Genomic DNA, 138,358 nt, shown 5'->3' on the forward strand with positions numbered 1-138,358 from the left:
TATATATATATATATATATTTTTTATTTTTTTTTAAAAAAAGAAAACCAAAAAGTTAAAAAAAATTTATAAAAAAGAAAAAGAAAACGAAGTCGTTTTTATGGTAATTTGATAATATCCTACTATATACAACATCATTTCTAGATTTATATATATATATATACACACACACATAAAGGTGGTTAGCGGACAGTTAATAATCGCCCGCCTTTTCACCCTTACGATTAAACCATACATATTTTCCCCACAATTCTAAAGTCTTTATTTATTTTTATATATTTAAAAATAAATGCTTATTTTTCAAAAATATAAACACTATTAGTTTCATAGAAAAGTTAAAAAGGTTCTTTGAAAATTTGTACACACCTCTAATAAAGGTTAAGGGTTCAAACCATTACTATACTTAAAACTTTTTTTGCTTTTTCATATTAATGAACACGTGATTTACAAACTAAACAATTAATTTGAAGCAGATGAAATATAAGAGGCAAAACTAATTTATTTTGTGTAAACTAATTTCGACTTGAAAGGGTGTATTACAAATTAGAAGAACTAACTTCTTGTTTGAACAAGTAATTTTTTGTTTTTTGTGTTTTTTTGCGTCTGTATGCATTGTTTGAATCATTTGACTAACCTGTAACACTGTAGTTCCACATTAAGAAGATGATTAACACACATACAATGGGTAAATTATAAATGAGTCAATGGGTGCAAAGTTTCACATTAATTTTTTACTAAGGGAAACTTGCCTTTATAAGTTACTATAAGGAGTTTTGATTGCAACGTGACTAGTATTTTTGGAATAAAAGCACATATGTAGATTACACTTTTCTTAGGTATTAGGTAGTTACAAATGGTATCAGAAGAACATGGTAATGCTATGTGATACCAGAGTACTACATGATGTGGCCATGAGAGGACGTTAGGAATTTAAGAAAGGAGATTGTAACACCTTAGTTTTACATTAAGAAGATAATTAGCCTAGATACAGTTGATAGATTATAAATGATCTCGTAGGTGCTATAAGTCTCACATTAGTTTCTTACAAGCAGACAAGATTAGGCTTGATAAGTGATTATATGGAGTTTCAATTGCAGTTTAACTAATCATTTTGAAGTGATAACTCATGTGGTTAGTGTTTTCCTAGATTGTTACACCTTGTGTACGTGTTGTTTTCCCCTCCGTTGTGTGGTTTTGGGTAGTCAGAAGCATCTGATGTAGTCATGTGGAATCCTTTATGTTGTTGATCGATACCTTGACTGGGACCAGCAGAGGATGGAGAACAATATTAGGCGCCTAGATTTTCCGAAAACAGGTGATTTCAAAGTGTATAAGCTGGACGAAGGAAGGGGGGGAGGGGGGGGGGGTAAATGGGATTTGTTGAAAAGCTTGGGATCGACCATTTGTTTTGAGTACTGATTGTTGTTTCTCTGTCTCGACTTAAGAATTTGTGGGATGTAAAGGGAATTGCATTTACTTCATTGATCAGCATGGAAGTCATGGTTTTAGAGGATAGCAGCTTTGCCGATTTAGTTTCCATGGATGATTCTCATCCATTATTGTTGTTTTTGTTTTTGTTTTTTTTTTTTGTTTTTGAATAAGGGTTTGACTTCTCCTTAGATTTGCTCTCATGAGCGATCTTTGGGGTGAAGGATTTTGTCTTGGACTTTGGGTCGAGAATGATTAGTTTCGGTATGAGGGTTTTACTCTTATGTCCAAGAAAATAAAAGTTGGGAATATGGGCTATCTATGTATAATGGAATGTAATTATATTTGCTACCTTACCATAATACAGGTTAAGGTGTTCTATTTATAAATAGATGATTACAAGAGTTTGAGTTTGTTAAAAACTCAACTGCATAAGACTTATCAAAAATACAGAGTGATTATCAACACAAGATAGCTATCTATCTTATGTATACATGAGAGTTTAAATACAAGAATACAAGATAACTATCTCTCCTTATCAGGTTGTTTATCTTCATCTTCACGTGATATGTGAGTAGGTTTGAATAGGTCTCTAACATGCCCCCTCAAGCTTACTGGTATAGAAAAAACGTTAAGCTTGGAACGAAAATAGCCAAACTGGGAAGATGAGAGAGGCTTGGTGAAGATGTCCTCAAGTTGATCTTTGCTACAGATAAATTTTATGGAGAGTCGATTCTTGGTAACCAGGTCACGTACAAAATGGAAATCAATTTCCACATGTTTTGTCCTTGCATGAAACACAGGATTTGCTGAAAGATATGTAATCCCAATGTTGTCACACCATAAGGTTGGAGGTTGAGAGAATTTTAGGCCAATTTCGGAGCACAAAGACATTAGCCATGAAGTTTCCGCAGTAGTGTTTGCTAATGCCTTATACTCGGCTTTGGTGCTTGATCTAACAACTGTGTTTTTGTTTGCGACAACTCCAAGAAATTAAATTGTTACCAATAAAAATGCAATAACGACCTGTGGATCGTCGGTCGTCTTGGCTACCTACCCAATCGGCATTTGTGAATGCTTGGATACAAGATGTGGAGGATTTTTGAAACATAAGGCCATTCTGGATTGTGTGCTTTAAATATCGTAAGAGCCATTTGACAGATTGCCAATGTATATCCATAGGTTTGTGCATGAACTATGCGAGCTTGTTGACACAAAACGAGATGTCTGGACGTGTGATGCAGAGATATTGAAGGGCTCCAACTATACTTCTATAAAGAGTTGGGTCAGAAAAGAAATCACCTTCAAATGCCAAAAGATGAGTAGATGTAGCCATTGGAGAGGTGACCAGTTTAGCCTCAACCATTTTTGTGCATTTGAGGATGTCTATTATATATCATTGTTGAGATAAAATAACCCCATGAGCACAAGGCAGTACTTCAATGCCTAAGAAAAAATTCAATGGACCCAAATCCTTGACAGCAAAGTCCCTGTGTAGTGCCGTAAGAAGAGTTTGAATTGCACAAGAGCTTGAGCAAGTGATTAGTATATCATCCACATAAATTAATACTAGCATAAGATATTCAGAAGTTTGATGAATGAAGAGAGAAGTGCCAGATTGAGAGCTATGAAAACCCAATGTGAGCAACTTGGAACTTAATCTAGAAAACCATGCCCGAGGGGCTTGTTTAAGGCCATAGATTGCCTTTTGTAGCTTGCAAATGTGTGTAGGGTATTGTGGGTGAGCAAAACCCGGAGGTTGGGTCATGTAGACTACCTTAGATAGGGTGCCATGGGGGAATGCATTTTGAATGTCAATCTGGTGGATGTGCCATCCATGTGAAATAGTTAGAGATAGTGTAAGTCTTACTGTTGTAGGTTTAACCACAGGGCTGTATGTCTCACCATAGTCGATGCTGGACTGTTGATGGAACCCTTTTGCAACTAAGCGGGCTTTGTAGCGGTCAATAGAGCCATCCGCTTTTCTCTTCAACCGGAATACGCATTTGCATCCAATAACATTACAAGTTGCGGAAGATAGAACTAAAGTCCAAGTTTGATTCTTCAACAATGCATCAAACTCAACATTCATAGCCTGTCACCAATTTTGATCTTTCATGGCTGATGTGTAACATGTGGGCTCTATGTCTTAAGGAGCAAATTCAACAATGAGAGCTCTTGGTAAAGGGTATCAGATAGTGTCATCAAGAAATTGCTTGGGTTTGATGATGTTGTTCTTTGCACGTGTTATCATGTGATGAGGTGTAGGGGATGGTGTGGGTGATGCTGCATTAGAGGGCTGTACAGGGGATAATAAAGGAGAATTTAAGGGTGAATATGGTGTATTACCTGTTGCAGTTGCAGGTTGGGATGGAGATGTGGTTGGTGTAGGTAGAAGGCCGGATGTCTCATTTTCCCTTGAAGGTGAGTTCGATGAAGATGCTACTGCCTTGGGTAAATAATCATGAAGTCGTGGGATGTGGAGGAGAGCTTGGGCCTGCAGTTGGTTGTGCCGTGGGCCTAATATACCTAGAGGTTTTCAATAGTAAAACGAAAAATGCTCTAATTAAAAGTAACATCTCTTGAAATATAGTCTATTGGTTTAGAGATTGAGACACTTATAGCCTTTATGAAGAGGGTTATAGCCAACAAAAAGACACTGTATTGAGCGTGGCTGAAGTTTATTGGAATTATATGGTTGTAGGTTGGGCCAACAAGCACAGCCAAAGGTGCGTAAAAAATTATAATCGGGTTCACATTTAAAGAGTTTTTCACAGGGGAATTTATTTTTTAGCGATGGTGTAGGCATGCGATTGATGAGATAGCATGTTGTGGGGAAGGCATCATCCCAAAATTGGAGTGGAATATGAGCATGAGAAAGAAGTGCAAGTCTGGTTTCAACAATGACACCGTTTTGTTGGTGGGTGTGAGGACAAGATACTCGATGATTTATTCCAAGTGTTTGAAGAAGTTTGTTGAGGGGAAGATATTCGCCTCTCCAATCTGATTGAACTGCATGTACTTTGGAATTAAAGAAACACTCGACATTGTTCCGAAATTTTATAAAAATATTGGTCACATCACTTTTTGCATGAAATGGGAAACAACCAAGTGTACTGACTAAAGGCATCTAGAAAACAAACATAATACCTAGAACTAGATCTAGAACAGATGGGAGCAGGACCCCAAACATCTATGTATACAAGTTCTAGTAGATACTTTGCAATGAATCTTGAAGGGGAAAACGACAATTGATTGGCTTTGGAGCTGAGACAAGCTGGACATGGGACTAAGTCCTTATTGGATGAATCTGGAAGTTGGAAAAACAAGAGCACTCTACGAACCACTTTGAAGGCAGGGTGACCGAGCCGTGAGTGCCATTGAGGAAAAGAAACACGTTCGCCAACCAAAGTTGAAGGAGACGATTTATTTGTTGAAAAGGGAAATTGATAGAGTCCATGACTATTTGGCCTCAAAGTAGCACCTGCTTCGAACATCGATCCTTCAAAAGAAAATAAGTGGGATGGAATTCAAAAAAGGTGTTAGTGTCTTTAGTGAAACAGTGAACTGATAAAAGGTTCTTGGAAATTTTTGGAACATGCAGCACATTGAATAAATCAAATTTAAAGTGAGGAGAAGAGAGACAGGTTTGTCCAATGTGATGAATGGATAACCCTTTACCATTGCCAATCTTGATCTGTTCGGATCCAGTGAACTCCTCAGCCTTGATGTTGAGATGTTGCAGATCTGATGTTAAGTGGTGAGGTCCTCCAGAGTTTGGATACCATGGAAGGCCAGTGTTGTGAGATGGAGCAGAGTAGTAGGCATGTGGTTGGGCAAGTGACTCACGGGGAAAAGCTTCATTAAACCGGTTGTAGCAATCAAAGGCGAGGTGGCCAGTGCGGTTGCATACCTGGCAAACTGGACGTGAAGAAGAGGCATAGCTGTGATGTGGACCACGACTTGAGTTTGCATAAGGACCATGTTTCTTGCCACAGTTTGTTTTGGAGAAGCTAGAATTAAACCCACGGCTAGATGGGTGATTTTGAGATGAGGGGCCTCGCCCACCCATGGGGCCACGGTGGAAGGATTCACGGGCTGCATAGTTGGCGCCTGCGACAGAGAGATGCAGGGCAAAATTGTGTTGCTCTAACCTTGATTCATGGGACAGTAAGTGGCCATACAATTTCTTCAACAGAGAGAGGTTCCACGCGGGTAGTGGATGAGGTGACGAAGGGGTCGATACCATATAATGGAATGTAATTTTATTTGCTACCTTACCATAATACAAGTTAAGGTGTGCTATTTATAAAGAGATGATTACAAGGGTTTGAGTTTGTTATAAACTCAACTACATAAGGCTTATTAAAAATACAAAGTGATTATCAACACAAGATAACTATCTATCTTATCTATACATGAGAGTTTAAATACAAGAACACAAGACAACTATCTATCCTTATCAGGTTGTTTATCTTCATCTTCACGAGATATGTGAGTAGGTTTGAATAAGTCTTTAACACTATGTATTAGAATGTTGTTCTTTATGACGTCGTAACCTCATAGTCATGCCTATGATTTATTAGAGTTTTACGCTCTCTGATGTAAGGCTTTATGCTCTTGATCTTTTTTTAATGAATGAATATGAAAGATTCTCCATATATATATATATATATATACACATCTTCATCTTCATCCTTCCATTGGTATCAGAGCCAAAGGAAAGAAAAACATCTTGATACCATCTATAACGTTGTTTGGGCCGAAAGGATTACCTGAACATTTATTAACGATGTTGTTAATATTGAATATTTCTCTGTTGAAGATGATAATTCTTTCAATTTTGACAAATGGAATATCCCTAAACTTTCTACAAAGGAAGTTTACACCACTTCTTGGTTAAAATCCGCTTTTAATGCTGAATACTCTGTTAAAACTGTTGAACAAACATTTACTGTTTCCACCAATAATGAAAAATACCAGTTGTTTGATAAAAAATTTGTTAATGATTCTCTTACTAAAGGATTGAAGTTTTTACATATTGGATTTGTTCAAGTTGCTGTTAAGCCTTTGACTAGATTAGGCATTAATGCCTTTGTTTTATTATATCTTCGTAATGCTAGATTTGTTAATTTTTAGACTAGTATTTTTGGCATGATACAATCTTCTCTGTTTAATGGTCATATTCATTTTGATACATTCCCTAACTTAACTCTTGCATTGAATGACATTCATATCCTTAAAGCTTTAACTTTAAATGTACTAACCTCTGGCTATGATATGGAAGAAGGTAGCAGACTTCTTGCTATCATCTACTGTATTTATTACAAATTGTTGAAAACCAATCTAAATCCTCAAGCTGTTATCAAGAATTCTGGTAACTCTACTATGTTAATTCAAAGTTCTGCTTAGGATGCTAACATACGAACTCCTAAAATGATTCGATGGGAAAAAATTGATCTTCCCAACGATTGGCTTTTGGAGAATGTATCTAAGCCTGCCAGAGTAGTAAATGATACCAGTAATCTTGATTACATCCAGCAGTATTTAGATGGATCTGTAAAAATAAGTTTTTCAGATTTAAATCGTTCTAACAGAATTGAAAGACCATTGTTGATCAATGAAAGAAGAAATTCTTTCGCTGATCAAGACGTTGAAAAATTTGTTGCTCATCCTGATTTAAAATTAAAAGGTGTTTATGATGATTCTCAAGTTTCTTCTACTTTTTACACTACTAGGCAAACTCCTCCTTCCATTCAAGTTGATGATGAAGAAGGATCTCTTTCTCCTTCTGCCTCAGGTTTTAATACACCTCTTTCTCCTCCCCATCAATTATATGTTATTCATGCTCCTATAAAAAAATTATTTTCCCAAATTGACTGGCCTGCTTTACAAAAAACATTTTCCTAAAAAGAAAATCAACCATTACGACATGCTTACCATTCTAATTTTTCTGAAAAAGAAAGATCCATTATCAAAGTCCGTTGGATTGAAAAAATGATTAAAGAACAAAAGCATATTTTGTTTTTTGATTTTCTTCAAAACCATTACCCCAACAACAATGTTCTACATGTAGTTAACAAATTTTTTGTTAAGGAAAACAAAACCACTGTCAAAGCTTCTCATCCATCTCTTGAAATTTTATTAGTCCGTACTTACGGAACTGATACTACTGCTAAAGCCTCCTCTTTTAAAATTTCTGATCCTGCCCACATTTTTAAAGCCTTGCATTGAAGATAAAATCGATACTCCCATTTTCCCTGGATTGAAAGTAGAAAAACCAATAATTTCCCTACCTGAAGCAAGAAAAAATCTTAGGCTGAGAACCACTAACCAAAAAAATGTTGAAAAAATTGACAAAATGTTGTCAGAATTAAAAACTAGTCAAGCCACCACCTCTGGAAAAACTTGTGTTCTTCAAAAAATTGATGAAACTTCTGTTTCCAAAAATTCTGAATATTCTCAAAATCCTTTTGATTTCAACATTAAAATGAGTGAAGAAAATTTTGGAAGAAATGATTTGGAACAAAGACTCCAAAGAATTTTTGATAAAACCAAACCTGTCAATTTCACAAAAAATTGGTATTCAAAACCCACTCCTCCTGATTTACAGTTTGAAGAAAGATTTTTTTAATCTCAGTTTTCCGTTTCAACAGATAAAATTTATGAATGGAACATCGATGGCTTATCTAAACAAGAGTGTTAAATACAATGAATCACATGTCTATGGTTGCTAATGCCTATGTTACTAATCACAATTTAAACTAATAAAAAATTGTTGATCTATTTTATACTGGTTTCTTTGGAATTCTTCAGAATTGGTGGGACAAACACCTTATTGAAGAATCTCGAGAAACAATTAGGAAAGCTGTCAAGAAAAATGAAGATAGTTTGCAAATATTTGATGAACAACGTGGCACAGGTGAACCTGAAAGCGTTAACACATTAATTTATACCATCATTAAACATTTTATTGGAACACCATCCAACATTACTTCTTGTATCTTTGATTACCTGAATAATCTTCGTTGTCCCACTATTTCTGATTATAGATGGTATCAAGATATTTTTATTTCTCGGGTTATGCTTAGGTCTGATAGTCAAAAACCTTATTGGAAAGAAAAATTTATTGTTGGACTACTTTCATTATTTGCTCACAAAGTTAAGGATGAACTTATTAACTCTAACACTGGATTAATTGAATATGAAAACTTAACTTATGGTGATTTGTTTTCTACCGTTAAAAAACTTGGCATAAAAATGTGCATTGACCAAAAAATGATAAGGCAACAATTGAAGAATACTAGAAAAGCTAAATATGAAATGGGTAATTTCTGCGAATAATTTGGGTTACCTTTTATGGCTCCCTCTCGGAGAAATAGAAAGAAACCCAACAAAGTTTTCAAGAAAAGACCTGCTCTATATTACAATAGCTACAAGAAAAAAAAATTTAATAAACCCATTAAAATTTTTTCGCTAATAAACCCAAAAAGAATACCTCCAAATACAATAAATATTTTTCCAAAGGAAAATGTTTTAATTGCGAAAATCCGAACATTTTGCTGACAAGTGCCCAAAACCACCCAAAAAATTGCAAAAAAAGAAATTAATGCTTTGAAAATTGATGACAATGAAAAAGAAAATCTTTTTAGAATCCTACAATCAGTTAATTCTTCTGATTCATCTGACTGTGATTTTTTGACAACCTCAAGTGACTCTGATTACCATTCTGCTAGCGAATTTTCTGACAATGATTTCAAAATTGGTTGTAACGATTCTTGCTGTAAAAATGTCAAAACTTATAATGTTCTCACAAGAAGTGAAGAACAGGAAAATTTGCTAATCACTTTAATTTCAAAAATTGAAAATCCTAAACTAAAAGAATACTACCTTAAAAAACTCAAGAATATGATGATTAAAAATGCTAGTAAACCTAACAATGCTAAAATCTCTCGTGATGAAACTTTGGAACAATTTTCTAAACAAAAATCCAAAGAAATTACTATCTCAGATTTGTAGCATGAGATTAGTAATATCAAGAAAGAAATTGTTGATTTGAAAAATGACCTGTTCACTGTTAAAAGTGATAATAATGATTTAAAACAACAACTTTTAATCCTAAAAATTCAAGATTGTTTTCACGATAACAATTCTGATGATGATAAACAATCTGAGCATTCTGATGAAGCAGAATCTAGTAATAAAGTGATTTCCAATGAAGTCAAGATTATCAGTCTTATTAACAAGGTTGTTCCACCAAAATGATATTCTAAAGTTCATATCATCATTGCTCCTGATTATAAACTTGATGTTATTGTTTTGATTGATTTTGGTGCTGATTTGAATTGTATTCAAGAAGGATTAGTACCTAGTAAATATTTTAAAAAATCCACTGAAAAATTAAATTCTGCCAATGGAAGTCGTTTGCAAATCAAGTATGAATTAAATAGTATCCATGTTTGCCAAAACCAAATTTGTTTTGATACTCTTGCTGTCCTTGTTAAAAATATGTCTGAAAATGTTATTCTTGGCCTTCGCTTCATTGTCATGCCTTATCATTTCTCTGTTGATGAATCTGGTGTGTCAACCATCAAAATGGGTGTTGAAGTAAAATTTTATTTTGCTTCCAAATTTGAAATTGATATTAGTGATAAGTGCCAAATATTGCATATTTGGACTCCTTTATTTACATTAGTTAATCCTTTAGCTGTGTCGTTATTTAATATTTTGTGTTAGTTTTGTGTTTTTAGTATTTTGTAGGTCATTGAAGAAAAATTGCAGCTTTAAAGGGAAAAATGCAAAGTTTGGAAGAAAGAATACTTTGAGAAGACCTAGATTGTGTGGTTAAGTCTAACCAAATCCAAGAAAAGGTTAAATCAGATTAAAGTTCAGATTGGATAAGATTTCGGATCGGATTCAAATTCAGATTCTGCACACGTCTTAGTATTTTGACCATAACTCTCCGCTCAAATATCGGATTGAAGTGATTCAAATGGCATTGAAAATCTAGCTCAAAATACTACAATTTGTTGTGAAATAGGATTTTTGTAATTCGGACGGTTTCTATGCCAAAATTGCCCCACAATTAAAGGACACAAATCTGAACGAATCCTATTTCGATTTCAGACTTCTATTTTGACTGAGAGACAGACCTTCAAATTATCTAGGTTTACTTGGGCTTCTAGGACTTCCCTTAGCCTATAAATAGACTTCTTTGCATTCAAGAAAAGACACACAATCCCAGAGAGTAAAATTCTTTTGTTTAGTTTTTCTTTAGGGTTAGATTTTATTTTTATGTGGAGCTAAATTTCCAACTAAGGTTGGGGATGAAGTCTCACCGATGAAGAACAACATCACTTTTATGTAAGTTTGTATTATTCTGATTTTATTGGGTTTTATATTTCAATTGTTTTACTTCTAATCAATTGTATGGAGTGATTCTTGGATATCTCCTGTGATTCAAGGATACGTGTGATGATTTGAGATAACTTCATATGATTGATTGCTTGGCTTTTAACTCATAAAAATTGAATATCCCTTGTGATTTGTTCTAAGGATATATCTGGTGTTTCAATTGAATTTGGATTCCTTTTGTGATTTGGTCAATGAATGGATACATGAGATGGTTTTGATTAATTATTTGAAACATAGTAAAACATATCTATGATTTAATTTGTGAGAACTTCGGATTAATATTGATGAACATAAAGTATGTTGTTATGATTTGGTGAGTGTGAATTCCCAAACCTTAGTACCTTTATCCTTAGATTTACTTTTTTTTATTTAGTTTATGTTTATCCTTTAATTTTCAAAACTCAAAAATCAAAACCCTTTTGGAACTAGATTAGGATTCAATTAGTTTAGATATAAATTGCTCTTTCAAAAATATAATTCTTTGTGGGATCGACCTCGCACTTGCAATCCATTAAACTACAATTGATTCGTGCACTTGCGAGTTAAATAAATTTGCACAACAATTAGCCACTTGAACATTATCTCAGCTAAAACTAAACATTTGAACTTTTTGAAACAAGAAATTAAATACTAAAGAATTGTTGAACAACTTTCTGATAAATTACTGCAATCTAAGATTACAACTTTCAATACTCTGATCATTGATCTAGTTTGCTCTGAGCTCCTTACTGCTTCTTGGCATAGGAAAAAACACATTGTTTCTTTACCATATATTAAAGATTTTTCTGAAAATAAGATTCCAACGAAAGCTAGGCCCATTCAAATGAATGCAGAAACTTTAGATTTTTGCCAAAAAGAAATTGCCGATTTACTTGTCAAAGGTATCATTCGTAAGAGCAAGTCTCCTTGGTCTTATGCTGCCTTTTATGTTATGAAAAATGCTGAAGTCGAAAGGGGAACTCCTAGACTAGTAATTAATAACAAACCGCTTAATGATGAACTAGAATGGATTAGGTGCCCCATACCTAATAGAAAGGACTTAGTCAGTCGCATTAGGGAGGATCTAGTCTTTTCTAAGTTCGATATGAAGTCAGAATTTTGGCAAATCCAGATTGACGATAAGGATTGGTATAAGATTGCTTTTACCACTCCTTTTGGACATTATGAATGGAATGTCATGTCTTTCGGTCTGAAGAATGCCCCTAGTGAATTCCAAACATCATGAATGATAATTTCAATCCCTTCAATCATTTTACTATCGTTTACATTGATTATGTTATGATCTATTCAAAATCTATTGATGAACACTGGAAACATTTGAATTCGTTTCTAAACACAGTTAAACAAAATAGACTTGTTGTCTCTGCTAAAATGATCAAACTTTTCCAAACCAAAATTAGATTCCTTGGTTTTGACATTTCTGAAGGTCAGACAAGACCTATTGATAGAGCTATTCAATTCGCCAAAAAATTTCCTGAAGTTATCACTAATAAAACCCAACTCCAGAGATTTTTAGGTTCTTTAAATTATATTGCGGATTTCTACAAAGATTTGAGAAAACACTGCAAACCCTTGTTTGACCTTTTGCTAAGTCATCCTCCACCTTGGACTGACATTCACAATTCACTTGTTAGAGAAATTAAAACTCATGTCAAGACCTTACCGTACTTAGGTATTCCTTCCGATAATGCTTTCAAGATCGTTGAGGCTGATGGTTCTGAAATTGGCTTCGGAGGCATTTTGAAACAAGTTGTTTCTCCATGATCTCTTGAACAAATTGTTCGATTCCATTCTGGATCCTAGAATAATACGCAAGCTAATTACAGTACTATTAAAAAAGAAATTCTTTTTGTCGTTTTATGCATTACTAAATTTCAATCTAATCTATTAAATCAAAAATTTTCATTACGCTTTGATTGTAAATTTGCTAAATACATTTTGAAAAAGGATGTTGAAAACATTGCATCAAAACAAATTTTTGCCAGATGGCAAGCCGTTTTAAGCGTTTTTGATTTTGATATTGAATACATTAACGGTTCCAATAACTCTATTTCGGATTTTCTCACTCGTGAATTTTTGCAATGGTAGCATGGCAAGCAAAAAGGACAAGGAGAAGATTGACTCTAGGTCTTTGATCTTAAAACCAGAGATTGCCATTACTACTCCCATTACCAATGCATCTGTTGCTCTCACTAACCGTTTCTCGGCTTTTAGCCCCAGATCACCAGTCACTTACTTCAGTGCTCTCGTTTCAGATTATGACCCATTTTGTCATTTCTTCTAAAAAATCCACTATTCCTTTCATTAAATACGATAAAACTTCAGCCTATGTCATTCTTCCTCATTCCGAGCATTTATTTCATATTGAGATAAACCGATCTCACATTAAATCTTTTACCCAAATTGCTGCCTTTTACTTTCCTTCCCGGTTTCATTGTATCCCTGAGCATCCTCTAAAAACTCTTTCATACTACACTAATATCCTGCTCTAGACAAAGTCTGTCCATTTCAAACCCATTTACAGTAAAACTGAACCCAAAAAACTAATTTATCACAGTATCTATTTCAATAGAATCATTCTTGAAAAAGATTGGGGGGAACATCCCTTGCACCCAAGAAAATTGAACGATTTCCCCATTCCATTTTGCTATTATGATTATATTGATACTTGGTCCAAATTCATGCTCTACCAAAACCCCAAGTTTGACCACTCTTGGTTCATAAACTTTGATAAAGAATTTGGAGGCATCTTCCCTCTCTGGTTTTGCAATTGGTGGATAAAGTTTAGTCTTATTCCCGTTATCCTCCCACTAAAACTCGTTGAGGCTTTCAAATCATTTACGAATCTTTACAATACTGATGAACATGGGGCCAAATTTCACCACATTCTGCATTTTGCCAAGAAGTTCAAAATCCCTTGTATCATTAAATGGCAATATGTCATTCTCGATGACAAGCTAGAACGGCATTGGTATGTCAAATGGTGGGATAATTACCCACGGGTTGATAATATTGTTGACAATGTGAAAAATCTAGCCCAATTGCCAAAAATTCAAGCCCCTCCAATTCCCAACCAATTAATCATTAGCAATCCTGCCAAATTGATAACTCCTAGTACTTTCCTTTCCCCTCCCAAGGAGGCTGCTACTCCCGCTACTTCTTCCAGTTCTTCTAAGAAAAAAATCTTCTACGAAGAAAAAAGAGAAGAAGGACATTTTAAAAGCACTTCTGGAATCTCTCAATGATAATTCTAATGAAGATGAAGACGAAAATTCTAATGCATCTTCTGAAGCTACATTTAACCCCATGAGAGAATGGTATGGAAATTCTGGTTTCCCTAGTGATAGCCCCGATAACTATTACCTCGGAATTGAAGATTTATAAATCATTTGCCCTTCACAGTGGCACAGTTCATTTGTCCTTTACAGTGGCACCGTTCATTTGCTTTTCACAGTGGCACCGTTCAAACGTTACATTTACTGAAGACATTTGCCAAATCATCATGGCACAGTACTTGCTGACATTACAGTTTTTGCTACAGTCCCTACAGACACTGCAGTCTTCTACAGTTCCTACTAACATTACAGTTCTTTACTTTTACTATTGAATTTCCCGATGTAAATTTTATTTACCCATTGGATCTTGTCTATAAAAAGGCGAATCCCCCTCATTGTAAGGCAGAAGCTTTCAACCTAAACACTAAAATCCCTCTGCAATTATCCTGCTTTCTACTTGTAATCCTTTCTGCTCTTGTGTACTTTCACTACTTCTAGTCTACGTTTGAATCTGTAAGTACTCTTGTTAATCAAATCTTTTGATATCTTTCCATTATCAATTTGTTCCATTTTCTCTTTTATACACTCCAATCTAAAAATTCTTGCATCATGTATATTTTAATTGCAACTACCACTTACACGGATGGTTCTACTGCTTCATTTTCATTTTTTTTTTCAATTAATTATTTTCATACATCTTCATCTTCATTGGTATATATATAAAAGACGTATATGTAATGTGTAACACTTTTTTATGGAATATGATAATTTTCGCATAATTTCGAGGCTTATAATCTTATCTCGGCTCAACCCCACCATTTTAGCAAGGGACAAAAAATTTCAATAAAATAATTGAATGGTTCTTCCATAATCCCAATCCCAAGTTTGGATATTTGCTTTAATTAAGCATCAAGAATTTTTTTTAATAAATGAATATGAAAGATTCTCTTTATATATATATATATATGTAATGTGTAACACTTTTTTATAGAATATGATAATTTTCGCATCATTTCGAGGCTTATAAGCTTATCTCGTCTCAACCCCACCATTTTAGCTCGGGACAAAAAATTTCTATAAAATAATTGAATGGTTCTTCCATAATTCCAATCCCAAGTTTGGATTTGCTTTAATTAAGCATCAAGCATGTGCACTGCACGTTGCTATTTGCTAGTGGCATCAATCATATAAATTATAATCGCAAGTTGCACATATCACACATCTTCTCCTTTTCTATTTATTTTTCCCTATTCTTTTATTGGGTTTCTTCGTTTACAATAAAACCAGCATCAAGTCAACGGTGTGTGGTGCCAATGGCATCTTCACAACAATTGCATGTCACTCTCAGTTGGGATAGGCCTCAATAATGGATTGTATAGCTGGAATTTTGATGATTTTGTAGCGACCGAAGCCTGCTTCCTCCAGTAGTTTCTTCCATTCAAGCTCAGTCCTCTCCTTTCCACCGGCAGTGTATGCCATCATAGTCAAATCGAATACCATGCGAGTCTCATCAAACAAATCATTACCATCTTTCTCAACAACAATGTCAACAATAATAACCTTTCCACTCTTCTCTGGTATTGCTTTTCTGCAATTCTCCAAAATCTTTATACAATGTTCGTCACTCCAATTGTGTAGCACCCACTGCAACAACATTACAATGCCATGAATTTTGTTTTTATGAAGTGATCAATATATATTTGAGAAAAATACATTTTACCCTCTGAACTATCTACAATTTGCACTTTTATCCTCAATGTTTAAAAAGTGATACTTTACACTCCAAAATTTTCAAATTGTTGTAATTCGATTATTTTGACTTTTTTTTTCTCCAAAATGCCCCCATCCCAGGTTTTAAAAATAAAAAATAGAAATTAAGGGGTGGCCAGTCTGGGGTGGTCGGCCACCCCTTAATTTTATTTATTTATTTATTATTATTTTTAACTTGGGATGGAGGCATTTTGGAAAAATAGAAAAAAAAAAAAAAAAAAAAAAAAAGTCAGAATGGTCAAATTGCAACAATTTGAAAGTTTGGAGGCGTAAAGTGTCACTTTTTAAACTATTTTTAACTTGGAATGGAGGCATCTTGGAAAAATAGAGAAAAAAAAAAAGTCAGAATGATTAAATTGCAACAATTTGGAAGTTTAGAGGGGTAAAGTGTCACTTTTTAAACATTGGGGCTAAAAGTGCAAATATGTGGATAGTTCGAGGATAAAATGTATGGAATATATATATATATATATATGGTTGGCCTCATGACGGCCCCTCAGATACCAGTTTGCTGTCTAGCCTCTCATAATGGCTAGTTTTCTCAGGTTTTCCCAGACTGGCTCCATAAAAGGCCAGAATTGTTCAGATTCCTTTAACATTGACATGAAAAATGAAGATTTTGAACGGAAAACATTTTATGCTGAAACAATTGGAGCATGTATGTGAATATATATATATATATATTTTTTTTTTGAACAAGAAACCTTCTTGAATATCATATAGAAACAGAGTTTTAAAAACTCTTAAGAGACAAGAGCAAGTTGCTCTAAAGATACAATAGAAAAAATACAATTTGGGCTCTCCTCTAGCCATATCCTATCATGTACATTAAGAAGAGATTGCTTCGCCAATAAATGAGCAGCCATGTTAGCTTCTCTCTTCACGTGACTCGCCACCCAACTCCTCCGTGTGAATAAGACACTACGTATATCTTCAATAATCTGTCCATAGGAGCTCCAATCTTTGTTCATATTTCGTAGTGCTTGGATTACTAGAAGAGAATCACCTTCCAAAATAATGTCTGGCAGCCCCAACTCACAGCATAACTCAGCCGCCATTAACGCACCCATAGCCTCTGCCTGCACTGGTTCAGGATAGCCTACTGTTCTCTTTCTTTGAGCAGCAACTACAACACCCCTATGATCACGAACAACTAATCCACATCCCATATTTTTTGTACGTATATCTAATGCTATGTCCCAATTTATCTTATAATGGCCAAAAGGAGGAGATTTCCATTTTTCCGGGGACTGCATTTTCGAATGGACCATAGCTGATTTCATCTTTGTGTCTACAACAGACAACTGAGCCAGCAACTCCCCAGCTTCATGTACAACCAACTTCGGATGTTTAAAAATACCACCATAGACAACAGTGTTTCTCCTAGCCCATATCATTTTAGCTGTAATTGCAAAAGCATTCACCTCAGCTTTGCTGCATCTACTAATAATAGCATCCATAACCTCGAGGAACGAAGAGAAATTGCCTGTAGTTTTTTGGATTCTTCTTGCACAAACCCCCCATACATCCTCTGCTGATGGACACTCCCACAAAATGTGTAGAACTGTCTCCCTCTCCATTTTGCAAAACAGGCAGACATCCTCTTCTACTACATGCCTCTTCAAGAGATTGTCCTTAGTGGGGAGAATATTCGAACACGCCCTCCACATAAAGACCTTAACCGCATTAGGAACCTCTAAATTCCAAACAGCCCTCCATAGATGAGTATACCCCGACCTATTTGACCCTTCCCCCTTACGCCCAGCCTGCTTCTCCATCTCAAGATGATACGCGCTTCGAACTGAAAAAATTCCATTTTTTGAATGTCGCCAAATCAATGTATCCGGTCGGTGATACCTACTCATTGGGAGGTTACAAATCAAATTAGCTTCCTCATCTGAAAAAATAGACTGAATCAACTTTACATTCCAGCCCCCCATATCCCCATCCAAGAGTGCCTCCACCTTTGAGTCCCTTGACAATACAGAACAAGGCGATTGAACCACATAAGAGGTTGGACAAGGTAGCCATTTGTCACCCCAAATCCGAACTGTACTTCCATCACCAATACGCCACATTAGACCCTCCTCAAATAGATCTCTAGCTGTTAATAAACTCCTCCAAGCAAAAGAGGGCCTACTTCCCAACTTTGCTGAAAACAAATCCCCTTTCGAATAATATTTTGCCCGAAGTATCCGACCTGCCACACTCTCCGGATTCTGCATTAACCGCCACCACTGTTTTGCAAGAAGAGCTTTATTGAAGCAAATGAGATCCCGAAACCCCATTCCCCCTTCATCTTTAGGAACCCCCATTTTTACCCAACTCATCCAATGGATTTTCTTATCGTTTTCCTTATGTCCCCACCAAAACTTCTGCATAATAGAATTTAGCTCCCTACAAAGTTCTTTTGGCAAGAGAAAAATGCTCATGCTATACGTAGGAATTGCTTGAACTACCGCTTTAAGCAATATTTCCTTACCTGCTAGAGAAAGAGATTTGGTCTTCCAATCCGACACCCTTCGCCGAACTCGATCAACAATATTATGGAATTCATTTACACGGGACTTACCCACTAAAGCAGGTAAACCCAAATACGTGTCAAAACGTTGGGATTCAGGAATTCTAGACAACTCCAAAAACCACTTCCGATCCTCTGGACTTGTATTCCTACTAAAGAAAACCGAAGTTTTATCCTTGTTTAGTCTTTGCCCCGAAACACCCTCATAACCTGCCAATAGCTCCGACAGACACTGCCATTCACCCAGATTAACCTTACAAAAGAGTAAGCTGTCATCCGCAAAGAATAAATGAGTTAATCTCGGACCACCCACCGAAGTAGGAACCCCTCTGAGTAAACCTTGTCTTTCTGCCTGTTGAAGCTTGGAACTTAACACCTCTGCACAAAGCAAAAATAGGTAAGGGGAGAGGGGATCCCCTTGTCTGATTCCTCTGGATGGACGAATATCCCCCACTGGTTGGCCATTAGCAACAATTGAATAACGAACAGTAGTTATACACTTCATAATAAGCTCAATCCATCTCGAAGCAAATCCCAATTTACACATAACTTCTCTCAAAAATACCCATTCGACTCTATCATAAGCCTTACTCATATCAATTTTCACAGCCATAAAACCCTCCTTACCCCACATGCGAGCATGCATAGTATGTAGAGTTTCATATGCAGCTAGAATATTATCCGATATGAGACGACCCGGAATGAAAGCACTTTGGGTATTAGAGATAATGAAAGGAAGAATTTCCTTTAGCCGATTAGCCAATACCTTAGACAATATTTTATATAAAACATTGCAAAGGCTAATAGGGCGAAACTCCGCCACCCTAGTAGGCTGCCTAATTTTAGGAATTAAAACAATATGTGTATAATTGACCTCATCGGCAAAACTACCACCCTTTAAAAAATTCAGAATTGCATCACATACCTCCGGACCTACTATCCCCCATTGATCTTGATAGAAGCATGCTGGAAAGCCATCTGGACCCGGGGATTTCAAGGGAGCCATCTGCTGCAAAGCATCCCATACATCCTCTTTTGTGAATTCCCGAAGAAGTTGCTCGTTCATCACATTGGAGATTTTACAAGGCAAAGCTCCCAGACCATGTGCTAAGCCTGAGGGATTAGTGGATCTGAAAATATCCTTGAAGTATTTAATAAATGCTTCCTCCACTGCTGCAGGAGTATTATGGAATTGTCCCTCAACATCAAGAATATTAAGTATCTCATTATTTTTCCTCCTCATCTTCACACAAGAGTGGAAATACTTAGTATTCTTATCACCCATAGAAAGCCAATGTTCTTTGGCTCTTTGTCTCCACTTTAACTCTTCTTCCGCCATTAGAACATTCACTTCTCCTTGTAATTTTCTAATGTCCCCCAAATCCAGCAAACCTCCCTCTTCCTGCAAAGACTGAATAGCCTTAGTTTTTTGGGTGATTATTCCTTCTGTTGGGCATTTGTTTACCTCCTGCCACCGCATCAAAGCTTTTTTGCTCTTACCCATTTTCTGTTTGATTGCTTGCCACCCTACCATTCTAGGAATTTTCTCACGCCATATCTGATGCACCACCTGCTTTGAATTCTCATTCTTCCCCCATCCCACTTCATAACGAAACAGATTCTTATAGCGCCTAATCTTCCTTCCAACTTTCGTATAAAAAGTAAACACAATGGGAGCATGGTCCGAATTTCTTGATTCTAAAACATTCACCACACTGTTCGGATATTGCCCCTTCCACCCATGATTAGCACACACCCGGTCAAGCCTTTCTTTAATAAATTCAGCCCCATCTCTCATGTTACACCAAGTAAATTTAGGGCCTACAAAGCCTAAATCCTGCAATTGGCAAAAATCCAATGTGTTGCGAAACTCCTCCATTTGCCTCCTAGACTTTGCAATAGCTCCAAACTTCTCATCCACCTCTAATATTTCATTAAAATCTCCTATACATAACCAAGCAATAGGAGAAAAGGATACTAGATGACGGAGTAGACTCCAAGCTTCATTCCGCCTCCACACCTCCGGATGACCATAAAAACCCGTAAACTTCCATGGCTGTCCCGACAATTCTGTTTTGACCACTGCATTAATGTGGCGCCGACTATAATTTTGGATGTCTACCTGAATTTCATCGCTCCACATCAACGCCAATCCACCGCTTGTTCCCACACTATCAACTACGAAAATATTTGAAAGCCCAACACGTACTTTGATGGCTTCCAACCGATGGCTGCGCAGTTTGGTTTCCATCAAGAAAACCAATTTAGGCCGCTTCTCCTTCACCAACCGGCAAAGGTCCCGAACCGTTCGGAGGTTCCCAAGCCCCCGACAGTTCCAACTAAGAACATTCATTGTAGCTGGCGAGGCTGAACAACAGCCTTCGCCAAAACCTCAGTGCTATCAGTATTCTCCTTCCTCTTTTTTCCCTTAAGCATTGTTTCCCCCCCACCATCTTTCTCCTTTCTTTTAGCCCCCATAATAATATTTTGAGGATTATTAGCGGTACTTTCGACAATATTACGGGCTTTCCTTTTCCATAGTTTCATATTATGACCATCTACAGAGCCCCCCGTCATTCCCCTTATATTCACCCCAGATTGCTGCTCCACGAGTGGCACCCCACAAGCCGACATCACCTCTTCAGAGACTTGGCCTACCCCTTCTGTCTCAACACCTACCGCCATTCGTGTCATTTCATGAGCCAAGGGTGCCAACTCCTCATGTTCTCCTCCCCCCTCTTTGTACTTTGCCACGTTAAGATTAGTAACCCCACCTTTTTGCATGTAAATGCCACCTTGCACTAAACTGCCACCTTGCAAGAATGTATCCCCATGCAAAATACTGCAATCTACACTCCCCTCATCTCGTAATTCCATTAATTGTGAACTCCTTCCAATGTCATTAATGACATTTGAATCCCCCCTTATAATATCTTTTCCCTTCCATATTTGACCCTTTTGAAATCCATCACCCATATCCCCACCTACTTTAACCAACTCAGCATTTGAATTTTGAATTACATTATCCTCCCCTCCTAATTCGTGCAATAACAGATTTTCACCCGTATCCTCCGCCATTTTACTCCCCCCATTATATTTAAAACCAGATTCTTCGCTCCCATCATCTGCTTGACATCTGGTGGAGGATTTTGAATTCCCACCATATCTGGAACTGCTCTTCCCAAAATTACGTCTAGATCCTTGACCCCCTGCTGCCGCTCCCCGGTCTGAGAAGGAAGACTCACCATTGTTCCCCTGACTTGGATATCCCTGCCGTTTTGGAAGACCAGCCCTCATCCATGTGCCCCATTCTTTCTCTTCCGCACCCTTACTCATCTTGCGATACGTTACTATAGGACAACCTTTCTTACCATGGATCACACGACCACAATGGAAGCAAAACATAGGCATTTTTTCATATTGAAAACTCACCCAGTGGGATTTCCCTCCTACAAACAGATCACGCCCCCGTTCCAATGGCTTGGATAAATCAATTGATACCCTAATACGAAGACACCGCCCCCAACCTGCACCATCCCCTGCCACATCCACATCCTCCAGAACCCCCAAAGATTCACCAATTTTTGATCCAATACCTCTTGTCATACAAAGTAATGGCATATCATGCACTTGTATCCAAAACGGTGAACTCAAGAAAACCATCTGAGATGGCGGACACTGCCCGTCGAAATCATTCAACACCAACATCTGTCGGTCAAATGACCAAGGCCTTCCTGCCATTACCCTCCGCTTATCTTCTTCCTCATCAAATTCAAAAAGCCACAAATTATCCTGCAACTCCTTAAATACCACGATACCCACCACTCGCCATACCCTGGACAACACTGATTTGAAAGCTTCTTTGTTCACTGATTTTTCCGCCCATAATTTTCCTACCAGACATCGTATTCCAACCTCACGTACCTCAGCAATCTCCCCTTCAGTAACTGTAATTTTCTCCTTTTCACCCTCTGTCAACGAGATCTTACTGCACAACCTTTCTATTTCAGCCGCCATTCCTTTCACCACCCTAACCTCCTACCCTTCACGACCACCGTGCAAGAAGGAGTTTTAAAGCCCTCACCCCTACTTATTCTCAGAGAGAAAAACTAGAGAGTCCTATATATGTGAATATATTTTGTCTTACTTTTAAGCAACAAAAACTGAATATATAGATTGCTAAACACATACCTTTATGAGAATTGCATCTGCATTAGGAATGGACTCAAACATGTCACCTCCAAAATGGGAGACCCCTTCGTGCATGGGTGCTGTGGCCACAACATGTGGCAGATCGAAATTAATACCTCTCATGTGTTTATGTGCTTTAACAATCTCAGCTATCGTCCCTCCCGTCCCACCTGCTACATCCACCAATGATCCCACGCAACCAAACCCATCTTTGTATTCCGCCAGGATCACCCTCAATCACAATCTTGGTTGTACACGCCATGCCATCATTGAAGATATTGTTGAACTCAGGATTTTTTGATGTAAAGTCCCAAATTTCACAGCCATGGGCCTTGTTGAACGCAGTGCCCCCTTCTTTGACGCATTGGCTGAGCCAATGCAACGGTGCCAAAAGCCATGGATGGTTCCTCAATAAAACCATTGGCGCTAGGCTGAGCTCAGCATCATGCAGAAGCAATCTTGACGCTTGGTTCAACCCGTAGAGTGTCTCCTCACCACTGTCCACCGGCTGATGTTGTTCGGTGAAGATGTTTTTGCAGACAAGTAATCTCATGATACGTGCGAGGTAGGGGATATTAGGAGATGTGGAATCAATCCCAGAGGCTATTTGGCGCAATGTAATGGGGCCACCATGACAGTGTATAATATCAGCAATGCGGAGCTCCACCGCACATTTCAATGCCATAGAATCCACCGAGCCGATCATTTGTTGCCAGATTTGGGCTTGGCCTTGTACCAATGCCAGAGTTTCTTTTGTTTCCATCTTCTCTCTCACTCAATCAAACACACATGCAGAAAAGAAATGAAGGTAGTAAGGTTAAATGTTGCTGCCTGTATATATATAAAGACTACTATCACTAAAACGGTTCGTTTTATATTTTGGACACAAGGAAAAGCCTTCCCCAAGCTTGGGAACAAACGTTGCATACGAGTGCAGTGACAAGCTTTGTGAAAACACCTTGTTGTTTTATTATTGAGCCATTTAGTCATCAAGAGGGTGAGAGGCATCAACTTTAGCAGAAAATAGAGAGAAAGAAAAAACAGCTTAAGTTGCTGAGAGAGAGAGAGAGACTTGTGTTGCTGTAGAGAAAAAGAGATACACCATTTTTTTTTCATTTCGATCTCACTTTTGGAGTGCTAAAATGCTTAGAGAATTTTAGAGAATATTTTTTTCTTTTGTATCTAATTCTCCTTTGAGTGAGATTGGGGTGTATTAATGCTTTTGGGTTTGAGTGGTTTTGTTTGTACTACTCTTTGTACTCCACTTTTTGTTAGTGAATTTCTCCTGAATCGTCTCTACCAGTGGATGTAGGTTTGTTAAGCCGAACCACATAAATCTTGGTGTCTTGTGTGGTTGTGTTATTTTTCTATTTTGCACTTTTCTATTTCTATGGTGATCTTGAAATTTGCATTTGTCACAACAACCTGCACATGAGAGAGGGTGTTGAGGAATAATCCCACGTTGCTTAGGACAAGACTTTGGGCATATTCGTAAAGAATGGACAACTCTCTCTCATAAAACTAATTTTATGAGATGAGTTAGACTTACAAATTTTTTTACTTCAATCATTAGCGACTAGTGAGCAAGGAAAAGAAATAGAAAACTAAAAATACCTGTGAACACGCAAGAATCAATTTTCTTCTTTGCACGGTGGTTTTAAACCTGTCTTGGCTGTGTTCCACTCAAAAAAGAACTTCAAACTAGTCTAGACAATAAAAACAGTCAAACAGATAATAATATGGAGAGAGAGAAAGGAAGAAAAGTACTTCAAACTAGTCTCTAATTAAACTATAGAAACACATAATAATATGAAGAGAGAGAAGGAATTAAAGAGAGAAAATAGACAAAAATTAGGGTGGTTCAGCCTATAGCCTACATCTACACAGTAAAACCTTATAGGCTACATTTTCCCTGATTGATTTGGTTTTAATAAAAAGCTCTATTTTATAGAGCATTACATATGATTTGAAATATTTCAAATGCAAACATGTCGCTTAAATTATAATTAACAAATATCATCTAAATCCTTAATTTAATTAAGGAATACAAATCAACATTTATCGCAAATGAAATATATCCTTCAACATAAACCGCCTCTTCAGTCATGTAGTTGATGCTGCGTTTAGTTACTTTCTAGAGCTAAACACTTCAGGTGATTTTATTGATATTTTTAGAAAATGCTCGGCGTAGTGTGGAGACCACTACGCGCGTGCTGAAATGAGTTTTTCAAATTGAGATCATATGTGCGATTCGAACGAAGACACGTGTCAAAGAAAGTTGGTTCGAATGAAGACACGTGTCAATGAAAAATTGGCATTGAAACTTGGATTTCTTGGCGATTTAGGAAATCTCATTCGAATGGGAATGCTGCTCATTCAAATGAGCCGAAGTGGAAGACAACACGTTATACCAAATGTCAAAAATGCCACGTGTCAAAATTACTTACTCTTTGCATAATGCTATTAATGGTGTTATGATATAGGCCCATGTGTTTTTCGGAGTATTGATAGAGTAAGTTTTGGTCTTTAGAAAGAAAGGTTTTTATTTTTGCATAAAGTTTGAGACTTTAGTAATTAAGTTAGTAAAAAGCAAGCCTATTTAGGTGACCGGTGCACCCATATTTGAGTGATGATCACAATTGACGATATCAATATCACTAGTAATGTGGGTTAGACTGGGTCGGGTTACCAGTTGGTAATAGTATGCGTGCTTCATCGGAACACATGTCATACTACATGTCTCACTAGACAGCGCAAACCCTATCGATAAGGGGTTAACGACTTATATAGAGCATATGGAGTAAAGTAAAGGATTATAAGAATAATGTACATTAATACTTATCAAAATAATATGTGAATTGTGCATTAGAATTGTCCTTAGAATTATGCATTTCAAATTAAAAATAAAAATAAAAAATAAAAAATAAAAATTCAATACTAGCATATTCACAAAGGCAATACTTATCTATTTTGCAAAACCTATGACATTTTCAATTGCGAAAGTCACTTGTTATTTTCTTGAGATAAGACTCATTGGATGACAAGTTCCTTGATAACTTATTTACTAAGTCATGGACTTAAAGAGTTACTTTTCTACCTGTAAAACATCTCAGTATTTTGTAGTTTAGTAAATTATCAAGGATGCTGATTGAAAATGCACTACAGGAAATTTGCTCTTTAGCGACGACCCTGAGTAGTCGCTAAAGGCCCACATGTCGTCGCTGATGGTCATCAGCGACGACTATGGTCGTTGCTCCCAGTCGCTGCAAGTAATCTGTCGTTAAAGAGTAAACAGCGACGACATTCAATGTCGTCGCTAATGATCATTAACCGCGATGACATTTGTCGTCGCTAATACCTATCAAAGTTTATCGCTGAAAATGCTTGTAAAAGTCAATGTCGTCGCTGATGACTCACACATCAGCGACGACAAATGTCGTCGCTGATGATGCACACATCAGCGACGACAAATGTCGTTGCTGATGATGCACATATTAGCAACAACATTTAGCACACATCAGCGACGACATTTGTCGTCGCTAATGACCCTACACATCAGCATTTCTAATGATCGTCGTCGTCAACATCAAATGCTTTTCTTTTTGGCCGATTAATGTTTTAAATTGGTTGGTATAAATGATCTAAACATAACAATATGTTAAAGCTTACAAAAGAACTCTTTCTAATTAAATATGTTAAAAGGTCTGAAACAGAGTTAATTATAAGTGAAGAAGTCTCAAAAATGGCCCGAGAAAACTACATAATTGTCAAGTTTTTAAGTAAGTGTCAAAGAGGGCATACATCAACAACAATGTTCCTTGAGAAATTAAACTTCATATGTAGCTAAGCAGCAAAAAAAGGATTACAAAGAAGGCTTTCCAAATGTAAGAACTGATAACTTGTACAACTCATCAATACTATATGTAACTGCACGGAGAAGAAGAGCATATATTAGACAAGAAAACTCACACACAAAAAATGCACATACAAATACAACAATATCCCAAATCAAAGGATTTTTATTCTTATCAAATACAAATACAACAATAGCCTAATATGATTGAATTGAGCAGCAGAATTTGTGACAACATGTACAGTAAAGAACTTATCAACCAGGCGCGCAGTTACAATAAATCCAAAATCACCCTACTTGAACCATAAACTTATACGTGGTTCAAGTAGAATATATAAGTAAATTATTCTTTAAAGGAATAGGATATACATTTATTCCATGAGCAAAATCCTGAACATAGAAAACAAAAATTAGGATAATCAAATATACAGAAATATGCTGGGTTAATGGTTTGTCGTCTCTTCACAAATTTTCATCGTTTTCACTTTTGTGGCCAAACAATACAATTTTCTTTTTTTTTAAAAAAAAAGGTAGAAATGAAACCAAGCACTGCACAAATACATTTATTTGGTTTGATTTTACAACAGGAGTGGCTGGAATCTGCTACCCACACAAAGAAAAAGTGAAAACGATGAAAATTTGAAAAAGCATAGAGGTACCCAGATTTTTTATAAAAAAAAAAAAAAAACAATAAAAAGAGAATAAGCATGAGGTAAAATGGTTGTCTCCATACATTGTATCCCTGTACCTCAGCTTCCTTCGATCTGTACGCCCATATTTGGCCGTATGAGCTCGTGTGCCCGGGTACAGAATTAAAAATCTACACCCCCTTTGTTTCTCTTCCTTTCTATTTTACCAACCAACGAACACATTAATCCCCTCTTTTACATTCTCCCTATTCCTCCCTGCATAATTTCTCTCTTACCAAAAGCAATCTAATATTAATGTACAAATCATTGATTACATCAGCTTTGAGGTGGAATCAATATCCCCTCAGCCTGGGAAATTCGGCACAAGTAAGCCATGCACCTGCCCTCTCTATTTCGCAATTTGGGTAGAGAATTTTAGAAGACCCTGATCCTTTGGGGGTTGCAAACGTGCAATCTTTGGAAAATTATTGGGTGAAAAGTTTAATGACTCAAATAGTTTGAAAATCAAAATTGCATTTACCACCAAGAAAGATTAATGACATACACCCTAGTTCATTGTTGTCATTGTTTGACAAACATCTTTCAATAGGTTAATTGCAATACCCTTTTCATAGAAGACTGTTCAAGCAACCAAAAAGCTCTACAATAAGGTGGCACAATAAGTATGAGAGATAATTAGCACTTCATATTTCTAGGGCCTCATAATTGTATCTATTATAATTCCAACTCAAGTTGTGTATGATTTTCTTCTTTTGCATCAATAGGCGCAAAGAGAGTTCTCTTTCCACGGGGTAGAGTTGGACCCCTCACCTATTTCCATTCCATTGTAACAATTGCACTGGTTGAAAATCCCTTGAAATTTGGTTGTCCGATTTCAGTGAAATTAAGACAGCACAAGAGAGAGGTTGCAGAGCCCACCTGCCCCACAACCTAAGCTGCCTCAAGCAGGTGAGCCAGCCTCCCTCTCTTAGTTGCCTGAATTTCTTTGAAATCCAAGCAGCCTAATTTTTAGAGAATCCCAATAAGATTGCACTAATATTTAAGATGCCAAAAGTGAGAAAGTGTCATAGTAAAAATTTGATATTAGGCATACCTATAATACCACGTAAATAACCAAAAATTTGATATTACATTTGAATAAAGTTTTGAATTCATATCCAAGAGTGGTGAATGTCTTCTTCAAAGTTAATCACATCGAAGTCCTCCGCACACAACAGAGCATGTTCAAGATAATTCAACTGATACTAGCAACAATTAAAGAAAACCCACGTACAATTCAATCAATTCAAGTATATCACAGTCAATGAGTAAGGACATCATCAAATGGTTGCAGATACACATCCGGAAATCTGCAAATGGTTACAGATACACATCAATTTCATTTCCAGGTGCCTTAGGTCCAGGGATAAGTAAGGACATCATCAAATACGAATCTTTTGTACACCTCCACGGAGGTAAATTATACGGCATAATTATTACTGGCCACATGCTGTATGATGTACTCATATTACTAAATGGGTTAAAATCATCGCTTGATAAACCAAGTCGCACGTTGCGGGAATCATTAGCAAATTGAACATGCTCTTTATCAAACTCTTTCCACAATATTGAATCTGCTGGATGTCTTAGATTTCCATCATCTTGACGCCCATCTTTGTGCCACCTCATATCTTTGGCAATATCTTTCGACAAAAACAACCGTTGCAACCTCGGTTTTATTGGAAAATATCGTAAGAACTTATGAGGAATTTTCTTACCTGTACCTTTGACATTTGCCCATCTTGACGTATTGCAGGTTGGACATTTTTCTTTATCTGCATGTTCCTTTCGAAAAAGCACACAAGAATTCTTGCATGCATGTATCTTCTCATAACTTAAACCCAAGCCTCGCTTCAATCGTTTTGCTTCATAATACGATCTTGGTAATGTCTCCCCATCTGGGAGGGCCCTCTTTATCAAATCAATTACCATATCAAACGCCTTGTTACTCATATTGCAAAAATTCTTTATATGAAGTAAATTCGTAGTGAATGCAAGTGTTGAAAATTTCTTACAGCCTGAATAAAGTTCACGTCAAGCATCTTCCAACAGTTGGTCAAAATTTTTCGATTCATAACCATTGGTTGTTGGACCTGGAGTAGTAGATGATTCACCTGTATTACCATCCGGAAATCTACCCATACGGATATCATTTAACATTTCTTCAACATCATCGATATCCTCCGCACTTGCATTCTCATCATCATGATCGACATGCAAATTTGTACGAAATGGGTCTTCTTCCCCATGAAATACCCACCGGGTGTAATTCAAATCAATTCCATTAATAAACAAATCATCCTACATCTCGTCTATAGGCTTATAATAACGATTCGCACACTTGCGACATGGACACCTGATCCTATTAAGCTCATCCACGTGACCACGTGCCATACTAACAAATTGTTCAACACCTTTTGAATACTTCTCACCAAATCTATGAGTTTCCTGCATGCAAGTCTTATCCATATCGATGTTTGTTCAAATATAGTCTTCGTAGCAGTTTATAAAGCAAGCTACAATGGGACTGAGCGAACAAAGATTAAATTAGTATTAGTTTTTAATAAAGCTATGTTTCAAATTCTACCGTTTCATTGAAAACCTAAGCCTTTACTAACATGAGTTATCCAATTGTCTTAACACATATCACTTAAAACCTAATAAATCATAGATAACATAAAAGTAGTGGGTTTCAAACACACGGTCTCAAACATAACTTAAAAGTATCACTACACAAATAGTTATGTTTTTAAATGGTAAATTACAAACAAAAATTTCAAATATACTTACAAGATTGGAGAAAATTTATGCATTGTAAACCAATGGATGATATCAACAAGCCTTAATCTTTATATTCTTGATTAAATATTGTCAACAAAATATTGTCTATAGAGAAATATTGCTTGAATCTGGCTATAGAGAAATATTATCAACAAAATGGTCAAGTTTCCCATATGGAGCAGCAACTTTTATTAGACTAACTAAAGCCAAGTGTGGAATTTATTTATTTATTTTTCTTTTTCTGAGAATCTTTTACTCCAACATGCCTCTTCAATTCAATATAATCATCCCACTTGTTTCTTCTAAAGCCATATTTTTAGCTTCTTGGCCCTATGCTTGTGACAATGGAGCTACTGTTGACAATAGCTTTCTTTTGTTTAAGCTTTTTGCTCCTCAGTTGGGTGGTTTCACTAGATTTCTAGTCCACAAGCGCGCGCGCGCGCGCACACACATATATATATATATATATATATATATATATATATATATATATTTGGCACACAAATTTATTGTCCTTGGACAGGTAGGGTGGCCCATGAATCAAATCTGAAGAGCCAAAATGGGTGGCTTAAATTGAACAATCTGGAAAAGCAAACAAAAAGTGGTGTTTTAAAAAATAGTATCAATCATAATCATACAAAAAGAGGGTTCCACAATTCCAACATATTATATTTCTCCTACACATTGTGTCTCATCTGCGATTCTGCAAAAGGCTTGATTAAAAATTCATTAAAGGTCAACAGTTTAGCTTATTCAAGTGTATACCCAAAAAAGCACCGATTTTCATCAGGAAAAAAAAAAATGGAGAAGAGCAATGATTTTGGGTGGCTTAAATTTAACAATCTCGACAAGCAAACAAAAAGTGGGGTTTCATAGATAGTATCAATCATTATCATACAAAAAGAGGGTTCCACAATTCCAACATATTATATTTCTCCTACACATTTTGTCTCATCTGCGATTCTGCAAAAGGCTCGATTAAAAATTCATTAAAGGTCAATAGTTTAGCTTATTCAAGTGTATACCCAAAAAAGCACCGACTTTCATCATAAAAACAGAGAAGAGCAATGATAATAGAAGCAAAAATCATAAAAATCGTAATTATGAAATTACAAGCAAGGAGATTTCGGTGATATTACAAAAATCATAAAAATGGAGAAGTTTTGTACCAAGAAGGCGAAAGCTGAAGAAACCCTAAGCAAAAACCCAGGGGGTATTCTGCCGTGGAGGGAGGCGGAAGCTGCTCTGTGTCACACTAGTAGAGAATGTGAAAGGGGTTCGATCTTTTAGGGCTTCTTATCACGTTGCTCTATTATCATTATTCATCAACCGTTCAAAATGGTATCAAAGAAATTTTGGGTAAAAATGGCTGCCAAAGTCTCTCCCGCGCCCTTCTGAAAATAATAATCGCGGCACAAATTTCATTAAAATTAATTAGCGACAACAGTGGTCGTCGCTAATAAGGATTTTATTTCATTTCGCAAACTAATTAGCAACGACATGTGTCATCGCTAATAAGAAAATGAATTAGCGACGACTATGTCGTCGCTAATTTGGATTTCAATTTTTTCTTTCGTTATTTAGCGATGACACTATCGTCGCTAATTCACATTATTATTAGCGACGACACATGTCGTCGCTAATGATCTGAGCCCCCGTCACAAATTTTTTGGCGCGGCTTTTCACGCCTGGGGAAAAAATATTATTTCGGTGTTGGCGACTACATATCAATGACGACATCTTGTCGTCGCTGGTATTGAGCAATAGCGACGACTTTTGAGTCGTCGCTAAAAATATGATCGCTAAAGACCAATTTTCCTGTAGTAATGCTAAGCGAAAAGCTGACATAGGCAAGTTTGCATTGAATGACAATAATGTTTATTATAAATTACATTTTCTTCGAAGCTCTGTGTTTATATTTGATGTTAAGGTCACTTAATTTTAGGCTCATATCATTGTTTTTTCGCTTTCCGTTATATTTTACTCTAGGAGTGGCCGGCAAAAATGAGCCACTCAGATTTGTTTTAAATTTTTTGTCCAAAAAAAAAAAATTAAATAATATTAATAGGGAATATGAAACACATGTCAATTACTTTAGTTTGACATGCAGTACTGTTAAATTATTGAACTGAAATATGAACAGAAGTACGATATCCGTTTATTGAATGTATATACATGTAATGTAATACCTTCAAAACTTTTTGAAACCGAGATGGCTATACCTCAAAAGCATAAATCCATTTTTTTTTTACTTTAATTTTTTTAGACACCCGCACGTTATGAATGGAAGATGAATATGATTCTACGTGATTTTGAACCCGCAGCTCTAACAAAAATTGATAGCAGTTAAGAGGCATATGACCCTCTTTTGAAGACTGAATTTTATGAAGAAAAAAAAAGGGGGGGGGGGGGGGGGGGGGGGGGGGGGAGGCGGCGGCAGATCATGCGATGAAATCATTGAAATTGATTATCATTCTTTTTCTTTTCCTTTGTTTGAACTTAATTGGATTATCTTTCTAAATAGCAGAGTTGGAATTCAATATGTGCATAGCCTAATGGTCTAGGATTTGTTCTTTCTCTACCATAAAGGAAAAGGTTGATCAATCATTAGAACTATTGATGACAAGATAATCTTAAACAATAGCAACTTCTGCCAAACATAACAATAAGTTAAAAACAAAATACAAGAAAAGGCTGACAATTGGGTTTGGCCTAGTTGAGATTATAATCCCATATAAACTAAACCCAATTATTTTCATGCCATCTGTTCTTTTCATTTTTTTTTTATTTTTCCTTCTCTTTTATTGGGTTTGTTCATTTAGAATAAAACCAGGCATCAAGTAACCCATGTGTTGTGCCGACAACATCTTCACAACAACAATTGTATGTCACTCAGGATAGGCCTCAATAATAGATGGTATGGTTGGAATTTTGATGATTTTGTAGCGACTGAAGCCTGCTTCCTCCAATAGTTTCTTCCATTCAAGTTCAGTTCTCTCCTTTCCGCCAGTAGTGTGTGCCATCATCAACAAATCGAATGCCATGCGAGTCTCATCAAATAAACCATTACTATCATTCTCAAGAATAATATCAACAATGATAACCTTTCCACTCTTCTGTTTTATTGCTTTTCTGCAATTCTTCAAAATCTTTATGCAATGATCGTCACTCCAATCGTGTAATACCCACTGCACCAACATTAAAAGTAGGTGTAAGTGAGCATTTTCCATAATATTTATAGTAGTAGATTGTGATCTAATGGATTGCCAATTATAGTGAAAGAAGCACTAAAAGTTTATTAGTATACTACAAAAGAAGGTGGAACCTAATGGACTACTAAATACATATATATATACCTTCATGAAAATTGCATCGGCATTAGGAATGGCCTCAAACATGTCACCTCCAACATGAGAGACCCCTTGGCGCACGGGTGCTGTGGCGACAACATGCGGCAGATCAAAGTTAATACCTTTGATGTGTGGATGTGCTTTAACAATCTCAGCAATCATTCCTCCCGTCCCGCCTCCGACATCCACCAATGATCCTACGCAGCCAAACGCATCTTTGTATTCCGCCAGGACAACTCCCATCACAATCTTGGCCGTACACGCCATGGCATCATTGAAGATCTTGTTGAACTCAGGATTTTTTGATGCAAAGTCCCACATCTCACAGCCATGGGCCTTCTTAAATGCAATGCCCCCTTCTTTGACACATTGGCCAAGGCAATGCCACGGTGCCAGTTGCCATAAATGGTTCTCCATCAACACCATTGGCACTAGGCTTTGCTCCGCATCATGCAGAAGCCATCTTGACGTTTGTGTCAACTCGTAGAGCGTCTCCCCTCCATCCGGTGGAAGATGTTCCGTGAAAATATTTTTGCGGACTAGTGATCTCATAATACGTGCGAGATAGGGGATATCAGGAGATGAGGAATCAATCCCAGAGGCTATTTGGAGCAAAGTAATAGGGCCGCCATGAGAGTGTATAATGTCAACAATGCGGAGCTCCACAGCACATTTCAGTGCCATAGAATCCACAAACCCGAACATTTGTTGCCAAATTTCGGCTTGGCCTTGTACCATTGCCAGTGCTTCTTTTGGTTCCATTTTCTCACTCACTCACACACAAATGCACAAATGAAATGAAGATGGTATGCACGTATATAAAGAATTGTTTGGTTGGCACTTGGCATGGAATACCACTTTTCAATATTTCTAATACACCGATTAATTAAGTAATTATAAGTACGTGTGAATAACGTGGTATACTTCTTTAAACAAGAGGGCATAACCAACCCACAAATCTATTGCAGTGGAAATTCGATTCGTCCATGTCTAATTAGAGTTTTTGAAATAGTCAAACCCATAATTTCCGGTCAACTTTTAAGATTAATTTTTCTTTTATTAGTAAGCGCATTCCCAATGGAAGAGTCATGTTTTTATGTAAAATGGTTTTTCAAAACTCACTTTTATCTAGTTTAGCTAAGCCATTTTTAAATGTCTCTACATCCGATTAGCTATATTTATATCTATTCTATTAAAATATTATTAAAAGTAAGAAAAATTTTGAGAAAAAAAGAACATGTGAGAGGAAAAATGAAAAAAATTTTGCAAAAAAGAGAACATGCAAAGGAAAAGTAGGAAATGATTTGGGAAAAAGAGAAAACATGTGAAAAAAACAATGAAAAATAAAATAGCTCCCTTAAAAAGTACTGCTACATTTAGCTTTTTTTTTTTTTTTTTAAATTCTTCCAATCAAATATCTATTTTACATTTTTTTTTTTTTTTTGCTAATTCAATATAAAAGCTTTTTTTAAACATTTGAAGAACTATTTTAAATAAAAATAACATTTGGCTATTCTATTGGAAATGCTCTAACAGATACTCAATAAAATATGTATGAATAAATTACATACATCTGATGTTACTTTTGACTAGTCATGTCGAGTGCACTAAATTTATATGATCAATTTACAAATGTTGAGTGTACTAGAGTTTAAGAAAAAAAAAAACACAAAAACAAAAAAGAGTTCAAAAATATGCATGGAAATAGTTCTATTTTTATTTTTATTTTTAAAAAGCAGCTCATTAATAGTTAATCCTGTGGTTAATTAATAATTAATATATATGTAAATGATTGTACAAACGATATGACAACATTGTAGGTTTTTGAACTCGCGTCAGCTAGGACGTCAAATAGGGTCTTGACACAATGCATGCATTATAGAAGATTTGTAGAATCCCAATCCTGAGAGCACCATCAACTAGACATCTTGAAATCTGCTCAAGCAGGGATTTTTGGTGCAAGTGTTATTGTGAGTGTTGTGTTCTGCATTGATAAAATACTAAAAAATAAATAAATAGTCAAGTGCAACTTCTAATTTCCTTCGTTTTAGTTGTTCAACTGTCACTTATTTCATGACGATTGTAGAGAACAAAAACCAAAGAACAAAGATCCTCAAATCTAGGAAATTAGGGTCGGTTTCTACTACTTGCATGTCTTTTATTTAGTTTGAATTATAGCGTACTCCATTTATGACGTTTAAAATTGTTTGGTCCAATCGCATGGTGCATGCCTTGGCTGGTCCACCTAGAAGTGATAGATATTAGAAAGTATTAGGAGATTTGATTTTATTATAATTTATTGTAATCTCCTATAATTAGATTTGATTTATAATCAAATCTAATTGATTGATTTTATTGTAATTAGATTTGATGGTCATCAAAGTTACTAAACTTATCTACCCTAATTCTCCTATAAATAAGAGTGTCATGTATTGTAAAATAGATCATTCAATAAGAGCTTAATGTAGCTCTATGAACTTTATGTGAATGTAAGTCGTTGACCGAATCACGTAAAATCTTTTGTGTCTATTTTATGAATTTCTTCAATAGATACTATATACACACGTTATCTTTCTTTTTCTTTTTTCTAGGCATCCCCACGTTATTAATGGAAGATGAATATGATTTTTCATGATTTTGAACCCGCAGCTAAATTATAGTATTATGTATTACTATGTAAATATACATTCATTACACTAGCGTACATATATATTTATATGAAGACTCACAATTATAAGAATTCAAATTATTTCTATCACGTTAGGAATTGCTTGCACTTCTAAATGAGTATAAATATACGAGTCAAAATTTTTATTCTTCGTTTAATAAGTGAAATGAATTTTGTTATAATTTTTTTTTAAAAAAAAAAATGAAATGAATTCGAGTTGAGTTAATTTATTAGAGTTGACCTTGAGCTTTTACGAACAATCCAGTTTATATATAGCTCTAAAAGAATCAATTTGAAAAATGGGTATAATCCAATAAACCAATTGTCAAAATTGAAAACCTTTAGATTAAGTTGAGATTTTTAGAAAATATAGGTAGTCATTTTTTTTTTCTCCTTTAGTAAATCCTCACATGCATTTCATGGGTTCCAAAAGGTTCACCCTTCACGTTTCTAAGTCCAAGTCACATCACATACAACCTTCTAGTACATTGGAGTAGTGGGAGCAAATTTGTTTGAGCTAATTAACCATCTCTTTTTTCAAAATAATAATAATAATAATTAACCTTTTTTAAACTAGGGATTGAGTTTTTCTTAATAAAAAAAAATAATAATAATAATAATTAACCATTTTTAAACTAGGGATTGAGTTTTTCTTAAGGGATCAAGCAACACCTTCCTGTAATATGTTTTTCCATTTGAGCTGTCAGTCTCTCCTTTCCACAGGAGGCATGTGAAATTATGCTCGACTTTTTGGGTTATTTTTCAAGTGTGCCCTAAATCCTTCAATGATGCGAAGTCAAATCCTAGAAGAAATTTAAGAGGAGGGAGGATCCCTCCTTCTCTTTCACAGTAACAGTGCTTGGTATCTTCTTCGTAGGCTCTCCAGGTTTCCGTTTCTAGCGAGTTGCTTTAGAACTAGTTTGTAAATCTAGATCCAGATTTAGTTTCTTCAACTTTAGATATGATCGTCTTCTTTGGGCAAGGCGTGTTTTCCAAAGGGGGATGTTTACGATGTCGTGCTCCTCCGCTGCTGCTTGTGGGGTTTTGTCTTTTGTTTTTTATTTTTTGTTTGTCCTGGCTTGAGGGTTGAGGATAGATTTGTTGTCTTAACCTTTGGGTTAAGGATGGAGTAGATCAGTGTGGGGCTTAACTCTCAAGGCCGAAATTTTATTATTCTTATTATTATTATTATTATTTTTGTATTTGGGCTACCTCCATCTGCACGAAGCAGATATGTTCCTTAAATGCAATTGTACATGGGTTAATAGAAGCTTGAAGTCATTTTTATGACTTTGTAACATTCATAGCTTTTGGCTATGATTTTTCAGAGCTGTATGCTCAGTGATGTAAGAGCTTTATGCTCGTGAAATTTTATCAATAGAAATTCTATATTTTTCACAAATAAAAAAAAAAATCCTAAAAAATTCATTTATAATGCATTAGGGCATTCCGCTCTTTCTTTAAATAGTTTTTTCTTCACCAAAGTATCCGAGGGCCTACGCTTTTTTGAACCCAATGTAGATATTATGTCAGTAATACTTGTGCTATTTTTTCTCTTAACTTTTGTTTGGCAATGTGTTGTAAGTTTTCGATGAGATTTTGAATACTGTTCTCAAAAAAATTCAAGATTTATTCTCGACATCACCCCATTTATTAATTCTTACCCTTTTTTTAACATTGAAAGAACCTACTAGAGTCCCCACAATTAGATATTGTGATTTGTGGGTACGCAAAAGATTTTTGTTTAAACCGAGTACAAGCCATCTTCATCCAATTAGGCAATCCAAAAAAATTAAAAAACCTTTCTCCTCTAACCTCTATTAATTAGCCATTACTATATTGCTTTAGGACAACATAAACAATGACAGCTAACATTACCAAATCTTTTTAGAATAACAGCAATTACTGTTAATTTGTTCCTGCATTTCCTGATCGGTCTTTCCAGAATGCAGACAAAATCTTCATTACTTAATTCAGGTATTTGACCATCAAGGGTAGTGGTTTAATGGTTGAAGTTTTTTTATAAGTGGTTAGGGTTGTATTAGGGAGCGAGTTCGAATCTCTTTAGTGAAAAATCCACACATATGATTGATTAGTATTAGCCGTCTTAAATTCTTATTGATACCCTAGTAAGGTTGGGTCAAGTTAAGGCTCAAGTCGGGCTTGAGGAAATGCTTGCAGTTTCTACTGCTTAAACTCTTCCTATACAGCTCTCAATGGATAAGTACTATTATAGTCACGCCCACATAAAATAGCCAAAATTATTTTTCCTGCGTACCTTAAAAAAAAAAAAAAAAAAAAAAATGCATATACATTTAGGAAATGGGAAACATTACTTTTTTGTTTTTGTTTTTTTGCTTTTGATTAATTAGTCTTTTCAGAATAATTAATAAATCTGAACGCAATAAACCACTAGCAATTATTGCTTTTGATTAATTAAGTAATTATTCGTTCCAGAATAATAGCAATTACTGCCACTTTCGATTCAAAAGCAATTGCTTTGGATTAATTAGTCTTTCCAGAGTAAGAACACTCACTGCCACTTGCATTCAAAAAATATTATGAGCTCATTGTTTATTTTGGTCCAATTCTAAAGCAAGTTGTTATCGATCACATCAACAAGATTTGCAAGATCCTTTGCTTTTAGGCAACGGAAAACATTACCTTTTTTTGAAAAAGTTAAAACTTTCTTTAAAATTTATAAAGAATCAATTTGTTACGAACATAGCATGTGTCTCGAATGAAACTAGAGTAATTTTTTATTCAAATTTATTCTAAATCTTGGCTCACGGCTAACTTTGCCGGATAAATAAGTTGTCGAGTTTGCTTCCCTCTTGATATGACCAATAGACTAGTTTTGCATACTATTCAAAATAATGTTGGTGTCTTCGATCAGCCGTCTGTACTGACTCCAACCTCCAACTTTTTTCTCCTCCTCCTCCCATCAATCAAGACCTATTGTAAACCTAAATCTCGACTAAATACCACTTATGTCCAAACTTTGTTTAAAAGAAAAGAAAAGAAAAGAAGAAAAAAAAAAAAAAAAGTCCAAACTTCCAAGGCTTCCATTATTGTGGGGTCTGAAATATAGGGTTTTAAACACATTACTTACCCTCTCATGATCTCTTACTATCACTCACTACGAAAAAAAAAAAAAAAAAAAAAAAGATTTTTTGACATGGCAAACAGTAACTAATTTTTGCCACGCCAAAACATTTTGACGTGTCTAAGTAGACACGTCAAAAAAAATATTATTGACGTGCTGCATTTTAATACGTCAAAAGTTTTTGACGTGTCAACCTAACACGTCAAAAACTTTTGACGTGTTTATTTGATACGTCAAAAGTTTTTGACGTATCAAATAAACACGTCAAAAGTTTTTGACGTGTTAAGTTGACACATCAAAAACTTTTGACGTGTCAAATCAACACGTCAAAAACAAATTAATATTAATTTGTAAATAATTAGGTAATAATTGATATCAAAAATATGTATTAAAAAATAATTAAATTTGATTGGCATAAGAAATTAAATTTGATTGGTGAGGAAAATTAAGTTTATCATATTAGTATTGGTATATATATGTTTGTTGTATATATATGCATGCGTAATCATTCTAGCTATATATTGTATACCAATTAATATAATTATCACATGCATGCATCTAATTCAACCATTTCATTAATATTAAGTTGAACATGATATTATCATGCATATATATATCAGTCTAGTAATATTAATATGATAGCCATATTAATTTTTTAAAAATATATAAAACATACTGAATACATTTATTTTATAAGAGCCGCAAACCTCACATGAACTCGGCCAATACAAAATATGTGGTCGGTGAGTGGATACATCTAATTATCTATACATCTAGAATATTTATTTATTTATTCTTTAATTAATTGTAATTGTGTTGTATGGATATATAATGTGGACATATAAGAAGAAAAAAAATGATATAATATAATAAATTATATTTGTAATAGAAATTATATGATAGAATAAATATAATTTTAATACAAATATAATTTAATATATAATCTTAATAAAATTAAAATAAACATAATTTATTATATTTTAAATTATATAATATAATTAAATATTATATTATATGTTTTTGACGTGCCATGTGTGGCATGTCAAAAATATTTTGACGTGTTGTAGTTAAAACGTCAAAACATTTTGACGTGTCTAACCAACACGTCAAAAAAAAAATTAACATTTTATTGTAATTAGGAAATAATTGATATAAAAAATATGTATTAAAAAACAATTAATTTTAATTGGCATAAAAAATTAATTTTGATTGGATAGGAAAATTAAGCTTATCATATTAATTAGTATAAATTACTTAGTATATATATATATATCACATGCATGCCAATTAATATCACATGTATATTATATAATTAATTAATGTACACTAATTAAACATAATCATGCTATATATTAATGTATGCCAGGAAAGGTGGTTAGATTAGACGGTTAGCTAACAAAGGTGGGGTGATGATATTTTGTTGTTATTAGAATGATAATTATAATTAGGTATTATAATTATTAATGGTTATTATATATATATATATATAGGGAGAGAGAGAGAGAGAGAGAGAGAGAGAGTTTCTGACGTGCTGGGTTTTGGCACGTCATAAATTATTACTGTTTCAATTTTTTTTTTTTTTTTTAAATTGGTTTATTTTCTGTGTTGATTATATATATAGTTTCTGACGTGGTGGGTTTTCGCACGTCAGAAATTATTACTGTTTCAATTATTATTTTTTTTTAAATGTGGTTTATTTTTTATTAGAATGATAATTATAATTAGGTATTATAATTATTAATGGTTATATATATATATATATATATATATATATATATATTATAACCATTCAGATCTGAATGGTTATAGATAACCATTCAGATCTGAACGCGCGTCTATAACCATTAATCAACACGCGTGTTGATATATTATATATATATATATAGAGAGAGAGAGTTTCTGACGTGCTGGGTTTTGGCACGTCAGAAATTATTACTGTTTCAATTTTTTTTTTTTTTAAATTAGTTTATTCTCTGTGTTGATTATATATATATAAATAGTTTCTGACGTGCTTGGTTTTGGCACGTCAAAAATTTTTGACGTGCCGAAACTTATCACGTCAGAAATTATTACTGTTTCAATTTTTTTTTTTTAATTTTTTTAATCTGGTTTATTTTTGACGTGCAACTTTTAGCACTTCAGAAATTTTTGACGTGCTAAAACCAGCACGTCAAAAATTATTTTTGCTAGGAAAAAAAAAACTTTTTTTTGACGTGTTAGTTATAGCACGTCAAAAATTTCTGACGTGTTAAATGTTAGCACGTCACTAAAAAAAAAGCGGGATTTTTAACTTTTTCTCTCTTTTTCCAATCTTCTTTCCCCTTTATAATTCTTTTTATATATTTGGTCATTTTTCTCTCATTTCCAGACTCAACTCTCTCTCTCTCTCTCTCCTCTCTCAATCTCCCTAGCTTCTCTCTGCAGCCGGCCAGCTCCCTCTAGAGGGAAGAAGAAAAAGGAGAAAAAGAAGAAAAATAAAAGTAGAAGAGAAGCAGATCTGCAAAAAAAAAAAAAAAAACAAAAAGGAAAAGAGAAGAAGAAGAATAGAAGATAAGAAGATTTTTTAGGTTTGGGTTTTTGATTTTTCAGGTTGATTTTTTTATTTGGTTTTTGATTTTTGAAGATTTTTTGGTTTTGAGTTTTTGAAAATGAAGGAAAGAAGAGAGAGAGTAAGAAAATGGACAAAAAAAAGAGAGGGAGAGAGCTGGAGGGTAACGAAAATGTGGGGCGCGGGGGGGGGGGGGGGGGAGTAACCAAAATGGGAGAAAAGAGAAAAGAAGAGAGGGGGGGAGAGGGGAGAGAGCTGACCAGCGTGGGGTGGGGTGAAAAAAAAATATATATATATATATATATATATAATTTTAATTGAAAAATAATTTAAATTAATAAATTTTTTAATTAAAAAAAATGGCCAAAATTTTGACGTGCTGAATTTTAGCACGTCAAAAACTTTGTTGACGTGTTACTCCCAACACGTCAAAAGTTTTTGATGCGTTACTGTAGACACGTCAAAAATCTGGGATTTTTGACACCCACCCTTTTAAAAACCACACGTCAAAAGAGGTTTTTGACGTGTCAATATCATTGACACGTCAAAAATTCCTGGTCAAAAATTATCACCATTTTTATAGTGACTCTTATGCCCATCTTTTTCCTCTTATTATTGATCGTGGCATCCCCATCATCTTTGTTACACCCACTTGTGGGACTTTCCATACTTGAATAAGAGCTTTTTAGTAATAGAAATAATAATGCAAACTAAAAAGATTCACATAAAATTAAAATAAAATAAAATAATTCATTCGATAACATCAAGATTAAAATAGAATTCGCATTAAAAATTTAGCAAACAATAGGAATTATATCCAAACTTAAATAAGCCAGCAGATAAGAATTTTTGTTTTTGTTTTTTTTTTTTTTTTTAACGGAAATCTATTTCATTAATTGAAGATCACGAGCATAAACTTCTTACAGAGCAAAGCAAAAAGCTCTTACAGCACAAAGTATAAAGTTATGCAAAAATCATAGCCACGTGCCATGAGGTTACAAAGTTATAGATAAAAAAAATAAAAAAAAATAAAAAAAAAATAAAAAAAAATAAAATTCTTACAATCAGGTGCTATATATGACTTCAATCTTTCGCTAACTCATGTACAAATACACTTAAAGAGCAGATCTGCTCCGAGCAGATTAGATCTAAAACATGGGTAACCAAATTTTCTAACAAAATTTATTTGAACCGGCCATGAAAGACAACCCCTCACACCTAATTATCTAAGCCGTGAGAAATAACCCCTCATACCTAATTATTTCTCCTCACTCATGAGGGCAGATCTAGAGAGAATAAACCTTTTATTCAAAACAAAAACACAAACAAACAACTAGGAAGCAGCAGCAGCAACAGCGGCCGGAGAGGAGATAAACAGCACAACACAGTAGAAGAGATGGACAGACGCATAGCGGAGATGCCGAAGTTGCTGATCTAATCGGAGAACACCTACAAATATAATAAAATAAAAAAGAAAAATAAAATAAAATAAAACAAAAATAAAATAAATAAAAAGGGGGAGGGGGAGGGGGAGGGGGAGGGTAGGAGTGGGGAGTATAATGGGAAGGGGAGAGGAGGAGGGAGCATATATGCTCTCTCCTCCTTTCAAAAATGTTTTATGAGGAGAAGGGCCGAGAGACGGCTTCTAGGGTTTTCTTAGTATATCCAGCATGTGAGATTTAAAAGTTAACTAAAAGCGGACATATATTTCAATTCTAAGGGTTTGTTTGAATTTGCAGTTCAAAAATATACAATTTAAAAAATTGTGATTTAAAAAACATGTTTAGTAAAATTGTAATTTGGCCTTCGAGATCACAATTTACCCTTTAAAATTGTTCATTTTTAAAAAAGTAACATTTTCCTGCAATTTGAAAATACATATTTTGTTATGTTTTTAAATCGCAAAAAAGGCACTCTCAAATGTTTCACATTCTATTATTCAAATTCCTTCTATGTGTTTTTTTTTTTGCTTGAAAAATCGTGGAGTTGTACTCTAATGCTCCATTTGTTTCGCCGTAAAATGATTTCTAGAAAATGTTTTTCATATTTTCAGGTGTTTGGTGGGACGTAAAATAATAGTCAACGGAAAATATTTTCTATTTGACCGAAAATTCTTCTTTAATTTTTCAAAAAATGGTTTCCATTTTTGAAAACAATAAACCATTTTTCGAGTTTGAGTATTTCATTCTCAATTCAACCGACCCCGCCAAGACCCGCTCGAGACTCCACAGGACCTGCCGGGAACCTCCCTGGGACTCACCCAAGACCTGCTCGGGACTTGACCAGGACTTTGCCTAAGACCCAATCGAACCTGCCTGGGACCTCGTTAGGACCTTGCCTGGACTCACCCGAGATCCCTCCAGGACCCACTCAAGACTTGACCTGGACCCTACAGGGACTTGATCGAGACCCAAATCGGACCCCCCTAGGACCTGTCGAGACTTGACAGAGACCCGGGACCCCACCTGGGACCTGCATAGGACTTTGCCAAGACCTGCCCGAGACCTTGCCAGTACTTGACCAGGACCTGCCTGAGACCTGTACGGGACCCTGCCGGGACCTGACGTCAGAAAATATTTTCGGCAAAAAACATTTTCCTAGAAAATGATTTCTTAGAAAATATTTTCCGGTATTTGGCATGTAAGGAAAATTAGGCGGGTTCGGGTCAGATCCCTGAAGTCAGAAAATGTTTTCAACAAAAAACATTTTCCAGTATTTGGTGTGTACGGAAAATCATATTAAACTCCAAATTACGAAAATGTCCGTGTCAGGTCATGGGTAGGATCCCGACCTAATCTCGCCAGGTCCCGATAGGGTCTAGGCGTGGTCCGGGCGAGTCGCAATCAGGTCCTTGCAGGACTCGGTTAGGACATACACCTCTAAGACTTGGTCAGGACATTTTCATAATTTAGAATTTAATATAATTTAATCAAAATATATAAAAAAAATTTTTAAAAAAAAAATCATGATTTTCCGTACGTGTCAAACACCATAAAATGTTTTACAGTAAATCATTTTCCAGGAAAATATTTTCTGTTGAAAATATTTTTACAGAAAGCATTTTACGTCGAAACAAACAGAGCCTAAATTCAAATCACATCAAAAGTCAATAAATATTTTTTCATGAGTTTTTTTAATTAAATTGAACTTTAATACTCCAGTCATCCTAAATTTTTTGTTTACCTTGGAAATGTCCAGCTTTTTTGAAGTAGAAAAAACGCCAATTTCTAAAATCACCCTATCTCTTTTAAATAAAATAAAAACGTACAAAGATATTCTTTTTCAAATTTTGTTCATTTCCGTTACAAAGTAGATAACATTTTGGGACATTTAAAAGGAAATATTAGATATATTGGATAGAGGGAGTAATTATTCCTGACAATAGAAAAATATTAGGAGTAATGATATGAGGGGGACTAAAGTCCTCCAAAATGTGACGTGACTTTTAAAATCACCATTGAATTTTAAATGATCATTATTAAATTTTGATCTATTGGTGATCTTAAATGTCATATCACATTTGAGAAGACTCTAGGAAGACTCTTAGTCCTTCTTAATTCATTACTCAAATATTAGATATAACTACTTCCTAGAATACTTGATTTAATGTCACTAATATAGCTCGTATCCCCAAAATTAAGAGTCCTAATGTGACTAATTCGGGCCTATTAGCATTTGTAATGTCATATATAAAATTATTTATAAACTTTTGGCTAATAAACTGAAGGAGTTGCTCCCCTTTATTATTTCGCATAATCAAAGTGCATTCATCCCTAGTAGATTAATTTCTGACAATATTTTAATAGCCTATGAGTACACTCCATGCAAACCAAATTTTGGGGAAAAGTGGAATATATAGGGATTAAACTAGATATGAGCAAAGCATATGATATAGTGAAATGAAATTTTTTAGAGGTTATGATGCGGAGAATGGATTTTTCTAGTAGGTGGATAAAGCATACTATGGTGTGAATGCGGACGGTATCATATATTGTTGTTGTTGTAAATGGAGGTCCGGTTTGAAGAATTGTTCCAATTAGAGGGATTCGGCGAGGGGACCTCATATCCTCATATCTTTTCCTCATTTGTGCGGAGGTGCTAGGCTCTCTCCTTCAACATGCTGAAAAAACATGTAGCATTTCTAGTGTACCAATGTCGAAACGTGGGCCTCGACTTAGCCACTTTTTTTTTTTTTTTTTTTTTTTTCGCGGATGACAACTTATTATTCTGTAAAGTAAATTCTGTAGATTGGCAAAGAGTAATGAGACTGCTGGTAAAGTATGAAAGTGCATCTGGTCAGAAGCTTAATAAGAAAAGAAAAGAAAAAAAAAAAAAATTGTCGCTTTGCTTGAGTAGAAACACAAGGACAGAACGGAGAAACGAAATCATTTAGCTTTCTAGTTTCCAAACCATGCATCAATATGAAAAATATCTTGGTCTCCCAACGCTTGTAGGAAAGTCGTGGGCTAAAGCTTTTAAAGGTATTAAGGATAGGGTGTGGAATAGATTAAACAGCTGGAAGGCTAAGTTCCTATCTCAGGCAGGGAAGGAAATCCATTTAAAAGTAGTGGTTCAAGCCATTCCCACTTATGGTATGAGTATCTTTCAACTACTCGTTGGTTTATGCAAGGAGATTAATAGGCTGATGCAAAAATTTGGTGGGTGCACCAAGAAAATGATGCCAAAATTCATTGGATGAGCTGGGAGCGTATGAGTTTTTCGAAGGCCCAAGGAGGAGGATTGGGATTTTGACATCTGGTACGTTTAAATAAAACTCTTCTTGCAAAACAATTGTGTTGTTTATTGCAAAATCCTAATTCATTGGTAGGTCAAGTTCTTAAATCTAAATATTATCCACAATCCAGTACTTTGGATGATAATTTGGGTAAAAGACCATCTTTTGCTTGGAGAAGCTTGATGTCCGCTAGTGATGTTTTAAAAAATGGGCTCACATGGCGTGTGGATGATGGGCGAGATATACGGATTTGGGGGACAAATGACTTCTAGCTCCAATATCCTTTTTGGTTCAATCTCCTGGAAAGATGTTAGCAGAAGATGCAAGAGTCTCGGAACTCATTGATCAAGACACAAAGTGGAGGAAAACCCATTTAACCAACACGATCTTTCAAGAGGAAGCTCAAATTATTTGTCAAATTCCTCTATGCCCAGTCCCATCAAGAAATTTACTAATATCCAGGGGCATGTCAAATGGTGTATTTTCAGTGAGAAGCGTATCATATGGAAAATGAAGCGCAATCTATGAGAGGAGGAGGGGGATCCGGCAAAGAAATGGGAACACAATTTGGAAGACGATTTGGACTTTCAAATTCCCAAATGCAGTTAAAATGTTCATGTGGAGAGCGTACAACGATCTCCTCCCCACAAAACAGAACCTTTTGCGAAAGGGGTGGTTAATGATTGTAAAGGATAATCCCTCATCAATAGTTTTGAATTCAAATATTCAAGATATACAAAATAAGAGGAATGTTTAAATACATCCTCTTTAGATAAGATAATATCATTTTGTAATTAGTTAAAGATAGGATTGTAATCCTAAAGCAAGTACATGTTGTTACATTGCAAACATATTTTATCTATATATACAAACTGCCTATACCAATTGAAGGTAAGGTACCAAAGCATAAATTCTTGAGTAATTAACATGGTATCAGAGCTCTAAAAGACCAACTTCAAAAATTTTTTTCCTGTTTTTCCTCTTCTCTTCCGCAAACCTCACCTCTCATGGCTTCTATTGTTCCTACAACTTCTACCATTATCACCTTCACAAATTTCAACCCCATTAAGCTCACTCAAGACAATTACCTTACATAGCTACCTCAAATTGTCCCTCATCTTAAAGGTGGCAATTTGTTTGGTTACGTCGATGGCACCATTCCCTGCACACCACCTACTATAACCATTACAAAAGATGGAGTTTCTTCCACTGAACCAGATCCAGCGTTTCTGCATTGGAACATGTAAGACCAAGTCATTCTTGGGGCTATTACTTCTGCCCTCTCAATCAAGATTATCTCTCACATCATGCGCTGCACCACATCCAAGCACGCCTAGACCACCTTGGAAACCCTGTTCAAGTCTCAATCCAATGCTCGTCTCCTACAAGTGCAATTAAAATTATTCACTTTGAAGAAAGGAAATTTGTCAATTGCTGATTATTATCACTATTTTTAGACAATTAGTGATGCTCTTGCTGCCGTGAATAAACCGCTCACTAATTTGGAGCAACAAGCGTTCCTCCTCGGAGGACTTGGATCCGAATATGATCCATTTATCTTCTCTGTTACAACCAGAGTTGAACCTCTTTCTATAGAGGAAATTTATGGCCATTTACTGGCTCATGAAATGCGGCTAGAACAGATACAACCCACTCTTGATATCTCCGATGCTGGTGTGAATTTTGTCTCTTAGAATTCCAGCCATCGTGGAGGACGTGGTTGACGTGGCTCCTACCACTCATCCGGCCGATCCCACTTCAATGGCCCATCTAGAAATTATCGTGGCAGGGGGCGACAATACTCATCAAATTCTAGTCATGGATCATCAAGCCATGGTTCTTCCACTACACGGCTCCTTTGCCAAATCTGCAACCGAAATGGCCATGTCACTTTGGATTGTAACCAACGATATGATGATCAGCCATCAAACCATAATCAGCCTTCCAACCATGATCAACCATCAAATCATGAGAGTCAATTTCCAATGCAGGCTTATTTCTCTGCACCGTCTAGTGGCCTATATCCAAACTGGTACCCTGACTCAATAGCAACCCATCACCTCACATCTGATCTCAAAAACTTGACCTTCTGTTTATCAAACTACAATGGATCTGACCAAGTTCACATGTGTAATGGTAAAGGATTAAACATCCACAACATTGGTGACACCCTACTTTCATCTCCCACAGCCTCTTTTTTGTTACACAATGTTTTACATGTTCCTTCAATTACCAAAAATTTGCTTTTTGTTCACAAATTCACTCTTGAAAAAAATACTTACATTGAATTTCATCCATGGCATTTTTTTGTGAAGGAACAGGGGTCGGGGAAAATTCTTCTTCAAGGCCGTAATGATGGCGGCTTATACAAGCTTCCTGTCATGGCCTCTCCTCATCCATCACCCTCCAGTAGTCGTTCATTTTCTTCCAAAAATAATTTAAGTTCTTCCTCTATGTCACCAAAGTTTGCTTCTGCAATGGTTGGAGTTCATACATCACCTCTCAACTGGCACGCACGGCTTGGGCATCCAGCTTTTAAAATTTGTTCTAGTGTTTTATCAAAATTTAGTTTACCAATTTCTCAAAATAATCAGCTTTTGACTTATCCTACAGGTCACATGTCAAAAAACAAGTAGCTGTCTTTTTCCTTGTCCCCTACACGTGTACATTACCCTCTAGAATTGATCTACACCGATGTATGGGGACCATCTCCTATGTATTCAACTACTAGAAATAAATTTTATGTCTCCTTTTTAGATGCCAACAGTAAATATACATGGTTGTTTCCTATGCCTCACAAGAGTGATGTTTGCACAATTTTCTTGCAATTTCAAAAAAATGTTGAGCGTTATTTTAATTCTAAAGTAAAAATTGTTCAATTTGATTGGGGGGTGAATATCGCTCTCTCAGTAAAATTCTTCAAAATATGGGAATCTCTCATCGTCTTTCATGCCCCCACACCGACCAACAAAATGGTGCTGTGGAGCGAGAACATTGTCACATAGTCGAAACAGGTTTAGCCTTACTCTCTCATGCCCATGTTCTTCGTGAATATTGGGATTATGCTTTTCAAACTGCCTGTTATCTCATAAATCGTATGCCCACACTCCTGCTCAAAAATTTGTCACCTTATCAAATTATGTTTCGTATTTCTCCGGATTATAAACTTTTACGTATTTTTGAGTGTACCTATTGGCCAAACTTACGTCCTTATAATTCCAACAAACTTCAACCTCGTTCTGTGCAGTATGTTTTCCTAGGCTACAGTCTTCGTCATAAGGGCTATCAGTGTCTAACACCAAAATCTGGTCGTCTCTATATTTCAAGAGATGTTTTTGAGGAAAAGAATTTTCCATTCTCTGTTTCAAACAATTTCTGCACATTTGACACATCCCAAATTTATCCTCTATCTACACCTACTTTGGCACACATACTAACTCCTTTATTTTCTCTTGATGCCCCACAATCTACGCATCACACTCAATCTCTCTCTCCTCACATGCATTTGTCTCCTACCACAACCCAACCTTATCCTCCTGAAACACAAGTACACCCTTTACATGACACATCTGACACAACCACACCCTTTCCATTCTCTGTTTCAAACAATTCCTGCACATCTGACACATCCCAAACTACATGACACATCATCCTCACACCTTATCTCCCCTTCCAACACGCCAAATCTGCCCCATATCTCCCCTTCAAAATGACACCACGTCTTTTCCATCTAGTTCCCATGAAACCACCTAACCCTTATCCAGTTCTCATGAAACAACACAGTCATCTCCTAGTTTGCAATCAACCGAACCTGCTCCAAATACTCACCCCATGACTACAAGAGCCAAAAACAACATCACCAAACCAAAGAAATTTCACGATGATTCTCCCAAACACCCCCTTTCCCATGCTCTTTTGGTTGCAAGAAATCTCAAGGAGGTTGAACCTACGTGCTACTCTCAAGCTAGCACATATGCAAACTAGCAAAAATTCTTGAGTAATTAACAATGACGCTAGTTGTCCTATATGCTAAAGGGAGGCTGAAACTATGAAACATATCATTTGGAGTCATCCGGCTGCACAAGATGTCTAGAGCTGCGGGTCTTTCCTTTGCTCACGTAGTTGCCTCTTTGATTGGCCTTGTGATGTAGAAGACATTGAGCTTATGGTGGTGATGGCACGAAAAATTTGGTTTTGGAGAAATGCGGTGGTACATGGAGGAGATTTCACTCATCCTAACCAAGTTTATCACGAAGCGTAACTTTATAGATGAATTCCAAAGAGTTAATACTAAAGAAATGGACGAACGGAGCTCTACTCCGACGAACCACCCTAAGTATGTGCAAAGTTAATTGGTATGCAGCAGTTGATAGATCATGGACATATTGGGATTGGTAACATAGTTAGAGATCATGTGAGAAATGTAATAGCTGCACAGAGTACCATGCGAAATTGTTTCTTAGAACCTGCTGTTACTGACGCAACGACAACCATATACGCAGTGGATCTATGTAGGGAGATGGGATTGTTTGATATAATCTTAGAGGGAGAAGCCCTACAAATGGTTAATGCGGTCAAATAGGTGGATAAGAACTAGAGCAAGCTCGGACATTTAATTGATGGAATCAAAGAAGGTTTGTGTCAACCGAGGTCGTGGAGGATAGAACATATCAACAGGGGTGCGAATTCAACTGCACATAGTCTTGCTAAGGAAGCTATTTTAGATGTCATAGATAAATTTTAGATTAAAGAAATTTCAAATTGTATCTATAATACTGTAACTAGGGAGCTTTATACCCCTAATTGATTGATAGTTTATCACTAAAGCTCTCAATTTGTTTGTTAAAAAAAAAAATAAAAGACACATGATTTAGATCTTGAAATTGTAATTTTTCAAATTACGTTTCATGTGTATATATATATATATATATATGAAATAGCAAAATCCTGCAAGAGAGTTGGCCATAATTATGGCATTTGTCCTTTTAAATAAAATATATAAGCATAAAGCAAATTATTTTTACATAATTGATACGGTTCTTTTTTTTTTTTTCCTTTTCTTTTCTTTTATTGATTTTATTTGTTTACAATAAAACCAGGCATCAAGCAACCCATGTGTTGTCCTGATGGCATCTTAACAACAGCAATTGTATTTCACTTTCAGTCGGGATAGGCCTCAATAATAGATGGTATGGTTGGAATTTTGATGATTTTGTAGCGACCAAAGCCTGCTTCCTCCAATAATTTCTTCCATTCAAGCTCTGTCCTCTCCTTTCCGCCAGTGCTGTGTGCCAGCATCAACAAATCGGACGCCATGCGAGTCTCATCAAATAAATCATTACCATCTTTCTCAAGAACGATATCAACAATAATAACCTTTCCATTCTTCTGCTGTATTGCTTTTCTGCAATTTTTCAAAATATTTATGCAATTTTCGTCACTCCAATCGTGTAGTACCCACTGCATCGACAAACAAATCCAATAATGTTTTAGTGCTGGGAAGGATATTGAAACTTTTATTACAAGTCTCTTACAAAAGATACTACTGCTATGTCAGTTTATAGAAAGGAAGTAGTAAAAGTTGAGTATTTGAACATTTTCCATAATATTTAAAGTCATAGATTATGATCTAAGGCATTAGCAATTATAGTGGACAAAAGAGGGAAAATGATCAAAAAGAAAAAATACATACCTTCATGAAAATTGCATCCGCATTAGGGATGGTGTCAAACATATCACCTCCAACATGGGAGACCCCCTCGTGCAAGGGTGCTGTGGCGACAACATGCGGCAGATCAAAGTTAATACCTTTGATGTGAGGATGTGCTTTAACAATCTCAGCAATCATCCCTCCCGTCCCACCTCCGACATCCACCAATGATCCCAAGCAACGAAACCCATCTTTGTATTCCTCCAGGATTCCCCTCATCACAATCTTGGCCGTACACGCCATGGCATCATTGAAGATGTTGTTGAACTCAGGATTTTTAGATGCAAAGTCCCAAATCTCACAGCCATGGGCCTTGTTGAACGCAATGCCCCCTTCTTTGACACATTGGCCAAGGCAATGCCACGGTGCCAATAGCCACGGATGGTTCTCCATCAACACCATTGGCGCTAGGCTCAGCTCAGCATCATGCAGAAGCCATTTTGACTTTTCTGTCAACCCGTAGAGTGTCTCCCCACCACCGTCCACTGGATGATGATGTTCGGTGAAGATATTTTTGCGGACTAATAATCTCATGATACGTGCGAAGTAGGGGATATCAGGAGATGATGAATCAATCTCAGAGGCTATTTGGCGCAAAGTAATAGGGCCGCCATGAGAGTGTATAATGTCAGCAATCCGGAGCTGCACGGCACATTTCAATGCCATAGAATCCACAAACCCGAACATTTGTTGCCAAATTTCGGCTTGGCCTTGTACCATTGTCTGTGTTTCTTTTGCTTCCATTTTCTCTCTCTCACTCTCACACACATGCCCAAATGAAGATAGAATGTATTGTGAGGTTAAAGATTGCTGCCTGTATATAAAGACTAAAAGGAGAAGTGATCATTTCTCAGTGGGACAGGCCGGTGGGGCATATTTAATTACGTGTTTGAAAACCATAATAAACGCACGGACCAGACCAAAGACTCGGTCCACATATGAACGTAGATGCAGGTAGGCGACGATTTATTCAGTGTAGATGAGAAGCAATCGTTCTCACATATGGTGCCAAACTGACGATGGGCAACTTGCTACCCGTCTTTGAGAAGACTGAAAAACTCCGATAGTATTTGAAATAAAATAAGAGAATAAATTAGAATTTTTACAAGACTCAAAGTCGTCTTCACCTTTGTATTGTTTCCTTTTGTAGTTATTATATATCCATACACCATCAAGGATGGTGGTTCAATGGCTTAAGAAAATTTTCAAGTGGTCAGGAGATGTGCTAGGGTGTGGGTTCGAATTTCTACAATTGAAAATCCCCACATATATATGCTTGATTAGTATTAGCCGCATTGGATTCCCATTGATGCCCTGGTGGGGCTGGGTCAAACTATGGCTCAGTCGGACATGAGGAAGCGCCTGCGGTTTCCACCGTCTAGGCTCCTTCTGTGCGGCTTCTAGTAAGTAGGTGCTTTTAAGTCTTGTTTTTTGGAAAAACTTTATTTTTAAGCTTTTGCCAAAAGTATGTTTTTGTTATTTTTTTGGCTTTTTGGACCCTTAAAAGGGCTTTCAATTTTTTTTTACCAAAAGGGTACTTTTTTCTTCAAATGAACTTTTTGAGTGTTAAATGAACTTTTAAGCCCTTCAAACGCACACCCAAACATGTCCTTAGTTTCGTATTACTGATTCATCTATCACTGTCTTAAAATGTGTGATGAAGTACGTATGTTGAACACAAATCGAGCAATTTTTTAATTTTTTTTACATGTCTACACATTGGGTGGAAAAGGAGTTGGGGATTCGATCTCATGAATTCCGCTTCATAAGGTGTGATTTTCGGTCGATTCGATCTCATGAATTCTACTTCATGAGATGTGATCTCCGGCCAATTAAACTACAATTTGAAGACCAAATCGATTAATTTTACCTAGCTTGTAAAGTCTAGTAGTTCCAATCACACTGTTTGCAAAAACGAAATGATTTGGGGACTAACTATAATGCGTTTCCTGTTTGTAATATATTAATCACATTTTAGATTGTCCGATAAAGTTCTGGTTTCACTTTTTGTAACAGCTGCCATCAAATTTATATGCTCTCTTTTATAATTGCAAGTGGCCATAATTAGAGTCAGAAAGAGCCAAAAAGAGAATATATATATATATACACCACCAATCAATGGCGAAGCCAGACAAATTATATTGGAGGTGCCGCTAAAATATTTTTGACATCCTAAAATTTGTTTCTACCCTAAAAATTTGGTAATTCATACGAATATTAAAGATTATTTAATCATTCAAATTAATAGTGAAATTAAATTATTGTTTAGTCAACGTTTATACGGATATAAGCAACAAAATAAACATTGAAAAAAAGTTCCATTCCCAATAGAAAAGTGTTCTAGTTTGCTATTGGCATGAGCAACAACAACAAAAATCCAAACAAGAACTTCAACAATCCAAATAACCATTCAAAATATTATCTAATTATCACAAATACATAATAATACAAACTACTTACGAAATAAACTTGAGCACAATTAATAGTATCTAAAAAAAAAATGAGTACCTTTCAGTAAATCAGAGGTATCTTGAGGGATTTCTTGAAAACAAATCAAACACAATAAGATCTAGCCAAATGATGTAACCAAATAAAAACAAATAATGAATTAGAAAAAGAAATGATGGAACAAAAAAAAAAAAAAAAAAAGTTATCTTCTAAATTGTCTTCTAAACTTTCTCCCCACACTAATTAATTTTGTTACTTATATTTTAGTTTAAATTGTCTTCTATTAATTTTAGTACTTCACCTCCTCACGTATACTCCTCTATTTATTTATTTATTTTTTTTTTTCCTTAAAATTCAACTTCACACCTTCTAGAATTTTGATGCTTACAAGTTACATCTATTCTCTTCATTTGTTTTTTTTTTCTTCCTTCAAATTCCACTCACTCACGCTTCCAGAATCTAAATTCTAAGGCCTATCTTCGTTTATTTTTTTCGCTTTAGTTCTCCTCACCTTCTAGAATTTAATGCCTTTCTATTCTCTTTAATATTTTTTTTTCTACCTTTTTTTTTTTTCGTCCTTCAATCTTCAACAAGGTTGAAATTTCAATCTTCAACAAGGTTAACAAGATTGAAATTTCAATCTTGTTGAAGATTGAAGGACGAAAAAGAAAAAAGGTAGAAAAAAAAATATTAAAGAGAATAGAAAGGCATTAAATTCTAGAAGGTGTAAGGCATATCTTCGTTTATTTTTTCGCTTTAGTTCTCCTCACCTTCTAGAATTTAATGCCTTTCTATTCTCTTTAATATATTTTTTTCTACCTTTTTTTTTTTCGTCCTTCAATCTTCAACAAGGTTGAAATTTCAATCTTCAACAAGATTGAAATTTCAATCTTTTACTTTTTTTTTTTTTTTTTTCTTCCTTCAATCTTTCAACGATTGAAATTTCAATTGAAGATTGAAATTTCAATGTTTGGGGGTCCAAAGATTAAATAATAATAATAATAATAGAAAGGCATAGTTGAAGACTGAAAAAAAAAAATGCCTGCAAGCGAAAAAATAAACGAAAAAAAAAAAATGCCTGCAAGGATTAGGCTTGCGTGTGAGTTGAAGACTGAATAGAGGAGTATGCGTACGTGAGGAGGTGAAGTACTAAAATCTAAAATTAATAGAAGACAATTTAAACTAAAATATAAGTAACAAAATTAATTAGTGTGGGGAGAAAGTTTAGAAGACAATTTAGAAGATAACGACATTTTTTTTTTTTTTTGGTGTTCCATCATTTCTTTTTCTAATTCATTATTTGTTTTTATTGGTTTATATCATTTAGCTAGACCTTATTGTGTTTCATTTGTTTTCAAGAAATCCCTCAAGATACCTTTTATTTACTGAAAGGTACTCATTTTTCTTAGATACCATTAATTGTGCTCAAGTTTATTTCGTAAGTAGTTTATATTATTATGTGTTTGTGATAGTTAGATAATATTTTGAATGGTTATTTGGATTGTTGAAGTTCTTGTTTGGATTTTTGTTGTTATTGCTCATGTCTATAGCAAACTAGAACACTTTTCTATTGGGAATAGAACTTTTTTTTAATGTTTATTTTGTTGCTTATATCCCTATAAACGTTGACTAAACAATAATTTAATTTCACTACAATAATTTAATTTCACTATTAATTTGAATGATTAAATAACCTTTAATATTTGTATGAATTACCAAATTTTTAGGGTAGAAAAAATTTTTAGGATGTCAAAAAAATTTTAGCGGCACCCTCCATATAAATTGTTAGGCTCTGCCACTGCCCCCAAAGACTAACGTGGCTCCGCCACTGCCATCAATGGCTGTTTTCCATATGTGGGCTGTTCCTAAATTGCTCTGTCTATATGCAAAGTCATAAAGCAGATTCATAACATCGATTTCAACCGTATGGCTTGTGATGGGTATCCAAGGTGTTTGGAAAATATTATGGAATTACAAAAGGGAAAATATGAAGGCAAAACAAAATTTGGGACTTCAAAACGATATCTTTAGGACGTATTTTGTGACATTTTGTCTCCTTTTTAAGTGTTAAAGAATTTGACAAAATAATTCTCAAGTACAATGAAGTCCAAATGTTATTCTAGATGTTACACCCACATGAGATTCCGAGAGATAGGAGGGTGATAAATAGCACTACTCGGTTCTAAGGCTTTTCAGTTTTTTAAAAAGAGTTCCTTCTATTAGGATATGATGTAAAACCTCATTTTATAGCCTTCAATATTTGACACATTAGTTAAAAATATCAAATACAATAAAGATGAAAACGCCGTACTTTAATTCAAATCAACACCATATATTTTTTCATTCATTCTAATCCAATGTCCACCACCCTCCACCCACCTCCAAACCTTCGACATCAGAGTCTCCAAAACTATCTAAGACAGTGACTTCGGTAGTTTTGTCAATGAGTATTTTATAAATGAGGTATTTTGTTAAGAGAATAAAAATTATTTGATGTTAAGAGTTATATTATTTTTTTATATTTCAAATTTAAGCATATACTTTCTATTCAAGTGTGCAAAACACCCCATTTACACTATGATCTAATTAAAATTATTTTATTTTTCAATTCTATCACAAGAAATGATTCATAATCAAAACTTTTAAGAATCTCAAACAAAATCATACACTTTAAATAAAGAAAGTCACAGGTGACCGAAAGTTTCTCAATGTTTTTTCAGTTTTCCTTTTCTTTCTTGTGATAGTTTTTTTTCACGTTGTTTTTTTTAATCTCTACTAAATTGTATCTTTCCACGTATTAAGAGACATGTTGTCCTTTCATCTCTCATCAATCTCTCGTCTATCTTTATTTTTAGAGAATCACTTCTATAAAGATTTGGAGTAATGCTAAGTACCATGTTTTTATCTTTTTAAAATCCTTTTAAAGTTGATGTGGCTTTCAAAATCACCATTGGATCAAAATTTAAGTATGATTCATCTAAAATTTAATAGTGATTTTAAAAGCCACATCAACTTTAGAAAGATTTTAAGAGGATAAAAAGATGGTACCTAACATTACTCAAAGGAGTGCGTCTTCTGTGTGGACGTTGCACAAAAGTCACCTTTTGTGCAACCCACACAATGAATGACAACTCAACATGTAGCAAATTAGAAAATAGGTATGCCTACATCTGATTATACTCTCATCAATTCATCATAAATCAAAACCAACAAAGAACAATCCTTCACGCCCAACTCAGTTCACTGTCCTTCACGCCCAACCGCCCCCATGCCCAGCCCACCGGCTCCCCTCCCAGGCCACGTCCAACCCGCCCAACAATCGGCACCACGCCCAATACACCGGTAAGTTCCCAGTGGAGAGAGAGGGAGAGAGATCCAACGGTCTTCTGGGGTGGCGCGGCCACCCTCGACCAGATCTGGATGGCGCCATCTAGGCCATTGGGTGGCCGGCGATGTTATGGCTGTTTTGGAGATCTGCGATGCTGCGGGTCTGGAGGTCCGGCAGTGCTGCAGCCATTTGGAGATCAGCGATGCCGCAGGTTTGGAGGTTCAGCGATGCAGCGGGTCGACGATCGGCGATGTAGCGTGGCTGGGGCTCCGGTTATCTAGGGAACGATGGCTTTGCAGGCGTGGAGATTGGCAGCGTTGCAGTTCGGTTTGGAGGTTTAATAAGGTGGCTTGGGTCCTTGGCAGTGGATCGTGAAGCAGGACCAGCAGCGGTTGTTGGGCTGCTGGGTCTCTTTCGTGGGTCTCGCTATGACCTGCCTCAAAACCCGCCTAAAACCGTAGTGTATCGCCTCAAAACCAGATTCTAATGCCTCAAAACCGGATTCTAATCTCTCAAAATTGGATTCTAATGGTTCAAAACTAAAAACTAAAGGTGAAAAGTGAACCCTTTAAGGATTTTATAACCCTAAAGGCTAAAAAAATGAACTCCGGTGTCGGAGAAACGGCCAGACCCATGGGTCTAGCTGTGACCTGCCACCCCCATGGGCTGATGCACCTCCAAGGCTGCCACTTCTAATTTTTATTTTTTTTAACTGTGAGAATAGGAATTATTATGGTATTTTGTTCTCATTTTAAGTTTATATAATAGGCTGATGTGTCAATTGCTGAATGGTGTGCACAAAACAAGGGGTTTTATGCATCGACCACATTGAAGATATTCTCTACTCAAAGATGTGGTATAAACTAAGTTCTTTGTGCTCACCATTCAAAATTGAATGCATAAGAAAATCACACAAAGTTAAATAAGACCGAAAACACATGATTAATTCTCCCCAAGTCACAAAACCCATCATTTTTCCCCTTAGTTGTAAAACTCACCCCCATCCCAAGAGCCTGCCGGACCGGAGACGACGCTGGCCGGTACATATAACGCTGGGTAGTTCTTCGATGCTCTCTCTCTCCAGCGGCAACAGAGAAGAAACTGAGATGCCGGTTCCCTCCGGTTCTCCGGTGCTTCCTCTCTCTCACCGGTGGAAGCAAAGAAGAGAAATTGAGATGCCAGTGCCCCTCAATTTCTCCCTTTCTCTCTCACACAGACTGCTAACAAAGAAACAATTTCTCTGTCACCCAATAATTAGTTGATGGATCACTTTTAACAGAACTTAATGCTTAATTTCTTTGAACCACACATCAAGAAGTTATCAGCTACTGTAAATGCATTCAATAACTTTGTAATTGTATGCCTCGCCTGTGGGTTTTTCTCTTTCGTTTCTTTCTTTATCAATCACTGACTCAATCATGTGATTATTTTTTTAAGGTCAAGTTTGGGAAATTGAGGGCCCATCTCAATTTCTCTTCTCTACTGCGGCCGGAGAGAGAGCACTGGTAGCAGAAAATTTTTTTTCTCTGCTGCTGGTGTGTGTGAGAGGGAAAAACAGAGATTTTTTTTTCCTGTCATTTTCGGTGACACAGAAATTGAGGGGCCATCTCAATTTCTCGTCTCTGCTGCTGCCGAAGAGACACCACTGGTGCCGGTGAGAGAGAGAGAGGGATAGAGCACTAGAGAACTACTCGGCGTTATCTGTACCGGTGGGCGTCTTCGCCAACAAGGTTTGGCCTGGGCTCCGACAAGGTCTTGGGATGGGTGGGCTTTACGGCCCCGTTTGCCAACAGCCCGGGGCCGGCACTGTAGCTGGAACGGTACTGTTCCAACTACAGTGCTATATGATATATGCAGAAAAAAGTGTACTTTTCAATATTAATTTTTTTTTTTTTCGGAAAAACAAAAAAAAAAAAAAAAAAAAAAAAAAAAGAGAAAAAAAAGAAAAAAGAAAAAAGGAGAAGAACGATTGGGGTGGTTCCAGCCACCCCTTGGCCAAAATGGGGTGGCTGGAGCCACCCCCTGGCCGATCTGGGGGTGGTCGAACCACCCCCATGGCCAAGGGGGTGGCCCGGCCACCCCCTTGGGGGGTGGTTTCGGCCACCCCATACGGCTGGTATGGGGTGGCCGAAACTACCCCAGCCCCTTGGGGGTGGTCTAGCCACCCCCAAATGCTCCCAATTCCTTTTTTTTTTTTTTTTTTTTTTTGGCCAAGGGGGTGGCCGGACCACCCCCTTGGCCATGGGGGTGGTTTGACTCCAGCCACCCCCTTGGCCAAAAATGGGGTGGTCCGGCCACCCCATTTTGGCCAAGGGGTGGCTGGAACCACCCTGATCTTTCTCTTTTTTCTTCCTTTTTTTTTTTTTTTTTTTTTTTTTTTAATATTTTGCTTCAAAAAAAATATATTGAAAAGTACACTTTTTGCTGCATATATCAGAATGGTACTGTAGCTGGAACAGTACCGTTCCAGCTACAGTACCGGCCCCGGGCTGTTGGCAAACGAGGCCTACAACTGAGGGGAAAAATGATGGATTTTGTGACTTGACGAGAATTAATCATGTGTTTTCGTTCTTATTTGACTTTGTGTAATTTGCTTCCGTGTTTAATTTTGATTGGTAGGCATAAAAGGCATGGTGGAGACTGGTTTACAAAGTTATCCTCTTATTTATATATTTTTTAAATTTATTATTAAATATATAGAATTCAAATGAAAATAAATAAATAACATTTCTCTTTTTATATATATATATATATATATATATAGATGAAAGATGCATGTGATGTGAGAGAAAGAGAATATCATGTCTGCTTCTGGATTCTAGTATTGCTTTTGGGCAATTTTTCAATACGATCTTGAAACAACTTTAGCCACTCAAATCTTTGGTGATCCCACTGCATTATTATTTGAAAAGTTGCAATGCCAATAATCTTGAAATGACTTCCAACATCGACCTATAATTGCTACAATAAAATTTATTTTTTTAAAAAAGGGGAGATCACAATGACTCTTTTCGGGGAGGAGAGCCTACAATTGAATCCAATTAGGGTTGAAAAAAAATCACAAATAAGCTTTTGCTTAATAATTCTTTATTCAAAAATAAACTACAACTACTATCCCCTATTTATACGATAAGAAATCCAAGTAAAAGATTAATTAATAAAGGACTCTAACAAAAATTAGGACTTGAAATATAGACTCTTTAGTACTAGTAGACCTTTCTCCTTGTCCCAAAAGAACAAGTAGACAAGTCCCTTGCTTCTCAACCCTCAATTGCCATGTGAGACCTACGTGGCATTAGTTATTCATCAGACTTGTATATTAAAATAAAAAAGATTAGATTCCCAATAAATAGTCATTTGAAAATAGGTCCAATATATACACGTAGAGAAAATTACACTTTACCTTCCTAAAGTTTGAGCCGATTTTCAATTTGACCTCCAATGTTTTAATTTTTACAATGCATCCCATCAAAGTTTCAAAATTTTTCATTGTGACCCATCTGTTAGCAATTTTCGTCCAATTTAACCGAAAATTGGTCATGTGCCAGACACGTGTATTTTTTTGTCTTAAATTTCCTAAAATTGTCCCCATGTATTTTAACAAATTTCAAAAATGCCCCAAATTCAAACCAATATATATATATATTTGGAGGTGGCTAAGGCCACCCCTAAGCCACCCCCATTTGTCCCCTTGGGGATGGTCGGCCACCCCCCATAGGCCATGGGGGTGACACACCACCCCCAATCCGGCCAAATGGGTGTGGCCAGCCACCCCCCAAAATGGCCAAAGAGCCACTCCGATTATTATTATTATTATTTTTCTTTATATTTTTTGAGTTTTTTAAAAAATAAAAAATAAAATTGTAGGGGCAATTCCGTATTTTCTATTATTTCCATTAGAGAAAACATAAATGGTTAACGGATTGGCCACATTGAAAAAAAAAAAAAAAAATTAACTTTGATGGGGTATATTGTAAAAAATGAAACATTGAAGGTCAAATTGAAAATTGACTGAAACTTTAGGTGGTAAAGTGTATTTAACCCATACATGTATATGTATATGTTAGGAACTTAGGACATATGATTTTTATATTTCTCTTATAGAATATTTAACATTTATTCATGGTTGTAATTGTAATTAAATGTTAAAAATGAGTGATGAAATGTTCTCTTCGTTAGTGTTTCATTAAAAGTTGTTTCTCTTGATGGAAGGAAGCAACTCTTGGTTATACATAAGGGTTTCGGTCTATCTATAAATAAGCCTTTGATTATCCATCCATCACAACGTAAACGGGAGAAAATGATAGGCCGAAAACTCTATTCAACACTCTCTAGATGGTTGAACTTACGTGCTACTCTCAAGCTAGCACATATGCAAACTGGCAAAAATTCTTGAGTAATTAACAATGATGCTAGTTGTCCTATATGCTAAAGGGAGGCTGAAACTGTGAAACATATCATTTGGAGTCGTCTAGCTGCACAAGATGTCTAGAGCTGTGGGTCTTTCTTTTGCTCACGTAGTTGCCTCTTTGATTGGCCTTGTGATGTAGAAGACATTGAGCTTATGGTGGTGATGGCACGAAAAATTTGGTTTTGCAGAAATGCGGTGGTACATGGAGGAGATTTCACTCATCCTAACCAAGTTTATCACGAAGCCTGTAACTTTATAGATGAATTCCAAAGAGTTAATACTAAAGAAATGGACGAACAGAGCTCTACTCCGACGAACCACCCTAAGTATGCACAAAGTTAATTGGTATGCAGCAGTTGATAGATCATGGACATATTGGGATTGGTAACATAGTTAGAGATCATGTGAGAAATGTAATAGTTGCATAGAGTACGATGCGAAATTGTTTCTTAGAACCTGCTGTTACTGACGCAACGACAACCATATAAGCAGTGGATCTATGTAGGGAGATGGGATTGTTTGATATAATGTTAGAGGGAGAAGCCCTACAAATTGTTAATGCGGTCAAATAGGTGGATAAGTGTTAGGAAATTAATCCTATTTCCCAAGACCCGTGAGATGCGAAAAATAAGAAGAATGCGGAATAACAAAGATAAGCAATCACACACGACACAAAGATTTAAGTGGTTCGGCTTAACAAGCCTACATCCACTGGCGGAGACGACCCAAAGAAAATCCACTATCAAAAGATGGAGTACAAAAATAGTAGAGAGAAAATCACTCAGATCCCAAAGCCCCAATACACCCAAATCTCACTATCACACAAGAGAGATTATTCCCAAAATAGAATACAAAAGACAGATGTACAAACTCTTCTTTTGCTGGAACGGATAGCGGCTTATCTCTATTTTCTTCTCTCACTCTGCAGCACCCTTTTTCTTCTAATCACTTGTTTTTGGCTCCTCCAAAAACCACCAAGAAGAAAACACCCTTGCTGCCCTTGTACCTCCTTCTCTCAAATTCTCTCTTTTTCCTCCTCCCTTTGGTGCTTCACGTTTTTGGCACACACAAATTCACCTTGTGCTTTGTTCCTTATATAGAAGCTTTAACTCTCCTTTTACATGTTGGTCTAGGACTCCTACTATAAATCAAACAAGGAGTCCAATTACACATAGGAGAAGGACTCCAAATCAAACTTGGACAAAAGTCTCCTAAACCCAAAAGGAGTAAACCGGTTGAACCAAAAAACCTCTCCTACTTGAAGAAGGAGACAAAATATTGGGTCCCACCATGACTTTTAATTCAAGTCATACTTAACAATCTCCACCTTGACTTGAATCCCATCAAGTCTACCAAAACGTGTCTCGTCCGATTGTCTCCGCCTCAGCCCCCAAGGGCAATCACACTCTACAAGTGTCACTCAAGTCCAAGTACCTCTTGAACTTGAGCATAGGACTTGGTTTAGACATAGCACCATGCCTCCCTATCTGTCCTGTCGACCATACAGCTTTATCCGATGACTCTTTCTTCCTGTAGACCCATCTACACCCTTTAGCCTTCTTTCCTTTGGGTAATTCTCCAGATTCCCAAGTTTTACCTCTCCGTAGTAACTCCACCTCTTTCAGTGTACTATTCTGAGTAGACGATGGATCTCCACTACAAGCCGTTAGAGCAAAAGAAACCATATCTTCAAAGCCATACCTCTTTGTTGCTTTTCGATCCTGTTTCTCTTTGCCTCTTGCTAAAGAATAAGACTCTTCCCGGTGCTGTAAGTTTCTTGAAGATTTTCTGTCATCACATTCATCCGTGAGTGAACACTGTTTATCAAGCTCCACCTCCACGAATTGTTTCTCTTTCTGCACTGTACTTTCAGAAAGCTCATCTAAGTTAACAAACTCAGACTTCTTCAGTTCATGCTCTGTAACTTCAGGTTCTGCACTTGACTCATCCTTGTACATAGCACACTCATTAAAAGTCACATTCTGACTTCTAATAATCCTTCGATTTTGATCATCCCAAAATCGATAACCGAAGGCCTCATCTCCATATCCAATGAAGAAACACTTTCTAGATTTACCATCTAGTTTACTCATAGCATCAGACTCAACTTGGACATACGAAGCACAACCAAAAACTTTCAGATGTGAAAGATTTGCCTCTTTTCCACTCCAGACTTCTTCCGGTAGTCTATGGCTTAGGGGAACGGAAGACCCCCTATTTATCAAATATGCAGCAGTGCTTACTGCATCAGCCCAGAAAGTCTTTGGTAACCCAGCATGCAACCTCATACTCCTAGCACGCTCATTGAGAGTTCTATTCATGCACTCAGCCACGCCATTCTGCTGCGGCATTCCTGGGATAGTTTTTTCCATTCTAATCTCATTCACTGCACAAAACTGTTTAAACCCCCTATCTTCGTATTCTCCTCCATTGTCTGATCTCAAACGCTTGAGCTTCAAGCCCGTTTCAGTCTCAACCATGGCCTTCCATTTCTTAAAAGTCTCAAATACATCAGATTTACTTTTCAAGAAATAAACCCATACCTTCCTGCTTGAGTCATCAATAAATGTGATGTAATACCGCGAGCCTCCAAGAGATGCCACTGGTGCGGGACCCCACAAATCCGTGTGTACCAGCTCCAGCTTTCCAAGATTAGGTGCTTTGCCAACTTCCGCGAAACTCACCTTCTTCTGCTTCCCTAGGATGCAGCCTTTACACAAATCAGAATCAACTGACTTTAACCCCAGTAGTTTCCCTTTTGACATAAGTACCTTCATCTCTTTCTCACTCATGTGCCCAAGCCTTAGGTGCCATAGTTTTGAGTCAGCATCCGTATCTGCAACAGCATCTGTATCCTTGCTGTTCGTGGTCATATAGAGAGTATTTGTTTTATGACCAGTAGCCAAAATCATGGCTCCCTTGCTGACCTTCCACTTTCCACCGTGGAAATAAATAGAATGCCCTTCCTCATCAAGCTGTCCCACTGAAATCAAATTCTTTTTCAGCTCCGGAACATGCCTGACCTTTTGCAGCTTCCATACCGAGTCACTGTGAACTCTAATGCGAACATCGCCTAGGCCCACAACATTCAGCGCCGTTCCGTCAGCCAAATACACCTTCCCGAAATCTCCAGCAACATAGTTCTCGAGAATTTCACGGATCGCTGTCGTATGAAAAGATACTCCTGAGTCTAAGACCCAAGAATCAAGGGGACTGTCAACATAAAGAAGTAGGGCATCATATACTTCTTCTGTCACTACGTTTGCATAATCGTTCTCAGTCTCCTTCCGCAATTCCCTGCAATTCTTCTTGTAGTGGCCAGTCTTGCCACAGTTCCAACACTCAGGTTGTCGGTCGAATCTAAATTTGCTTCTCCCTTTTCTGGAATTTGATCTGCCTTGACCAGAGTTTCTATCTTGTCCTCTGCCCCGAGTCTCGAGGTTTAAAGCAGCACCAGAACAAGAGGCTTCACCCGCATCTCTTCTGCGAACCTCTTCACTGAGAATCAAATCTTTGACGTCTTCATAGCTCAGTTTACTCTTTCCTACAGAGTTACTCACAGCCATCCTCACTGCTTCCCAGCTATTTGGCAAAGATGCCAAGACGATCAACGCGCGAACCTCATCATCAAAATTAATTTCCACCGAGGACAATTGATTTGTGATGGTGTTGAACTCATTGAGATGATGTGCCACCGAAGCTCCTTCCACCATCTTTAGGTTGAACAATTTCTTCATCAGATGCACCTTGTTGTTAGCCGACGGCTTCTCATACATGCTTGACAAAGCCGCCATTAGACCTGTTGCTGTCTTCTCCTTTACAACGTTGTGTGCAACTGATTTTGACAGTGATAACCTGATAACTGCTAGGGCTTTACGATCAAGCAGAGCCCACTCGCTATCATCCATGTCGTCGGGTTGTTCTTCCAAAAGAGGTTGATGAAGATCCTTCCCATAAAGAATATCTTCAATTTGTACCTTCCAAAACCCAAAATCTTTGCCGTCGAACTTCTCGATTCCCATCTTTCCTTCTTCACTTGCCATCGCTCCCACTCGAACCAACAGCTCTGATACCAGTTGTTAGGAAATTAATCCTATTTCCCAAGACCCGTGAGATGCGAAAAATAAGAAGAATGCGGAATAACAAAGATAAGCAATCACACACGACACAAAGATTTAAGTGGTTCGGCTTAACAAGCCTACATCCACTGGCGGAGACGACCCAAAGAAAATCCACTATCAAAAGATGGAGTACAAAAATAGTAGAGAGAAAATCACTCAGATCCCAAAGCCCCAATACACCCAAATCTCACTATCACACAAGAGAGATTATTCCCAAAATAGAATACAAAAGACAGATGTACAAACTCTTCTTTTGCTGGAACGGATAGCGGCTTATCTCTATTTTCTTCTCTCACTCTGCAGCACCCTTTTTCTTCTAATCACTTGTTTTTGGCTCCTCCAAAAACCACCAAGAAGAAAACACCCTTGCTGCCCTTGTACCTCCTTCTCTCAAATTCTCTCTTTTTCCTCCTCCCTTTGGTGCTTCACGTTTTTGGCACACACAAATTCACCTTGTGCTTTGTTCCTTATATAGAAGCTTTAACTCTCCTTTTACATGTTGGTCTAGGACTCCTACTATAAATCAAACAAGGAGTCCAATTACACATAGGAGAAGGACTCCAAATCAAACTTGGACAAAAGTCTCCTAAACCCAAAAGGAGTAAACCGGTTGAACCAAAAAACCTCTCCTACTTGAAGAAGGAGACAAAATATTGGGTCCCACCATGACTTTTAATTCAAGTCATACTTAACAATAAGAACTGGAGCAAGCTCGAACATTTAATTGATGGAATCAAAGAAGGTTTGTGTCAGCCGAGGTCATGGAGGATAGAACATATCAACCGGGGTGCGAATTCAGCTGCGCATAGTCTTGTTAAGGAAGCTATTTTAGATGTCATAGATAAATTTTGGATTAAAGAAATTTCAAACTGTATATATGATACTGTAACTAGGGATCTTTGGACCCCTAATTCATTGATAGTTTATCACTAAAGCTCTTAATTTGTTTGTTAAAAAAAAAATAAAAGACACATGATTTAGAACTTGAAATTCTAATTTTTCAAATTACGTTTCATATATATATATATATATATATATATATATATATATATATAATTACAAAATCCTGCAAGAGAGTTGGCCATAATTATGGCATTTGTCCTTTTAAATAAAATATATACGCATAAAGCAAATTATTTTTACATAATTGATACGGTTCTCCTTTTTTTTTTTCTTTTTTTTTTTCCTTTTCTTTTATTGATTTTATTTGTTTACAATAAAACCAGGCATCAAGCAACCCATGTGTTGTCCTGATGGCATCTTAGCAACAGCAAATGTATTTCACTCTCAGTCAGGATAGGCCTCAATAATAGATGGTATGGTTGGAACTTTGATGATTTTGTAGCGACCAAAGCCTGCTTCCTCCAATAATTTCTTCCATTCAAGCTCTGTCCTCTCCTTTCCGCCAGTGCTGTGTGCCAGCATCAACAAATCGGACGCCATGCGAGTCTCATCAAATAAATCATTACCATCTTTCTCAAGAACGATATCAACAATAATAACCTTTCCATTCTTCTGCTGTATTGCTTTTCTGCAATTTTTCAAAATATTTATGCAATTTTCGTCACTCCAATCGTGTAGTACCCACTGCATCGACAAACAAATCCATTAATGCTTTAGTGTTAGGAAGGATATTGAAACTTTCATTACAAGTCTCTTACAAAAGATACTACTGCTATGTCAGTTTATAAAAAGGAAGTAGTAAAAGTTGAGTATTTGAACATTTTCCATAATATTTATAGTCATAGATTATGATCTAAGGGATTAGCAATTATAGTGGACAAAAGAGGGAAAATGATCAAAAAGAAAAAATACATACCTTCATGAAAATTGCATCCGCATTAGGGATGGTGTCAAACATATCACCTCCAACATGGGAGACCCCCTTGTGCAGGGGTGCTGTGGCGACAACATGCGGCAGATCAAAGTTAATACCTTTGATGTGAGGATGTGCTTTAACAATCTCAGCAATCATCCCTCCCGTCCCACCTCCGACATCCACCAATGATCCCAAGAACCGAAACCCATCTTTGTATTCCTCCAGGATTCCCCTCATCACAATCTTGGCCGTACACGCCATGGCATCATTGAAGATGTTGTTGAACTCAGGATTTTTAGATGCAAAGTCCCAAATCTCACAGCCATGGGCCTTGTTGAACGCAATGCCCCCTTCTTTGACACATTGGCCAAGGCAATGCCACGGTGCCAATAGCCACGGATGGTTCTGCATCAACACCATTGGCGCTAGGCTCAGCTCAGCATCATGCAGAAGTCATTTTGACTTTTCTGTCAACCCGTAGAGTGTCTCCCTGTCTGTTAAACATACTGCTGAAGAAGTCCCTAAAGTTTCTGTTACTGCTGAAGTCTTCTAGTCTTACTACATCTCTAGTCTTCTAGTTTTACTACATCTCTTTCTTTATCTTTAAGTCATCTGTTTGCATTCTACTTCTCTTGTTCTCTTGTTATTAATTTCAGATTAGTATTAAGTCTTATGTTAAGGATTATGTTATTAGTTTTTGAATTCACATCAACTTATGTTATCAAAGTTGGTGATGGATTATATTTGTATTTTCTATTCTATTTAATCTTAATGAGAAAGTAGCACAAATCATTCCGCAAAATCACGTTCTCTAAGAACTCTTTTATGGTATCAGAGCCAATATAGGCATACGCCCCATAGCTCTTCTTTCTTAAGCTACTTTCTTTTCTTTTCTCTTCTTCTCCTGCATCACACAAACAGCTCTTCTATGGCAGTCAATACCTCCTTTTCTGCTCCTTCTTTTTCCCCACCTACCCTTTCTCAATTCAATGGAAAGCTTGAAGGTCCAAACTATCTTGGTTGGAAAACTCAATTCATGCCTATCCTGCGCACCCATGAATTATTAGGCATCGTGGATGGAACCGAACCATGCCCTGCTCAATTTATCACTGATGGCAGTGGTAAAGAAACCCTCAATCCAGAATTCACCATCTGGAATAGAAAGGATCAATGCATCCTAAGTTGGATCAATGTCACATTATCTGAGAAGGTCTTGTCCACAGTTTATGGACTTGATACTTCCAAACAAGTCTGGTTAGCCCTAGCAACCAGGTTTGCTAATGATTCTAGGTCTCGAATTGCCAATCTCAAAAGACAATTACTGAGTCTTCACCAAGGCTCCTTGACCTGCTCAGACTACATTCAATCAGCCAAAGTATGGTCTGATCAACTAGCTGCTGTGGGAAACCCTATCTCTGATGAGGACCTCATCTCATTCCTTCTCAATGGCCTTAGTCCCTCCTTCAACAGCTTTGTCACCACTGTCTCCCTCCTAACCCGAGAGAAACAACTGTCTCTTGATGATTTCCAAGAAGAACTCATCAATCATGAAACATTGATCAATCAATAGCAAGTCTCAACAGTTGACACTTCAACTTTTGCCTTGTTTACACAGAAACAAGGTTAGAAATCATCCAAGAACCGTGGTGGGTATCCTCCTAGAAATTTCAGTTCTAGACCACCTACTGCCAAATTTTCTGCTGCTGCCCCTGCATTCACCACAGCCCTAAGGTACAGCAGGCCTCTTGGTCCAAGGTCTCCTTATTCCCCTGCACCAAGGTACAACACTCCTACTTATGCTCCTACTCCAAGGTACAATAATACACCTGCTTTGTTGCCAACTCCTAGCACTAGTCAGCCATCTCGCATGCCATGTCAAATATGTGGAAGAGTCAATCACCAAGCACTAGATTGCTACTATAGGATGGATTACTCCTATCAAGGAAGACACTCTCCTCCTCAATTGGCAGCAATGGTAGCGCAATCCAACAATGCCTTTGAAGACCCTCAATGGTTCGCTGACAGTGCCGCCAACACACATATTACTCAAGACTTGGAGAACCTTAATGTTCAGGAACCTTTTCAACAACATGACACTGTTGCCGTGGGGAATGGTACAGCTCTTACCATAGCAAATTCTGGTTCTACCACTCTTCAAGCCCCTCATTCTAATTCTAGTTTTAAATTGAATAATGTCTTACACTGTCCTGAATCAGCTGCAAATCTAGTCTCAATTCAACGCTTTTGTGTAGATAATTCTTGCTACTTTATTCTAACCGCATCTCATTTTTTTATCATTGATCTTCAGACAAAGGCAATCCTCTTGGAAGGTAAGAGTGAGAATGGCATGTATCCTCTCAAGCTGGGCAGGAAGTCTCACAACAACAACAAGTCTTTTATAGCTTTGTTAGGAATAAGAACATCATCCTTAGTATGGCATTTTAGGTTAGGTCATCCATCTAATGATGTAGTTACTCGAGTTGTTCGAGATAACAATTTACCTCTTTCGCATTCAAATTATGTTTCAGATTCAAATTTCAATAAAAATTTGCTTTGTGGTTCCTGCCAATTGGGTAAAAGTAAGAAACAAGCTTTTTCTCCATCTACCCGTGTCTCTTTATTTCCTCTTCAACTTATTCACACTGACATCTGGACCTCTCCAGTACTATCAATTAGTGGATACAAATATTATATAGTTTTTGTGGATGATTTTTCAAGATTCACATGGATCTATCCCCTACACACAAAATCAGCAACCTATGATACATTCCTCAAGTTTAAACTTCTAGTTGAAAAACAATTCTCTACATCCATTAAAGCAATCCAATCTGATGGAGGAGGAGAGTTCACATCCCATCTCTTTCAAACTTTCCTCAAAAACAATGGAATTGAACATAGAAAAAGCTGCCCTTATACTTCCCCTCAAAATGGTCTTGCCGAAAGAAAACTAAGACACATTCTTGAAACCGGTTTAACCTTATTAGCCCACTCTCACCTCTCAAATAAATATTGGGTTGATTCTTTTCTTACTGCAGTGTTTGTCATTAATAGGTTGCCTACACCCACTCTTCAAAATATGTCTCCCTATTCTAAACTCTATTCTAATGCCTCAAAATCGGATTCTAATACCTCAAAATTGAATTCTAATGATTCAAAACTCGTTTTTGGATTTAAAACTAAAAACTAGAGGTGAAAAGTGAATCCTTTAAGGATTTTATCACCCTAAAGGTTAAAAAAAGGAACTCCGGTGTCGAAGAAACGGTCAGACCGTGGGTCTAGCCGTGACCCGTCACTCCCATGGCTGATGCTCCTCCAAGGCTACCACTTCTAATTTTTATTTTTTTTAACTCTGAGAATAGGAATTATTATGGTATTTTATTCTCATTTTAAGTTTATGTAATAGGCTGATGTGTCAATTGCTGAATGGTGTGCACAAAACAGGGGTTTTGTGCATTCACCACATTGAAGATATTCTCTACTAAAAAGGGTGGTATAAACTAAGTTCTTTGTGCTCACCACTCAAAATTGAATGCATGAGAAAATCGCGCAAAGTTAAATAAGACCGAAAACACATGATTAATTTCTCCCCAAGTCACAAAACCCATCATTTTTCCCCTTAGTTGTAAAACCCACCCCCATCCCAAGAGCCTGCCGGACCGGAGACGACGCCGCCCGGTACATATAACGCCGGGTAGTTCTTCGGTGCTATCTCTCTCCGGCGGCAACAGAGAAGAAACTGAGATGCCGGTTCCCTCCGGTTCTCCGGTGCTTCCTCTCTCTCACCGGCGGAAGCAGAGAAGAGAAATTGAGATGCCAGTGCCCCTCAATTTCTCCCTTTCTCTTTCACACAGACTGCTAACAAAGAAACAATTTCTCTGTCACCCAATAATTAGTTGATGGATCACTTTTAACAGAACTTAATGCTTAATTTCTTTGAACCACACATCAACAAGTTATTAGCTACTGTAAATGCTTTCAATAACTTTGTAATTGTATGCCTCGCCTGTGGGTTTTTCTCTTCCGTTTCTTTCTTTATCAATCACTTACTCAATCATGTGATTATTTTTTTAAGGTCAAGTTTGGGAAATTGAGGGCCCATCTCAATTTCTCTTCTCTACTGCGGCCGGAGAGAGAGCACTGGTAGCAGAGAAATTTTTTTCTCTGCCGCCGGTGTGTGTGAGAGAGAAAAACAGAGATTTTTTTTTCCTGTCATTTTCGATGACACAGAAATTTAGGGGGCCATCTCAATTTCTCTTCTTTGCTGCTGCCGGAGAGACACCACTGGTGCCGGTGAGAGAGAGAGAGGGACAGAGCACCGGAGAACTACTCGGCGTGATCTGTACCGGCGGGCGTCTTCTCCGGCGAGGTTTGGCCTGGGCTCCGACAAGGTCTTGGGATGGGTGGGTTTTACAACTGAGGGGAAAAATGATGGATTTTGTGACTTGAGGAGAATTAATCATGTGTTTTCCTTCTTATTTGACTTCGTGTAATTTGCTTACGTGTTTAATTTTGATTGATAGGCATAAAAGGCATGGTGTAGACTGGCTTACACCATGTTCTTGTAGAAGTTATCCTCTTATTTATATATTTTTTAAATTTATTATTAAATATATAGAATTCAAACGAAAATTTTAAAAGGATAGTTGCAAAATATTAAAAAATAAATAAATAAATAACATTTCTCTTTAAATATATATATAAATAGAAATAGATGAAAGATACATGTGATGTGAGAGAAAGAGAATATCATGTCAGCTTCTGGATTCTAGTATTGCTTTTGGGCAATTTTTCAATACGATCTTGAAACAACTTTAGCCACTCAAATCTTTGGTGATCCCACTGCATTATTATTTGAAAAGTTGCAATGCCAATAATCTTGGAATGACTTCCAACATCGACCTATGATTGCTACAATAAAATTTATTTAAAAAAAAAGGGGGGATTTTGATGGAACCCTACAACTAATAATAGAAATATATTGATAATAATGATTCATTTCCGGTAAGAGAGATTACAATTGAATCCAATTAGAATTGGAAATAAACCACAAACAAGTTTTTGCTTAATAATTCTTTATTCTAAAATAAACTACAACTACTATCCCATGTTTATACGATAAGAAATCCAAGTAAAAGATTAATTAATAAAGGACTTTAACATAAATTAGGACTTGGAATATAGACTCCTTAGTACTAGTAGACCTTTCTCCTTGTCCCAAAAGAACAAGTAGACAAGTCCCTTGCTTCTCAACCATCAATTGCCATGTGAGACCTACGTGGCATTAGTTCTTCATCAGACTTGTATATTAAAATAAAAAAGATTAGATTCCCAATAAATAGTCATTTGAAAATAGGTCCAATATATACACGTAAAGAAAATTACACTTCACCTTCTTAAAGTTTGAGTTGATTTTCAATTTGACCTCCAATGTTTTAATTTTTACAATGCATCCCATCAAAGTTTCAAAATTTTACATTATGGCCCATCTGTTAGCAATTTTCGTCCAATTTAACCGAAAATTGGTTACGTGCCAAGCACATGTATTTTTTTGTCTTAAATTTCTAAAATTGTCCCCATGTATTTTAACAAATTTCAAAAATGCCCCCAATTCAAACCAATATATATATATATATATTTGGAGGTGGCTAAGGCCACCCCTAAGCCACCCCCCATAGGCCATGGGGGTGGCGCACCACCCCCAATCCGGTCAAATGGGTGTGGCTAGCCACCCCCCAAAATGGCCAAAGAGCCACTCCGATTATTATTTTTTTTTTCTTTCTATTTTTTGAGTTTTTGAAAAAATAAAAAATAAAATTGCAGGGGCAATTCAGTATTTTCTATTATTTCCATTAGAGAAAACATAAATTGTTAACGGATTTGCCACTTTGAAAAAAAAAAAAAGTTTTAACTTTGATAGGGTATATTGTAAAAATTGAAACATTGAAGGTCAAATTGAAAATTGACCGAAACTTTAGGTGGTAAAGTATATTTAACCCATACATGTATATGCATATGTTAGGAACTTAGGACATATGATTTTTATATTTCTCTTATAGAATATTTAACATTTATTTGTGATTGTAATTGTAATTAAATGTTAAATATGAGTGATGAAATGTTCTCTTCGTTACTGTTTCATTAAAAGTTGTCTCTCTTGATGGAAGGAAGCAACTCTTGGTTATACATAAGGGTTTTGGTCTATCTATAAACAAGCCTTTGATTATCCATCCATCACAACGTAAACGGGAGAAAATAATAGGCCGAAAACTCTATTCAACACTCTCAAGGAGGTTGAACCTATGTGCTACTCTCAAGCTAGCACAAATGCAAACTGGCAGAAATTCTTGAGTAATTAACAATGATGCTAGTTGTCCTATATGCTAAAGGGAGGCTGATTTGTTTTCAAAAAATCCCTCAAGATACCTCTGATTTATTGAAATGTACTCATTTTTCTTAGATAATATTAATTGTGCTCGAGTTTATTTCGTAAGTAGTTTGTATTATTATGTGTTTGTGATAGTTAGATAATATTTTGAAATGTTATTTTGATTGTTGAAGTTCTTGTTTGGATTTTTGTTGTTGTTGCTCATGTCTATAGCAAACTAGAACACTTTTCTATTGGGAATGGAACTTTTTTTTAATGTTTATTTTGTTGCTTATATTCGTATAAATGTTGACTAAACAATAATTTAATTTCACTATTAATTTGAATGATTGAATAACCTTTAATATCTGTATGAATTACCAAATTTTTAGGGTAGAAAAAAATTTTAGGATGTCAAAAACATTTTAGTGGCACCCTCAATATGAATTTTCTAGCTTTGCCACTGCCCCCAAAGACCAATGTGGCTCCGCCACTGCCATCACTGGCTGTTTTCCATATGTGGGCTGTTCCTAAATTGCTCTGTCTATATGCAAAGTCATAAAAGCGGATTCATAACATCGATTTCAACTGTATGGCTTGTGATGGGTATCCAAGGTGTTTGGAAAATATTATGGAATTACAAAGGGAAAATATGAAGGCAAAACAAAATTTGGGACTTCAAAACGATATCTTTAGGACGTATTTTGTGACATTTTGTCTCCTTTTTAAGTGTTAAAGAATTTCACAAAATAATTCTCAAGTACAATGAAGTTTGAATGTTATTCTAGATGTTACCCTAGAATAATGCTTTGTACGAGAACCATGATGTATCAAGCTCACCCACATGAGATGCAGAGAGATAGGAGGGTGATAAATAGCACTACTCGGTTCTAAGGCTTTTCAATTTTTTAAAGAGAGTTCCTTCTATTAGGATATGATGTAAAACCTTATTTTACAGCCTTCAAAAGAAATTTGACACGTTAGTTATAAATATCAAATAGAATAGAGATAAAAACACCATACTTTAATTCAAATCAACACCATATATTTTTTCATTCATTCTAACCTAACGTCCACCACCCTCTACCCACCTCCAAACCTTCGACATCAGAGTCTCCAAAACCATCTAAGACAGTGACTTTGGTAATTTTGTCAATGAATATTTTATAAATGAGGTATTTCGTTAAGAGAATAAAAATTATTTGATGTAAAGAGTTATATTATTTTTTTATGTTTCAAATTTAAGCGTATACTTTCTATTCAAGTGTGCAAAACACCTCATTTACACTATGATCTAATTAAAATTATTTTATTTTTCAATTCTATCACAAGAAATGATTCATAATCAAAACTTTTAAGAATCTCAAACAAAATCCTACACTTTAAATAAAGAAAGTGACAGGTGACCGAAAGTTTCTCAATGTTTTTTAAGTTTTCCTTTTCTTTCTTGTGATAGTTTTTTTTCACGTTGTTTTTTTTAATCTCTACTAAATTGTATCTTTCCACGTCTTAAGAGACATGTTGTCCTTTCATCTCTCATCAATCTCTCGTCTATCTTTATTTTTAGAGAATCACTTCGATAAAGACGTCGTATTAACTAAGTTCTTTGTCCTCACCAATCAAAATTGAACGCATAAGAAAATCACACAAAGTTAAATAAGACCGAAAACACATGATTAATTCTCCCCAAGTCACAAAACCCATCATTTTTCCCCTCAGTTGTAAAACCCACCCCCATCCCAACAGCCTGCCGGACCGGAGACGACGCCGGCCGGTACATATAACGCCGGGTAGTTCTCTGGTGCTCTCTCTTCGGCGGCAGCAGAGAAGAAACTGAGACGCCGGTTCCCTCGGGTTCTCCGGTGCCCCTCAATTTCTCCCTTTCTCTCTCACACAAACCGCTAACACAGAAACAATTTCTCTGTCACCCAAAAATTGGTTGATGGATCACATTTAACTGAACTTAATGCTTAATTTCTTTGAACCACACATCAAGAAGTTACCAGCTACTGTAAATGCTTTCAATAACTTTGTAATTGTATGCTTTGCCTTTGGGTTTTTCTCTTCTGTTTCTTTCTTTATCAATCACTGACTCAATCATGTGATTGGGAAATTGAGGGCCCATCTAAATTTCTCTTCTCTACTGCGGCCGGAGAGAGAGCACTGGCAGCAGAGAAATGACCAAACAACTTTATTTGTACAAATAACTTCGTAATTGGCGTTATTTGTACCGGCCGGTGTCTTCTCCGACAAGGCCTGGCCTGGGCTCCGACAAGGTCTCCAGCGGGCTCTTGAGATGGGGGTCGGTTTTACAACTGAGGGGAAAAATGATGGGTTTTGTGTGACTTGGGGAGAATTAATCATGTGTTTTCGTTCTTATTTGAATTTGTGTGATTTGCTTACGTGTTCAATTTTGATTGGTAGGCATAAAAGACATGATTTACACCAAGTTCTTATAGAAGCTATCCTCTTATTTATATATTTTTTAAATTTATTATTAAATATATAGAATTCCAATGAAAATTTTAAAAAAGATTGTTGCAAAATATTAAAATAAATAAATAAATAACATTTCTCTTAATATATATATATATATATAGATGAAAGATGCATGTGATGTGAGAGAAAGAGAATCTCAGGTCTGCTTCTGGATTCTAGTATTGCTTTTGGGCAATTTTTCAATATGATCTTGACCCAACTTTAGCCACTCAAATCTTTGGTGATCCCAATGCATTATTATTTGAAAAGTTGCAATGCCAATAATCTTGAAATGACTTCCAACTTTGACCTATGATTGCTACAATAAAATTTATTTTTTTTAAAAAAAAGGGGAGACCTCAATGACTCTTTTCGGGTAGAAAAGTCTACAATTTTAATCCAATTAGGGTTAGAAACAAACCACAAACAAACATTTGCTTAATAATTTTTTATTCAAAAATAAACTACACCTACTATCCCCTATTTATAAGATAAGAAATTCAAGTAAAAGATTAATTAATAAAAGACTCCAACATAAATTAGGACTTGGAATATAGACTCCTTAGTACTAGCAGACCTTTCACCTTGTCTCAGAAGAACAAGTAGACAAGTCCCTTGCTTCTCAACCCTCAATTGCCATGTGAAACCTACGTGGCATTAGTTCTTCATCAGACTTGTATATTAAAATAAAAAAAGATTAGATTCCCAATAAATAGTCATTTGAAAATAGGTCCAATATATACACGTAGAGAAAATTACACTTTACTTTCTTAAAGTTTGAGCTAATTTTCAATTTGACTCTCAATATTTTAATTTTTACAATGCATTCCATCAAAGTTTCAAAATTATTCATTGTGGCCCATCTATTAACAATTTTCGTCCAATTTAACCGAAAATTGGTCAAGTGCCAGGCACGTGTATTTTTTTGTTTTAAATTTCAAAAATTGTCCCCATGTATTTTAACAAATTAAAAAAAAAATGCCCCAAATTCAAACAAATATATATATATATTTGGAGCCACCCCCCATAGGCCATGGGGGTGGCACACCACCCCCAATCCGGCCAAATGGGTGTGCCCAGCCACCCCCCAAAATGACCAAAGAGCCACTCCGATTATTATTATTATTATTATTGAGTTTTTTAAAAAATAAAAAATAAAATTGTAGGGGCAATTCAATATTTTCTATTATTTCCATTAGAGAAAACATAAATGGTTGACGGATTGGCCACATTGAAAAAAAAAAAATTAACTTTGATGGGGTATATTGTAAAAATTGAAACATTGAAGGTCAAATTGAAAATTGACTTAAACTTTAGGTGATAAAGTGTATTTAACCCATATATATATATATATATATATATATATATATATATATGTTAGGAACTTAGGACATATGATTTTTATATTTCTCTTATAGAATATTTAACATTTATTCGTGATTGTAATTGTAATTAAATGTTAAAAATGAGTGATGAAATGTTCTCTTCGCTAGTGTTTCATTAAAAGTTGTTTCTCTTGATGGAAGGAAACAATTCTTGGTTATACATAAGGGTTTCGGTCTATCTATAAATAAGCCTTTGATTATCCATCCGTCACAATGTAAACGGGAGAAAATGATAGGCCGAAAACTCTATTCAATACTCTCCATTTAGGTATATTGTGAGAGTTCTTAGATTTTACAAACTCATAAATGTTAAAGTCTGAGTTATTCAATTCAAGTACTTAAGCAATAATAGTCAAATGTAAGTACTTTTGTTCTTTTTTATTTTATGTTCATATATTAAATATTCTCCCAAATCTGATTACAATCAAATTAATCCAATCTAATGATTATAGAAGATTACACAATCTATTACAACAAATTTCTGAAATCCAATCCCTTAATATATTTTAACATTCCTCTCAAACTCAATGCGGAAGATTTTGAAACCTTAGTTTGATTTTTTTTTTTTTTTTTTTTTGGGAGATGGCAAGTGGCGATGAAAACCAAAAACTCGCTGAAGTTGATGATAATGACCAGCGGTGGTGATTGGAGGTAGTCGCCAACAATGATCGAAGATGTGCCTTCAATAACAATTGGCCGAAAGAGGGCCAACTATGGGTGAAAATAAAAGTCAAGAAAGAGCTATAATGAAGCCAATTATGAGCCTTGAATAGGTCTGAGTTTTAAATAATACTACAAAGACCAAAAAATGGGCCAACAAAGGGCCAAAAAAATTGCGAAAGATGATGACACATACCTTATGGTAAACCACAAAAGAAAAGATCCATCAATCATTGAAGCATATTGTCAACGACATAATAATAAGTTTTTTTTTTTTTGAAAAAAAGAAAAAAAGAAAAAAAAGAAAAGAAATGACTGACAATTGGGTTTGGTCGAGTAGACAATCAACCCCCCTATAAACTAAACCCAATTATTTATTAACTTAGTTCCTTCTTATTTTCATGAGATCTATTTACTTTTTTTTTTTTTTTACTTGACTTTTATTGGGCTTGTTTCTTTACAACAGAAGGAGCATGAAGTCAACCATGTGTTTGAGCCAATGGCAGCTTCACAACAGCAATTATTGTCAGTCAGGATAGGCCTCAATAATGGATGTTAAAGTTGGAATTTTGAAGATTTTATAGCCACCAAAGCTTGCTTCCTCCAATAATTTCTTCCATTCAAGTTTAGTCCTCTCCTTTCCACCAGCAGTGTATGCCATCATACACAAATCTAATGCCATGGGAGTCTCACCATATAAATCATTACTTTCTTTCTGAAGAACAACATCAACAATAATAACATTTCCACCCTTCTTTGGTATTGCGTTTTGGCAATTCTTCAAAATCTTCATACAATGTTCATCACTCCAATTGTGTAGCACCCACTGCACCCACATTACAACGCCATGGATTTTGTTAATAGAAATCTAAAGCAGTAAATACTTGCTCCCAACTATTTTGATCAATTGGGGTGCAATCGGTTATAGCAAATACTTCTCTAGGATCCCGAAGACCTTTGAATTTATATTGCGTTTTGTACAAAATGAAACCAAGCCAGAATACTCTTACCATTTCTATTCTAGTAAGGAGAGCTAGAGAGACACGAATTTTAAAAATGTAAAATGATTTTTAGAGAAATAGAAGAAGAAAAATTTTTCATGTGTATAAAATGGTATAAAGTTCGCTATATCGAGTATCAATTTATCAATTTTAATGTCTTCATTAAAAGACATGTAATATAGAAATTAAGTAATAATTAAATAGTCCTTAAAATCTGACCACTCATTAATATTAACAAACACTTCATCTTGTCCATTAAATTAAATTTACAACTAAGGGTTTTTAGATCATAATTGTTTGTAACAACTACTAATTAGTTCCAACCGTTAGGCCAAACTTAATTTAATTAGTAACAGTGAAGTAAATCTATCTGTTGGATCTACCTTAGAATCATCCTACGATCCAAATCAAATCACAAAATCGTATGATTATACCTGGGCAAAATTTAATAGTCATGATCTAGTTGCTCTGATGTACAAGGGTCAAGTGCACGTCCTGTGTTTTGGACCATTCTATCATAAGATTTAGCCGGAATTATACCAAAAACATAGAGATACATCCATAATTATAACAATTTTGAAAATATTTTAACAATTTGAAGTGATGATCAATTTTTTACTTGTAATTGGCTGACATCAAGCTATCAGAAAAAGTAAAGTATACCTTTATAGAAAGAAAAAGGTGGAACTTAATGGACTACTAATTAAATACACACCTTCATGAAAATTGCATCCGCTTTAGGAATGGCGTCAAACATGTCACCTCCAACATGGGAGACCCCCGGGCGCTCCGGTGCTATGGCCACAACATGCGGCAGATCCAAGTTAATACCTTTGATGTGTGGATATTCATTAACAATCTCAGCAATCATCCCTCCCGTCCCACCTCCTACATCCACCAATGATCCCACGCAGCCTAACCCATCTTTGTATTCAGCCAAGATTGCCGCCATTACAATCTTGGTTGTTCATACCATGGCATCATTGAATATATTGTTGTACTCGGGATTTTTTTATGCAAAGTCCCAAATCTCACAGCGCCATGGGCCTTCTTGAATCCAGTGCCCCCTTCCTTGACACAATGGCTGAGGTAATGCAACGGTGGCAGTTGCCACGGATGGTATCTCATCAACACCATTGGTACTAGGCTCAGCTCAGCATCACGCAAAAGCCATCTTGACGTTTGTGTCAACCCGTAGAGTGTCTCCCCACCGTCCGGTGGATGACGATGTTCGGTGAAAATGTTTTTACGAACCAATAACCTCATGATACGTGCGAGGTAAGGGATATGAGGAGATGGAGAATCAATCCCTGAGGCTATTTGGCGCAAAGTAATGGGGCCACCATGAGAGTGTATAATATCAGCAATGCGGAGCTCGACGGCACATTTCAATGCCATAGAATCCACCACTCCGTAAAGGTGTTGCCAAATTTCCTTGGCCTTGTAACAATGCCATAGTTTCTTTTGGTTCCATTTTCTCTCTATCACACAATCGCACAAATGAAATGAAGATAGGATGTATGTGAGGTTCAAGGTTGGTGTATATAAAGACTAAAAGCATAGAAGGCATAACCCACAAACCACATGTACATGTCTTCAAAATTGGAAGCGTCCAATTAGAGTTCAAAAATAGCCACCCCAATTAATAATTCCGGGTCAACTTACCAGATGAGCCTACCAAATCCGGATGTTCCTACCACTTGCATGTCTTTCATTTGCTTGGCGTACTCCATTTATAAAACGTTTACAATAGTTTGGTCCAACCCTGGTTCCTGGAAATGGCTGGTCAAGCTAATTATTAATAGGTTTTGGAGTTATTTATAGGAATAAATGCAAAATTTGTCATTGTAGTTGACTTAAATTACAAATCGCTTAAGGTATAAAAAATAATTTAGAAATTCTCGGAGTAGGTTAAAATAATAATTTAGTACGTATAGTCAAATTCCGTCAAAACACTTAACGGATTTCGTTAGTGTGCCACATCAATACTAATAAAATAATGACACGTGGCATATATATATGCATTCTTAATAAATAAAAAAAGTACATATAAAAGGACGTCGATCACTCAAAGAAGCACAAATATCGTTCAGAATCCAAGCAAATTCAAAAAAGGTATCCATGAGAATTGAATCCATCAGATGAGATGAAGAATGTAAAACTTGCTCACGTATTCCAAAAGGCTAGGCGACCAAAATCAAAGATTGAGAAATGGACACCAAGAGAAGAGAAAGGTGGATCTCCGCCGCTATCTCCTTTTTTTTTTTTTTAAATGAATTTTGTAGTTTTATATATCTATATATTTTTTTTATTAAGGGGGACATGTGTCATCATTTTATTGATGCTGACATGGCACACTAACGGATTTCGTTAAGTTTTTTGACATAATTTGACTGCACTATTAAATTTTTATTTTGACCTACCCTGGGGATCTCTAAATTATTTTTTATAACTTATGGAGTGATTTGTAATTTAGGCCAACCACATATAAATTGATTTTGCATTTATACCTTATTTATATAAGTGATCGAGTTTATAGTTTTTAAAAAAATAATAAAAAAAAAAATTAAAAACTTAAGAGGCGTGCAATTTCTGTTGCGTGAATCATAAGTTTGTTATAGGACCACGTAGAATATGTGATTATTCCATTTATGGGATTTACTATACAAATAGTTATATATAATAAGTTTTTTTCTTTGAGATGTCCGCACAAGAGGGGGGAGGGGGATTCGAACTAGTGACCTCCGCTTTATTAGATATGATCTCAGCCGATTAAGCTAACTCTTGAAAACATATAACAAAGTATTTTGTTTAAACATATTGTTTCGGAGCTGATCGGTAGTGCTGAAACATAGCCCCGCACAAACATCACGCTCACAATTATGGATCCATCCTAGATTAATTAGCAAACATGTCTTTTGGTATCTTGTTTGATCTTTCTGTCTCCCTCATTTTTCTGGCTACAGTTTCACTCATGACATACATGTACCATATATGGTGTAGGTCCTTGTGCTTTTCGGAGTATTTGATATGGTAAGTTTTGGTCTTTGGAAAGAAAGGTTTTTCTATTTTTGCATAAAGCTTAAGACTTTAGTATTTAGTTAGTAAAAGGAAGCCTTTTTAGGTGATCCGCACAACTATTTTTGAATGGTGGTCACAATAGATGGTATCGCGAGTAATATTGTGGGCCACACGAGATTGGACCTGGTCCGATTACTAGTTGGTAACGGTATGTGTGTTTCATTGGGACATATTATTCATTTTATAGGACCCATAGGACGTACAATGCAAACTCTATCGATAAGGTATTAAGAGCTCGTATAGGCCATATGAAGTAAATTTATGTATGATGAGTATGTATACAGTTTAAACTACCTTATTCGGCATATTTTATGCATTAAAACAATACGTGAATTGTCCCTAGAATTATGCATTTCAAATTTAAAATCAAAACAAATTTTCGATACTAGCATATTGACCGAGGCAATAGTTAATCAATTTTGCAAAACCGATAATATTTTCAATTACTAAAGTCACTTGTTATTTTCTTGAGATAAGGCTCACTGCATGATATGTTCCTTGATAACTTATTTACTAAGTTATGTACTTAAGCAATTACTTTTCTAGCTGTAAAACATCTCAGTGTTTTGCAATTTAGCAGATTATTAAGAAGGCAAATTTGAGTGATTCGCAAGACTGAAAATGCTAAGCAAAAAGCTTATATAGGCAGGTTTGCATAGAATAGTTTAGACAATAAATATTTATTGTAAATTACATTCTCTTGGAAGCTCTATATTTATATTTGATGATAGAGGATAATGTTGAGGTTACATAGTTTTAGGCTCATATCATTGTTTTTTTTTTTGCTTTGGCTATGTATATTCTACTCTAGGAGTGGCAGGCTAAATGGAGCACTACCCCCATTTTGTCCAAAGGGACCCCGATTTTTTTTTTCTTTTTTTTTTTAAATATTAATAAGGCACATGAGACACGTGTTAGTTGTAATCAATTTGACATAACAAGCTGTTAAAATGTTGGATGGAACATAAACAAAAGTACTATATATGTTTATTGGATGTATATAACTAGGCAACAACTTCGATACTTTTTGAAATCGAGCCAATCATTTGATAATAGGCCTTAGCAAATGTACCTCAGAGCATTTAATTCACTTTCTTAGTTTTATTTTTTTAGGCACCCGCACGTTATCAAGGGAAGACGAGTATATATATTCAATGCGAGGAGAGGAGAAGGGAATTAATGGAAGATGAATATGATTCTTCATGATTTAATTTTGAACCCGCAGCTCTAACGAAATTGAAAGAAATCTTGATAGCAGTTAAGAGGCATGTGATAGATCATTTGTTAAACATATGACCCTCTTTTGAAGACTGAATTTTGTGAAAAAAAAAAAAACAGACAGATCTTGCGATGAAATGGATTATCATTCTTTTTTTTGGAACCTAACCGGATTATGTTTCTAAATAGCAGAGCTGAAATTCAATATGGGCATGCATAGCTTAATTAATGGTCTAGGATTTGTTCTCTATAAAAGGTTCACTACAAAAAAACAATTTTTTTCTGACTAGAGTTTTTTGACGTGTTGGGGTGTCTGACACGTCAGAAATTTTTTCTGACGTGGCGCTTCTGACGTGCGTCGATTGTCAGAAGCATAGGTGTCAGGAAAATTTTTTTCCTGACGTGCCAGTGGGTAAAACGTCAGAATTTTCTGACGTTCCACTGTCCCACACGTCAGAAAAATTTTCTGACGTGGTAGTTTTACCACGTCAGAAAATTGATAAATTAAATAAAAAATTAATTTTTCTTTTTTTTAATTTTTTCTGGAATTTCTTTTTTTTTTTTAATTAAAATTGATTTTCAATTAAATTATTATTATTTTTTTTTTGGGAATTTCTCTGCACGGTAGTGCAGATCTGCCATGGCCACTCCCTCTCTTCTTTTCTCTTCTTTTCTCTCTCTCTCTAGCTCTCTTCTTTTCTCCATGAGCTCTCCCTTTTCTCCATTTTCTCACTATCTCCCTCTTCTTTTCGATCTCCATGGTGCAGTTATGCAGGTTTGAGTTTTTGAAAATATGTTCAAAAACTCAAACCGAAAAAATCTTCAAAAAATTAAAACCAACCATCAAAAAATCGATCTGACAAACCCAAAAAATCTTCTTATCGATCTTCTCCTCTTCTTCTTCTTCTCTTCTCCATTTTTTTTTTTTCTTCTTCTTCTTCTTCTCTTCTCCTTTTCTTTTTCTTCTTCTTCTGCTTCGATCTGCTGCATGCTTCTCAATTTTTTCCCTTCTCACCTTCTGTTTTTCTTCTTCCTTTAGAGGTGCTGTGCAGTCGGTGCACACTGCACAGAAGCAGGGAGATTCAGACATGCAGGAGAGAGAATGCACATGTGTGGGGAAAATAAATGAAGAGGGAAAAAGTTGAGGGTGGAAATAAAAAGAGGAAAAAAAAGTTTAAAATCCCGCCTATTTTTTGAATTTTGTTAGGCCACTTGAGGTGATTTTCTGACGTGCCAGGTGTCGCACGTCAGGAATTTCTGACGTGCCACACATGGCACATCAGGAATCTACTAAAAAAAAAATAATAAATAATTATTTATATAAATATATATAGCTATATATATATATATATATAATTTTGCTGACGTGTGGATATACCACGTCAGAAAATTCTGACGTGGTAGGTCTCACCACGTCAGCAATTATATAAATGTTTATCTTTTGAAATCTGAAATATTTTCTTGACGTTCAAATATTTTACACGTCAGAAAAAAATTTTCTGACGTTTTAAATTTTAAATGTCAAAAAATTGCTGACATGGCAAAAAATATGATACTGTAGCCACGTCAGAAAATGCCTGTTTTTTTGTAGTGGTTGATGAATCATTCGATTGAGCATATTGATGACAAGATAATCTTAAATAAGAGCAACATTTGCCAAACATAACAATAAGTTAAAAACAAAATAAAAGAAAACGCTGACAATTGGGTTTGGTCTATCTAGTTGAGATTGTACGTAATCCCATATAAACTAATTAAACCCAGTTATTTTCATGCCATTAGTTCTTTTATTTTTTATTTTTTTTTTCTTTTTCCTTCTCTTTTATTGGGTTTGTTCGTTTACAATAAATAAAACTAGGCATCAAGTAACCCATGTGTTGCGCCGACAACATCTTCACAACAACAATTGTATGGATAGGCCACAATAATAGATGGTATGGTTGGAATTTTGATGATTTTGTAGCGAGGGAAGCCTGCTTCCTCCAATAATTTCTTCCATTCAAGCTCAGTCCTCTCCTTTCCGCCAATAGTGTGTACCATCATCAACAAATCGAACGCCATGCGTATCTCATCAAACAAATCATTACCATCTTTCTCAACAACAATATCAACAATAATAACCTTTCCACTCTTTTGTTGTATTGCTTTTCGGCAATTCTTCAAAATGTTTATGCAATGTTCGTCACTCCAATCGTGTAGTACCCACTGCACCAACAAGCAAATCCAATAATGTTTTAGTGTTGTGAAGGGTACTGTAACTTTTATTACAATAAGACACATATAGGCTATGTTTGCGAACAGGCCGAGCCGGCACTGTAGCTGGAACGGCACTGTTCCAGCTACAGTGTCAGCAGCAAAAATTGACTTTTTGCCTTTTTTTTTTTTTTTTTTTAATAAAGCAAAATATTAAAAAAAAAAAAAAAAAATGAGGAGAAAGGGGTGGTGTTCCAGCCACCCCTTGGCCAAAATGGGGTGGCCGGACCACCCCATTTTTGGCCAAGGGGGTGGCTGGAGCCACCCCCTGGCCGATCTGGGGGTGGTTGAACCACCCCCATGGCCAAGGGGGTGGTCCGGCCACCCCCTTGGCCAAAAAAAAAAAAAATGCGGACTGGGTGCATTTGGGGTGGCCGGACCACCCCCAAGGGGCTGGGGGTGGTTTCGGCCACCCCATACCGGCCGTATGGGGTGGCCGAAACCACCCCCAGCCCCTTGGGGGTGGTCCGGCCACCTCCAAATGCACCCAGTCTTTTTTTTTTTTTTTTTTGGCCAAGGGGGTGGCCGGACCACCCCCTTGGCCATGGGGGTGGTTGAACCACCCCCAGATCGGCCAGGAGGTGGCTCCAGCCACCCCCTTGGCCAAAAATGGGGTGGTCCGGCCACCCCATTTTGGCCAAGGGGTGGCTGGAACACCACCCCTTTCTCCTCATTTTTTTTTTCTTTTTTTTTTAATATTTTGCTTTATTAAAAAAAAAAAGTCAATTTTTGCTGCTGACACTGTAGCTGGAACAGTGCCGTTCCAGCTACAGTGCCTGCCCGGCCTGTTCGCAAACATAGCCATAGTAATTTATGTGGCATTTTTCGGATTCTGCTAAGTTTATAAGGAGATAGTAAAAGTTTAGTACCCAATCATTTCCCATAATATTTATAGTCATAGATTGTGATCTAATGGATTACCAATTCTAGTGGAAAAAAAAAAAAGTGGGAAAAAGGATAAAATAAAATAAAATAAATAGTAGATACCTTCATGAAAATTGCATCCGCACTAGGTATGGCGTCAAACATGTCACCTCCAACATGGGTGACCCCCTCGTGCTGGGGAGCTGTGGCGATAACATGTGGCAGATCAAAGTTAATACCTTTGATGTGTGGATGTGCTTTAACAATCTCTGCAATCATCCCCCCCGTCCCACCTCCGACATCCGCCAATGATCCCATGCAACCAAACCCATCTTCGTATCCCGCCAGGATCACCCTCATCACATTCTTTGCCGTACACGCCATGGCATCATTGAAGATGTTGTTGAAGTCAGGATTTTTTGATGCAAAGTCCCAAACCTCATCGCCATGGACCTTGTTGAACGCGGTGCCCCCTTCTTTGATACTTTGGCCAAGGCAATGCCACGGTGTCAATAGCCACGAATGGTTCTGCAGTATCATCATTGGCACTAGGCTCAATTCAGCATCATGCAGAAGCCATTTTGACGTTTGTGTCAACCCGTAGAGTGTCTCCCCACCACCGTCTACTGGATGATGATGTTCGGTGAAGATGTTTTTGCGAACTAGGGATCTCATGATACGTGCGAGATGGGAGATATTAGGAGATGGGGAATTAATCCCGGAGGCTATTTGGCGCAAAGTAATAGCACTGCCATAGCAGTGTATAATGTCCGCAATGCGGAGTTCCACGGCACATTTGAGTGCCATAGAATCCACAAAACTGAACATGTGTTGCCAAATTTCGGCTTGGCCTTGTACCATTGCCAGTGTTTCCTTTGGTTCCATTTTCTGTCTCTCTCACTCACACACAAATGCACAAATGAAATGAAGATGGTATGTACGTATATATAGAATTGTTTGGCTGGCATGGAATCCCACTTTACAATATTTCTAATACACGTGTGAACAACGTTGTCTACTTCCTTAAACAAGAGGGCATAACCAACCCACAAATCTGTTGTAGTGGAAATTCGATTCGTCCATGTCTAATTAGAGTTTTTAAAATAATCACGCCTATAATTTCCAGTCAACTTTTAAAATTAAATTTTCATTATTGATAACAGATGGTAAAAGCTATTTGTTTCAAAAATTGTAGAGGATCCTCTACAATTTTTTAAAATTGTAGATTCTCAAATAATTACGTAATTTTGATTGTTTTTAGACATCGAAACGATTAAAATGTCACATATTAAAAATGTGGTATATTTTAGTTGAGAATTGATTATATTTTCATCACTTTCTTGCTCTTTATGTTGTAAAAAATATATGACTTACAAGTTGTCTTTTAATTTTATGAAGAATAAGCGTTCTTACAAAAGTGAAGATGAACTCTTTTGGAAGGATTTTTCTTTTTTGGTCACCTCGATAATATGTCACATTTTTAATAAATAACATTTTTCAAGTATTTTGATACCTAAAAACAGCATTAATCACGTAATTTGATAATCTACAATTTTAAAGAAATTGTAGAGATTTGCATGAGCCTACCCATTTAATTGCTTAATTTGAATTTGGCGTGCTCCATTTTTAACGTTTGTAATAGTTTGGTCCAACCCTGTCTTGGCTGGTCAAGCTAATCATTAGATTTTTTTAAAAAAAAAATATTGAAAATAAGCTTATAATAGTTAATCCTACGCTAATTAATAATTAATATGTAAATGATTATACAAACATTATGACAAAATTGTAAATTTGTAAGTTTTTGAACTGCCGTTAGTTAGGGTGTCAAATAGTGTCTTGACGTGATGCGTTACAAATGACTTTCAGAATTTAACCCGAGCTAGAGCTGCATCGTCAACTAGACACTGTGAAGTGACTCGTGAAAGGATAGGCTCACTTGGTCAAGTAGGAATTTCTGTTACGAGGAATTTCTGTTACGAGTGCTCTTTTATATATATATATATATATATATATATATATATATTTTAAGTGGATTCAATCTCTTTAACATAGGCTTTTGGTTATGTATATAACAATGCAATCTTGTTGCAATCTTGAATGCACTCTAGCTTTTTCTGAAGCTCTCTAAAAAGTAGAAACATTTCCTTCTTCTTGTGTGACTCTTCATCATCTATTGCAGTTGTTACGAAAACGGAGGGATGTATCTATTTTTTTTTCTTTATTTTTGTTAAATCACCACTTATCACTACAAAAATTTATGAGTTTTTTGACGTGGCAAACAGTAACTTATGTTTGCCACGTCAAAAACTTTTGACGTGTCTAAGTAAGCACGTCAAAAAAATTTTTGTTGACGTGTCCTTTTCTACACGTCAAAAGTTTTTTGACGTGTGAAATTCACACGTCAAAAGTTTTTGACGTGTGGAATGGACACGTCAAAAACTTTTGACGTGTCAACTTGACACGTCAAAAGTTTTTGACGTGTAAATTTCACACGTCAAAAAACTTTTGACGTGTCAATTCCACACGTCAAAAAAAGTTTTTAATAAAAAAAAATTAACAATAATTTTGATAGAAACAAATATGCATAAAAAATTGGCATAAAAAATTATTGTTAATTGGCATCAAAAACTTTTTAATGTTAATTGGCATAAAAAATTAATATTTATTGTCATTAGTATAAATTATAGTTTATTATCATTAGTATATATATATGTATGCATGCGTAAATTGATCAGTCTATTAATATTAATATGATAGCTACACATATTATTTTTCTATAAATATATAAAACATACTCGATGCATTTATTTTATAAGACCTGCAAAACTCATATGAACTCGACAAACACAATATATGCGGCCGGTTAGTTGATACATTTAATTATATATCTATACATCTAGAATATATGGGGTTTTTTTTTTATTCTCTAATTAATTTTAATTGGAGAGAATAAATATATATATATGATAGAGTAAATACTATTTCAATAACATTTAAATAAATAAAATTTTATGAAAATAGTTTAAATAAGATAATATATATATATATATATATATATATATATATATATATTATATAAGTTTTTGACGTGCTATGTTTGGCACGTCAAAAACTTTTGACGTGTCATGCATGGCACGTCAAAAACTATTGACGTGTCAAGAATGACACGTCAATAGTTTTATATTAATTGTATATATATATATACGTATATATATATATATATATATATATATATCAAAAATAATTTTAATTATGATATAAAAAAATATGTAATAAACAACACTTAATGTTAATTGGCATAGAAAATTAATTTTGATTGGATAGGAAAATTATATATAGTTTATCATATTAGTATAAATGAAGTTGGTATATATATATATATATATATATATATATATATATATATATATTTTGTATGCTTAAATTGATTAGTCTATTAATATTAATATGATAGCTACACATATTATTTTTCTAAAAATATATAAAACATACTCGATGCATTTATTTTATAAGACCCGCAAACCTCACATGAACTCGATCGGCCAACGAAACATATGTTGTCGGTCAGTTGATACGTCTAATTATCTATACGTCTAGAATACTAATTTATTTTTTCTCTAGTTATTTGTAATTGGATAGAGTAAATATATGATAGAGTTAACATAATTTTAATATAATTAAATTGTGAATATCATTTATAATGATTTAAATAATATAATATATATAATTAGTAATTATAGGGTTTTGACGTGCCAAACATGGCACGTCAAAACCCTATATAATATATATATATATATATATATATATATATATATATATTATCTTATTTAAACTATTTTCATAAAATTTTATTTATTTAAATGTTATTGAAATAGTATTTACTCTATCATATATATATATATATATATATATATTTATTCTCTCCAATTAAAATTAATTTGAGAATAAAAAAAAAAAACCCCCATATATTTTATAAGACCTGCAAACCTCATAGGAACTCGACAAACACAACATATGCGGCCGGTTAGTTGATACATTTAATTATATATCTATACATCTAGAATATTAATTTGTTTATTTATTTATTATCTAATTAATTCTAATTGGAGAGAATAAATATATATTTATATATATGATAGAGTAAATACTATTTTAATAACATTTAAATAAATACAATATTATGAAAATAGTTTAAATAAGAATAAGAATATATATATATATCATAAGTTTTTGACGTGCCATGTTTGGCACGTCAAAAACTTTTGACGTGTCATGCATGGCACGTCAAAAACTTTTGACGTGTCAAGCATGACACGTCAAAAAACCATATTAATTTTCATTTTAGTTATATATATATATATATATATATATATATATGTATATGTATATATATATCGAAAATGATCTTAATTATGATATAAACAAATATGTAATAAACAACACTTGAATGTTAATTGGCATAGAAAATTAATTTTGATTGGGTAGGAAAATTATATATAGTTTATCATATTAGTATAAATGAAGTTGGTATATATATATATATATATATATATATATATATATATATATATGCTGCATGCTTAAATTGATCAGTCTATTGATATTAATATGATAGGTACCCATATTATTTTTCTAAAAATATATGGGTCATATTCGATACATTTATTTTTATAAGACCTGCAAACTTCATATGAACTCGACAAACACAACATATGCGGCCGGTTAGTTGATACATTTAATTATATATCTATACATCTAGAATATTAATTTGTTTATTTATTTATTATCTATTTAATTCTAATTGGAGAGAATAAATATATATTTATATATATGATAGAGTAAATACTATTTTAATAACATTTAAATAAATACAATTTTATGAAAATAGTTTAAATAAGAATAAGAATATATATATATATCATAAGTTTTTGACGTGCCATGTTTGGCACGTCAAAAACTTTTGACGTGTCATGCATGGCACGTCAAAAACTTTTGACGTGTCAAGCATGACACGTCAAAAAACCATTTAATTTTCATTTTATATATATATATATATATATATATATATATGTATATATGTATATGTATATATATATCGAAAATGATCTTAATTATGATATAAACAAATATGTAATAAACAACACTTGAATGTTAATTGGCATAGAAAATTAATTTTGATTGGGTAGGAAAATTATATATAGTTTATCATATTAGTATAAATGAAGTTGGTATATATATATATATATATATATATATATATATATATATGCTGCATGCTTAAATTGATCAGTCTATTGATATTAATATGATAGGTACCCATATTATTTTTCTAAAAATATATGGGTCATATTCGATACATTTATTTTTATAAGACCTGCAAACCTCATACGAACTCGACAAACACAACATATGCGGCCGGTTAGTTGATACATTTAATTATATATCTATACATCTAGAATATTAATTTGTTTATTTATTTATTATCTATTTAATTCTAATTGGAGAGAATGAATAATATGTTATATAAGATGAAAAAATTATATAATAAAAGAAATAAAATGTTAGTAGAAATAAGTTTTTATTATATAATTATAATTAAATTTATTAAAAATTAAAAAAACGGATATATGGGCTTGACGTGCCAAGTGGCACGTTAAGAACCTTTTTGACGTGCCACATGTGGCACGTCAAAAAGGTTCTTGACGTGCCAATGTGGCACGTCAAAAAGCTCCTCGGGAAGGCGCGCATTTTTTCTGCAGCGCCTTCCCCTGCACGTCGTCTCCTGCAGGCTAGCTGCAGCGCCTTCCTTTCTTCTTTTTTTTCCCTCCTGCCACGTCATCCCCTGCATCTTCTTCTCTCCCATTTCTTTCTCTCACAGCGCCCAAGCCATTTCAAGCCTCCGCCTGAAACCCTCAACACCCATTTTCGTTTTTCTCCTTCAACCCAGCCAACCTCAACTCGCCTCTGCAGCATTTTTCACGTGGTTTTCTCCCCCTCGGTGGCTCTCTCTCTCTCGCCGGCGCACGTCACCGCCGTTACTCCCTCCGGCGACCACAACCTCAAGTTCGGAAGGCTCTCTCACGCTCTCACTCGTTCTCCTACTCGAAAATCAGGTATATATATATATATATATATGGGTTTATATACATATATATATATACACAGAAAATTATATATAGGTTTATATATCTGATTATATATGTGATTATATATTTCGTAATATCTATATCTATATATATATATATATATATATATATATACATAATCTGCAAATATATATATACAGATTATATATTTATAGATTAATTATATATATATTAATTAAATTATTTAATAGATAATTAATTAATTTATATAAAAAAAATGTAATTTACAATGTAAATTAATTTTATAGGTTAAGTAAGTAATTTATTTGTTTAAGATATATGTTTTGTAATATATTTGAATAGTTTGACATGTTTGGTTTGTATATGGTGAGAATATTGTTTAATGTATTTGCATGCATGCATGTACAATTACGTACCTTGGTAGTTTGAAATTATGTTTTTCTGGAGAATTTTGCATTTAGATGTAGACCCATATTTTGTGTAGGTTTTGATTAACAACGGCATATCTATATATATGATTCGTATGTGAATGTTTACATTTACAAAACTTATAATAATTAAGTATGTCATTCCTAATATGCGTACGTATAAAGTAAAAAACAACGAACATTTGAATTGAAGCTGGATATTGGATTTCATCTACACTTTCCATACAAATGCATAAATGGTTTATTAAACGAAAAAAAGAAAACCAACATTTAACCTAACTAGCTATATGTAGTTTATTTAGGGTGCCCATATGTAATTTACTTAGGTTTTGCACATTAAGATTATGTAGATGTTATAATTAAAAGTCAATTTATGTGTTTGTTTATTAAAAGTGAAAATAAAAAAATTATAACGATGTAGTTAAAGAACCACAAAAAATAAAAGAACATCTAAGTAACTAACTTAGATTTATTTAATTTATTCAGTTAGGGTCTCAGTACTTAAAGCTATGGACAAGAGTTGGATGACACAGTCTAGGGGTACAAGGGAATACAGAGACGGGTGTAGATCATTCGTGGACTTTGCAGTTAGGAACTGCACAATCCCTGATGGAAAAATTCACTGCCCCTGTAAGGTGTGTCGTAATAAGCAGCGCCACTCGCCGGATTTGGTATTTGACCATTTGACAGGGGGTAAGGGAATAATGATTGCATACAGAATTTGGTATTATCACGGGGAGAGGCCTGTTCGGGATCCTGTTGCAGTCTCTACGTCGTCTACCACGAACACGGATCAGGGTTTAGGCGCAGCACAGGGTGAAAACATGCGGTCAATGTTGCGTGATCTATTCGGCATGCACGATGTCATGGAAGACAATTGTGAGCCTGAAGTTGCGGTGCAGGGGAATGAAGAAACTGTGAATGAAGAGGCCGACGACAGTGACAGAGTAAAGTACAGTAACTTGCTTAAGAAGGCAGAGAAGCCACTTCATGATGGGACCAAACATAGCAAGCTTAGTGCTACTGTACATCTGTACAATTTAAAGTGTGTTGGCGGACTTAGTAACACAATATTTTCATCTTTTCTTGAGTTCATCAATCAGTTGTTGCCTCCTAGTGATGAAGCTTTGCCGGTTAATACATATGAGGCAAAAAAGTTTCTAAGGGACATGGGCCTCGGGTATGAGAAGATACCGGCGTGTCCTAATAATTGTATGATATTTTGGAAGAACAATAAGGATTTGGATACATGTGCTGTTTGTGGAGTATCTAAGTGGAAGGATGAAATTCAGTTGGATGAGGATGGGCAACCCATTTCATCGAGTAAGAAACGCCCGGTGAAGGTGTTGCGGTGGTTTCCACTTATACCACGGCTACAGAGATTGTTTATGCCAGAGCATACTGCTCCTTACATGAGGTGGCATGCAGAAGGCCGGACTAAGGACGGTGTATTGAGGCATCCGGCCGATGGTGAAGCGTGGAGGGCATTTGATAATTTGCATCCAGACTTCTCGGCGGACAGCAGGAACGTCAGGCTTGGACTAACCTCGGATGGATTTAATCCATTCGGAAACATGAGCACATCCCACAGCACTTGGCCTGTAATGCTTGTACCGTACAACTTGCCTCCTTGGACGTGCATAAAACAAACTTCATTTATACTATCGCTGATAATCCCGGGCCCAAAGTCACCTGGAATGGATCTAGATGTCTACCTACAACCCTTAATTGAGGAGTTACAAGAATTATGGACTGTAGGTATTCGCACATTTGACGTGTCCAAAAAAAAGAATTTTGTGCTACGAGCCCAGTTGATGTGGACAATTAATGACTTCCCGGCATACGCAGATTTGTCTGGGTGGCCTAACAGGGGTGAGAAGGCATGTCCCTGCTGTATGTACTCGACGAGGTCCAGGCGATTAAAGCACGGCAGGAAATTTTGTTATATGGGGCACAGGCGATACTTGCCTATTGATCATCCGTGGAGGAGAAATAGAACAACATTTGACGGCAAACAAGAATTTGAATGTGCCCCAGATGTGCCAAGTGGAGATGAAATTCTTAGACAATTGCAAGATATGGCATATGGAGATGAGAATGCCGGTAAGGCAAGGGCGGATAAAAAGAAAAAAGACAAGAAACGAAAGAAGAGTGGGGCGACAGAAAGAGAAGGCGATACTAGTACTGCTAACGTGTTGTGGAAGAAGAAAAGTGTTTTCTTTAGGTTGCCGTATTGGAAAGATAATCTATTACGGCACAATCTTGATGTCATGCACATTGAGAAAAATGTGATGGACAACATTCTTGGTACAATACTAGACATTCCAAAGAAAACAAAGGACAACATCCAAGCCCGCACAGACTTGCAAGAAATGGGGTTGAGACATACACTTCATCCGTACACAGGCGAGGATGGTAAAACATATATGCCCGCAGCTTGTCACACGATGTCTAAGGAAGAGAAAACTCAGTTTTTGAAAGTGCTTCGAAATGTAAGGGTGCCGGACGGATATGCCTCTAATATTTCTCGATGTGTACGACTTAGTGATTGTACGATATTCGGGTTGAAGAGCCATGATAGTCACGTAATTATGCAACAACTTCTCCCTATTGCATTGCGTGGATCATTGCCAGGAAACGTGGTAAGACCACTTGTCGGGATTTCTGCATTCTTCAAGGGCATATGTTCAACGTCATTGACACGAGATGATATGGACCGATTAGAGGGTGACATTTATGTTACTTTGTGCCAGATGGAAAGGGTCTTTCCCCCAAGCTTTTTTACTGTGATGGTTCACTTGGTCGTGCATCTTGTCCGTGAATGCCGACTAGGTGGACCGGTACAATATAGGTGGATGTATCCGGCAGAGAGGTAAAATAGCTTTACTAATATTCATATTTATGAATTTTTATTTTATATTAAATCGTCACTAATTATAATGAATGAATTATGATCGTATGTAGAAGTCTTGGGGTGTTCAAATCTAATGTCCGCAATAAAGCGGCTCCTGAGGGATGCATTGCGGAGGGCTACATAGCAACGGAGTTGGTTGCGTTCTGCTCAAGGTATCTAGACCACGCATCAACATTTCACAATAGGACTGTAAGAAACCCAGATGGTTCAAAGGGGGCGGGAACACGAGTTATCCTCGACCGTGTCACATTGACACAAATTCACCGATACATTATTTTTAACTCGGATGAGTTCCTTCAACTACGGACGTAAGTCGTGTTAGTAGTGTATACAAGTTCAATATGACCTTGAACCCTTAGTTGTGAATTATAATATAATTGAAACGTTGTATTGTAGGGTGCACATGGATACACTTAGGCGTTCATGCAGTAGGGGGCGAACGACGGAGGATCAGTTTGAAACCCAACATCATGCGCTATTCGCCGATTGGTACCGTGACTACGTAAGACTACCGTGACGTTTAACTGTTACTGACCCATTATATTTAGTTGTTGATTCATAACAACTAAAGAAACTTTCTTATGGTCAATTTTTACGTATGTGCTTACAGGTCGATCGATTGGACGATCGACAAAGGAAGGAATTAGGTCACAAACTGGTAATGCATTGTAGAGGGCCGAAGGCCACAGCGACTAGATATAACAGATATGTGATTAATGGAAAGCTGTTTCGCACTATTGCATGCGATGCTGGAAAAAGGACCCAGAATAGCGGGGTGTGCGTGCCAACAGTTGATGGTGAAACGTACTATGGAAAGTTGACGGAAATAATTGAGGTGGAGTACTTCGACAGGACTAGGTATGTTTTGTTCAAGTGCGATTGGGCGGATAACACGAGGGACAGGGGGTACAAAGTTGACGAGTATGGCATACTCCTTGTCAGCTTCAAAAACCTTGTCCACCGGGGCCAGGAAATTACTGATGAGCCGTATGTGCTAACGTCACAAGTTGACCAAGTCTTTTACGTCCAAGATGAAAGGGACCCTGATTGGGCTTGTGTTGTAAGAACTAAACCTAGGAACGTATACGACGTTGGACAAGGTGAAGGTTCTGATGATGAAAGTGTCAGCTACCACGAGTGTGAGCCGCTCCGCATGACTAGCAGTAATGAAGTGGATCCCCAGGATGACATTGACTACATCCGACAAGACTTAGATCCGTATGTGATTTAAAAAAATTTAAAACTTTAATAATATATATCGTTCACATTTATTTTGACGTATTTAATGTTATTTCTTTCTACATTGATTGGTTATATTGGTGACTTTTTTATCTATTATATACATAATTAATTGAGTATATTATGTGTTTTGCAGGTTGACATGAGTACGCGGGGGAAGAGTAGACGACGACGGTCTCCACAGATAGACGACCAGGGGTATAGACCCTTGCTCCCTGAGCATGGGGAAGGGTCTCAGCCGGTTCCCTATGATCTTGGCACTCCATGTCCTACCATGAGCGAGTTAGGTGTATGTGGACATGGTGAGGTAGAGATGATTTTTCCCCATGAGTTGAACACGGGTATACCATACAGTGAGCCATCGCAGCCAGATGATAGCGAGACACAATACTATGGGGAGCATGCGGATGATGGCTCAGGTGACTTGGAGGCCGAAGATCCTCCAGAAGTGTTGGGCGGTCGAAAACTCCGGACAATAAGTAAGTATATATGTTTAAAAAACTCAGTTTGAATATGTATAAAATTTATGTAGTTAGTATTAAATTTGAAATTAATAAATTTTGCAATTATTAATGTGTTAGGTACCAGGGGAGACGGGAGCACCCAATTTCAGGTGGTGGACATCCCACCATCAAACACTTCTGGAGGTCCCCCTTGGCCAAAAAATTGTCTGCGAGTACAATAAAGCATGGCAGCCCGTAGGGTTTAGCGGGATGAAATTCAGAAGGGAGGCCGGGAACGTCATAAGGGCAGGGACTTATGTTAAGCTCCGGGATGAATGGGAGCATGTACATCCTCGTGCGAAGGAAGATATATGGGACACCCTTATGGTATGGTTACATTTTTCCTCATATTTTAGCATATGTATTTCAATATTTTAAACATTAAAGTGTGCAATTATATTTGTAATTTGTTTGATTTATATATGCAGACTCAGTTCTACATGCCGCCTGAATACAATATTGAGGCGATTAAAAGGGACGCCTTCAAAGATATGGGCACAAAGCTGAAGAGTTGGAGACACTCTGTAAAAAAATCATTAAAAATTCAAGCGGGTGATACTCCAGACTCAGTGAAGGCGAGAATGGGTGAAGATGCCGTTAGGAGATACGACCCAGTGGACTTGAATGTCTTGTTGGCGAGATGGTGCGACCCGAAAAATCAGGTACGTCAGGAGTGTTTTCAGCAATTGGCTAGTGGAATTAATTGTAGTTTCATTAATTCTAATTGGGTTAGGCCTGACATTTTAAGACTTATATACATGTAGGAGTATGCTGCCAAGATGAAAGAATTGCGAGCAAAAAACAACACGCCTCACTGCACTGGGTCGATGAGCTATGCTAGAGTGACACATCAAGAGGTACTTATATACATATATAATCGGTTGTTTAAGTCAAAAACACGTCTTATGTTTTTTTTTGTATGCAGACCGTAGACGCGGGGGGCACTCCTCCAACTTGAGCGGAAAGTTACATCAAGACTCACACATACAAGGAAGGTGGCTATCCGAATGACGTGGTCAGAGAAAGATGTGTAAGTACTCAAGCATATATATTAACGTTCCTTATATATACGAGATACTAACTTGTTTTTTAATGTACAGGAGCTGATGCAGGAATTGGCGGCCACTGACCCGGCAAATACTGATACCGTGACGGAAGGGACGGTACGGTGGACACCTAATGACGCGTATGCTCAGGCACATGGAAATAAGCCGGAGTATGCTGGTAGGGTCCGCCAGCTGGGTGCGAATGTGCTGCCGGTGCGGGGCAGCATACATTCATACTATACACCGTCCCAGACACGGTCTCAAAATTCCTGGAGCTCCTCGTTCTCACAGATGACAGATAGAATCAGAGAACTTGAAGAGGAGCGGGCAGCACAAAAAAGTGCAATGGATGAGATGGCGAGGCAGATTGAAGCACAAAAAGCCCAGATAGCAGAGAAAGATGACATTTTTGAGGCTCGTTTCCGCCAGCTCGAGGCAATGTTCGGGTCGACGTCTGGGTCTGCGCCCCCGAGAGGTAATTCTATATTTTATTTTGTTTTTCTAACAATTGTTCACTATTAGAATAACTGTTACAAACCCCTAGTTACAGCGGTTCATTTTAAAACTTACGTATATTTGCATCGTATTATAGAATAATTTCTAATTTTTGTATTGATTATTATTGGTTCACAATTAATTCGCAGGTAATGCAAATTAGGAGTTGGAGGATGATTGTGTTGAGTAGAGCACCATAGGGCTGGTCAACACTGTTTGTTGTTTTGTATATTGTTAGATACTCCAGAAATGTTTTGTATATGCTTGTTGAGACTAATTGAAACTAATTTCTAGTAGATACTCCAGAAATGTTTTATTGTATATTTGTTTTGCCTTGTGTTAGAACGTTTTTTTCATTTATATATATGTTTTGTTATGTGTTGTGTTGAAATGTAGTGTGTGTGTTGAAATTTTGTTTGTTGGATATTGGATACATATTATTAATGAAGTTGTGTTGTGTTGGATATCTATATTGGATATAGAATTTTGTTTAATGAAATTGTGTTGTCTTGGATATATGTGTTGGATATATATATTGGATATATTACCTTGTTTAATGAAGTTGTGTTGGATATATATATTATTGGTTGTGTTGTGTTGGATATATATTGGATGTTGGATATTCGATATATATTGGATATATATTGTGTTGGATATATATTGGATGTTGGATATATATTGGATGTTGGATATTTGATATATATTGGTTGTGTTGTGTTGGATATTGGATATAGGATATAGGATATATATTGGTTGTGTTGTGTTGGATATATATTATATAGGAATATTTGATATATATTGGTTGTGTTGTGTTGGATATATATTGGATGTTGGATATTGGATATATATTGGTTGTGTTGGATATTGGATATATATTGGTTGTGTTGTGTTGGATATTGGATATAGGATATATATTGGTTGTGTTGTGTTGGATATTGGATATAGGATATATATTGGTTGTGTTGTGTTGGATATATATTGGATGTTGGATATTTGATATATATTGGTTGTGTTGTGTTGGATATATATTGGTTGTTGGATATTGGTTATATATTGGATATATATTAGATGTTGAATATATATTGGATGTTGGATGTTGGATGTAGATTATTGTAATTGAATATTTGAATGTTGGATGTTGGATGTAGATTATTGTAATTGAATATTTGAATGTTGGATGTTGGATGTAGATTACAAATATTGAAATTATTGGTTATTGTAATATCAGGATTTATTGTAATTATTGGAATTATTTTAAAAAAAAAAAAAAAAATATTTTTGACGTGTCAAATTGTGTGACACGTCAAAAACCCCCACGTACAATTTTTTGACGTGCCGGATTGACACGTCAAAATATTTTTGACGTGCCGAAATGACACGTCAAGAATATTTTTGACGTGTCAAAATGACACGTCAAAATATTTTTGACGTGTCAAAATGACACGTCAAAAACTTTTCTGACGTGTCATTTTGACACGTCAAAAATATTCTTGACGTGTCATTTTGACACGTCAAAAATATTTTTGACGTGTCATTTTCACGCGTCAAAAATATTCTTGACGTGTCATTTCGGCACGTCAAAAATATTTTTTTGACGTGCCATTTTCGACGCGTCAAAATTTTTTTGACGTGTCACTGTAGACACGTCAAAAACCCCAGTTTTTTGACACCTACCCTTTTGACGGTCGATGAACGTCAAAAACGACGCGTCAAGAGAGGTTTTTGACGTGTCAATACCATTGACACGTCAAAAACCCCCCGTCAAAAAAAAAAAAAAATTTTTGTAGTGTATCATAAAAGTTTAAACTAATAAAAAGAGATAAATTTGTTAATTTAAATAATACTTTAACAATTTTCTTCATCACGTGTAGGCTCAAAATTCTCTTTTAATAGGTAAGGTTCAACACGAAAAATATTTAATTTAAATGTGGGTAAATTGTAATTTTATATTTTAAACTCATAATATTTGATTCTAATACAATGTTAAATCACCACTTATCTAAAATATTTAAACCTTTATAAAGAAATAAATTTAATAATTTAATTTTTTTCTATTGGTCTGTATTTTGGTGTTGTTGCCCGATTGTAGGGAACAAATTAATTATAAGAGATCCTCAAATCAAGAAAATTGCGGCCAGTTGCTTTGAATTTTGGCCTACTCCATTTATGACGTTTATAAGTTTTGCATAGAAGTGATAGATACTATCCACGTTATCTTTAGCATAGAAGTGATAGATACTATCCACACGTTATCTTTCTTTTCTTTGTTTTCTAGGCATCGATCCCCACGTTATTAAGGGAAGATGAATATGATTCTTCATGATTGAAGCCAGATCCAAATATAAATTGAGAAGTGTCAGAAAAATTTTTTAAATTCAAGTGACAAGAGCTTTTAAATTTTTTTTAAAAAAAAAATGTTAAAAATCTAATTTTTTTTGTCCATTTAAATTCAATTTTAATAAAATAAAATAAAATAAAAAATGAAAAAAATATCTAAAACAACCCTATTTATTTTTGGTCTTCTTTTCTTTGATATTTTTTTTTAAAAAATGAAAATAGTATTTTTCTTCATAATGGTGACATTTTCTTAAAAAAAATGACATTATAACGAAAAAAAATACAATTTTTCAATTTTTTTAAATACTAAATAAAAGAAATACCAAAAATAGATATGGTTGCTTCTGAAATTTTTTCCATTTTTTAGTTGAGGTTTGATACGGACACAACACAAACTCAATTCATGGCCAACTTCTCTCTTACGTGTAAAAAAAATTTGAATTTGAAACCAAACAAATTGTCTTTTTTTCCAAATTTTCAGAATCCAAAAATCGTCTCTATCAATTTTTTTTTTTTTTTTTAAATGACACGTAGGAGAGAAGTTGGTCATAAGTTGGATTTATGTTGTGACCTTAACATTTTCCTTTTTATTTATTTATTTAAAAAAAAAAAAAAAGTACAGCAAAAGTTGGACTTATGTTGGGCAAAAAAGTTGAGTTTGTATCATGCCTCTTAAAAGAATGCAATTCTCTTTCGAGGAATGATAGGGACCCAACTTTTTTGCCCAACAAAAGTCCAACTTTTGCCTTATTTATTTTTAAAAAATAAAATAAAATAAAAAATGAAAAAAAATGTTTAAAGCAACCCTATCTATTTTTTGTCTTTCTTTTATTTGGTATTTTTTTAAAAATGAAAAATGATATTTTTTTTCATAATAATGTCATTTTTTTTAAGAAAATGTCATTATTATGAAGAAAAATACTATTTTTCATTTTAAAAAAAATACCAAATAAAAGAAAGACAAAAAATAGATAGGGTTGTTTTAAACATTTTTTTCATTTTTTATTTTATTTTATTTTTTAAAAATAAATAAGGCAAAAGTTGAACTTTTGTTGGGCAAAAAAGTTGGGCCTTTAGCATTTCTCTTCTCTTTCCCTTGTCTGTCACTCAGGATTTGCCACGTCAGTTTAAAAATTTTTGTATTCATTTGTTTAGCTCTCTAGCACTTCTCATATAGATTACATGACTATTAAGAGAATATTTCAAATTATGTTCGAAAAATAGAGTTTTTAAGTCAAAAACTTTTTTTTTTTTGGCAAAAGCTAAGTGAACCACCCAGATTTGTTTTTAAGTTTTTTTCTAAAACAAAAAAAATAAATAATAAATAATATTAATAGGGAATATGAAACAGGTGTCAATTGCTTATTAGTTTGACATGCAATACCGTTAAAATATTGGACTGAAATATGAACAGAAGTACGATATCCGTTCATTGGATGTATATACATCTAATGTAATACCTTATACCTCAAAAGCATAAATCCTTTTTTTTTTTTCTTTTTTTTTTTAGGCACCCGCACGTTATCAATGGAAAATGAATATGATTCTCCGTGATTTTGAACCCGCAGCTCCAACGAAAATTGATAGCAGTTAAGAGGCATATGACCCGCTTTTGAAGACTGAATTTTGTGGGAAAAAAAAAATGGCAGGTCATGCGATTAAATCATTGAAATTGATTATCATTCTTTTTCTTTTTCTTTTTTGGTACTTAATTGGATTATCTTTCTAAATAGCAGAGTTGGAATTCAATATGGGCATAGCCTAATGGTCTAGGATTTGTTCTCTCTCTACCATAAAGGAAAAGGTTGATCAATCATTAGAATATATTGATGACAAGATAATATTAAACAACAGCAACATCTGCCAAACATAACAATAAGTTAAAAACAAAATTAAAGTAAAGGCTGACAATTGGGTTTGGCCTAGTTGAGATTGTAATCCCATATAAACTAAACCCAATTATTTTCATGCCATCAGTTCTTTTTATTTTTTTTAATTTTTCCTTCTCTTTTATTGGGTTTGTTCATTTACAATAAAACCGGGCATCAAGTAACCCATGTGTTATGCCGACAACATCTTCACAACAACAATTGTATGTCACTCAGGATAGGCCTCGATAATAGATGGTATGGTTGGAATTTTGATGATTTTGTAGCGACGGAAGCCTGCTTCCTCCAATAGTTTCTTCCATTCAAGCTCAGTTCTCTCCTTTCCGCCAGTAGTGTGTGCCATCATCAACAAATCGAACGCCATGCGAGTCTCATCAAATAAACCATTACTATCATTCTCAAGAATAATATCAACAATGATAACCTTTCCACTCTTCTGTTGTATTGCTTTTCTGCAATTCTTCAAAATCTTTATGCAATGATCGTCACTCCAATCGTGTAATACCCACTGCACCAACATTAAAAGTAGGTGTAAGTGAGCATTTTCCATAATATTTATAGTAGTAGATTGTGATCTAATGGATTGCCAATTATAGTGGAAAGAAGCACTAAAAGTTTAATAGTGTACTACAAAAGAAGGTGGAACCTAATGGACTACTAAATACATATATATATACCTTCATGAAAATTGCATCGGCATTAGGAATGGCCTCAAACATGTCACCTCCAACATGAGAGACCCCTTGGCGCACGGGTGCTGTGGCGACAACATGCGGCAGATCAAAGTTAATACCTTTGATGTGTGGATGTGCTTTAACAATCTCAGCAATCATTCCTCCCGTCCCGCCTCCGACATCCACCAATGATCCTACGCAGCCAAACCCATCTTTGTATTCCGCCAGGACAACTCCCATCACAATCTTGGCCGTACACGCCATGGCATCATTGAAGATCTTGTTGAACTCAGGATTTTTTGATGCAAAGTCCCACATCTCACAGCCATGGGCCTTCTTGAATGCAATGCCCCCTTCTTTGACACATTGGCCAAGGCAATGCCACGGTGCCAGTTGCCATAAATGGTTCTCCATCAACACCATTGGCACTAGGCTTTGCTCCGCATCATGCAGAAGCCATCTTGACGTTTGTGTCAACTCGTAGAGCGTCTCCCCTCCATCCGGTGGAAGATGTTCGGTGAAGATATTTTTGCGGACTAGTGATCTCATAATACGTGCGAGATAGGGGATATCAGGAGATGAGGAATCAATCCCAGAGGCTATTTGGAGCAAAGTAATAGGGTCGCCATGAGAGTGTATAATGTCAGCAATGCGGAGCTCCACAGCACATTTCAGTGCCATAGAATCCACAAACCCGAACATTTGTTGCCAAATTTCGGCTTGGCCTTGTACCATTGCCAGTGTTTCTTTTGGTTCCATTTTCTCATTCACTCACACACAAATGCACAAATGAAATGAAGATGGTATGCACGTATATAAAGAATTGTTTGGTTGGCATGGAATACCACTTTTCAATATTTCTAATACACTGATTAATTAAGTAATTATAAGTACTTGTGAATAACGTGGTGTACTTCTTTAAACAAGAGGGCATAACCAACCGACAAATCTATTGTAGTGGAAATTCGATTCGTCCATGTCTAATTAGAGTTTTTAAAATAGTCAAGCCCATAATTTCCGGTCAACTTTTAAAATTAAATATTCTTTTATTGGTAAAAGATACTCGATAAAATACGTATGAATAAATTACGTACATCTGAATATCTGATATTACTTTTGACACGTCATGTTGAGTGCACTAAATTTATATGATCAATTTACAAATGGTGAGTGTACAAGAGTTCAAGAAAAAAAAAAAAAAAACAAAACAAAACAAAACAAAAAAGAGTTCAAAAATAGGCATGGCAATAGTTCTATTTTTATTTTTATTTTTAAAAAGCAGCTCATTAATAGTTAATCCCAAGTTTAATTAATAATTAATATATATGTAAATGATTGTACAAACGATATGACAAAATTGTAAGTTCTTGAACTAGCGTCAGCTAGGACGTCAAATAGGGTCTTGACACAATGTGTTATTGAAGACTTGTAGAATCCAACCCGAGAGCACCATCCGCTAGACATCTTGAAATCTGCTCAAGTAGGGATTTTTGGTGTAAGTATTATTGTGAGTGTTGTGTCATGCATTGATAAAGTATAAAGAAAAAAGAATAGTTAAGTGCAATGTCTAATTTCCTTCCTTTTAGTTGTTAAACTGTCACTTATTTCATGACGATTGTAGAGAACAAAGAACAAAGAACAAAGATCCTCAAATCTAGGCAAGTAGGGTCGGTTTCTACTACTTGCATGTCTTTTTATTTGGTTTGAATTGTAGCGTACTCCATTTATAACGTTTAAAATTGTTTGGTCCAATCGCATGGTGCATGCCTTGGCTGGTCCTAGAAGTGATAGATACTATATACATACACGTTATCTTTCTTTTTTTTTTTTTTTTTTTTTCCAGGCCCACGTTATTAATGGAAAATGAATATGATTTTTCTTGATTTTGAACCCGCAGCTAAATTATAGTATTTTTGGCATTACTACGTAAATATATATTCATTACATGAGTGTACATATTTATATGAAAACTTGTAATTATAAGAATTCAAAATATCTCTATCACGTTAGGAAGCTTACACTTTTAAATGAATATAAATATACAGATCTAAATTTTTGTTCAAACTCCGTAAGTTTAAAAAAATGAAAAGTGAAATGAATTCGAGTTGAGTTTATTAGAATTGACCTTGAGCTTTTATGAACAATCAGGTTCATATATAACCCTAAAAGAATCAATTTGAAAAACGAGTATAATCCAATAAACCAATTGTCAAAATTGAAAACCTTTAGATTCAGTTGAAATTTTTAGAAAATATAGGGAGAAATTATGATTTTATTTTTATTTTTATTTTTTCCTTTAGTAAATGCTCCCATTTCATGGGTTCAAAAAGGTTCACTCTTCACGTTTCAAAGTCCAAATCACATCACATGTAATCTTCTAGTACATCGGAGTACTAGGAGCAAATTTGCTTGATCAAGTGAGCTAATTATAACCTTTTTTAAACTAGGGATTGAATTTTTGTTAAGGGATCAAGCAATTCCTTCTGTGCGGCTTCTAACGAGTAAGTATTACTATAATCACACTTTGATAAGATAGCCAAAATTGATTTCCCTCGTACCGTTTTAAAAAAATAAAATAAAATAAAATCATGCATTTGCGTTTAGGAAATGGGAAACATTACTTTTTGGGAAAACTTTATTGAATACCCCCGAACTTCTACTCATTTTGAAATCTCTCAATTTAGTCTTCTAAACTTTCAATTACTCTTAATTTAGATCCCTCCATCAGATTTAAAACGTTAAAAGTGAGACAATAACGTTTATACCCCTAACTTTTAAAAAAAATTCTACATTTACCCTTATTTTCAAATTAACAAAATAAAATAATATAAAAAATAAAAATTCTTGCCGAGACCCACGCTGTGACCAGAGAGACCCACGCGGGTCACTGGCCAGAGACCCAGAGACCCACGTGGGTCTCAGGCATAGACCCACGCGGGTGCGTTTCCTCTTACTTTTTGGTTTTTGTTTTTTTGCTTTTGAATAATTAGTCTTTTCAGAATAATTAATAAATCAGAACGCAATAAACCAAAAGCAATTTTTCAGAATAAGAGCACTCACTGCCACTTGCATTCAAAAAATATTATAAGCTTATTGTTTATTTTGGTCCAATTCTCTAGTAACTTGTTATCGATCACATCAACAAGATTTGCAAGATCCTTTGCTTTTAGGCAACGGAAAACATTACCTTTTTTTTGAAAACTTTCTGGGAAAATTTATAAAGAATCGATTTGTTACGAACATACCATGTGTCTTCCAATGAAACTGGAATAATCTTTTATTAATCTTTTATTCAAATTTATTCTAAATCTTTGGCTCACTGCCAACTTTGCCGGATAAATAGGTTGTCGAGTTTGCTTCCCTCTTCTCTTGATATGACCAATAGACTAGTTTTACATACTATTCTAAACAAATTTGGTGTCTTCAATCAGCTGTATGTACTGCTTCCAACTTTTTTCTCCCCTCCTCACTGCCTGCACAATTATTAATACATCTCCTTCAATTCAAGATCTATTGTAAATCTAAATCTCGACTAAATACCACATATGTCCAAACCTTGATTAGAAAAAAAAAAATGTCCAAACTTCCAAGGCTTCCATTATTGTGGGATCTGAAATATAGGTTTTGTAAAACACATTACTTGCCTAGTAATACATCTCCTTCAATCAATCAAGACCTATTGTAAACCTAAACCTCGACTAAATGCCACATATGTCCAAACTTTGATTAGAAAAAAAAAAGTCCAAACTTCCAAGGCTTTCCATTATTGTGGGGTCTAAAATATAGGGTTTTGTAAAACACTTTACTTGCCCTTCATCATCTTTTTTTGAAACAGTTTAATCTCGTTCATTGATAAACGATCATAAAGTTCAAACAACACAGAGCAAAGCTCTGAAACAACCATAGCCGAAGCTACGAGATTACAAGTGTCAAAGATGACGTATTACATTCCAAACTCATACAAAATCCGCAAACCTATGACTAATTTTCAAATAAAATAGCAAATCTGCGCCAAACAGACTTAAATCAATGCATAGGTAACTCTTATTCATCGATATTGAGAGTAGAGAACCACAAGCCAAAACTCATCATCCTCGACCCGGAAGCCAGGATAACGTTCACATCCAAAACCCAAAGGTCTAGACCACATTAACTACCCCGAAAGGCATCAGGCAGGCATATCGAGAGAGACGACCGAGCATTATTACAAGCAAAAACAAAACCGATACATGGAAAAAAAATAAGACAAAGAACAAAACAAAAGGAAAGGCAGACAAAATTACAGGGAAATAACAAACAAACAAAAAAAAAAAACACACTAATTAAGAGGATGACAGCAGCCGGAAAGAAGAGCCGATCGCTCACTCGCCTAAAACTGAAAATGGAAGGGGGTGTTGGAAGCTCATCGCAGTGGGGGGGGGCGCGAGAAAAAGGCCTAGCAGAGGACGATGGGAAGCGGAGCAGGCGTGGAGGAGATCGGCGGCGCACTCAAACGGAGGGAGAAGTTTAAGTGAAACCCCATGAGCATCACCCACAAAGACACTACAAAAACGTTGATATTTAGTTACAGTAGTTTAGTAACGTGTTAACCCTGTTAACACGTTACTAAATGTTAGTAACGTGTATATAGTAACGTGTCTGGAGTGTTAGGAATTTGGATGTTGCTAAATCCAGTTTAGTAACGTTTCAAGACTGACACGTTACTACTTAGTAACGTGTCAGTTTTTGATATGTTACTAAGTATTAGTAACGTGTCAATACTAACACGTTACAACTTTTTGTAACATGTCAGTTTTTGACACGTTACTAAGTATTAGTAATGTGTCTAAAATGACAAGTTACTAATTCGTGCATAATTTTTTTTTTTTTTTTCAAATTAATTTCTCCAAAATTTGTTTATTTGTACACCTGATTGTCAACATACATTTCTCAACATACATCATCAATTGCTATCAACATACGTACATCTATTTCTCAACATACATCATTAATTGCTATCAACATACATCAATTTCTCAAGTCGTATCCCAACATTGTCCACAACATATATCCATTTCATGTCCAAAAAACATACATAGATGTACATCATTGTCTATATACAACAGCAATGTTAATAAACAAATAATTATAACTATATACATTAACAAAACCTTAAACATACAACTTAAGTGATTCGTGAATACATTACGTACAAACACCCCAACAAAAAATCTGGTGAACACCATCATGACGGGTTGACTTCTCCGCACTCACTGCAAATGATTACATAACAATCAGTCAGCAAACAAACACTCGAACAATCAATCAGGAATCATCAAGTCCTAAGCGATTAGCTTCGTCAAACTATACGAAGGTCATACTTAACAATATTCAGGTTAAGTGATGTGTATGAACAGACGATAAATAACTTCAATGCTATAGCTACACTACCAACACACACCTCGGGGTATATACATAGTTTCAATGATAATCCATTCAAACTGTGAAAATGATCTAAAATTACGAAGCATACATATGATCTACGCGTATCCAGCATTTCCACAACCACAACACATATTAATTTGTATTCCTAATTTTCAAGTATTTTGAGTTAAGTATATACGCTATTTATAAATATTTGATAATAACTTGTCTGAAATAAGTCATATGAATACATACGGGCTTACTGAACCAATGGTACAATGTCTTGATAAGCGAGACTTTTGTCCACTCGGGGGCCGTTGTGGGTTTTCGTTTTGATTGCCATCCTCAGCTTCTAGCCTTACGTCATCTACACATATTACAGTATAAATGTGTTATACACATGCATGTGTTCCAAAAACATACGAACAAAGTGTGATTACCAAACAAATTTATTAACTATTAAAATGATAGTCATTTCAAAAGTTACTCGTATTACGTAAAGAAAAACAAAAACTAATATAGTTTTACCTGGTCCGCTAGCTACTGAGGACCTCACAATCGCACGGACTGGGGACTCTAAGTCCTACGGAGCTCTAACATTGGTCACCTCCGGCTCGGAGACATGTCTCGAGTCCTCAAGCACACAAAATCGGGCCTCATACGCCGCCATCTGTACAGCCATCTGTGAGGTAACCTGTTGGGTCACCTCCGCAGTAATCTCAGCCCTCTGCTGGGCCAACTGTGCAGCCATATGTATCCTATGCTGCTCCCTTTCAGCTTCGAGTGCTCTTTCAATCATTTGCGGGACATTGGAGCTTTTTGGGTTCTGTGAGGATGGTTTATGTAAGAGTAGATGTAGCCGGGCGCAGGAAGAATATTCTTACTAACCCCCCGAACACGACCCGCATATTCCGGCTTAGAGTTGTGCGCTTGGGCATATGCGTCGTTCGGTGCCCACCGAATAGTCCCATGAGGAGCGTTTACCAATTCTGCAGGATCGTTTTCCAATAGCTCCTCCAGCATCAACTGTATGTTACATTATATCCAATCATTGTTATTTATGTGTTAATCATAAATAAGTTTTCTATACGCAAATACAAATAAAAAGATGAAGGGTGTAAACAACATACAACTCTCGCCTCGACCTCCCGATTTGGGAAGGTACCGTCTGTCTTTCGGTGGGTCTTGATGTAAGCCTTCGCTCGCGTAACAGCTTTGCCTGTATTAATTAGCTGCAATTAAAAACCCACAACACGATCCATATGTTAGTAGGTATATTAAATTAATGATGACATATATATGTATATAAATGGTAAATGACAGACATACCTTCTTATTGCATAACCTTGCCAAGCTCTTCGAGCCTGTGCAGTGTGGTGTGTTGTTCTTGGCTCGTATCTCTCTCATATGCTGAGCATAGTCCTACGCGTACACAACTCATATACGTTATTAATTTGTGACACTTCTTCATAATATTAAACCGTTACTGAAACTACGCAATTAAAATTAACTTAGTGACCTATTTGATACGCTGGATCGCACCATTACTCCAACAATATATCCACGTCTGCGCTGTTGTACTCTTTAAGGAGCTCGGACATCCTTTGCTTCACTATCGCAGGCGTCTCACCTCGTTGAATACGAAGTTTCGCTCTAAAGTCATGTCTCCAATGCCTCAACTTGTTGCCTATGTCACGGAATGCGTCCTTCTTGATCGCCGCAATGTCCAAGCCAGGTGGGATATAGAACTGCGTTTGCATAAGTTTGAAATTGAGAAATTATGACACGTACATTATACTTTCCCCATCAACTAATCGTTTCACACAATAAGTTAAATAGCTGCTATGTACATATGATTGTAAATTAAGAATTTCGTAACGTTTCACGTACCATCAATGAGCTCCACAAATCCTCCTTCGTGTTGTCGGGTACCTTCAACCAGTCATCAGATATCCTGAGGAAAGCCCCGCCCCTGACAGTTTTGCCCATCACCCATCTAAATTTTGACTCGCTTAGTCCTACTGGCTGCCACGATCCATTATACTCCATCACAATCCTTTTCCTGAGGGGGATGCCCCATACCTTGTGCGACGAATTTATATGCAACACTTCAATATTATCATGTGAATCTGCATTGATGTTTAACACACACAAAATGAAAAAATACCAACATTAATCGAAAGTGAATGCATATATATAGACTAAAAATATATAAACAAATACATACATATTGCAACATTGACTAGCATACATACCTATCGTCCGAACCTCTTTGACACCCAACACTTGCCCAGCAGGTCCAGCAGGCTGGCCGTCCAATAAGTCATCTGTCTCATCCTCAATGTCCTCATCGGCCTGCGTATCACTATCATCCACGCGTGCTCTGCTGTATGGCGGGTGATCAAAAAAGTCGTGCAGCAACCGACCCAACTAGGTCAAATTCGCCGGCGAGGATTACAAATCCAGAGATTGCCCGAACTGGGTAAGGCCTGTCCGACGGGATGGGTCAAGCAAATCCGGGTCTATTTGACTTGAGGAGCCTGGAATATCTTCAATGTTGAAGATATAATTATGTGTCGCAGAGGGTTGCTCGTCTACATGCTCTGGAAGTATCAGTCGATACCCTGGCTGTTGACTCAGTAGCATAGCAATGTCCTGCGCCTTATTGTCATTAGGGTCGAACGGTCTCGACCCACGTCCACCTGTAGTCTGTCGCATAGAAGACAGTGTCCCTCGTCCTCTTTTTGTCCTCCCTCGAGTACTCATTCTACCCTGCGAAATAAACGAGCGAGGGATTAGTAATCTGTACAATGTATCAGATATGCAATCAATGTTTAAATATACGCCATCAAACCAATGAATGACAATCAATGTATAAATAGATAACAAAGCTTTACATGTACACAATATTCAAATATAATATGATAACATACGCTTCGTATAAATATACGCTTCGTATGGAAGAAATGTAATAGTTGAAAGCATTCATGCTGACAAACAAAATAATTGACTTAAAAAAATATATATATATTTCAACCAAAAAAATGCCGAATATCTCGCCATTGTTTATATTACGGTCCATGCAACATTATAAGGCCAGCCCCATTACACTTATAATGTAGTTAAACTGTAAATACAATTTGGTTTTTATTACATTTTTATATTGTTATTTAATGCACTTGTTATATAATGTTAATTGTGCAGTACGTGCTTAGTGTTAATTAGCTTGGTTGGTATTGGTCCCAAGGATTCTAAATGGGGATTTGAGGATTTCTGTGTGGGACTTTTCCATCTTGATTTCTAAAGTTCGTTCTCTCTTAGTCTTTGGTAAGAAAAGTAAATGTGAGAGAGAGAGTTTGATTTGAATTAAAAAAACGTGAACTTAATTTTTTTTAAATGATATACACGTGTTGTTCTACTCCTAAATCTCTTTTTCTTTAATAATTAATTAAGAGTTAAGTAATGTTCAAAAAAATAATTAAGAGTTAAGTATGTTATTACAACATAAGAAAGGCAAGTCCAATCAACATTAGTGGCTTATATATACAGAAAAGAATTATTTTCTCCATTTACGTTCCTTCCTTCTCTGCTAGCTAATATTTCATCATCCATGGCCAGAGTTCACATATATATCCTGCATTCTAGCTTTCTTTTTCTTCTCTAATCTATGCTTTTGCTTAAATCCAAAAAACCTAGACTCATCATCAATTACAGGCGAATGGTCTACTTCTGGAGCTACCCGGTATGGCATTTGTAGCAGATACACATACATAGGCTTCTCTTCTTTCTTTCTTTTTTTCAGCAAAATAAATTGTGTATATCAGGAAATCAAACAATATATATATATATATATATATATGCCATTCAAAAGCCTAAAAATTAACTAATAATATGCTATTCAAACAATAATATCAGGAAATCAAACAAAAGCCTAAAAATTAACGAATAATATGCCATTCAAACAATAATATCAGGAAATCAAATAAAAGCCTAAAAATTAACGAATGGCTTTTGAAAATCAAACATCGAATATGCCATTCAAATGCCTAAAGGTCATTTCTAAACAAATTTGAGAAATTAAAATGGGTTTTTTTTTTTTTTTTTTTTTTTTTTTTTTTTTTTCACTCGTATATCAAATTTCTCAAACATCAAATTTGAGAAATTTGAGTATATATATACCTACAGTATAATATTGGAGAGGGAGAGAGTGTCGGAGAGTCACCTGGGTTCGACGCCGCCGGAGCGATAGAGGCTGCCGGGAGGGAGACAATGCCGGCCAAAGTAGAAGAGAGAAAACGAGCGAGGGAGAGAGGAGGGCGTACGTGCGCGTGGGAGGAGCTAGAAGCAGAAAGAGAGAACGCCGGAGGAGAACCAAACAGCCGGAGGAGGAAGAGAGAAAAATCACTGTTTGGGAGGGGTATAGTGCTCGCGCGCTGGAGGGAAAGAAGAGGAAGAAGAAAAAGAAGAGGAAAAAAAAAAAGAAAAAAAAAGGAGGACAAATTGGGGGAAAAGTGGAAAACAAATTACACTGAGAGCTGGGATTAATTGTGAAAAATCCCAGCTGGTCAAAACAAATTAGTAACGTGCCACGTGTGACACGTTACTAATTGGTAACGTGCCACACGAATTGGCAACGTGCCACACGTGCACTACAAGAAACTGACTCATCAGGGGCGACTTATTAGGGGCGACTTTATAGTTGCCCCTAATACTCAACTATTAGGGGCAACTTTTAGGGGCGACTTTTAAAAGTCGCCCCTAATAGTTAATTATTAGCGTCCACATAAAAGTGGACGCTAATAATGGGTCGAAAGGTTGACTATTAGCGTCCACTTTATAGTGGATGCTAGAAAGTCGACCCTAATATACACGCGGGAATTATTAAAGGGGCGCGAAAAAATTAAAGGGCAAAAAAAAAACTTTTAGCGTCCACATTAGTCGACCCTGATAGTACACCAATAGCGTCCACTTAAGTGGACGCTAAAAAAAAAAAAAAAAAAAAAAAAAAAGATCAATAGGGTCGACCCTAAAGGGTACGTAGAAAAAATTTAAAAAAATAAAATTAAAAATTAAAATTGATGAGCAATAGCGTCCACTAAAAGTGGACGCTGAAGATGCATCATTAAGGTCGACTTTGAAAGTCGACCCTAATGCTTAACTATTAGGGGCAACTTTATCGCCCCTAAAGAGTAGGTAAAAAAAATTAAAAATTAAAATTGATGGGCAATAGCGTTCACTACAAGTGGACGCTGAAGATGCATCATTAGGGTCGACTTTCAAAGTCGACCCTAATGCTTAACTATTAGGGGCGATAAAGTCGCCCCTAAAGAGTAGGTAAAAAAAAAATTAAAAAAAATTAAAAATTAAAATTGATGAACAATAGCGTCCACTAAAAGTGGACACTGAAGATGGATCAATAGGGTCGACTTTCTAATGCTTAACTATTAGGGGCAACTTTATCGCCCCTAAAGAGTAGGTAAAAAAAATTTAAAAAAATAAAAAATTAAAATTGATGAGCAATAGCGTCCACTAAAAGTGGACGCTGAAGATGCATCATTAGGGTCGACTCTGAAAGTCGACCCTAATGCCTAATTATTAGGGGCGACTTTATCGCCCCTAAAGAGTAGGTAAAAAAAAATTAAAAAAAATAAAAAATTAAAATTGATGAGCAATAGCGTCCACTAAAAGTGGACGCTGAAGACGCATCATTAGGGTCGACTTTCAAAGTCGACCCTAATGCTTAACTATTAGGGGCGATAAACTCGACCCTAAAGAGTAGGTAGAAAAATAAAAATAAAAATAAAAAAATAAAATTGATGGGCAATAGCGTCCACTAAAAGTGGACGCTAATACTTAAGTATTAGGGTCGACTTTGAAAGTCGCCCCTAATAGTTAAGTATTAGGGTCGACTTTGTGGACGCTAAAGAGTATGTAAAAAAATAAAAATAAAATAAAATTAATGGTCTAAAAAAAATGAAATTATAAATTATAAATTATATATTTTCTAAAAAATAAAAATAAACTTTTATAAAATTATAAATTCTCTCTTAATTTGAAATTAAAACTTTTATAAAATTAAACGCTAATAAAAAATGAAAAATTAGTTCGATCGAACATTCAGTTCAACTCTAAGCATTTTATATTATATTAGTGTATTAGTTATAAAATGTTATTTCCCAAAAATTTACCTCCGATAATATGTCATTATTTATTTTATATAAATTATCAGATATTCGATCGATCGTGATAGGATCAAATGATTGATCAAACTTCAAACAAATTAAAGGTTCGTTCAAACATCCGTTTGGTCCTAGTGCATTTGTTCGATCGATCATGATAGAATCAATGATCGATCAAACTTGAAACAATTGAAATTGAAGGTTTGATCGAATATCCGATCAATCATAATGAATTAGTTCGATTGATTGTGATAAGATCAAATGATTGAAACAATTGAAATTGAAATTGAATTAATTCGATTGATCGTGATAGGATTAAATGATCGATCAAACATCTGATCGATCCTAATGAATTAGTTCGATTGATCGTGATAAGATCAAATGTTTGATCGAACATCCGATCGATCCTAGTGAATTAGTTCGATTGATCGTGATAAGATCAAATGATTGATCAAACATTTGATCGATCATAGTGAATTAGTTCGATTGATTGTGATAGGATCAAACATCTGATCAAAAATCCGATCGATCCAAGTGAATTAGTTCGATTGATCGTGATAGAATCAAATGATCAATCAAATGTTCGATCGAAAATCCGATCGATCAAACATCCAATCGATCCTAGTGAATTAGTTTGATTGATCGTGATAAGATCAAACATCTGATCGAAAATCCAATCGATCCTAGTGAATTAGTTCGATTGATCGTAATAGAATCAATTGATCGATCAAACATCCGATTGATCCTAATGAATTAGTTAGATTGATCATGATAAGATCAATTGATCGATCAAACTGAATACAATTGAAAGTTCAATCGAACATTCAATTGAACTATAAGCTTTTTATATTATCTTAATTAGTGCATTAGTTATATTATCTTTGGATTTTGTATTGATCTTATAATTAATTATAAGATAAATATCAACTTAATGATCTTTATTATAAAAATTTATTAAACGGAAATTATTAGTTAATATTATAATAATAAAAACATATTACAGAATAAAATAAAGAAAAACAAAAATAAATAAAATAAATAAAAATTAAAAAATTATAAGTATAATTTTTTTTTTTTAAAAAAAAATAAATAAATTTGAGGCTCATTTAGTCGCCCCTATTGAGTGCGAAAAATAAGCGCCATCCAGTGGCGGGTATCTGAAATTTTCGGATCAAAAATTTCATAAACCGCGTCTTTTTCCCCAAACCTTCAAAACACCAGAATCCTCCCTAACACCCCTCTCACTCACTTCCCTCATCACTCTCACTCTCAATCTCTCTACCGCTGCTCTCCCAAACTTTGACCGATGAAAGCTTTCATACAAGGCTTTGCTGAGAAGCTGAAAGAGGGAGAGAGAGAGAGAGAGAGGGAGAGAGAAAGAAAGAGAGAGGGTGGATCGTTCGGGGAAGCCAGAGAAGAAAAAGAAAAAGAAGGGGAGAAAAATCCTCGAGGTAACCTCTTTAAACTTTACATTTTTGCAATTTTTGTGTTAATTTTTGGGTTTTGTTTGATGTGTTTGTATCCATTGCGAATTTGGGGTTGGATTAGTGACTGTATTCTTTCGATTTTTTGGTAGTGCGGTTTCAGTTTACCCTCGGTTTGATTGCCGAGAAAGTGGAGGGAAAGATAAATGCTATTTGGGTATTTTGGTGTTTGATGTTTCTGGTTCTGAAAGATAGAAAATTTGTTATTGATTAAAGGATTAATGGTTCATTAACAGACAACCTGGTTGTTTTATTTATTATTATTATTATTATTATTATTATTATTATTATTTTGGTTTTTATTTGATGTGTTTGTTTCTGATGTGGTTTAGGGTTAGATTAGTGACTTTATTTTGTCAAGAGTTTGCAATGCAGTGTGGGTTACTCTTTGTTTGGTTTCTGAGAAAGTGGTTGATGTTCCTTGTTCCGAACGAGGAGATGTTTATTGACCAACCAAATAATTGTATTAGAAATGGGTGCCAAGTTATTCATCAAAAGGAAAAAGGGTGCCAAGTTGATTTCTTGTTTCAACCAAAAAGAGAAATCCTTCGTTCCTTAGCAAAGAAATTTGTGATTGAAGAAGTTGAATCCTTCTATCCTCTGACATATTCTCAATTATTAAGTTGGCTTCTCGGCTTTTCTGTGCAAAATGTGTCAATTAATGTATTTGAAAACATGTCAATTTGCATTACCACTGCAGGGTGAGAATTAGTGATATATTTAATCTTTGTTGCTTTTTCAAAATCAGCAAGGTCAATAAGCTATAATCTTTAATTAATGCTATTTCTTCTCCTAAATTTATATGAAATGTTAATCATTCATTGACGGCCCATTTTGTAGACCTTAATCACAGTTATGTGCTAAAGCTGTTATTTCTCTTTGATGTTGTGAGGAAGTATCTGTGGATAAATCAGTCTGCAGGTGTTAATATGTTAAAGCATTTTCTGTTCTGAGGTTTTCAAAGAGTGCTTTGCTTGATAAAATTAAATTACAAGTTCCAGTTAATCAAGTCTATGCATTTGTTTGCTTAATTGTTCATTGTGTTGTTTGTGTGCTGTCTAATTAGTGGCTAGTCTTGCATGCAGTTCTCAAGGAATTATGCCACTACCACTGGGCAAAAGGAAGAGAAGGTTAAGGTAATTGAACTTGTTAGCCTTCAACACGTTCTGGGGTACTTTCCAATATGGTAGACTTCGAAGAAAAGAATTGTTTTGAAGGATCAAATATACGTTAAAAAATATATGATAATTTTTTTCTCTATATTTCCTCATTGTGTGCTTTGTTCTAGTTGTTTGGGAGATACATGTATCAGTCTTACAAATTTGCCCTGCATCAAACATTTACGTTGATTTAAGTGGAACATAGTGATATGATTAAAGAATTGCAGTTGAAAGTGAGATTATTCACATATTTATTAATGTTGAAGCTCAAACATATATTCTGATTTGGGGAATGATAGCTGGCACGTAATACTGACCAAAATTTCACTTTTTTTTTTTTTTCTTTCTCTTGGCCTATGTTAAATTTTTTTTTTTTTTTAGTATTAATTTAGCTATTAAACTTATGCATGTTCAAAAGCAAATGTAAGGTCTAACCACTAGCCCTTGTAGCGATTGGGGAGGGTGAAGGCTACCCCATTAGGTAGCCTGCCATTATTGTTTGGTTTTAAAAAAAACTATCAATACTCAACAGATCTTACATAGATGTGTAACTTCACACATGTAGCACACAATGAAATTCAGTTTACTCTCTGTTATGATTTGTTTATTGTTTTCGTATTTCGTGTCAGATCCCATCATATGGATTTTGTTTTATCTTGCTTTGTTGCTTCTCCTTGAAATTACAGGTGCCTCTAGCTATGTTTGGGGGATCTGGTAACTATGCATCTGCATTATACATAGCGGCAGTAAAAGGAAATGTCTGGAAAAGGTTGAGTCTGAGCTTCTTGACCTTGTAGAGGCTTCTAAGAAAAGTCCGACCTTTGCTCAGTTCGCAAGGGATCTCTCAGTCCCAGCAGATACAAGAGTGAAGAGTTTAAATTTTCTGATCTGACAAAGAATTTCTTGGGTATGAAGAGTTGTACTTTGTGGTTGACCTCACGATTTTACTGATTCTATGCATTATGCTGATTCATAATCTAAATGCATATTCTGGCAAGAATCTGACTTAGACATACTATGATGTATGCAATCCTTTGTAATTTCTTGTAGCTTTGTTGGCTGAGAATGGGAGGCTGACACATATAGATAGCATCACTAAGAGATTTGTGGAGTTGACCATGGCTCATAAGGGAGAAGTGAAAGTAATAAAACTAGGTGGAGGCGAGAAGCTGAGAACATTACCTTTCTTTACCTTATGAGGATATATAGTACTTCTATCTAACACAAGAGCTATGTGCCATGACCCTTCAAGATCACATATCTAACCCATCCTACAATCCATTTAATATGCTCATTCAAACATTTGATAATATTGTTGGTTGGAGTTTTGTTTTCATGATGCCCTTGCAGATATTTCATCAACCGATTGTTCTAGTTAGTTATTCCTTGGTTGCTTAATCTGTGGAAGATAAATCTTACTATTTCAGACAACCAACCTTAACAATTTGTCAATCAATTCAAAGAGTTCAATAAAAGAGGAGGCTTTCATGTGAACAAGCATGTCAGAAGGAAAAAAAAGAAAGAAAGAAAGCTTTAAACGGACTATATGTACATTGATGTTTTGAATTTTTTTAGCCACATTTATCTTTGGTTTCACTCAAAACAGAGTACAATATTTTTACTCTTGTCATGATTAATAGATAAATTGTTCAGGACACATTCAATAAATAACAGAATCCAGTTATAGGAGGCAGCTTGCTTTTGACATACACAACTAGCTATGTTGCTCCTCTCCTTTTGCTCATAATTAACATGTATTAGTGGGACTGTTATTGATATATGTTAGAAGTATTGTGGTTAGGAGTTAGCCGATGTATGTTACTCATACCAGTGTTCCCTGGTTCTGCGATCGATCGCACTTGGAGTGCGATCAATCAAGTGCGATCGATCGCAGTACTAGAGGGTTTTCAAGTAGGTTTTTTATATTTTGCGATCGATCGCACTCCAACTGCGATCGATCGCAAAATGTCGAAAACCTATTGGTACTGCGATCGATCGCACTCCAAGTGCGATCGATCGCAGATTTTTTTTTTTTTTTTTTTTTTTTTAATTTTTTAGGACCATTAGGGTCCACTTTGTGGATGCTAATGGTTAACTATTAGCGTCCACTTTGGTTTGGACGCTAATAGTTAATTTTTTATTTTTTATTTTTATTTTTTATTTTTTATTTTATTTTTTATTTTAATTTTTGAGGACCATTAGGGTCCACTTTGTGGACGCTAATGGTTAACTATCAGCGTCCACTTTGGTTTGGACGCTGATAGTTAATTTTTTTTTTTTTTTTTTTTTTTAAAAAAAGAAAAGTTTTGAGGACCATTAGGGTCCACTTTGTGGACGCTAATGGTTAACTATCAGCGTCCACTTTAATTTGGACGCTGATAGTTTTTATTATTATATTTTTTTTAAGGACCATTAGGGTCGACTTTCGCTTCCGTGTACATCATCTTTAGGGTCAAAACATTGTGACTTTTAGGGTCGATAAAATGGACGCTAAAAGTGATCATTAGGATCGGACTATTAGCGTCGACACCTTTAGGGTCGAAAAGTCGACGCTGTTGGCAACAGCGTCCACTTTAGGACCTTTAGGGGCGACTTTGAGTCGCCCCTAAAGACCTAATTTCTTGTAGTGGTGGCACATTACCAATTTTTATATTTTGAATTTTTTTTAAAAAACTATATATATATATATATATATAACGTGTCCAAAAAAGTATATTGTGTCGGAATATATATATATATAGTGTCGGAAAAACGCTTGTTGGACTATGATTTTATTCTGTAAAGAATTGTGTCGGAAAAACTTCTTCCATCTGGATGTATAAAATTGTCATATACAGGGGCAAAAACTATATTGTTTCGACTTGAGGGAACGAACTTAAATAAATACATGATCACATAGAAATATATAATCTGTCTTTATATATGCTGAGTGTTTTCCCTATATATGCAAAGTGGGGTACTCAAAAGTTACAAAATATTTGACCAAATATAAAAAAGAACAAAAAAAAAAAAAAAGGGAGAGTGCTTTAAAATCCTGTCTCCATTTTCTTTGACAATTAGTAGGAGGCAAACAAGAAAAAAGTACAGTCCAATATGGCAAACCAATAAATACCCGAGTAATATTATGGACCATTTTTTTATCATATTTTTATCCTCCTAAAGTTGATGTGCCTTTTAAAATCACAATTAATTTTTAGATGAATCATATTTGAATTTTGATTCAATAGTGATTTTTATGCCAAATGTGCCATGTGGTCTCAGACTTTCAGTTACCCAAGCCAAATGTGCCAAAGAAATGCTATTTAATTTCTTGAGTGTAATGACTTGATGCCTTGACAAGTTGACATGATGCTATGCAGAGTGCAAAGCTCAAAGTCCCACAAAAAAGTAGTTTCAAGTCTCAAATCAGGTCTGGAGTTTGGTCAGAAGCCAACAGGAAGAAACTAATTGGATGGGGGTATTTCCAGTTTTCTATGTTGCAAGAGGGGGAAAAATGTGAAAGAAAAATTATGGGGGGACAAATATAGCATTTTGGAGGGACAATTTTTTAAAAAACGACATATTATAAGACGAATTTTAAAACTTTTGGGGCCCCCCAATGGTATATGTGAGTCCACCCCTAGTCATATAATTATGCTAACCCATTACTCGCTGAAATAGGTTACCAATTTTTTAATAATGTTTTTCTTGATTTTATGTATTTTTCCCTAAATTTTTTATAGGGGTATTTTTATCATTTTAGTGCGAAGAGGGTTACCTTGCAAACTTTTCTTGTAGTTTGAGAAGATATTAATGCAATATTTAATTCGAGAGATATTAAAGAGTGAGTGTTAGCTAGTTTCAAGTTGTGTTTTTTTTTTTTTCTTTCAAATTTTTAAATAAATTGACAACATATACTAAAATGTTTAAATAAATTGACAACATGCATATACTAAAATGATTTATTTAGTTTTCATAATAATTTTGTTATATTTTATAATAACATATACTAAAGTAGCTACGAAGAGATCCAATTGTTGCTCAAGTACAAATTAAATTATTCATATTACTGCACTATATATATAAAGCTTTCCATTTGATATATTTATCATATTGTAATGATAATTAAACTATTCAATGCTATTAAAAAATAACATTGTGGATTTATTGTTCACGTTACTTTTTTTAAAACAATTTTTATATAAAATTTTCTCTCTAGGCTCCCCGACAACCTAGAGGAGAAGGAAAACGTGCTTTCTTCACGAAACTCAACAGCTTTGTGAACGGAATGGAAAATTTTACGGTGCTATCTGTGATTTGTGCGGACATTGTTTGCTGACGGCAAGGATGGCAGACGAACTTGAGGCTCTTTGGGGAAGGTTTTCATTGACGGAAGAAGAAAGGGATGGACTAGCTGTGGTAGACGAAGATGTGGCAGAGATCTCGGAAAAAGGGAACAATTGCCTGGTAGACAAACTTATCTCCGATAGGTTTGTGAGTAAGAATCTTATAAGGGCAAAACTGATTAGATGGTGGAGGCCTACGGGGTCATTGGAGTTTAAAGTCTTGGGAGAAAACATGTTTCTCATAGATTTTGAACACCAGTGGGATAAAATTCGAGTCATGGAGGGTCGACCATAGATTTTTGAGGGCCAACTATTCTCAGTGGCTGAATATGATGGAGTCACGCCTCCAAGCGAAATGAATTTTGACACGGTATCATTTTGGGTTCGGATGTTTAAATTGCCGCTCTCGTGTATGGGAAGGGAAATGGGCTACAAACTGGGTGCAATCATTGGGGAAGTAGAAGATGTCGATACGGATGAGAATGGAAATGGTTGGGGAGAATTTTTACGAGTCAAGGTCCAAGTTAATGTGCTTAAACCACTGCCAAGAGGCCGGATCCTTCAGTTGAAAAACAAAAAGTTATGGATTCCTTTTCAATACGAAAAAATTGCAAAATTTTGTTTTCAATGTGGGGTCATTCGGCATGGCACTGGGGGGTGTGTGAATGAAGAAATACGTTGGAAACATGGCAAGGGGAGGGAGAATGAGTATGGACCATGGATGTGAGTTGGTTCTCCGAAAAGAAGGCAAAATTCAAGAAGGGGATGGTATGGGGATGATGAAAATCTCCATGAAGAAGATTTTTTCCATAGCTCGGCGTCGGAAACGAGGTCTGAAAACGTCCGGCCGGCGAGGAGTACAAATTCGGACAGTAACGGTCACCAAACAAGGAAAGATCCGATGATTGACAAAGATAGAATTTCCATAAATTCCAAAAAAGAAACTGTTGCTGCTACTGGTGGATTTCCTTGTGGGGAATATGACACATTGATGGAAGAGAGGTCTAAGGTGGAAAGTGGAGGTGATCAAGGAGAATTAATGGGGCGTTTTGAAATCTCCAAAAATGGAAAGAAGGTGGGAATGGAAGGGAATAATGGTGGTGAGTGGAATCAGCTTAGGGCGCAAAACATGCAAGAATTGAGGGAGCTGCAGCAAACTCATGATAAAACCATGATGCCACGTCAGATGAGGAAAGGGCTGCTAGCCCATTAACAAGGGAGATCCTTGGGCCAAGCGAATTAAGGGTCCAGGAAGTTATGCTATCTGGGTCTATTCGCAAATGGAAAAAGAAGGCACGTGAGGTGAAGAGGGGTGTAGTTGAGGGTGATGTGGAGAAGGTGGTTTTGGGAAAGAGGAGTGCAGGAGAGGCTGGGGAAACGAAAATAAGAAAAAAGAAGAGAAAAAAGGGAAGAAGGCAGAGGAGAAAGAACGGGTCCATGGGGCTCATTTGGCGGTGGCTGGGGACCAGTCCCGCCAAGCACCATGAGTCTATTAAGTTGGAACTGCCGGGGGCTTGAGAACCCCCGGACAGTTCGTGACCTTTGCCGCTTGGTAAGGGAGAAGAAACCCAGTTTGGTTTTCCTCATAGAAACCAAACTTAAAGCTCCTAGGGTGGAAAGGCTAAAGTATCAACTTGGTTTTGGGAGTGTTTTTGTGGTAGATAGTGTGGGAAAAAACGGGGGATTGGCGTTGTTTTGAAGTAACAATGATGTGGTGGAAATACAAAATTATAGCCGGAGGCATATTAATGCTATGGTAAGGGTGAATGGAGGTGCACAACCGTGGACATTAACCGCCTTCTATGGCAACCCGGAAGTGGCAAACCGAATAGAATCATGGAATCTCCTCATGCATCTTCATTATTTGTCTCTTAATGCATGGATGTGTGTTGGGGGATTTCAATGAAATACTGGCAGATTCTGAGAAGTTTGGAGCAAAGAAACGGCCGAGGAGACAAATACGGGATTTTCAGGAAACCTTGGAGAAGTGCCAGCTTCATGACATGGGATTCGTGGGCCCTAAATATACATGGAGCAATAAGAGGGAGGATGGCAATTTAATTATGGAATGTTTAGACAGAGCCATGGCGAACCAAGCTTGAATGAATTTGCACCAGGAGTATAGAGTAGAGATTTTGGTAAATAGAAGCTCAGATCATGCACCCGTGCATGTACAGCTAAAAGGCCCACGTTGTGGCCTAGGTAGGAGGAAAAAACGCTTCTTTTATGAAGCTGGGTGGGGACAGCAGATACCCCACAAATAGGTAATTAAAAAGGTATGGAAGGAAAAAATATTGGTGGCTAGCCCGTGGCATTCCTTGAAGGCAAAGTTTGAGAAATGCAAAAAGGAGATTACGAGGTGGCAGATTAAAGAAAAAGGGCTGGATGCAAAAATAATTGAGCAGAAGACGGAACAATTGAAGATTTTGTAGATGGAAGAGGCACAACCGGATGGGGAAAAAATAAATATCTTGCAGCAGGAGGTGAATGATTTAATTGAGAAGGAGGACATGCATTGGCGACAAAGAGCAAAGGAACATTGGCTCAAGAATGGGGACAAAAATACAAAATTTTCTGATGCTAGTGTACAACAGCGGCGTCGAATGAATGAGATTTTATGTATTGAAAATGAGGAGGGAGAGTTATGTTCATCGCCAGAAGAAATTACAAGTGCCTTCACTAATTACTTCCAGAAAATTTTTTCAACATCACATCTGGGTGGCATAAGGGAGTGTCTGGATGGTCTGGAAAGCAGAATTACTCCTACTATGAATGAGCAATTGATGAGGGAGGTTACCATGGAGGAAATAAACAATGCTATTACAAATATGGGAGCTCAGAAAGCACCAGAGCTGGACGGATTGCCTGCGTGTTTTTACCACGACAACTGGACCACTATTGGAGAGGAGGTATGTTCTGTCATCAAAAATTTTTTTAGTTGTGGGTGTTTAAATGATGATGTAAATTTGACCCATATTGCATTAATACCAAAAAAAAATAACCCATCCAAGGTCTCAGAATTTCGGCCAATCAGTTTATGTAATGTGTTATATAAAATTATTTCCAAGACTTTGGCAAACAGGTTGAAGATGATTTTACCTAACATTATATCCCCCAACCAAAGCGCGTTTATTCCAGGGAGGCTCATTACGGATAACGTGTTGGTGGCCTATGAAACCATGCATTCTATGCATTCTAGAATGTGGGGCAAGGTGGGATACATGGCTCTCAAATTAGATATGAGCAAGGCTTACGATCATGTGGAGTCGGAATTTTTGGAGAGGGTCATGAAAAAAAAGGGGTTTGGCGAGCAATGGATAAACTGGGTCATGAAGTGCATTTCTTCGGTTCGGTATTCTATTATTATTAATGGGAGCCCCGAAGGTAGTATTAAACCATCGAGAGGCATTCGGCAAGGAGACCCCCTGTCTCCGTATTTATTTATTTTATGTGCTGAGGCATTGAGCTCCAAACTAAGGCATGCCGAAATTTCTGGGAGCCTCCGAGGTGTTCCGACCTTGCCCAAGGGTCCACGACTAAATCATTTGTTCTTTGCGGATGACAGCCTGTTGTTTTGCAAGGCCACTGCACAAGATTGGCAGCGATTGACAGTCATTTTAGAAGGATATGAACAAGCGTCGGGACAACGGCTAAACAGAGAAAAAACATCCATTTTCTTTAGCCGTAATACCCGGCCAGAAGTGAAGGCTCTTATTCTTCGGTTGTCGGGGGTTCCTACTACACAGAGATACGATAAGTATTTGGGGCTTCCAGCTTTAGTGGGGAAGTCTCGAATTCGTGAATTTCAGAACCTTACAAAAAGGGTAAGAAAGAAGGTATCGGATTGGAAGCCCAAATTACTTTCACAAGCAGGGAAAGAGGTATTGTTAAAAGCTGTGGTCCAAGCCATCCCCACATATAGTATGAGCATTTTCTTGCTCTCAAAAACTCTGTGCAAAGAGATTAATGTTATTATGTAGAAATTCTGGTGGGGGCATAAGGAGAAGGAGAAAAAAATACATTGGATGAGCTGGGAGAAGATGGGGCGTGCAAAATCTCAAGGAGGGTTGGGCTTCCGAGACCTCCATGCGTTTAATAAAGCACTTCTAGCCAAACAATGTTGGCGATTGGTTAACCAATCGGATAGTTTGGCCTCACAAATTATTAAGGCTAAATATTTTCCAAGGGGCTCATTACGGGAGGCAAAAGTGGGGAGTCGTCCGTCATTGGCATGGAGGAGCATTCTTTTGGCAAAAGATTTATTTTTTGTGGGGTTGATTTGGCGGATTGGGGATGGTAGGTCCGTGTCAATTTGGGGGGATAAATGGATCCCAAGGCCATCATCCTACTCCATACAATCTCCATGTCGGATTCTATCAAGGGATGCGAAGGTGTGTGAATTGCTTGAACCAACTTCTTCACAATGGAATCGCTCTCTCATTCGAGAAATTTTCTGGGAAGAAGAAGCGGTTTTAATCAGTGGACTCCCTGTGAGTAGACATAAAAAACAAGATCGGATGATTTGGAAGCATACGAGTTCTGGTGAATTTTCGGTAAGAAGTGCTTACTACTTGGAGCTGGACCTAAAAGCTGAATCTAGTGGTGGTGGTAGCAAACAATCGGCTAAAAATGCAATCTGGAAAACCATATGGGAGATGCGAGTGCCAAATGCGACGAAGGTGTTCATATGGAGAGCATGCAATAATATTCTCCCAACAAAAGAGAATTTAAAGCACTGAGGTGTTCTAGAAGAGTCAAACTGCATTTTATGTACCACTGAAGTCGAAACAGTAGGCCATGCGTTATGGCATTTCCCAGCCGCTAGAGATGTGTGGTGTATCAGTGAAAGGGTGCTCCAAAAAAGTGTCTGCCATGCTGAAGATTTTTTTGACATTTTTGAATTTATGTCTAATAGATGCAATTCTGAGGAGTTAGCGATTTTTGCCACTACGGCGCGCGAGATCTGGAAAAGAAGAAATGAAATCACTCATGGAGGTAGTTTCCAACATCCTTGTGCACTAATAAAGGCAGTTGTGTCACAGTGGAATTTATGGGTAAAAATCACGGAGAAAGACGAGGATATGGGTGCTGACCGAAATCTTGCAGCTGAGTCATATATCTGTTGGAAAGCGCCAGACTCCAATACGTTTAAGACAAACTGGGACGTGGCTGTGAAAGCTGGTTCTAAGAGGCTAGGCGTGGGGATTATTGTCAGGGACTACATGGGGCAAGTTTGTGCAGCTTCATGTCAATATATTGAGGGTTGTCCAGATTCCACTGTTAGGGAGGCTATGGGAGCCCGCTGTGCTTTGGAAGGTCTACAGAATATTTGTCTGGAAGGAGATTCAAAAGCGGTTGTACAAGCAATAAACAGAGGATCACCATGGTGTTCTTTTAGCCAAATCATAGAAGATATCCATACTATTCTGCTGGACTTCAGAAATTGGAAAGTGGACCATGTAAGAAGGGAAGCTAATGGAGCAGCTCACGGTTTGGCAAAAGTTGCTGGGAATGGTGGTATTTCTAAAATTTGGATGGAAGAGATCCCAGAAGTTATTCATGATGTAGTTATTTTAGAGCAATCTGCTCTTGGTGTTTAGAGTCCTATGCTCCTTGATGTTTTTAAAGCTTGGCTCTAGATGTTTTTGTAACCTTAGTTTATTTGAATAAGATTATTCTTCATTCAAAAAAAAAAAAAAAAAAAAAAAAAAAAATAACATTGTGATTTTTAGAAATAATATTCTAGACTATATACAGAGTTGCTAGTATTTTTCTAAATACATATATATATTTTCAAAATAACCAAGATGTAACTAAATAATATTAATGGAATTAATTAATTGGACAAAAAAGTAGTAACATGTCAGTTTCACACATTACCAATTAGTAACGTGCCAAAATGACACGTTACAAATTGGTAACTGACACGTTACTAATTTGTAACGTGTCAGTTAGACACGTTACTAATTTGTAACGTGTCAGTTAGACACGTTACCAATTTGTAACATGTCATTTTGGCACGTTACTAATTGGTAACGTGTGAAACTGACACGTTACAAATTAGTAACGTTTCTCATTTGACACGTTACTAATTTGTAGCGTGCCAAAAAGTAATGAATAGTTAACACGTTACTAATTAATATGTTTTTTGTAGTGAGAGTACCTAAACAAGCAGAAACAATAAAAGCAAAAACAAAAAGAAACAAACACAAAATCTAGCAAAAAACAAGAAAATGAGAGAATACAAGAAAATAAAACAAAGAAACAATAAACCCAAAACAGAAACCACATCGGAGAGGAAGGTTGCCGGGGGGAAATGGCCAGAATGCGAAGAACCTGAACTGAGCCGAAGAGGACAAGCGAAGGGGTGAGCGACGATGTGGGTTCGGCAAGGGCAGTAGATCGGGCAAAGAATGGCTGATTCAAAAGTGTAGTGCAAAAAAAGGGACCAAAGGAGGGGGAAGAGGCAGAGAGGAAGGGAAAGGACAAAATCGCCCAAAGAATTAGGGGCATCAGCTAAAGAGGCTATCTCTCTAAGAGAAAGAGGGCGATGGGAGGAGAGGGGGGAGGCAGAAGAAGGAGAGGGGAGGAGGTCGAAGGGGGAGAGCAAAGGTTCTCCCCCTCTGACGGTGCTCTCTGCTAGAGATGAAACCCTAACAGAGAGGGGAGGGGGGAGTTCTCATGTTTCGTGCCCTTCATGATCTCTTACTATCACTCATATGCCCATTTTTTTTCTCTTATTATTGATCGTGGCATCCCCAATCATCTTTGTTACACCCACTTGTTGGACTTTCCATACTTGAATAAGAGCTTTTTAGTAATAGAAATAATAATGCAAACTAAAAAGATTGACATAAAAATAAAATAAATTCATTCGATAACATCAAGATTTAAATAGAATTCCCATTAAAAATTTAGCAAACAATAGGAATTATATCCTAACTTAAATAAGCCAGCAGATGAGATTTTTATTTTTTATTTTTTTGAACGAGAAATCTATTTCATTGATTAAAGATCACGAACATAAAGCTCTTACAGAGCAGAGCAAAAAGCTCTTACAGCACAAAGCATAAAGCTCTACAAAAATTATAATCACATGATATGAGGTTACAAAGTCATAGATATAAACAAAAATTCTTACAATCAGGTGCTATCTATGACTTCAATCTTTCACTAACTCATGTACAAATACACTTAAAGAGCAGATCTGCTCTGAGCAAACTAGATCTAAAACATGGGTAGCCAAATTTTCTAACAAAATTTATTTGAACCGGCCATGAGAGATAACCCCTCACACCTAATTATTTAGGCCATGAGAAGTATCCCTTATACATAATTATTCATCATCACTCATGAGGGTAGATCTAAGAGAAGAAACCTCTTATTCAAAATAAAAATACAAACAAACAACCAGCAAGTAACAGCAGCGGCCAGGGAGGAGATGAACGCACAACACTGTAGAAGGTGGACGAACACATAGCGGAGAGGCCGAAGTTGGTGATCTGGTCGTTGAACACCTACAAACATAAATAAAAAAATTTTAAAAATTTTAAAAAAATTTAAAAAAAGGGGGAAGGGGATTGTAGGAGCAGGGAGTAGAAGGGGAAGGGGAGAGGAGGATCTGGTCCCTCCTCTTCTCAAACTGTTTTATGAGGAGAAGGACCGAGAGATGGCTTCTAGGGTTTTCTTAGTATATCCAGTAAATGAGATTTAAAAGTTAACTAAAAGCGGACATATATTTCAATTCTAAGGGTCTGTTTAAATTTGCAGTTTTAAAATGTACAATTTAAAAAATTGTGATTTAAAAAACGTGTTTAGTAAAATTGTAATTTGGCCTTCGCGATCACAATTTACCCTTTAAAATCATTCATTTTTAAAAATGTACCATTTTCCTGCAATTCGAAAATGCATATTTTGTTATGTTTTCAAATCATAAAAAATGCACTCTCAAATGTTTCACATTCTATTATTTAAAATCTTTTTTTTTTTTCTTTTGCCAGAAAAATTGTGGAGTTGTACTTTAATGCTCTGCTTGTTTTGCCGTAAAATGATTTATGAAAAATGTTTTTCGTATTTTTGGGTGTTAGTGCGACGTAAAATAATAGTCAACAGAAAATATTTTCTATTTGACCAAAAATTCTTCTTTAGATTTCAAACAATGGATTCCATTTTTAAAAACAATAAACCATTTTTCGAGTTTGATAATCTCATTCTCAAATCAACGGACCTTGCCAAGACTCCCTCGGAACTCGACAGGACCTGCCTGGGACTAGGGGTGGCAAAATGGGTACCTGACATGACCCGATTATGACCCCAGGGACCCATTACACGATTAGCCTATATACAGACACGACTCGTTTAGCTAAACGAGTAATCGGGTCTGACATGATTATGACACGAAAATATTCGTGTAACCCGACACAACCCATTTTACCCGTTTAAAATAACTGGGTCTAATCGGGTAGACACGACCCGACACAACACGACCCGTTAAAACCCTAAACTATAATTTTCTTTTTTTAAAAAAAAAAATGCAAAATTGTAATAATAATACATCAATGCAGTGTCAATGCAAAAAATTGAGTTCTAAGATATTAAACGCTTTAATAAAGGATAAGAAAAAAAAAATGGAAAGTGACCGTAACTGTACTCCAAAAGAAATTACTAAACTCATGATTTCACATAAACTTAAAACAAGCAAGCATATTGACTAAGTTCATTTATTAAAATAATTTTTAGTATAAAGAAATTTAATTTTGCTGAAATTACATTCCACTAAAAAAGAATTATATATATTTCAACACAAAATATAATATCTATAATCTGTTGAAATTAAATGTCTCATAACAGAGATGAATTTTGCAAATCGTTTGAAAAAAAAAAAAAAAAAAAAAAAAAAAAAATTAAGGGCAAAAAGCAAGAAGAATGTTTTTAAATGAAAACCATTTAATTAAATATTTAAATATAAAAAAGGCCCTACCTAAATTTGTTGTCTTAGGCCTCAAAATCTATTAAGTCGGACCTACTCAAGGGGTTGGCTTGGACGCTTGGTTACTAGTAAGCCACTTGGCCCTCATCGATACCTCATAAAGCATAAAGTCTAAGTAAGGACAAAACTAAAATTTTTATTTCAAAATGATCAAAATATGAATGAGATTGAGGCGTAAAATGTGTCAACATTTTCATCATAGCAAAAAAAAAAAAAAAAAGCTAACAAAAACCAAATAATAATAAAAAATAAAAATAAAAATAAAAGAAACAAAACTCAAAACTACATCAACATTAAATTCATAATTCATTACAAAATACTTGTCTAGTTGAAGGTCTTGAAGGATCCATGATCCATCCCATGTAGTCAAAGATATGAATTATGAAACACTATAAATATGCTCATTTTTTGACTTTTTTTTTTTTTTTTAACCGGGTCTGGTGGGTACCCGTCATACCCAGACAGTAACCGGGTCTAACAGGTATCTGCCAGACCCGAATAGTAATCGGGTCTAACAGGTACCTGCCAGACCCAAACAGTAACAGTGTCTAGCGGGTTGACCCGTCAGACCTGCCGGGTAAACTCGCCAGACACGAATTAACCGGGTCTTAAACGGGTAGACTCGATTAAGACCCAAACCCGATAAGGCCAAACCCAATACCTGTTTTTTCGTGTCGTGTTCGTGTCGGGTTCACAGGTCGTATCAAAATTGCCAGCCCTACCTAGGACCTTGCCGAGACTCGCCTAGGACCTGCTCAATACTTGATCGGGACCTCGCCTAAGACCCAATCGGACCAACTCGGGACCTCTTTAGGACCTTGGTGGGACTAGCCCAAGACCCCGCCGGGACCCACCTGAAACTTTACTTGGACCCTGCCAAGAGTTGACCGAGACCTGCCCAGGACCCCATGATGAGGGCTAAAATATACATATTTCAGCCCCTTAATTTATCTGTGTTAACTTCTTAGTCATGTTATTTTGTGTTGTTTTACTTCATTTTCGTGTTTTTGTCTATCTTTAGGTGTTTGAAGGAAAAGGAAGCGTTTTTGAAGTGTGAAGCATAAAGGGCTAAAGGTGGAGCCATATGGAGGTAGTATCAATCGCACCAGAAGGAGGCTCGAGCGCTAAGCGCAGAAAAGCTAGGATCGAGCACACTCGGGGCGCTTAGCTGCGGCAGAAGCCTTTTTGCACTTATTTTTGGGATTTAAGAAGCCTAATTGTATTAGAACTTAAACCTACGATGTTATTAGGGTTTTTAAGTTCTCTTAAAGCCTATAAATAGACCCTTAGGCCTCTCAGAAAATAGTCTTCTTATGGAGAGAGAATTTGGAGGCTACTTCAAGAGCGTTTCCAGTTTCTTCTTTTCCTTTTCTTTTTAGTTTTAGTTTCATTATGTGTAACTAAACAATTGTTAGCGCTAGATTGAAACCCTAATGATGTCTGGTTAAGTTTAATATTTGTGTCTTTTGCTCAATCACATGTGTTTATTTTACTTGATTATGCCTATGAAATTGAATTCCCCTTGTGAATGTGTCTCATCATTATTTACATAAGAATGTAATCCGTTAGTTAAGTCAATTTAAATGCCCAAATCTTGGACTTAATAAAGTGACAAAAGAACCTAACCCTGGGTTCTTGGGTTAATCAACATGAAAAAAAGGAGTAGATACTATACCCTAGGATTCATGTGTCTTTCGATCTCCAAAGAATTATATTTCCCTAAAGAACAACTTAGTAGATACCATGCTAAATCCTTTAGAGAAGAAAATAATTAAAGTAGATACCATACTTAATTCATTACTTAGGGAGATCAATAATTTAAGGAGTATATACCATGCCCTTAGATTGGCAAACAATAAAATATCATGTGATTGGAACATTGACCTAATATTTCTTAATTAGTTTGATTTGTGGTAGACATCAAAACCCTAGCCTCTTTATTACCTTTTTATCTTTTCAAACATTGCAACTTTGTGACAATTTTGCAATATTAATTAGGAAAATATATTTTAGATAAAATCAACAATCCTTGTGGGATGATCTCGTATTTGCCCAACTATACTACTAGTTGATTTCGTGCACTTGCAAATTAAAATATGCTAAGTATTTGCTTATTAATTTAGATAGGTATTTGGTACAACACCCAACCCGGGACCCGACCGGACCTGCATAGGACCTCTCTGAGACCCGTCGGGACTTGGCCGGGACCCGCCCGAACCTGCCTGGGACCTATCATGGACCCTGCTAGGACTTGACGTCAAAAAAATGTTTTCAGCGGAAAATATGTTCTTGAAAAATGATTTCTTAGAAAAGATTTTCTGGTATTTGGCATGTAAGCAAAATCAGGCAGAGTCCAGGTCAAGTCCCCAACGATGGAAAATGTTTTCCAAGAGCAGAAAACATTTTTCAGTATTTGGTGTGTACGGAAAATCATATTACACTCCAAATTACAAAAATGTCCCTGTCAGGTCATGGGCAGGGCCCAGGCTGATCCCGGCAAGCCTCGATAGGGTATAGGCGGAGGCCGGGCGAGTCGTAGTGTGGTCCCTGCGGGACTCGGTTAGGACACCTCTAAGACTTGGTCGGAACATTTTCATAATTTATATATATATATATCATGATTTTCCGTACGTGCTAAATACCGTAAAATATTTTCCAGTAAATCACTTTTTACAAAAATATTTTTTGACGAAAAACATTTTACATCGAAACAAACGGAGCCTAAATTCAAATCACATCAAAAGTCAATAAATATTTTTTGAGGAGTGCTTTTTAATTAAATTGAAATTTAATACTTCAGTCATCCTAAATTTTTTGTTTACCTTGGAAATGTCCAGCTTTTTTGAAGTAGAAAAAACACCAATTTCTAAAATCACCCTCTCTCTTTTAAATTAAATGAAGGGTTAAATACTCTTTCGCCCCCTAAGGTTTCAACATTTTATTTTTTCTCCCTTAGGGTTTCATTTTTATCACAAGAAATACTTGTGGTTTTCATAAAGACCAAGATAGTACCTCCGTTAACATTCCGTCCAAAACTTAATGGAACGTCATGTCAGCATCAATCAAATGTTGACACGTGTAGTATAATTAATTTTTTTAAAAAATAAAAAATATTTAAAAAAAATAAAATAAAAAATAAAAAATATATATTTAAAAAAATAATAATAAAAAAAAATAAAAATTGGGGGTGGCTGGGGGTGTTTTGGGCCACCCCCATCCAGCCGTGGAGTCTTTTGATGAATGAATGGGTTGATCCGTTTTATTTTGGTGATTTATCCTGATCCTATGTCTTTGATTCCATTGTGCAGATCATTCTTCCACTTTTTGGCAAGCATAAGGTCTTGCACTTTAACAAAACAGATGCACGTTTGGCAAACAATGGGATCCCATTTGATCTCTCAAAACTCAGATGTCGTGTTAATTTCCAGGCACTGAAATACACTCAGATTGAGACTTTGGGGGTGGCCCGACCACCCCTTAGGCTTCATGGGCCACCACCATTTTTTTTTTTTTTTTTTTCTGAAAAATATATTTTTTAATATATTTTTTAAAAAAATTAATTATATAACACGTGGCGACATTTGATTGGTGCTAACGTGGCGTTCTGTTAAGTTTTTGACGGAATTTTAAGGAAGGTACCATCTTGGTCTTTATGAAAACCACAGGTACCTCCTGTAATAAAAATAAAACCCTAAGGAGAAAAAAATAAAGTGTTGAAATCCTAGGGAAAAAATAGTATTTAACCCTAAAATAAAAAAGTACAGAGATATTCTTTTCCAAATTTGGTTCATTTCCATTCCAAAGTAGATAACATTTTGGGACATTTAAAAGGAAATATTAGATATATTGGATAGAGGGAGTAATTATTTCTGACAATAGAAAAATATTAGGAGTAATGATATGAGGAGGACTAAAGTCTTCCAAAATGTGATGTGGCTTTTAAAGTCACCATTGAATTTGAAACAATCATTATTAAATTTTGATTTTTTGATGATTTTAAATGTCACATCACATTTGAGAGGACTCTAGCCCTTCTTATATCATTACTCAAATATTAGATATAACTAGTGCCTAGAAGACTTGATTTAAGGTCGCTAATATAGCTCGTATCCCCAAAATTAAGAGTCCAAATGTGACTAAATTCAGGTCTATTAGCCTTTGTAATGTCAGATATAAAATTATTTCTAAACTTTTGGCTAATAGATTGAAGGAGGTGCTCCCCTTTATTATTTTGCATAATCAAAGTGCATTCATCCATGGTAGATTAATTTCTGACAATAATTTAATAGCCTATGAGACTTTACACGCCATGCAAACTAGATTGTGGAGAAAAGTGAAATATATGGGGATTAAACTAGATCTGAGCAAAGCATATGATATAGTGAACTGAAATTTTTTAGAGGCTGTGATGCGGAGAATGAATTTTTCTAGTAGGTGGATCAGGCATACTATGGTGTGTGCATGAACGATATCATATGTTGTTGTGGTAAATGGAAGTCCGGTTTGAAGAATTGTTCCAACTAGAGGGATTCGGCAAGGAGACCCTATATCCTCATATCTTTTCCTCATTTGTGCAGAGGTGCTAAGCTCTCTCCTTCAACATGCTGAAAGAACACGTAGCATTTCTAGTGTACCAACGTCGAAATGTGCGCCCCAACTTAGCCACTTTTTTTTTTTTTTTTTTCCCCAAATGATAGCTTATTATTCTATAAAGCATTAATAAGAGAAAAAAAAAAAAAAAAAAAAAAAAAAAAAGAAAAGAAAAGAAAAAACAAACAAACAAACAAACAAACAAACAAAATGTCCATAGGCTTCCATTATTGTGGGGTCTGAAATATAGGGTTTTGTAAAACACATTACTTGCCTAGTAATACATCTCCTTCAATCAATCAAGGCCTATTGTAAACCTAAATCTCGACTAAATACCATATATGTCCAAACTTTGATTAAAAAAAAAATGTCCAAACTTCCAAGGCTTCCATTATTGTGGGGTCTGAAATATGGGGTTTTGTAAAACACATTACTTGCCCTTCATCATCTCTTTTTGAAATAGTTTAATTTTATTCATTGATAAACGAGCATAAAGTTCAAACAACACAGAGCAAAGCTCTGAAGCAACCATAGCTGAAGATACGAGGTTTCAAGTATCAAAGATGACGTATTACATTCAAGACTCATACAAAATTCGCTAATCTATGACTAATTTTCAAATTAAATAGCAAATATGCGCCAAAGAGACTCAAACCAACTTACAATATGGGTATCTTTCAGCTACTCGTTGGTTTATGCAAGGAGATTAATGAGCTGATGCAAAAATTTTGGTGGGAACACCAAGATAATGATGCTAAAATTCATTGGATGAGTTGGGAGGGTATGGGTTTTTCGAAGGCCCAAGGAGGATTGGGATTTCGACATCTGGTATGTTTTAATAAAGCTCTTCTTGCAAAACAATTGTGTTTTTTACTGCAAAATCCTAATTCATTGGCAGGTCAAGTTATTAAATCTAAATATTATCCACAATCCAGTATTTTGGATGCTAATTTGGGTGAAAGACCATCTTTTACTTGGAGAAGCTTGATGTCCGCTAGTGATGTTTTCAAAAATGGGCTGACATGGCGTGTGGATGATGGGTGAGATATACGGATTTGGGAGACAAATGGCTTCTAGCTCCAATATCCTTTTTGGTTCAATCTCCTCAAAATGTGTTAGCAAAAGAT

The 138,358-nt window shown here is 35.9% G+C and overlaps 7 protein-coding genes, 2 non-coding genes and 3 pseudogenes across 10 annotated transcripts; 3 read left to right on the forward strand and 9 right to left on the reverse strand.

Moving 5' to 3' along the window:
• Positions 1–15,302: 15,302 nt before the first annotated feature.
• LOC132182702 (desmethylxanthohumol 6'-O-methyltransferase) lies at positions 15,303–23,524 on the reverse strand. The gene is given in 3 exon segments (XM_088516565.1): positions 15,303–15,760; positions 22,599–22,829; positions 22,831–23,524. Coding segments are annotated over 3 exon segments (1,062 nt in total). The 5' UTR covers positions 23,362–23,524; the 3' UTR covers positions 15,303–15,460.
• A 4,936-nt stretch (positions 23,525–28,460) lies between these two features.
• Positions 28,461–29,609, reverse strand: LOC148585308 (uncharacterized; annotated as a pseudogene).
• Positions 29,610–32,809: 3,200 nt separating this feature from the next.
• Positions 32,810–34,033, reverse strand: LOC132183074 (desmethylxanthohumol 6'-O-methyltransferase-like). The gene is made up of 2 exons (XM_059596468.2): positions 33,278–34,033; positions 32,810–33,109 (listed from the first exon to the last, which is right to left on the reverse strand). The coding sequence occupies exons 1-2, from the start codon at positions 34,031–34,033 to the stop codon at positions 32,810–32,812; spliced, it is 1,056 nt and encodes a 351-aa protein (XP_059452451.2).
• Positions 34,034–51,402: 17,369 nt separating this feature from the next.
• On the reverse strand, positions 51,403–52,848 carry LOC132182342 (desmethylxanthohumol 6'-O-methyltransferase-like). The gene is made up of 2 exons (XM_059595559.2): positions 52,021–52,848; positions 51,403–51,788 (listed from the first exon to the last, which is right to left on the reverse strand). The coding sequence occupies exons 1-2, from the start codon at positions 52,780–52,782 to the stop codon at positions 51,489–51,491; spliced, it is 1,062 nt and encodes a 353-aa protein (XP_059451542.1). The 5' UTR covers positions 52,783–52,848; the 3' UTR covers positions 51,403–51,488.
• Positions 52,849–67,548: 14,700 nt separating this feature from the next.
• LOC132182845 ((R,S)-reticuline 7-O-methyltransferase-like) lies at positions 67,549–68,650 on the reverse strand. The gene is made up of 2 exons (XM_059596199.2): positions 68,166–68,650; positions 67,549–67,933 (listed from the first exon to the last, which is right to left on the reverse strand). The coding sequence occupies exons 1-2, from the start codon at positions 68,583–68,585 to the stop codon at positions 67,634–67,636; spliced, it is 720 nt and encodes a 239-aa protein (XP_059452182.2). The 5' UTR covers positions 68,586–68,650; the 3' UTR covers positions 67,549–67,633.
• Positions 68,651–79,522: 10,872 nt separating this feature from the next.
• Positions 79,523–81,527, reverse strand: LOC132182557 (desmethylxanthohumol 6'-O-methyltransferase-like; annotated as a pseudogene).
• A 4,669-nt stretch (positions 81,528–86,196) lies between these two features.
• LOC132181730 (desmethylxanthohumol 6'-O-methyltransferase-like) lies at positions 86,197–88,354 on the reverse strand. The gene is made up of 2 exons (XM_059594969.2): positions 87,593–88,354; positions 86,197–86,557 (listed from the first exon to the last, which is right to left on the reverse strand). Exons 1-2 carry the CDS (start codon positions 88,352–88,354, stop codon positions 86,207–86,209), a joined length of 1,113 nt encoding a protein of 370 aa, XP_059450952.2. The 3' UTR covers positions 86,197–86,206.
• A 6,159-nt stretch (positions 88,355–94,513) lies between these two features.
• LOC148585309 (uncharacterized) lies at positions 94,514–99,111 on the forward strand. Its single transcript, XM_088516704.1, has 6 exons — positions 94,514–96,876; positions 96,969–97,226; positions 97,315–97,420; positions 97,529–98,136; positions 98,512–98,636; positions 99,089–99,111. The coding sequence occupies exons 1-6, from the start codon at positions 94,514–94,516 to the stop codon at positions 99,109–99,111; spliced, it is 3,483 nt and encodes a 1,160-aa protein (XP_088372830.1).
• A 2,472-nt stretch (positions 99,112–101,583) lies between these two features.
• On the forward strand, positions 101,584–101,688 carry LOC148585310 (small nucleolar RNA SNORD90). The gene has a single exon (XR_015912596.1). It is a non-coding gene; the product is annotated as a small nucleolar RNA SNORD90 (small nucleolar RNA).
• Positions 101,589–101,693, reverse strand: LOC148585311 (small nucleolar RNA SNORD90). The gene has a single exon (XR_015912595.1). It is a non-coding gene; the product is annotated as a small nucleolar RNA SNORD90 (small nucleolar RNA).
• Positions 101,694–104,585: 2,892 nt separating this feature from the next.
• LOC132183011 (desmethylxanthohumol 6'-O-methyltransferase-like) lies at positions 104,586–105,860 on the reverse strand. Its single transcript, XM_059596396.2, has 2 exons — positions 105,105–105,860; positions 104,586–104,935 (listed from the first exon to the last, which is right to left on the reverse strand). Exons 1-2 carry the CDS (start codon positions 105,858–105,860, stop codon positions 104,636–104,638), a joined length of 1,056 nt encoding a protein of 351 aa, XP_059452379.2. The 3' UTR covers positions 104,586–104,635.
• Positions 105,861–114,773: 8,913 nt separating this feature from the next.
• Positions 114,774–120,701, forward strand: LOC132169288 (ATP synthase subunit O, mitochondrial-like; annotated as a pseudogene). The gene is made up of 5 exons (XR_015912140.1): positions 114,774–114,926; positions 118,030–118,134; positions 119,253–119,303; positions 120,014–120,234; positions 120,378–120,701. The product of XR_015912140.1 is annotated as an ATP synthase subunit O, mitochondrial-like (transcript).
• The last annotated feature ends 17,657 nt before the right edge of the window (positions 120,702–138,358 follow it).

Source organism: Corylus avellana, chromosome 5 (genome assembly GCF_965113065.1).
Source record: "Corylus avellana chromosome 5, dhCorAvel1.hap1.2, whole genome shotgun sequence".
In the NCBI taxonomy this organism is placed as follows: domain Eukaryota; kingdom Viridiplantae; phylum Streptophyta; class Magnoliopsida; order Fagales; family Betulaceae; genus Corylus; species Corylus avellana.

Coding starts and splice junctions, on each gene's coding strand:
- LOC132182342 (XM_059595559.2), bottom strand. CDS start 52,782: ATGGAAGCAAAAGAAACACAGACAATGGTACAAGGCCAAGCCGAAATT. Junction 51,789..52,020: donor CGGATGCAATTTTCATGAAG/GTATGTATTTTT, acceptor TTGTCGATGCAG/TGGGTACTACACGATTGGAG.
- LOC132181730 (XM_059594969.2), bottom strand. CDS start 88,354: ATGGAACCAAAGGAAACACTGGCAATGGTACAAGGCCAAGCCGAAATT. Junction 86,558..87,592: donor CGGATGCAATTTTCATGAAG/GTATCTACTATT, acceptor TTGTTGGTGCAG/TGGGTACTACACGATTGGAG.
- LOC132183074 (XM_059596468.2), bottom strand. CDS start 34,033: ATGGAACCAAAAGAAGCACTGGCAATGGTACAAGGCCAAGCCGAAATT. Junction 33,110..33,277: donor CCGATGCAATTTTCATGAAG/GTATATATATAT, acceptor ATGTTGGTGCAG/TGGGTATTACACGATTGGAG.
- LOC132182845 (XM_059596199.2), bottom strand. CDS start 68,585: ATGGTGTTGATGCAGAACCATCCGTGGCTATTGGCACCGTGGCATTGC. Junction 67,934..68,165: donor CGGATGCAATTTTCATGAAG/GTATGTATTTTT, acceptor TTGTCGATGCAG/TGGGTACTACACGATTGGAG.
- LOC148585309 (XM_088516704.1), top strand. CDS start 94,514: ATGGACAAGAGTTGGATGACACAGTCTAGGGGTACAAGGGAATACAGA. Junction 98,137..98,511: donor ATCCGACAAGACTTAGATCC/GTATGTGATTTA, acceptor TATACCATACAG/TGAGCCATCGCAGCCAGATG. Junction 98,637..99,088: donor TCGAAAACTCCGGACAATAA/GTAAGTATATAT, acceptor TTATATATGCAG/ACTCAGTTCTACATGCCGCC.
- LOC132183011 (XM_059596396.2), bottom strand. CDS start 105,860: ATGGAACCAAAAGAAACACTGGCAATGGTACAAGGCCAAGCCGAAATT. Junction 104,936..105,104: donor CCGATGCAATTTTCATGAAG/GTATATATATAT, acceptor ATGTTGGTGCAG/TGGGTATTACACGATTGGAG.